Source organism: Dipodomys merriami, unplaced genomic scaffold (genome assembly GCF_024711535.1).
Source record: "Dipodomys merriami isolate MVZ:Mamm:240054 unplaced genomic scaffold, mDipMer1.0.p SCAF_29, whole genome shotgun sequence".
Taxonomy (NCBI): Eukaryota; Metazoa; Chordata; class Mammalia; order Rodentia; family Heteromyidae; genus Dipodomys; species Dipodomys merriami.
Window position 1 is genome coordinate 12,975,203 of NW_027204381.1, and position 144,179 is coordinate 13,119,381.

Below are 144,179 nucleotides of genomic sequence, written 5' to 3' on the forward strand. Positions count from 1 at the left end.
GTATCTCTCTCTTTGCTGAATTTCCATTCCAAATTGTTGGCTATCTTATCCAGATCTTGAATTGTCTTGATTTCATCTACTTGCACCCTCTTTTAGGTCATTAATTATTTTTAATACTGGACTTTTGAATTATTTGACGCACATTACACTATCTTTGGATTTCGTTGTTGAAAGGTTATGAGTTTTGGGAGGAATCATGTTGCCCTCTTTTCCCATGTTTCTTGTGTTTCTAAGTGTACATGCATACCAGTTCCAGGGTTTGAACTCAAAGGCCTCATGTTCTCACTCAGCTTTCTTGCACACAGTTGGTGCTCTATCAACTCTAGTTATACCTCCAATCCCACATTTTGCTAGTTAATGGGAAATAGTCTTCCAAGACTTCTCTGTCTGGGATGGCCTCAAGCCATGATCCTCAGACCTCAGCTTCCTCAGTAGCTAGATACAGGCATGACCTACCAGTACCTGGCTAAAACATGTGTGCATGCATGCATGTGTGTGTGCATACACGCATGTGTGCCACTACTGGGGCTTGAACTCAGGAACACACATTCTGACTTGGCTTTTTGCTCAAGGCTAGTATCACACCAGATTCCTATGCTTGATTTAAGGCTTGTGGGAACTGTAGGCTTATTCTTCAGCTGAGACTGCTAGTACATTGTCATCAGAGCTGCCTGGACCAGCACTACTTCCAGGAGTCCAGGTTGCAGCTATGGGCCAGTTGCTATTTTTCTCAGTGTCATCTGCTTTTTCGCAGTGTCTCTGTGCATTTCAGTTGTCCTAGTGATTCATTTGTGATTTCAGGTACTTTTCCTCTTCAAAATATAGTCTCTCCTTTGTTAGTCTTCTCATTCATAGGGTCACATGGAGGAAGCTTCTTATCTTCCATCTTACCCAGAAGCCTAAAACTGCAATTTCTAAGTACCAAATGCTCAGTAACCTCATGGTAACTCTGCCTTTTCCCTGCACATTGCCTGCTTTGGCAAGTTGCTCTCTGCTTGCAGCCCTTCCCCAGGTCATGACAACCACTTTGCCTCCTGCTAGTGAGATCCAAGTTCAGCTAGAACTTCACATCTGAAACTTTCTCCAGGCATAATCAATTGCTTCTTCCTGAAGCTGCTCAACACCTTATAGTATAATGTATTTTAGTTTCCACTGCTACACATAGGGTCTTCAACATGTAGCAAGACAGGATGAGAGATGACAGACTATGAAGCTAAGTATCAAAACATCATTAAGCCCTTACCCAGGCTTTCTGCATTGAGTTTCTTCACTTACAATTAAGAAACAAAAGAAGCCAGATGTTGGTGGCTCATGCCTATAATTCTAGCTACTCAAGAGGCTGAGAACTGAGGATTGTGTTTCAAAGCCAGCCCAGACAGGTTAATCATCTTTGATTAACCACCTGAAAAACAGAGGTGGAACTGTGGACAAAGTGGTAGAGCACTTGCTTTGAGTAAGAGAGCACAGGGACGGCACCTGGACCTTGAGCTCAAGCCCCACGACTGACAGAGGAGGAGGAGAAAGAGGAGGAGGAGGAGGAAGAGGAGGAGGAGGAGGAGGAGGAGGAGGAGGTGGAGGAGGAGGAGGAGGAGGAGGAGGAGGAGGAGGAGGAGGAGAAGCAGCTCAGAGACAACACTCAGGCCCTGAGTTCAAGCCCCAGGACCAGCACCCCCCCCCAAAAAAAAAAAAAAGAAAAAGAGCTTGTGATCCTGAGTTCAAGCCTCAGTACTGGTGCACATATGCATGTAGACTCTCTCTCTCTCTCTCTCTCTCTCTCTCTCTCTCTCTCTCTCTCTCTCTCTCTCTCTCTCTCTCTCTCATATCCTAGTTTTATGAGGATTAAAGCAAATGGGTTTAACATAATACCATGTAATTATGCTTCTTTCTCTGTCATGCATGGAACATATTCAATATGCTGACATAACATAGTAATCCTAAAGAAAGGTGTTGGCAGGCCCCTCCTTTCCACCTGGATTTTCAGTAAATGCATTACATGTGCATTGCTTTCAAATGATCACGTAAGTGCCTTCCACAGACAAGACTCTTATTCTATAAGATAAACAATAAAGCTCTGGGATAAAATGTGAATTATGCCTTTTACAGCAACAATGCAGGTTTGAGAGCTACAAGTTTCTTTGGGTCTGGCCATCTTAGTCACTAGCTTCATCATTAATTCTGTCAATCAATTCTAAAAGGATTCATTGGCTTCTTTCTTCAATTATACCACCCAAGCACAAACAACAAATGTACAAAGAAATCATTGTTCGTCTGTCAGTTCTAAGGGTCAGAGCCATTGGTTCAGTTGGTAGAGTAGTACCTAATGAACAAAAGTGTCAGGTACCAAGTTTGAATTCTGCTCTTGGACCAAAAATAAAAAAAATCTATCAATTTTGCTTCCAAAATACATTTGAAAACTGTTTATTCTCTCCCTTCTTCCATCCCCCTGCTCCAAGCCACCACTATCTATCTCTTCTCTGAACTACGCAGATCCTGTAAGCTCTTCTTCATCCCCTTTGCTCCATTTCAGTTCATTTGATTTTGGTTTGTCTTTTGTATTGGGGATCAAACTCAGAGCTTCTTGAATGACAGACAAATGCTTACCCCTGAGCTACATACATTTCCAGTCCAATCCTAACCCATTGAGATTTCAATGATAAGCCAAATGCATTTTGTCTCTCCCCTTTCAAAATAGTAACTTCTCCAAGCCAAGGATCAGTAACTGTGAGTGGCTCCAGCAAACCTTCAATGACTTTTGTTCAATTATCATAAGACTAAACAGCACCTATAATTATAGCTGCTCGGGAGGAGATAGGAAGATCAGAAGTTTGAAGCTCCCGTCATGATGAGCACTGTACACAAGGAACATGGAAACCTCTGAAACCATAAACCACCATAAAAGCTTCTCTTTTTTATTTTGGCAGTCATGGGGCTTGAACTCCGGGCTCAGGTGCTGTCCCTGAGTTCTTTTTGCTAAAAGCTAGCACTCTACCACTTTGAGCCACAGCTCCACTTCCAGTTTTCTGGTGGTTAACTGGAGATAAAGTGTCTCATCAACTTTCCTGCCCAGGCTGGCTTTGAACTGAGATCCTCAGATCTGAGACTTCAGAGAAGCTAGGATTACAGGCGTGAGCAACCCGCTCCCAAGCTCTCTCTTCCTTTTGATTTGTTCATCTTAGATATTTGTCACATCAAGAGAAAGCTGACCAACACCACTGAAATATTAGTCTGAGAGTATGTTGTCAGAGCCTTTCTTCAAATGCATTTTACCCCATTACTTATTCGATGATGTCATTGTCTGATGTCCCTGCCCTGTCCATATCACCAGCAAATCCAAGCTTATCTCTCCTGCCTTCTAATGTACATAACAAAGTATGGTCTAGCCTACTCTGTACACCAGGGAACCACAAAGGATTTTATTAAAATCAGAGTCAACTGGCTCATTTGCTCACATGCTGATCTCAGTGCTCATCTGATAAAAATTTGGTGAAAATAGACTGGGTATCCGTGGCTTATGCCTGTAATCCTAGCTACTTAGATGGCTGAGATCTGAGGATCATGGTTCAAAGCCAGCCAAGGGCAGGAAAGTCAATGAGACTCTTATCTCCAATTAGCCACCAGAAAACTCAAAGTAAAGCTATGGCTCAAAGTGGTAGAGTGCTAGCCTTGAGCACAGAGAGGCTTCAGAGACAGCACCCAGGCCTTAAGTTCAAGCCCCAGGACCAGCAAAAAAGAAAAGTTGGCAAAAATAAAGTTGATCAAAACCATGCTTTTTTTTTTTATATATACAATAGTTCCCCATTATCCAATTTCATTTTCTTTTTTTTCTTTTTTTTTGGGGGGGGGGTCCGGTCGTGGGGCCTGAACTCTGGGCCTGGGCACTGTCCCTCAGCTCTTCAGCTCAAGGCTAGCGCTCTACCACTTGAGCCACAGCGCCACTTCCGGCTTTTTTCTTTTTGCTTATGTGGTGCTGAGGAATCGAACCCAGGGCCTCAGCCATGCAAGGCAAGCGCTCTACCACTGAGCCACCTTCCCAGCCCCTCCAATTTCATTTTCTAACATTTCAGTGGCTCTTGGTCAAGCAATCTGAAGATACTAAATGGAAAATAATCCATGTCTTACACTTAAAGCCATTCTGAGGTGCATGATGAAATTCTAAGCCATTCTGTTCCATCCCACACAGGACATCAGTCATCCCATCATCCTTTTGTTCCTAGAAGCCACGCTGTATATGCTGCCTGTCCAGTACTTCACAGCTGTCTCAGTCATCAGAGTAACTGTCACAATGTCCAAGTAACTATGCCATCCATTCACTTCCCTTCACCTGGAAGGGAAGGGTGAGCTCTGAACAATAAGATTTTGAGAGACTACCTTTGTATATGACTTTTGTTGCTGTTGGCCATGGGCATGAATTCAAGGCCTGTATGCTTCCCTGAGCTCTTCCACTCAAGGCTAGTGCTCTATCACTTGTGTCACAGTGCCACTCCCAGTCTTCTGATGGTTGATTAGAGATGAGTCTTACGGACTGTCCTGCCAAACTGGCTTCAAACCATGATCCTCAGATCTCAGCCTCCTGAGTAGCTGGGATTACAGACATAAGCCACCAGCTCCCAGCTATATAACTTTCATTACAGTAAATTATTGTAGTCATTCTATTATATCACTTGATAATCTTACTGTACATGGTTTATAAATTAAATTGTGTGTGTGTGTGTGTCCTAGAGCTTGAACTTGCGGACTTGGTACAGTTCCTGAGCTTTTGTGCTCAAGGCTAGGGCTCTAGTACTTGAACTATGGCTCCAATTCTGGCTTTTTGGTGGCTAATTGAAGATAAGAGTCTCATGGACTTTTCTTCACAGTCTGGCTTTGAACCTCGTATCTTAGCCTCCTGAGGATCTAAGATTGCAGGCATGAGTCACCAATGCCCAGCCTACAAATTAAACTTTATCATGGATGTATTACTCAGCTGTGCAGCATTACAATACCGGAGAGGATAAGCATATAAAGAGAAAAGGCTTAATCTAAAGGAAGAGCTGGAGGCCCCTTGTTCAAGCCCCAGCACAGGTACATACACACAAAAGAGAGAGACAGAGAGAGAGTTCACAGTTCTGTGAGTTCCAGTTCATAATGTATTGGCTCTGATGCTTTTGGGGGCTAGGAGTGCATGGCAGAGCAGACTTCTCACCTAATGGCCAGTCAAGGAATGAGAAAGGCAAAGCTAAGAGGAAGAGCCAGGATCCCAAGATCCCCTTAGGGACACCCCAAGACCTAACTTCCTCCCACTAGGCTCTACCTCTGAAAGGTTCGATCATCCCCCAACATTGCTGGAGACTAAACTTCAACACAAGGCTCTTTGGGGAACATGAAAATACAAATGATGGCAATAGGTATATATGTATGGAACAAAATAGTAATATAGGGCTCATTACTACAGTGTGTCCCTGCAGATAAAAGCATACTACTGTTCTGTTGATGATGTACCTCACTCTTGTTAGCTCTTGTTGCCTTAACTTATATTAAGAGGCCAATGTGATTAACAACACTTAAAAATTAAACATCCATCTGGGTGTGGTGCATACCGTAATCTAGCTACTCAGGGGGCTGAGATCTGAGAATAATGATTCAAAGCTAGCCTGGACAAGAAAGTCCGTGAGACTCATCTCTTATTAACTACCAGAAAACTAGAAGTGGAGCTGTGGCTCAAAATGGTACAGCACCAGCCTTCAGCACCAAAAAAGCTCAAGGACAGTGCCAGGGCCCTGAGTTCAAGTCCCATGACTGACAAAAGAAAAATTAAACATCTAGTACATGAAGATCATTCCTTTCTTTTCAGTGTTTATGGCAATGCAATGTTCAATTTAGTAATTCACAAATTTTCTTTAGGAAGAAGAAATATAAAGTTGGAGATTGATGAAAAGACAAACAGTGGTAGAACCATGTTTTCTTGTTTTTTTTTTTGGGGGGGGGGTCCGGTCGTGGGGCCTGAACTCTGGGCCTGGGCGCTGTCCCTAAGCTCTTCAGCTCAAGGCTAGCGCTCTACCACTTGAGCCACAGTGCCACTTCCGGCTTTTTTCTTTTTGCTTATGTGGTGCTGAGGAATCAAACCCAGGGCCTCAGGGATGCAAGGCAAGCGCTCTACCACTGAGCCAATTTCCCAGCCCCTAGAACCATGTTTTCTTTCTACAGTAAAAAACAATTGAAATAATATTCTGAGAACAATATGGCAGCACCGTAATACATCCTCCTTCCAGCTGACATTGTTGGAAGATGTGCAGATTTGAAGACGGGGTGGGGAATAGGAAGAATACAGAATTAGGACAGGGCTTGGTGGCTCCAACCGGTAAACTCCAGCTAATCAGAAAGTGGAGATTGGGAAGTTCGAGGTCTAAAGCCAGACAAAAAGTTAGCAAGACTTCACCTCAACCAGTAAGTTGAGAGTGTGGTATACAGCCAGCATCAACCCTGTGTGGGAGGTATATACAGGACGATTATGGTCTGAGGCCAGTTGTGGGCAAAAAAGCAAGACTCTATGTAAGAAAATGATTTATCAAGCAGCACACAGCTGAAGTCCCGTGGCTCTGTGTCTTGCTTCAACAATATTGAGATGGAACGGACCCAGGCACTGCTCTTTTAGTCATCAACTGTGTTTGATTCTCCTCACGGCTCACCACCTGTGATCCTAACTCCTCACCCATCCCCTGCTTCCAGCACCAGCCAAGGCCATTTTTGTGTGGCTAGCTTCTGTATCAAAGACTAGCCATGATCTCCCAGATTCATCAGAATTATTCTTCCGAGGTGGAGACTGCGGTAAGCTGCCTGGCCATTTGCACCTGCGCAGCTGGCCATTTGCACCTGCGGCCTCCTACGCCTCCCTCCCTCTGGTGATTTCCATCGCGACGCTGTGGCTTTGGATGGCATGCAAGCTGGAGGATGAGATGCCGACGGCGCCCACCATCTCCTGAAGATGCAGTGAAGATGCAGAACCTGCCTGGCAGCTGTGTGCAGTGCCAAGATGTACAGCAGCCTCTCAAGGCAAGTGGGGTAAAGCCGCCATGGCCCTGGAGAAGAACCTGAACTCAACTGTGTTGGATCTTCATGCCTTGCGTCTTGCTTGCACAAACTGCCATCTCTGTGACATCCTGGATGAAGAGCTGAAGCTTCTCAAGCAAATGGGCAGCTACCAGGCCAACCTCTGCAGCTGGGCAGGCCCTCAGGTAGGGCTGATTTCTTCAAATGTCTCACCCTTAAGCCTAGCCTCAGAGCCTAGCTACCTTTGAGGAGCATCATGCACCCCCTGCCTTTGGGGCTTCTGCCTGAGCCTCCCCCTCCAGTCACAGGTGGTTTCCTAGCCAACCACCCAGCAACCCTCCTGGAGGTTTGGACCAAATGAAAATAAAGTTTTTTTTTTTTCTTTTTGCAGCAAATAGCAATACTGATGCTGCTGTTGCTGAAAAATCAGCAAAAAAGGGCTAGAGGTATAGTTTCAGTACTTGCCTAGAAAGTGCAAGGCTCATAGCCAGGTACTCAACCTAGGTACTCAGGAGGCTGAGATCTGAGGATCATGGTTCAAAGCCAGCCCAGGCAGGAAAGTCTATGAGATTTTTATCTCCAATTAACCACCAGAAACTGGAAATGTCACTGGGGTTCAAAGTTGTAGAGCACTAGCCTTAAGCAAAAGAGCTCAGGAACAGGGCCCAGGCCATGAGTTCAAACCCTAGTACCATGAAGAAGGAAGGAAGGAAGGAAGGAGTGTATATACAGGTTTAGCTAGACATGATGTATGTCTCTAATCTCAGCACTTGGGCAAATATAGATAAAAAGCACAGATATTTTCATCATAGCTCAAGATAGTTGCTGCTGGCAACTGTTGGCTCACGCCTATAATCCTGGCCACTCAGGATTCTGACCACAATATTCTTATCTCCAATTAACCAGCAAACAGCCAAAAGTGGAGACATGGCTGAACTGGTAAAACAAAAAAGCTGACGTCTTAAATTCAAGCCCTAATACCAGTACAAAAAAAAAGAGAGAAATATTTACTAATTTTGGGGCTGGGAAGATGGCTCAGTGGTAGAACACTTGCCTTGCATGCTCGAGGCCCTGCGTTCGATTCCTTGGCACCACATAAGCAAAAAGAAAAAATCCGGAAGTGGCGCTGTGGCTCAAGTGGTAGAGCGCTAGCCTTGAGCTGAAGAGCTGAGGGACAGCGCCCAGGCCCAGAGTTCAGGCCCCACGACCGGACCCAAAAAAAAAAAAAAAAAAGATTTACTAATTTTATGTTCTTTAAATACATAAACATTATTTTTTTTTCTGGCCAACCTGGGGCTTGAACTCACAAACTGGTCACTGTCCCTGAGCTTTTGTGCTCAAGGCTAGTGCTCTACCTGAGAGTCTCAGGGCCTTTCCTGGCCAGACTGTCTTCAAATTGCAGTTCTTAGACCTCAGCCTCCTAAGTAGTTGGGATTACTGGTGTGAGCCATTTGTGCCTGGCTTACATTACTTAAAAAAGATGGACATCTATTTATTGGAGAAGATATGTTCTCAATCATTAAAAATAATACCCACCCTAGTGCAGTGGTGCACATCTGCAGTTCCAGCTACTCCGAGGCAGGTGAATAGCATGAGCCCATGAGTCCAAGCAACATAGTGAAACTTTGTCTTAAATAATAATAAAAATACCCCAAAATTCACTGAACATGTACTTTGCTAGGTTTAGGAGTTTTACTTGTGGTAATTCACTCCTTACCTAATAAGGTAAGTACTGTCATTACCCCACTTCTCAGATGGTAAAACTAAGGCTCAGAGCAGTAGATAACTTGTCAGGGGCCACAGGGAAAACAACATGTAGTTTGGCCTTTCAATTCCAGCCCTTAGTATCATCACTTGTCTCTCAAAATTTTATTTGTACTTCATGGAAAATAAATCTTTTGGGGGGGGGGGTTGGTTGTGGGACCTGAGTGCTGTCTCTGAGCTCTTTTTGCGCAAGACTATCACTCTACCACTTTAGTCCACAGTGCTACATCTGGTTTTCTGTTGGTTAATTGGAGATGAGTCCCACAGACTTTCCTGCTGGGACTGGCTTTGAACTGCAATCCTTAGATCTCAGCCTCCTGAGTAGCTAGGATTACAGGCATTTCAGATGAGGTCCCAGCACTTGTCCACAAGTGGACATAAGTGAAATTGTAAGTGCACCATGAATATGAAATGTATCTAATAGTGTGTAGCCATTTTCTTTTTTTTTTTGGGTCCGGTTGTGGGGCCTGAACTCTGGGCCTGGGCGCTGTCCCTCAGCTCTTCAGCTCAAGGCTAGCACTCTACCACTTGAGCCACAATGCCACTTCCGGCTTTTTGCTTATGTGGTGCTGAGGAATCGAACCCAGGGCCTCATGCATGCCAGGCAAGCACTCTACCACTGGGCCACCTTCCCAGCCAGTGTGTAGCCATTTTCATAAAAACCCAGCACTGTAAAATATGGTAGGGTCTTTGTAACATCATAATCACTATTTTATTTATTTATTTATTTATTTATTTTATTTTGCCAGTCATGGGGCCTGAACTCTGGGACTAGGCACTGTCCTTCAGCTCTTCAGCTCAAGGCTAGCATTCTACCACTTGAGCCACAGCACCACTTGCGGCTTTTTCTGTTTATGTGGTGCTGAGGAATCGAACCCAGGGCCTCATGCATGCAAGGCCAGCACTCTACCACTACACCACCTTCCCAGCCCTATTATCACTATTTTTGACATTGCTATGTTGCCTAGGATAGCCTCCAACTCCTAGCCTCAGGTAATCCTCCAGCTCTGGCCACCTGGGACTATAGGTGTGTACTACGTGCACTGTTTTACCGTATGTATATATGCTTTTATTTTTATTTTGGCGGTTGTGGGGCTTGAATTCAGGGCCTGGGTGCTGCCCCTGAGCTCTTTTGCTCAAGGCTAGCACTATCACTTTGAGCCATAGCTCCACTTCTGGTTTTCTGGTGGTTAATTGGAGGTAAGTGTCTCATGAACTTCACTGCCTGGGATGGTTGTGAACAGTGATCCACAGAGTAGCTAGGATTACATGTATGAGCCACCAGTGCCCAGCTTTTACTATAGTTGTAAATAATTAGTTCTACTGTATTTTTCCATAGATTGAAAGAGACCAAGAAATTTTTTTTTTTTGGGGGGGGGTCTGGTCATGGGGCCTGAACTCTGGGCCTGGGCGCTGTCTCTCAGCTCTTCAGCTCAAGGCTAGCGCTCTACCACTTGAGCCACAGCACCACTTCCGGCTTTTTTTTTTCTTTTTGCTTATGTGGTGCTGAGGAATCGAACCCAGGGCCTCGGGCATGCAAGGCAAGCGCTCTACCACTGAGCCACCTTCCCAGCCCCCCAAGAAAATATTTCTATTATATAGATTCATTTTGTAACAAAGTACTTAAGAGTTGTTGAACTTGAAAAGTACATGTTTTTGTTTCGTGTGTTTTGTTTTTGTTGGTCATGGGGCTTTAACTCTGGGCCTGGGCACTGTCCCTCAGCTCTACAGCTTAAGGCTAGTGCTCTACCACTTGAACTACAGCACCACTTCCGGTTTTCTGGTGATTTATTAGAGATAAGAGTCTCATAGACTTTCCTGCCTGGGCTAGTTTTGAACTGTGATCCTCAGATCTGCCTCCTGAGTAGCTAGGATTACAGGTGTGAGCCACCAGTGCCTGGCTTGTTTTGATACTACTCTTAGGGCTTTATCTCAGGAGTTGGTCTTCTTTTGCTCAAGGCTAGTGTCCTACCACTTGAACTACAGCTCTACTCCTGGCTTTCTGGTGGTTAACTGGAGATACAAGTTGCATGGACTTTCTGACCTGGGCTGGCTTGGAACCATGATCCTTAGAATCTCAGCCAGGATCCTGAATAAGAAGGATTACAGGTGTGAGCCACTGGTACCCAGTTGTTGTTTTTGTTGTTGGTTTTTAAATGGAAAGATGTTGTTCCAATTTACTTTTTCTAAAGAAATCCATGCTAGCCAGGCTAGCATGACTGAAAAAGAAGAGGGAGAGGAAGAGGAGGAGGAGGAGGAGGAGGAGGAAGGAGAGGGAGAGGGAGGAGGAGAAGTGGTTGTTCATGTAATGAAGGAATTTAAAGATAGATGTCTGGAAAGTTCTATAATCTTGGTGGAAGTGGCGCTATGGCTCAAGTGGTAGAATGATTTCTTTGAGCTGAAGAGCTGAGGGACAGCTCCCAGGCCCAGAGTTCGAGCCCAATGACCGACAAAAAAAAAAAGAAGAAGTGTTAAAAAGACCTATCCAATCGAAATAGAATTGGTAGATAGGACTACTAAAAATTTACTATGATGAGGTAGTAAGCACAGCCAATGTCATCTTCTGATCTATTTTTGTGAAATGTCTCTTTTACTAAAAGAAACAAACAACAACAACAAAAAAACAGCTTTGCTAGGTGTTGGTGGCTCATGCCTGTAATCCTAGCTATTCAGGAGGCTTGAGATCTGAGGATCTTGGTTCAAAGCCAGTCTGGGTGGAGACTCTTAGCTACAATTAATCACCAAAAAAATCTAGGGGTAGAGAGCCATGTGGCTCAAGTGATAGAGCACTAGTCCTGAGGAGGAAAAAAAAAAAGTACAGAGGAAGTACCCAGGCTATTCAAGTTTAAGCCCATTACTGGCACCAAAAACTAAACAACAAAAATAGTTTATTATGGTATAATTTATATGCAATATATCTAATAACATGTCTAAATGTTAATGTACACCTATACCTGTGGAACCATCGCCACAATCTGGAATTCTCTATCAGCATTGATAATCATTAAGTACATTACAACAATCTGACCTTAGAACCAGACTTTGTAATTGCTTTACTTCAAGGTGTCCAAACACAATTTTTTAAAAAAGGTAAGTCTATGTGTTAGTCAGTGTCTCATCATTGTTACACAATAACTGAGATGAACAACTTGAAAGGAAGGTTTCTTTCTGCTCAGTTTCAGTCCATGTAACTTGGTCCTGCAGGAGATAGGACCTCAATGATGGTGGAAAGTGTGTGTGGGGAGATTGGTTTATCTCATGACAGACAGGAAGAAAGGGAGGAAGAGAGGAAGGAAGAGGAGGAAGAGGTGGAGGAGTTGCCCATGTTCCCTCCAGGAGACCTAATCTCATTAAAAGTTCCATAACCTCCCAACAATGGAGGCCAAGCAGGCTACATGTGGGCCTCTGCAGGATGCTCAAGACCCAAACTGAACCAGGGAGAGCTTAACCTGTAGGGTGGACCTAGTGAAGTCCAAAGACGAAGACCCAGAGAAAGAATGAGATTCAAGTAGATAAATCAGACACCACCATGCCAGCCAGGTGAGCAAGGTCAACATGAACAGTGAGAGGTAGTGTTGGGGGTCTATCATCTAGGCAGTACTGGAATGTGAACTCAGAGCTTGGCTTGGCACTTGCTAGGCAGACACTCTACCACTTAGGCCCTGCCCCCAGTTTTTTTTGTAGGTTGCCGGGCTTGAACTCAGGACTTGGGTGCTATACCTGAGCTTTTTTGCTCAAGGCACTCTACCACTTTGAGCCACAGTGCCACTACAGGTCTTCTGGTGGTTAATCGGAGAGAAGAGTGTCATGGACTTTCCTGCTGGGGCTGGCTTTAAACTGCAATTCTCAGTAGCTAGGATTACAGGTGTCAGCCCCAAGCCCCCAGCCCCCAGGTTATTTTCTATATTTTTTTTCTTGTGCTAGTACCAGGGCTTAACTCAGGGCTTTGTGTTTTCATCTGGCTTATTCATTCATACCTAGTACTCTACCACTTGAGCACATCTCCAGGCTGGATTTTTGCTGGTTAATTGAAGTAGTCGCGAGAATTTGTTTTTGCCCTGGCTGGCTTCAAACTGTGAAGGATTATAGATGTAAGCCACTGATGCCTAGATGCTTTCATTATTTTGGAGGTAGGATATCAAATTTTTGCTAAGACAGCTGACTTTGAACCAAAATCCTTCTACTTAGAGCCTCCCACCAAGCTGGGACCCACAGACATGTACTACCCATACCCAGCATACTAATTGAGATGGGGGGGAAAGGGGGGAAGAGATCTTGTTATTTAGGCTAGCCTTGAACCATGATTTTTCCCACTCTCCTCCTGAGCCACTGTGCATGACCAAATGGTATGTCACTTTCAAGAAATGTTGAGAGTGCTTTGTATTTAGTCTCCCTATAAAACAATTCTGTAAGGCTTAGGATATTGCCCAGTAGTACAGTATCTGCATAACATGCATGGCTCAATCACCAGCAATGCAAACCAAAAATAATAAAATACAATCCTAGGGCCCTAAAAGAAAAATATTAGAAACATTAATATAGTGGGACATCCTATAGAATGCCTGGCCAGTGCTTCTCAAACCTGTCAAGCCCATCAAACCAAGGGAAGTCTGAGAAATGAGCAGTCATGAGTAACTTGGACATGCAACTAAACAGAATGTGAAGCTAATGCCTGTAATCCTACTCAGGAGGCTGAGATTAGAGGATCACAGTTCAAAGCCATTCTGAGCAGATAAATCTGAGACATTCTAATTAGCCAGTAAAATGCAGCAGGTAGAAGTGGTAGCTCAAGTGGTAGAGTGCCAGCCTTGAGCAAAAGAGCTAATGGACAACACCTTGGCTCTGAGTTCAAGCCCCAGTGCCCACACACAAAAAAACATTAATATAGGGGCTAGGAAGGTAGCTCAGTGGTAGAGTGCTTACCTTGCATGCACAAGGCCCTGGGCTTGATTCCTCAGCACCACATAAGCAGAAAAAGCCAGAAGTGGTGCTATGAATCAAGTGATGAATGTTAGCCTTGAGCTGGAGAGCTGAGGGACAGTGCCCAGGCCCAGAGTTCAGGCCCCACGACCAACCAAATAAACAGAACAAAACAAATATATAAAAACAGACGTGACACATCTTGATAATATTTCTTTGATGGAGGTCTCTGTTCTCATCAGTTTAACTTCAACCCAATTTGAAGTTCCACAGCATTCCACAAGATTCCTGAAGGCCTACCTCACCTACTTCAGGGATTCAAGGAGAAAAAAAGTTACTTAGATCCATTCGTTGGGTATCTGGGCTACTCCCATAGGATTGTGCTACTAAAGTCTGTGATTAAGGCCTGCTAAAACTAGGAACCATTACTGGGGTTTAAACCCATGGCCTTGTGCCTGCTGGGCTTTTTGGTTCATGGCTGGCAATCTACCATTGAGCCATATGCCTTCAGTTCCAGTGTTTTACTGATTAATTGAAGAATAAAGTCTAGCAGATCTGTATTGTATGAAAGGGAAGGCTGGCTTCAAACCTCAGTCCTCTGATCTCAGTTTCCTAAGCACCTAGGATTATAGGCATTAACCACTGGCGCCTGGTTATAATTTCCTATATTATAAGTAACAAGATTGGTCTCCTTGTTTTATAAGGACCACTTACTTTCCCCCCTCTTTGTCACAGAAAACAAAACAACAAAAAAAGAGCCCATTGCTTAAAACAGACTTTGGCCCTGTCCCTAAGCAGGTGACTAAAGCGAGGAGGAGGCCAGGTGGTCCCATCTACCTTCCTCCTATCCATTCTGTCCAGGTGCATAACATCCAGTGAGAAATGCTGACACTACACTCCTGTAAGAGTAGCTCTCTGGGCCTCCCCAAATCCTATGGACTCCTTACAGCAGAAAATGAGAACCAGTTGTCACAGCAACTGGAAGCAGAGCAGATCATCTTGGCTGGCTCAGAACTCAGTTGCAGGCTCAGAATTGAAACCAAGAGCAGACAGACAGGTAGAAAGTCCTTCTCAATAGGCAGGTAGCTAAGGCTCCCAGCAAGGTGGGTAGGGTCACATTCCCCAGACAGTAAGCTTAGTCACTCAAGGCAGAAACCAGGAGATGAGTAAGTTTCTCTCAGTACCTACGAGAGGGCTGTGCTGCCCAGAAGCAAAGTGGAGCCAGCCTAGGGTGAGGCCAACAGGCAGTGGCTGAGTTTTATTTCCGTGGGTGTTTCCTTACAAAATTAAATCACTATATGGCGCTCTCTCTCTCTCTCTCTCTCTCTCTCTCTCTCTCTCTCTCTCTTCCCTCCAATGAACCACCAAAAGCTAATGAAAGTGGAGCTGGGAATGTGGCTTTGTGGAAGAGTGCTTGCCTTGCACGCATGAAGCCCTGGGTTCAATTCCTCAGTACCACATAAACAGAAAAAGTTGGAAGTAGTGCTGTGGCTCAAATGGTAGAGTATTAGCCTTGAGCAAAAGCAGCTCAGGGACAGGGCCCAATCTTTGAGTTCAAGCCCCAGGCCTGGCAAAAAGAAAAAAGAAAAAGCTAAGGGGTAATGTGCCTAGGCTGAGTTCAAGCCCTGGTATAGAAGCATGTGTGCGTGTGCATGTGCACACACATATACACACACACTCAAAAGTGCTCTGGTCCAACCAAAGTGTTTTCTGGCTACAGTTCCTAAATGCCCACTTCCTTTAAGTGTTCACTTACACAGGAAGATGCAAATGACCTTGAAAATGACTTTAAATATTTAAATTGCATTACAGTACATTACAGTACAGTACATTGTATTACAGTAATAGCTGATGAGTAAAAAATTGGGGGAGGCAGGGTTTGGGCTGGGTGAAAGGGGAGACATGGAATAAGATGCATTGTACTTATAAATAAACTGATTTGTTGAATTACACCTTTGTACAACTAAAGATAATAAAAATATAATTAAAATAGGTCTGAGTAGGGACTGTGAATGTGGCTTAGCTCGAGTGCTTGCCTAGCATCCAAGAAGCCCTGGGTTTGATTCCTCATTGTCATACAAACAAAAAAGCCAGAAGTGGTGCTGTGGCTCAAGTGGGAGAGTGCTAGCTTTGAGCAAAAGAAGCTCAGGGACAGTGCCCAGCCTGAGTTCAAGCCTCAGGACTGGCCCCCAAAAAAGGTCTGAGTAAAAACTTCATCCTAGCACGGAGTTGAGAACACTAAAACCTCTTTAAATGAGAAGACAGCGCCTCCTTGTGGCAGGTTATTTTAAACTCAGAAATGAATGCTGAACATTTCTTACTCAATTTCTAGTATCATTATTAAGAAGTCTCATATTTGTTAATAAATACTAGTAGCCTAACTTAGATTTGCTGCCAGATTAACATCCTAGGCAGATTTCCTTTTTCAAAAAAAATTTTTTTAATGTAGCTTAGGTTGGCTTGAAACTTGAGATCCTTCTCCCTCAACCTCCTAAGCGCTAGGCATATAAGCATGAACCACATTGCAGAGCTTCCTTTTGTTGATCATGGGGCTTGAACTCTGGGCCTGAGCACTGTTCCTCAGCTCTTCAGCTCAAGGCTAGTGCTCTACCATTTGGGCCACAGTTCCATTTCCGGTTTTCTGGTGGTTAATTGGAGATAAGAGTTTTACAGTCTTTCCTGCCCTGGCTGGCTTTGAACCACGATCCTCTCAGATCTCAGCCTCCTGAGTACCAAGGATTATAAGTGTGAGCCACTAGCGCCTGGCTCCTTTAAAAAAAAAAAAAAAAAAAAAAAAAGGAAAAAGGGAATTTAGCTGAGCACCAGTGACTCCATCTGTAATCCTAGCTACTCAGGAGGCTGAAACCTCAAGAATTATGGTTTGAAGCCAGCCTGGCCAGAAAAGTTGGAGAGACTACCTCCCATTAACTAGCAACATGGCAGGACTGGAGCACCAGCCAGAACAAAAATGCTGAGTAGGACTGTGAAGGCCCCATCAAGCCCTGGCACTGGCACTAGGGGAAAAAGAAAAAAGAAAACCCAGGAATTTGAGCCCTAGTGTTGCAGGAATCCCTCACAGAAAGGAGATAGTCCAGAACCCAAGGCACAGAAGTAAAAACCAACCTTACTAAGCAATGGCAGTCAATAAAACAAGGCAATGCTTTTGGTGGAAGTTAAAGTATTTATTGATGTGTTTAAACTCTGTACATTCTCCACAGATCATATTAAGGAGTCTGTAAGTGAAGTTTTATGTGTGCATAGTGTGAAAGACATAGAGCCAAAGGAGAGGAAGAAGAGAAAAGAAAACTAAACAGTTACAGGGAAAAAAAGGAAATACATCACAGGTTACCGGAACCTCCAGATTAAAGGAAAAGAAATAAGAAAGCTGTGAGCATCAACATCAACTATACAAGCATTACAAAGACGCAGGTGAAGGAAGTCTTCAAAGCTTTCCACAAGGTCTAAGATCCAGTTTCACGTGCAACCCAGAACATTTGCCTTTCACATGAACAGGCTCTCTCTGCTCTCCCCTGAGCTCTCAGCTACTTCCTGTGGTCTGAGTGAACAAGAGGCCAGGAAAGGAGAGTGGACCCAAGTAAAGGTAAGGAGTGCAGGAGACATCCAGAGGAAGAGGCTGCGCATGTGGACATACTTCAGAAAGGAACATGGAGAAGAAAAGGCTACAGTAAATAACCACAAAAATGGCTGAAAAACATCATATACAAACTACAGGCTAGTTGCTATGGAAGAACTGGATTTAGAAGGAACACAGCAGCAAACACGCTCACCTGTATGCATATCTCTGGAAGTAGTGAGAAGGAAAAGGTGTTAGCCCCTTTGGTGACAGGGCTGGTACAGAGACACCAAGGTACCCAGCACTGGAAACCCCAGACTTCCAAGAAGCTGGTCCTCTAAAATCATTTAACAAGTGTAGCATGGTGTGCTACGGCAGAAATGACAGTTCCCTGTCCACTAAAGTTTTTCAGCAACTTTCTACAAGTTAAAAGGAAATACTGCCTTCTTTTTTTTACTTTTTTTTTTTTTAATAAAAATTGGAACAGTGAATGAGCTTAAAGAGTTGACTTATACAATATAACTGGAACAAACAGCCTGCATATACAATCTATCATTGAAAATCAACATTTTCCATTTATATAGAGCATGTATGTGTGAGACAATACAATAGAAGTGGGGTTTCTGATTAATTTAAAAAAGAAAACTACATCCGTCAGATATCTGCAATAGATCTTTTTTTTTCATTTCACTTAAGGTTTATATATCATATATTGTTATATTAATTTTTTAACCCATTTAAAAGAATGGAAATTCCAACCCTACAGTAGTACTTTATAGTCTTAATCCAGAAGGTCAGGATGTAAGATGAGACCTACTGGCAGCAGCTAGTGGTCAGCAGTTGATCCAAAATGCTGGACCTCCTCTGGCCCACCTACAGCACTCTGCAGCCAGGTGTCACACACTTCCACGACTTAAATCTGCATCTGCTCCAGGTACTTGTAGGTTGGGTTTTCATAACCATGGTTCTGCATCTTGTTCAGGTGACGCTCTTCTGGGGTTAGCATGGGGTCAACCTGGAGAAACAAAGATCGCAGGTCACAGTGGTGTATGCGAAGACCAAGCCATGTGCCACACAATGCCCTGGGGACCCAATGCAGCCCACCATCCTCATTTCCCTGGGAAATCAATAGCTGTGGTATCGAGGACATTCCAGGAGAGAGAGAGAAGATGGGGTCAAGGAGCAATGCTGCTTTCTGAAACACGAGTTTTGAAAGCTTGTCAAGGGGGAAAACAGCGTATTGGATTTTCCTAATGCCTCAGCAACAAGAAAATCGCAGTTCTGGTGTGTAGTTTTGGGGATGGCAGCAGTGAGTCATGTTGGAGCCATGTCGTGCTATCATTTCTGGTCTTTTCCAGCTCTGAGACTCTACAGGGAAGCCAGGTTTCAGCAGGAGAGAAAACCAAACCAGTAAGGAATTGTATTCATATTCTAGAATCAAGAGACTGGACATTTCTCACTACCCTCTAAAAATGAGTGGGGCAAAATATCCCAATCACAAATCAGCAAAAGATCAGAAATTCCCTGCTTTGACTCTAAATTTCTGGTTGCTTTTTACCCCCACCAAAGAGGGGAGCCGCTGGGATAGTTCAGTGGTAGAGCACAATACCAGCACACACAGACACAGACACACAGACACACGGAGGAGTGGCAGTCCTTCATTATTAAATATCTAACTAAAAAATGGAGGATATACTACAGAGCTGCTCTGAGAAAACTGCTTTACTTTCTGAAGCATGTTATTATAACTTTCTGATATTTATAAGTCAAAACACAAATAAATACAGAAAGTTGGCAACAGCCCCTTGCTTGACACATATTCAGTATATTTAGTTTTTGGTGACTATCAAAAATGTGATCTGATAATACAGTAAGTCATATAATGATGGCCACATGTCCAGTATTAGAGAAATTAAGATCTTTGGATTCTATTATCATTCCCCACTACCCCAGGGGCTGACAGTGCAGAGAAAACCCTCAGCCTTCACTAGTGTGGGCCAAGGCAGAATAAAGTCCCTCCTCACCTCCACAATCCCGTGACTGATGGTGCCATACTGCCTCTTCCTCAGCATCACCAGGCTGATGACAATGACCGTGGCAATGGCCACTGCAATAACCAGCAGGCCAATAAGGGCACTGCTGCTCAGACTGAAGTCCTCCCGCAGAGGTCCTACGGATTCCTAAAATCACAAAGCAGACAGGGAACAAAGTTTCAGTGACCACCTTGCAACTGTGAGACAGGCGACCAAGGGTCTCTACAATCCAAGGTAGCACTCTACCTTGCTTTGCAGATAACTATCTATATAAGGAAGAAGTCACTTTTTCTGGTCTCCATGGAGATTTTCATTTCAGCTTTCTCACCCAGCAGTATGGGAAAGTAGAAATGAGGGAGCCTTTGTTAATAGAGAACAGCAGATACCTCTCACTTTCTACTTGAAGGTTAGAAACAGTGAAACTGACATGAAAACAGGCATTAGGTTCTGGAACTAAACACCTACCGGCTCTTCCTCAAGGCTTCCAACTCTTTCAGCATTGAAAATCATTTCCTTAACATCGAGAGTCTCATCAATGACCTGAAACAGTCACAAAAATGTCGGCAACTGTGTGGGAGGGGAAATTCAGTATAAATACCATCATTTCTTCTCTACTACACTGGTGGTTGGGAACTGATACCTGATGGACACCCACTAACCAGTCAGTTTTATCACATGCATCCAAATACACCAAACCTCTGAATGGAAAGAAAGGCAAATGCCAAGTGAAGAAAACAAAAAACAAAGCCCAAAGAACTGCAGGTGGTCTAAGCTGCGTTTCCACCTGCATTCTCCTTTAGGTAACTTGTGGAGATGTGGCTCAACAGAATAGCAAGAGGCCACAAATGTAAGTGATAGAAAACCAAGTTTATATTTCAAGAGGATTTGAGGAAAAAACAAAACAAAACTGAACATTGATTCTGTTTTGTTTCACCTGAAAATGGCTTTATGTGATTCATTTCATTTCCAAATGTATTTTCCTACTGTATGGCTGGAGATCAATAATTCTATAGAAAAAGACTTCATTTGTCCCTGTCATCTGCAGATGCTAAGCCATACAGCCAGTGTGTGGGAACAAGGGGAGTTCTGTCTCTACCATACAGGAAATGGGCACACAAGACATGCACCCAGAATAGGAAACGGGCATGCAGATGTGCCCCCAGAAGCACCAGGCATTCAGTCTGGTGAGTCTCAAAACAAACTGTACTGTGAAGAAAGAATGGGCTCACCATATTTTCGTCCACTTTATTCTTACTGTTAATCACTTTCTCCTCCGCACCAATCAGTCCCCCGTCTTGTTCACCCACTCCAGACCCTGTATGGATAGAGATCACAGCTAGGTTTCCTCACAGCCCACCTTAGGCCAAGTTCACAGAAACAGTAAACTCCTGCTTGAAGAGGGGCTAGAAAGCCCCTCACTGAATCCCTCCCCACAACTCACTATTGCCATTGTGTTCCCATGTTAGCAGATGTACTTATGTGCTGCTCTACAAGATCAATGACATTGTCAAGGGCTGATGAGTATCATGGAGGAGAGACTGCTGACTTGTCACCCTCTAGGAAAAAATGCAAGGAAGGCCTTGGGGAGAACTGTTTATTGTAAGATATACAGAAGCTGAGTCTTTGGACGCTATGGTATGAAAACCACAAAGCACCCATAGATAGATGTATGTATGTATGTATGTATGTATGTATGTTTAAAAGTCCTACTGAGCACTTGCTATTCCACAGCCCAATTCTTCAGTACCCAGGTCCTCCCACATAGATGTACATCTCAGCAATGCCGTAGATGTGAATATTATATTTTATATATTATAGTTTACCATAGGCAATTCTTTCTGGCTCAAATATCTCCCCCAACCTTAAGTCCTCCTTTAAGAGATAAATTATCTCTTAAACCTGGGCTCCTCTCAGACACTCCCAGGATGTAGCACTTAGTCAGTTTGTAATAGTCTTTCTCTTGTCTCCCATTGGTCCATACCCCTCTTAGAACTCAGATCCCTGATACTCACATCCTAAGAGACTAGGCTAGAATGCGCAGCAGGAAACTAGTTCATCAACAGGAGAATTCTAATACCAGGGTGGAGGGTTCTTTTCCCTACATGGAGCAAGAATAGCACTTCTCCTTTTCTTCTTTTTTTGTCAGTACTGGGGCTAGGACTCCGGGCTTGAGCACTGTCCCTGAGCTTTTCTGATCAAGGCTAGTACTCTACCACTTTGAGCCACAGCTCCACTTCTGGTTTTCTGGTGATTAACTGGAGGTAAGAGTCTCACTGACTTGGCTGCCCAGGATGGCTTTGAACCTTTATCTTCAGATCTCAGCCTCTTGAGTAGCATGAGCCACCAAGGCCTGGCCAACTTCTCCTTTTTCTAAAGTCAGATACGGACTAAGTCAGCATCACTAGTGTGTGACACTTGGAATGATAAGTGTCCAATTATGCACTGTGAATGGACCCAGCAAAGAGAAAGGAGGGGCAAGCCTCTTTATTTTTAGTTTCAAAGCATGTGATATTTGTTAGGTCTACCTGGGAGAACAACCCCCTGCCTCCAAAGACAGCATGTAGCCTTAACAGAAATCACCTTCCCAAAACCAGTAATCACCTGAGTCAGCAAAAGGAACCTAGGATCTGAAGTCACTTCTGTATCCATTGACGCCATATCTCCTCCTCGCTTTTCCCTACATAATCTCTCTCTGCCACCTGTCAGGCTGCTACATGCTACACACTACACATGACATGCTACACACTGCTTGCTGCACACCTACATCTGGTGCAGGCCAGTAGTTTGGTTCTCCCAATAAACTCTCTTCTGCTTGAACTTCATGGTTTTCTCCTTACATCTATCTTGCTATCCTAAGTTCCTTATTAATAATAAAACACAGTTCCCCACTCATCTACGACTTGACTTTTTAATAAATAAAATAGCTCAATTTGATAAGCTACTCTACATCCTAAGCCTTAGAATCTCATGTAAGTTAACCTGCAAGGGAGATCCCAAAGCACTACTGTTCCTGGATTGTCGTGGAAGGTACTGACACTAGACTCCACCACAGAAAAAGCTTTCCAGCTCATAACTATGCTCATTCTCAACAAAGAGCAACAAAGCAATTAATAACAGCTTCACAGTTGCTGAGCTTGCAGGCCAACCATTTCATTAATTCATGACACTGCAGCCAAAAATGATGCAATTTTCTCAAACGCTTTCACTTTAAAAAGAATTACAGGTGGATCCATTGCAACAATGAGATGTACAAGATGCTATGTCGAAAAACAAACTTTACAACTTTGGCGGGGAGGCAGGGGGAGTGTAGTTGTGGAGATGGGAGGGCAGGGATGGTAGGGGAAAAACAAAGGAGGAGGCAACAATGCTGGATAAGAAATGTACTCATTACCTTGCTCGTGTAATTGTAACCCCTCTGTATGGTATTTTCACAATTAAAAACTTATTAAAAATAAAAAAGAACTGCATGGTTTGATTCTGGTTAGGTGAGGGCAGGCTTTTGCAGTCTTACCATTCCAATGAAACAGCAATCGAATACTATTTGAGAAAGAAGAATCTGGAAGGGCATTACCTCTACAAGGATGCTTATGACCAAGACCAAGAAGTTCCAGTCCTGAGCTACTTCTACCTTTCTCCCTTCATCATCATTACCCACGCTATTCTAATACATTTTTGGTTGTATAACCTACATGTGTCAAAAACAGTGATCAAATCCACTTTAGTGCTTTAAGCACATAAAAAGATGACTGACAGACTAAAAATTCATAACTACTAAATTGTCCTGATACATAACAACTAACTATGAAAGCAAAAGTCAGTTAAACTTGTAGAAACTTTTTTGGTGGTGGTGGTGAGGTATGCACGTGTGAGGCAAATGTTCTACCACTGAGCTATAACCTGAGCTAGAAATTTCAGCATTAAGTGTAAATCTAAGATGTGCTGGGAGAGAGGAAAGTGAGCACAGTGATCTACAAGCAGAGGCACACCCAAGGAGAACAAAACAAAGCAATTACAAGGAAGTAAGGTTTAAATCACTTTTGTATTTTGAGAAGGAACTGTGGCATAAACCAATTTCTGAGCCAGGGAACACAACTTGATCGATCCATATTCAATGTGTCAAAACCAAAAGGGTGGGTCCTAAAGTACACTGACAATATGTGCTAAGCCAGGTGCCAGTGGCTCATACCTGTAATCCTTGCTACTCAGGATGCTGAGACCTGAGGATCAAAGTTTGAAGCCAGCCAAGGTAGCAAAGTTCATGAGACTCTTTCTTCAATTAACCACCAAAAAGCCAGAAGTGGAATCAATATTGTGGCTTAAGTGGTAGAGTGCTAGCCTTGAGCAAAAAAAGCTCAGAGACAGTATCCAGGTCCTGAGTTTAAGTCCCAAGAACAGCATGTGTGTACACACCAAAAAAGAGAGAGAAAAATGACCCAAGAGAAGGGACTGCCTATCTACTTAGGGCATTCCATGGGATAAAATCACATAGATCCTTAGGCAGAAACCTGAATTCAGATCCCTGGTACTACACTTCTTAAACTCACAAACTTGAAAGAAGTCATATAATTTGAGGATTTTCAACTCCCTAATCTATGAAATAGTGTAAAAGCCCTGCCTTACAGGATGTTCAATGGGCTACCCAGAATTGCACAGAACATACTCAGCGCACAGAACTTTTGCTAGCACACAGGCACTGTCTATGAAAACTGGAGACTACTACACCAAGAGTTCACCCATAATCCATCCATCAGCCTCATGTATTTCAAGAATGCTACAACTCAGGGGTCTTGAGACCAAAGGCACAGAGGGCAAGGACAGCTAAAGGGAAAAGAGGTAAGTGGGAACAGCAGAGAAAAATGAATAGGAAAAGACTTACCACGTGGCTATAAATTAGGCACGTTCTTTTTACCAACTAGCAATTCTACAATCAATCAGTTAAATGGAATATATATTGTATGTATTTTACAAAGGTTTAAGAACTCAATCTGTTTAGATTTGGACATTCCAAGAGGATACTTAGGATGGCCACACAGTAACCAATACTACTGAGGGTGGAGCAGCCAGGTGAGCTCATTAGCAACACAGAGGCAGTACTACTCTGACTACTCGAAGCCATGGCTGAAGACATGAAGTGGAAAGGTCAGATGATGGTATGAAACAGAAAATGGAAACTTCTAACGCACTGGGGAAGTGAAAAGGAATGGAGGAGGACTTAAAGGGAACATCTTTGACAAACCAACCTTTTTTCATTGGGTGGTACAATTCCGGCTGGGTGTCTAAGCAGAAAGGAAAACAATTAAAAAAAAAACAAAACAGCACAAAAGTAGATAAGAAAGAAGATAGCTTCTTTGAAAATTCTTGACTTAGAATTCATCTACAGTGTGAATGTGGCATTTCCCCCCCCTTAAAAACCATGCCTGAACTGTCCCATAAACAAACTAGCATAAGAGGCAGAGCATATTATAGAAAGTATCCTTGGTGGAGAAAAGTAGATCTCATTTGGGCCTTTGAAGAGAAATTATTCAGCTTAGCTCACAAAATTATTTTTCTTAGAAAATAGTACAAAAGGAAGTTAGTATTGATTGTGGTTTGCTAATAGACCAACAAGGACCTAGTTGAGCTATGCTTGAAATGGTCTGATCCAAACAAGCATAGAGTTGTTTATGCATGGCCACCTTCCAGCCCCCCAGAGGCTGAGATTTATAAGATCAGGATTAGGAATGGGGTGACAGCTCTTTACCTACTGCTCTCTCCGTTCCTGTTTATTACTGCAAGGTCACTCACTGCACTGAGTCTTGTGCCAGTTTGGAAAACATTTTTTTTTTCTTTTCTTGCCAGTCCTCGGGCTCCTTTCTGCTCAAGAGTAGCGCTCTACCACTTGAGCAACAGTGCCACTTCTGGTTTTTTGCTGTGATTAATTGGAGGTAAGGGTCTCAAAGACTTTCCTGCCTGGGCTAGCTTCTAATCTCAAATCTCAGATCTCAGCCTCCTGAGTAGCTAGGGTAACAGGCATGAGCTACCAGTGCCCAGCTATAAGACATTTCTATAAGGTCTGAAGCTAATGCACACGGCCCTAGGCTATCTCTGGTCACAGGTGTGAGAGAGCATCCCAAAGACTACAGGACACTGTCGGCTTGAGTTCAAATACTGGCTCTCCACCTACAAACTAAGCTATATATGCCCTATGCAAGTAGGTAACCGGTTTAGATTCAAGACTCACTAGGTATCTACCTGAGAGTTATTCTAAAGACTAACTGAATGCTTCACGAAAGCTGGCACATAGTCAGGGCTTCCTCCATAGCTGTGGGCCTTTGTTTCTTTTTTTGGTCAGTTCTGGGGCTTGAACTCAGGGCCCTGTCCCTGGGCCCCTCTGCTCAAGTCTAGCACTATTCCACTTGAGCTATAGCACCACTTCCAGTTTTTGAGTGCTTAATTGGATATAAAAGTCTCACAGGGACTTTTCTGACCAAGATGGCTTTGAACCATGATCCTCAGATCTCAGCCTCCTGAGTAGGTAGGATTACAGGTGTGAGCTGCCAGCGCCTGACATGTGGGCCATTTTTATCATCACCAGCAATAGCAACAGCAGCAGTAAATAGAATCTGATTACACATACTGTTTTCAGGGAACCAGCTTGTTTATTTCTAGTGTGATCTCATGGTTTTTAGAGATACTTTTAGACACTGAACCAGCAAGAGAACAGAGGAAAGCATGCCTGAAAGGACACAGTGCCTCACTACATCAGAGATGTGAGCCTGAGCCAGACCAGGCACCTCTTCAGTCCCTTCATTATCTATCTGCCTCCTAAGACTATTATTTAAAGATAAAAGCATAGCACAACACAAAGGTCCTATTTAACCTGCAATGTGACTCCCATGTGTAAGGGCCATCACACAAGCAGGAAGAGCAATGGCCTTGACACAATCCATTTAAAAAAATGGGAGGAACTTCCCGTGATAGTGAAGTCACCTACCGGCTAAAACTCAGGGTAGAGCAGACGCTTAAGAAAATGTAGTCTCCCCTGCCTCTCGCAGGAACCCAACCTCCCCGACTCAACCTGACTTATTCCATTCTACCTTACCCCACTGCCAAGAAGTTCTACTAAAGACCATACACACCTTCGTTCTCAGGTAAGGGCAGGAAGGGATGGAAGGGGTGGAACGGCGGGATCTCGTCACTCTCCTCAGAGCTCACCCGAACATCCACAGGGCTCTCTGAGATGGAGGCAGTGAACTGGTCCATGTCTGCTCGCTGTTCCTGAAGGAGTTCGTCTGACAAAAGACAGGGCAAGGGACAGAAAATAGGTTTCAGGAGGATGTGGTATCTCTGCACAAGAGTAGCAGCCTGTCATTCCAGAGATCTGCTGAGTGTCCATTAGACCATTCTTAACTCCATTTGTTTTCTGGTGCTAGTCCTGGGGCTTGAACTCAGGGCTTGGGTGCTGTTCCTGAGCCTTAGCTCCATTCCCAGCTTTTTGGTGGTTAATTGAAGGTAACAGTCTCATGGACTTCCCCATGATCCTCAGATCTCAGCCTTCTGAGTAGCTTCAATGATAAGCATAAGCTACCAGCACCTGGCTGAAAGACCATTCTTTTTATGCTGTTTTGATTTGCATTATAAAATGACTAAAGGTGCCCAACACCTTTCAAAATCATTTCTTTTTATTCATGTGAATACTTAAAATCTACATTCCCCAGCATATTTTAGCTTACAATATTAACTGTAGCCTAACTATGGTTAATACGGTACTTGTTCGATTCCTCACCATCACATAAAGCAAAAAGAAAAAGCCGGAAGTGGTGCTGTGGCTCAAGTGGTAGAGAGCTAGCCTTGAGCTGAAAAGCTGAGGGACAGCACCCAGGCCCAGAGTTCAGGCCCCACAACCGGACACCACCACCCCCCCCACCGCCAAAAAAAAAAAAAAAAATACCCGTTTACCATGACTCTCAAATAGGTATCCTATGGCAAACTATCCAAACATTGCTTCATCTGACAGCCTTCCTTAGATCTCTTGCTTGATGTTCAGCAGAACTTCCTACTTTAGTAAACACTGTGGCAAAGCCATCCATGTTATTCCTTGGTGTTTTTCCTTCAGTCACCCATTCCCTTGCCCTAGTCCTCTTGACCACATCCCAAAGACATCTCTGATCTCTTCTTTTATAGTCATAGCATTCAACATCTACCTTTCTCCTGGATGTTATAATCACTCCCAAGCTAGTTTATAACTTTAATCAGCTCTCCATGTAGCAGAACTTCTTTCAAGTTCTGTTTGTTTTTAAAGTAAAATCCCAAGCTTAAAGCCTTCTACCAATTTCCCATTATCTGAGAATTATGCCATTATTCCCCATTATCTGAGAATTCCGTTATCTGACTCCTTGATTTTACTTAACCAAGTACCATTTTCTTGATTTGGACTCTACCTTTCTCCTATGATCTCCTTTCTCCTTGCTGTGTTCTAGCTATACTGAGACACTCAGAAACACTGCTTGACTTTAACTCCCCAGCATCGTACCCTGACTGTAGAGCTCCAAGCACTTATAACCATCTGCTTTCCTATCTGGCTCTCTTCTGTGGGAACTCTAGCACATACTGCCCATTCTGTTGCATTTTACTCTGGGACACCTAGTGATAGACATAATAAATCTTGCTGAATAAACTAAGAAGAAAGAGTGGGAGAGGGAGATGAGGTGGGAATTTGTAGAATACCAGCAATTACAGGGTGGAATGCTAACAGTAAACTTTCCAGGCTCCTACAATTTCATACCCTAGATTCTTCTGTTAACAAGAGTGAAGGTCAATAAACCAACGGTTTCTGTGGTTTCTGGCCAATACATTTGTCCTTAGTGACTCTGTAACCCTGTCATTCGTGTAAGCTCCAGTAGACTGTAGATCTCAGAAACCACGGCATGCCCCACACCTCATTGGCCTGGTTGGCTCCTATTTCTCTCATCTTGCCCCAGCCATCACACCTGAGCTTCAGCAAGGAGTCCTACCAGGCCTTGATATAGTTAGTACCCACCAATTTCCTCCTGAATTTCTTGGGCTACAAAGGGAACTTTATAGAGCAGAGAGAGGCTTTGATTCCTTCTTTCTTCAATCACATGGAGATGTGTCATCACCTGAAAGCACAATATGGTGGAAAGCCATGTCACTGGGACAACCAAGCTAGACAGAAACAACCAAGCTAGACAGAAATGTGAGGGACAGCCTCACATTTCCACAAAGACTACATCAGGGTTGTACACTTTACAGAGACAAGCAGAGTTCCTAGAAATATATCCATAATGCTAAATGTATTGACCACTGAACTTTAAGAATATGGTCATGCAGCATATACTGCCCCTAAGTAAAACACTCATTTTATCACTTATGAAACAGTAATCCCTCTGTACATCACCCTAATAACAATATCTGAAAAATATCAACTGAGGAAAAAAAAGAAAAAATATTTCCTCGCCAGCTATTGGCTTTTCACACAAAGCACTTGCCACCAATTAATACACTAAACTGAAAGCCCTCATTTGTACAATGCAGCACATTCTATAAGGTTCTGCTGACTGAAAATGTCAGTTTTTGCCACCTATTAGATTATATGGGGTTAAAAACAGACCCAAATCACTAGCTGAAAATTATGTGGGAAGACAAAACCATTTATGCATTTTGCTTAGTGAAGCAACTGCTTAAAATGATGACAGTGAGAGCAGAACTCGTTTATTTCTTTTTAGCCAAATTACTACTCACAAAAAAAAAAAAAAAATACTTCATGCTGAGGTATCAATCTGATATGTTTCTCTTGGTGGTATTTGGTTTTTAACTCAAGAGACCTGAGCTTCCTAGGGAGGTGCTCTACCAATAAGCCATGTTTTCAGTCTTTTTTTTGCACTGTTTATTTTTGAAGTTGATAGAGTAGGGCCTGGCTTTCTTGCCTGGGCATGGTTCCTGGACCATGATCCACCTAAAATAGGTGCATTCTATCATAGCTGGGATGATTCATCACCACTGTGTTCAGCTTCTGTTGAGATAAAGTTTCAAGGATTTCTTTTTCTTTCTTTTTTTTGCCTAGGCTACCCTAGAATCATAATCTTCCCAATCTCAATCTCCTATACAGCCAGAATTGCAAGCATATGTTACCATGCCCAGCATTTGGTTGAGATCCCCCCCCACTCTCCCACCCCAGGACAAAAATTTGTACCAGGGTTGGCCTTGTACTGTGTGTGATCCTCACAGTCTTTGCCATCCAAGTAGCAGGATTGTATGAGTAAGCCAACAAGAAACTGATGTTAAGGGAATGTTAAAAGAATTATCTACTAGAGACCACTTTGTCTTTTCTGAAAGAAAAAGGTCCAGACTATTCTTCCCACAAGATCAGTTAGGGTGGAACTGAAACTGACTTGCCCCAAGGACACAGCAAGGCATGTTGTAGTCCACACAAGCTAAAGCTCTTCAGTTCACTCTAAGTTCTCTGCCTGGTGACTTGCAATTACTGAGCCTCTCCTAAAGAGGGTGCTTAAAGCCAATGGACTAATTGTATGGGCTGAAAGCCATTACAGTGAAGGGTCAAAATGAAAGAAAAAAAAAAGCTGAATGTAAAGAGGCTTTTACTGTAGATTGATATGCCTCTGACCTTTAAAAGCAAGGATGAAAGCAATTTAATTTTATATTTGCCATTCTGTCAATCAAGTAAATTGATGGAAAAGCACAAGAGTGAATGCCTTAGGGGAAAGAAAAATGCAAATGGAACTACCCACAGTCTCAGTATGTGTTATACTTCCTCAGATGAATTAAAAAGCTTGAGAGCAGGTGCTTCATACACCCACTGAGGAAAGGTGGAATATTGGAAAATGCTGCCTTTACAGTAACTACAGAGCATGACGAATAAAAGCAATGTTTCACTCATATTCAGCCAAGCAAATATGGCCAAAGGTATACAGGCTGATAACCTATAATCCAAAATCAGAAATGTCCCCAAATCTGTAACATTCATTCAGTCCTGGACATGATGCAGTGAAAAATTACACACATCTGATTACTTGTGAAGGTCAGAGTCAAAGTACAAGCACACCAAAAATGCTGCAAAAAATTACTTTTAGGCTATGTGTATAACATAAAATGACGTCTAGACTTGGGTCTGACCTCAGGATATCTTGCTATGTATATAGTATATTGAAAGAAGATCCTAATTCAGATACTTACAAGACTACAGTCTCAAACATTTTGGATAAGGGATATTCAAGTTATAATAGAGCATCTTAGTTCTTCCTAGTGTTCAAGTCACAGAACAGGAAATAGCCAAAAAATAAAAAAAAAAAAAAAAAATTCAGTGGCCCTGCTCTGCTAGAATTAGAGGTTGACAGCAGATAGCTCACAGGAGAGTTAGGTCTCTCCTGAGATTTCTACAGTGGTAGACCTTTTGACTCCCACTTCACTTGGTATGGTAGTTTGATCTCAGATATTCCCTAATCATTTGTTTAATATATTGATCAGGGCCAGGGATGTAGAGGAAAGTTCAATTACAGAGCACTTCCTTAGCCTGAATGAAATCTTGGGTTTGATCCCCAATACAACAAACCCACAAACAAGCAAAAAATCAACACACACACACTGGTCTCCCTAGTCTATTCTCATTGGCTATGTTTCCTTAAATATAATACAACAGTCTAATTTGCTAACAAAAAGATAAGAAAATGTGATTTTTTTTTTTTTGGTTTACTTTTTCTTTATTTTTGCCAGTCCTGGGTTTGAGCTCAGAGACTAGGCTCTGTCCCTAAGCCTCTGTGCTCAAAGCTAGCACTTCACCAGTTGAGCTACAACACTACTTTCAGGTTTTTTTTAGTAGTTTATTGGAGCTAAGAGTCTCACAGATTTTCCTGCCCAGCTGGGTTCGAACCATTATCCTCAAATCTCAGCCTCCTGAGTAGCTAGGATTATAGGCATGAGCCAACGGTGTTTTTTTTTAATTGTTATTATTAAGGGGATATACAAGTTTTGTTTAGTCATTTTTAATCAAGAAGACCTGAAAAGCCTAACTAGTTCCTGACAAGACCCATTTTTCTAGCTGTCTTCCTAAAGATACTTCAGGACTCTTCCTTTTCAATATAATCATAATTCTCAATTTTTCAGCACCTGTTTAAATACCAACTACTTAATGTAAAGTACAATAAATTTAAAAAACTTTTTTAATTCAAAAATCATGTACCAAATATCTTTGGAAACCAAAAAACATGTTCAGGGATAATAACAAACACAAGTAACAGTGCTCCTGCATCATGAGCACAGGCACATGTCCCCTGTGGAAATACTCTGGAGGTGGCAAGTTCTGTGTCCAGCATACCTGGGATTTCATCTGTGCTGCCTTTTCTGGGTCAACAGCCAACACGTGCTGATAATGACGAATGGTATGCAAGCGATCTTTGTTCTCAGCACGGACATAACGCCGCAAGGCTTGGAGAATGCGATGAGGCTGCAAGAGAGAACAACAGTTGTTTGACACCCAGAAAATTCCAATAGGTAAGGAAAACAAAAGCTAAACAGTTCATTCAAGAGAGGGAAACCAGGGCAAAGCAAAGGAAGGGGTGAAGAAAAAGAAATGTACTCTTTACTTTACTTATGTAACTGTAACCCCTTTGTATATCACCATAATACTAACAATAAAAATATTTTTTAAGTTGTTCAGAAAAAAATGTATTCATTACCTGATAATCCTCATTACCTCATAACCCTGCTGTAATAACACCTTAATAACAATAAAATCATTTAAAAAAAAAAAAAAAGAATGTAAAGCTTAGCCAGGCACTAGTGAGTCATGCCTATAATACTAGTTACGCAGGAGGCTGAGACCTGAGGATCATGGTTCAAAGCCAGCCAGGGCAGAAAGCCTTGGATACTCTTATCTCCAATTAATTACCAAACAAGCCAGAAGTAGAGCTATGGCTCAAGTGGTGGAGTACCAGCCTTGAGCAAACAAGCTCAGGGAAAGTATCCAAGGCCTTTGGACCAAGCACCTAGGACCAGCACCAAAATTGAAGAAAAAGCAAAGTTTAACTATGAAAACTGTATCCCTGAAAGCTTTTTTAGGCTACCAAGTAACAAGAAACTATCTTTCTCAATAAAATATCATTACCTTCAATCTTTGTCAAAACTTGTCATAAAAATAAAGTTTTTAAGGGGCTGGGAATGTGGCTTAGTGGTAGAGTGCTTGCCTAGCATGCATGAAGCACTGGGTTCAATTCTTTTTTTGGGGGGTGGGTCCAGTTGTGGGGCCTGAACTCTGGGCCTGGGCGCTGTCCCTCAGCTCTTCAGCTCAAGGCTAGCTCTCTACCACTTGAGCCACAGCGCCACTTCCGGCTTTTTTCTTTTTGCTTATGTGGTGCTGAGGAATCAAACCCAGGGCCTCAGGCATGCAAGGCAAGCGCTCTACCACTGAGCCAACTTCCCAGCCCCGTGGGTTCAATTCTTCTGTACTACATAAACAGAAAAAGCCAGAAGTGGCACTGTGGCTCAAGTGGTAAAGTGCTAGCCTTGAACAAAAGAAGCAGCTCAAGGACAGTGCCCAGGCCCTGAGTTCAAGCCCCAGGACTGGCAAAAAAAAAAAAAAAAAAAAGTTTTTACCAACCTGTGTGTGCCATTCATTGAAATTCCATTAAGTATGCTACCTTAGGGGAGGCAACACTGAAGAAGACTAAGGTACAGCTCAGATTGCAACTCACCCGAGGTGGGTCAGACTGCAGGGCAGCCAGGTAATTCTCCAGAGCCATCCGTCGGCGGTCATTCAGCATGGCTTCCACTCGAGCCAGATGGGTTTCCACCAGCTGTTGCTTCTCACTGGCAGCCTCCTTCTCTAAAGCTTTAACCATAGCTTGGAAATGCTGTATCCAGAAAGGAAGAACAATGCTAATTTGTAGTAGCTGGAGGGGGTAATCTAAGTAAGCACCCTTCTTTGTCCAGTGCCTATCCAAGGCAGGAACAAGGTCAGAGAATCCAACAGGGTAGGATGAAGGTAAGGTGTACTTTACATAATTTCTACCAGCATCAGTACTTCCTTACATTAGAAAAACCAGTCACATTTCAGTGTGAAAAGAACTGTTTAGCATTTCCCCAACTGAAAATTACTATTGTGTCAAGCTCAATTGCCTGGGTTTTCAATGTACACTATAGCACTATAGTAAAAGAAATACTGTCCTTTCTATGTTATAACAAGGTGCCAGCCCTGAAATAAGTGGTTAATAGATGAGGTATATTGAAACACAATCAGGTCAAATGTGGTAGGTTACACTGAATCATGTTAAAAGTTGTGACGGTCTAGATAAAGATGGCAAAGAAAAACATGAGGAAGTTTTCATTAGCTCTGGCTATAAAGGAAATGCAAATAAAAACAACCCTGAGATACCTTACCTGTTAGAATGGCCTACAACCTAAATTCAGACGACAAATGTTGGCGGAGATGCAGAGAAAGAGGAATCCTACTGCACTGCTGGTGGGAATATAAACTAATTCAACCACTTTGGAAAGCAGGCTGGAGGTTCCTCAGAAAACTAAAGATAGACCTTCCCTACAATCCAGCCATACTACTCCTAGGCATCTACCCTGAACAACAGGAACCAGGATACAAGGAGACATGCACAGCACCAAAAATGGAAACAACCCAGATGCCTCACTATACATGTATGGTAAAACTGAGGTACCTATATACAACAGAATATTACACAGCCATTAAAAAGGACAAAATAATGGCATTTGCAGGGAAATGGATGGAACTATTAGAAATCATGTTGAGTGAAATAAGCCAAGATCAGAGAAACAAATGGTATATGGTCTCCCTGATATGCGGATGTTAAATTCAAAAGGCAACAAGATATGACAAAGTAAACAGAACTTCTTAACTTGTCGCATCATTTTTAGATGACTCTATATTCTTGACCCCACATATGGTATATATATTTGTACATAAGAGGGAAGCTAGGAGGACACAGAATCAGAAGAAAATAGGGTGGGGGGAAGCAAGCTAGTGCCAGTTACTAAAGAAGCAGAGGTAGTTACATGGAAGTCTATGGCAAGCCTAGGGCAAAATTGAGAGACATTATCTGAAAAACAGACTAAAAGCAAAGGATTAGAGTTGTTGGTTCAAGTCACAGAGCAGTTCAATGTCTAGTATCACCAAAGAAAAAAGAATTTTCCAGTAACTCCATGTCAATCACATCAGCCAATTGCACTGTTCAAGAAAAATATTTTCTGTTGTGTATATAAAAGTAATTTTCAGCAGAGCACTGGTGGCTCACACCTGTAATCCTAGCTACTCAGGAGGCTGAGATCAAAGGATCACTGTTCAAAGCCAGCCGGGGCAGGAAAGTCTGTGAGACTCTTATCTCTAATAAACCACTCAGAAAAAAAAGAAGTGGCGCTGTGGCTCAAGTGGTAGAGCACTAGCCTTGAGTTAAAGAGCTGAGGAACATCACCTAGGCCCAGAGTTCAAGCCCCATGACAGACAAAAAAGTAATTTTCACAAATGACTCAGTAGCCAAATTCAGTATTATTTCTTTAAGGGATAAATTCATAATGTTAACTATCTTATCTTACTCATGACATTAATTGTAAACTCCATTGCAAATATAGTTTGTAAAAAACATTAATAAATAAAATAAAAATAAAAAGTTCGGAGCGGGGGGGGGGGGGGGGGGGAGGCTGGGAAGGTGGCTCAGTGGTAAAGCACTTGCCTTGGATGCCTGAGGCCATGGGTTCGATTGCTCAGCACCACATAAGAAAAAAGCCGGGAGGCTGGGAAGTTGGCTCAGTGGTAGAGCGCTTGCCTTGCATGCCTGAGGCCCTGGGTTCGATTCCTCGGCACCACATAAGCAAAAAGAAAAAAGCCGAAAGTGGCGCTGTGGTTTAAGTGGTAGGGCACTAGCCCTGAGCTGAAGAGCTGAGGGACAGTGCTCAGGCCCAGAGTTCAGGTCCCATAACCGGACCAAAAAAAAAAAAAAAAAAGAAAAGAAAAGAAAAAGAAAAAGAAAAAGAAAAAAGCCGGGAGTGGCGCTGTGGCTCAAGTGGTAGAGCACTAGCCTTGAGCTGAAGTGCTGAGGGACAGCGCCCAGGCCCAGGATTCAGGCCCCACAACTGGACCCTTCCCCCCCCCCCAAAAAAACAAAGTTCGGAGGGGGAAAAAAAAAAGTTCTGACAGTATGAGTTACTGAGGAGGCACAGACAGGATTGTGGTTTGAGACCAGTCAAAGCTAAGGTTATTGAAATCCTATCTCAAAAAAGGTCTATGGTCCCAGCTATTCAAAGCTGGAGGTAGAAAAATCCAGTTTGATACAACCCCAGAGTTAATGAAAGACCCTGACAAATTAAAAAGCCACAGGACAGGGCATAGTACAAAATGGTAAAAGTGCTGGTGCTGACCAAGTAAACTCGGGCCCTGAGTTCAATTTCTAGTACTAAAAAATTAAAACATAACAATATAATGTTAGTGGTAAAGGGCAAGTAATTTGTGAGGTAGAGCTTAAGGACTAGTGATAGTGAAGTAAATTTCCTTGGGCTGGGAAGGTGGCTCAGTGGTAGAGCACTTGCCTTGCATGCATGAGGCCCTGGGTTCGATTCCTCAGCACCACATAAGCAAAAAGAAAAAAAAAGCCGGAAGTGGTGCTGTGGCTCAAGTGGTAGAGCGCTAGCCTTGAGCTGAAGAGCTGAGGGACATCGCCCAGGCCCAGAGTTCATGCCCCACGCCCGGACCCAAAACAAAACAAAACAACAACAACAAAAAAAAAGAAGTAAATTTCCTTGCACAAGGTCCATTGGCTTGTTGTGCATAAATTAAAATTCAGATTTTTTTAGGAGACCAATAAAAAAAAGGTCTTCTCCAGAATTAGTATTCTTGCTTTTTTTCTTTTGTCAGTCTTAGGGCTTGAACTCAGGGCTTTGAGTGTTGTCCCTAAGCTCTTTTCATCAAAGCTTAGTGCTCTACCACTTTGAGCCACAGCTCTACTTCCAGTCTTTGAGTGGTTAATTGGACATAACAGTCTCACAGGGACTTTTCTGCTTTGAACTGTCATCCTCAGATCTCAGCCTCCTAAGTAGTTAAGATTACAGGCATGAGGCAACCAGCACCGGCAAGAAATGGTATTTCCATGAAAAACTAAGTGCAATAATTCTGGGAAGGAGGGACGGAGGGACAGTTAACCATTTTCCAAAATCAATCATATGATTTGCTATCCATGTATCTAGCAATCTCTCCTACAGAAGAGAAACATACTCTGTTACTATGATTTTAACGTTGTATTCTTATGAAGTCATAGATGAACTGGAATTAGAAATGCTTTTTGTACTTTTGATTTAGTCTGGGGGGGAAAAAAAAAACCAGTACTGATGAAAAACAAGTCACAGCCCAAGAACAAAGATGACAGAGAACTTTTGCCAGGACCAGAATTAACAAACGGCAGCTGAGCTAAGGTTACTTCCTGGCATGAATTGGGTGTGCTCTGGGAGAGGATTTGGTTTCCTTCTGCCATAGGTGAGCAATACTAGAGGTGAAAAAGAAAAAATAGGTCAGCTACAACTTCCTTGTAACTTAAGCTCTTGACTCAAAGGAGGTGTCAAATTCAAATTTGCTGGGAGTTTGACTCTAACCATAATTTCAACTGGCCAGACTGGATGCTTTGTCTCTTGTCCCTGGAGAACACATCTTACCTGAATAAGGGTCTGTCTCTCTGCTTTGGGGAGATTCTTGGCTTGAAGCTCTGCCTCTTCCCATTCCTTCTTTACCTACAAAGGTCAAAAACACCCACCACAGAATGATTCTCTGAAACAACTTCCTCATTTTCTAAAAATACAGCCAGGCGCTGAATCCAATGTCGGCGGAAACTGTGCAAATGGAAACCGATCATATGATCCCTTGTGAGGCTCAGAGCTGTTAACCCAGAGGATTCTAGACCTTGGCTATCCCTAGATGAAAGCCTCAATTCTCTGACCTCCTTGTTACATAACCTTGGGCAAGTTATTTAAAAGTCTCTGTGCCTTTGTCCTCTTATCAAATAAATAAAATAAAAATGATGGTCATGCCTAGTTCTCAGAACTGATATGGGTAAGTCCAGCGCACGTTGTCTGGTGGAGCTCAGACCTAGGGAAGGATGCCTTTGTCAACTTCCTTTCAATCCAGAGTGAGTCCAGAGGGAAGCTGCACTCTGGATAGCCACTGCTCCAACACTTAAGACTATTCTTCCGCCAGGTGCTGGTGGCTCTCAGGAGGCTGAGATCTGAGGATCCCGGTTCAAAGCCAGCCCGGGCAGGAAAGTCCGTGAGACCTTTATCTCCAATAAACCACCAGAAAAACAGAAGTGGCGCTCGCTGTAGCTCAAGTGGTAGAGCGCTCGTCTTGAGCTGAAGAGCTGAGGGACAGTGCTCAGGCCCAGAGTTCAAGCCCCAGGATCAACCAAAAAAAAAAAAAAAAAAAGACTGTTCGTCTCAAGTCATAGAATCGCCTTCTACTCCCAATGGTATATAGTAGAATGTTTTAATATGTTAGCTTCATCTAACATTTTTGGTGGGGATTTTTGGCCAGTCCTGAGACTTGAACTCAGGGCCCGGCACTGTCCCTGAGCTTCTTTTGTTCAAGGCTGTACCACTTCAGCACAGCACCACTTCCGGCTTTCTGTTTATATGGTACCAAGGAATGAAACCCAGAGCCTCATGCATGCTAGGCAAGCATTCTACCACTAAGCCACACATTACCAGCCCCATCTAAGATGTTTTCACGGTTACCTTTTCTCATGGCTAATAATTTTCATCTATTTGTAAATAACAGTGATGTAAAGGCCCAGGGTTGGATCTCTACCACCATACATTAAAAACTACCAGACTACTAGATGCTGAACACCACGAAGATAGGAAGTAGGCAAGTTTACCCTGTCCATTCGGTTGCGGTGCCGAATTTCCAATTGTTCCTTAGCCTTCTGGAAGCGAGCATGCTCATTATCATCTGCTGACGTCTCAAAATACACATCAACATCATTGGTTGGCAGAGGTGTTGGGGGAACTGAAACAAAATTACAGAGAATTAATTTGTCTTTTTGGTTCAGGCATAATATTAAAAGTGTTCTAGGAAGAAAACTCAGCTCAGGACCTGCAGGATGGACTCAATTTGTCTTGTAGCTTGCTAAAAGGGCAGGGTGTTGCTGTCTGCCAAGACTTCACTCTGTTGGATTACAGTGGGCAATCTTCTTTACATAATATTCATCAACCATGTCAGTCCATGCTAATACAGCAATTTATTGGTAGCTCAACCTCCAGTATCTTCAACACCCAAGAGGTATCTCCACTTAACCAGAAAAAAGAAATACCTGCTTCTATACCTTCCTTCCCTTCAGTGCTTAAAAATCTAAAAGCCTAAATATAACTACTCTACTGTTCTGTCACTAATAGCATCTAAACGAGGCTGAATTTAGACCCTGAGAAGGCACTTCCACAAAGTGTCCACTTTATAAGCAACTTGACACTTGGATCCCTTTCTTCTTCTACAATCTTTAAGTCTTAAATTTACTCTGGAAAACTAGTTCATTAAATATTCTTTGCATGTGGGCCAGATAGAAACAAAATTCACTCTATAATTTTGAGTCCTCAACATCATTCAAAGATTCACATACTCCCCCATGCAATAACAGAGCTAATGAAGGTAAAATTGAGTTTTTATCTTTCCACTTATGTAAAGACACCTTGGGCTTAGTTGATTTGTGACACTGTTGGAAGGGCCTCTCCAGATATTATTCTCCATAGAGAATAGTCCATTAGAACAGACAGCCCTCACCTCATTGCTGATCAGGTATAGCTCTTATTGGCCCCTGGCAATTAAGTATCAACACATTGGAATCTACCTCCAAAAGGAAAGGACAAAGACAGAGCAAGTTAACTCAGTCATTTCTCAAGAAATACCCACAGAGATGCTTATCAGTAATTTGAGTCACTGGAGATTTCCCAAACAGGGGAGGAATGATGTGAAACTTAGTGTATAGAGACAATTTTGGAGCTAAGCAGAAAGCAAACACCAAGATTTAACTATATTTAAACTCAGAAACAAATTCATCTAATTTCCAGAACGGTACATTTTTAATTCATTTAATAATTATATAACTGATAAATATAGGTAGAAATTAACCAGCCACTCCAGTTTCTCTATCAGAAGACTTTTGCTTTGTTCCCTTTCATTTGATTGACTTAAAGGCTACAACTAAAATCTTATTAAGAGTGTTTGAGTCCTATGTTAGTTTATAAGGATCTTGATATCCAACTTTCTTTCAGCTTAATTGAATTAGATGGTATCATTTAGCAAAATCACATTCTCTAAGAAACTCAAAGTTCAGTAAGGGAAAATTTCAACTTCATCAGCGCCAATATGCACAGGATCAACAATACGTGTCTGCAATATAAAAACTTAGGTGCCATGAAAGGTACCTATCCATGGGCCAAACAGATTATGCAAAACATGCCTCCACATGGGGACAAAAGAGGAAAAAAATAGCATGTCTAAAGCTGTGATGAGCTCAGAGCAGAATCCATGACAGGCTCATGAAGTTGCCTCTCTCCCTTTTGAGGAGGGACACAAGCGTGCGTGACCATTGGAAATGTCACTTCCAGAATTTGAAGGCCCTTCAAGTATTGAACTACTTGTTTCTCTTCAGCCAATCTCCTCAAAGCTATAGGCAACAATCCTGTAATTCTAGCTGTACATCATGTCTCAGAGCACTATGTATCTGAGATTTTCGGTAGAGACTGCCACCTGTTTTCAGTGAGACCTTTAAAGGACCATAATTTCTCCAGCTTTAATCCAAAACAGTTTTTACTGATCCTTTGTTTGACAAAGTAATAAGTATCACAATAACTGTTATCTCTAAATCTTTCCTGAATAAACAAAAGTTTATACACCAAAGATCCCTAGGGATTATTGTGTCTTACACCTTACCAAGTCTGTCAAAAACAGCTTTTCCTGCTAGGTGCCAGTGGTTCATAACTATAATGCTAGAGGAAATCTGAGGATCACGGTTCAAAGCCAGTCTGGGAAGGTAAGAATATGAGACTTATATCTCCAAGTAACCACCAAAAAGCAAGAAACACAGCTGTGGCTCAAGTGGCAAAACACCAGCCTTGAGAGAAAACGTTAAGGGACAGGACCCAGGCCCTGAGTTTAAGTCCAGTACCAGCACAAAAACAAAACAAAACAACAACCCCTCCCACCCCCACTCACATAGCCTGTCCCTAGAGCAGCAGCTGGGGAAGAAGCATTGATAGTGTGCTGCATTAGATTAAGATTTTAAGCCTCTTTGGGAAGAGGAAGAAGAGGGATTTTCAAAGTATTTCATTCAGTGAAAAAACCATCAGAAGCAATAGCCCAATACCAATACAGCAATTACAAAGAGGCAATAATGCTCATTACTCTGATGAATTCCAGAACCAGGAGCAAGGAAATATGCCGAGCCTGAGGATTTTCTAAACACAGTTCACCAAGAATAGACAGGGTCATAAAAAAGGAATGGAGAAAACTTTTTCCTACCTATGTTAACATAAAACCAACTCAAATGGAAGTGGCGCTGTAGCTCAAGTGGTAGAGCGCTCGCCTTGAGCTGAAGAGCTAAGGGACAACGCCCAGGCCCAGAGTTCAAGCCCCACGACTGACAAAAAAAAAAAAAAAAAAAACCAACTCAAATAAGGCACTGTACCTTGTCTGATACCAAAACAATACACAGACTGAATTCTCATTAGTCCTTGGAGCTTTGCCCAAACACCAGAGAACAGCCATGACCTCTTAGAATTGCAGAGCTCTCTCCTTGGAGTATATAATGCAAGTTATTCCAATATTCTGGAATCTCACAAGTATTTCTATTGTCAGTCCTTTCAAGAGCAAGCATCCCAAAAGGTGGCATACAGCACAGTAGTGAGTAACAGGGTTAAGTGGAAAGAAGAGCAGGATAAGCTAGGCACAGGTGGCTCATGCCTGTAATCACAGCTACTCAGGAGGCTGAGATCTGAGGATTATGGTTCAAAACCAGCCTGGGCAGGAAAGTCCGTGATACTCTTCTCTCTAATCAACCACCAGAAAACCGGAAGTGGCACTGTGGCTCAAAGTGGTAGAGCACTAGCCTTACAAAAAAGGATTCAGGGACAGAGCCCAGGCCAAAAGTTCAAGCTCCATGATTGACACCCTCCCTACCCCTCCCATCCAAAAAAGGGTCAGAAGCGAAGCCTAAGGTACAAGCATGTATAGAACACAGGGCTATCCAGTTACCTACTGGTGCTTTCCAACTAGATAGCCAAGGGTTCACATCCCTTCCCAACCAACACTGATTGCAGCATCCTGGAAAGCCGAAGGACCTGAAGGCCAATGAGAAAGAAGAAGCCCTTGGGTGTGCCACCCACTGCAAACAGGGAAGATACATACCACTACCAACAATCAACCAGCAGACACATGGGAAGCAGGGGACACGGAAAACTGAACTCAGACTGCCAGAAGGAAAGCAAAGCCTCACTCTAGAAAGCACAAAGATGAGGGGAAAACGACTGACAGCAAACACCTGAGCCAGCGGAAACATGACACAGATGCGGTCACAAGGACAGCTGGGAGAGACAGAACGCTGGACAGGACAGCGCTGCTTCGAGGGGCCAGCACAAGGCGGGACTTACTCATCGCTTTACACACAGCCATACAATAATCCTCAGACTCAAAATTGTTCCTGTTGCCGCCGCAGCCGCCATATATAAAGCGCACGCACTTTCCCTTGGAGAAGTCGAAGTACCAACGAGGCATCACAGCCCGGCAGGGCCCCGTCATCGCCTCCTGGGAGCAGACAGCTGTGTGAAAATGGTCAGAGTGTCAGCAGGGCAGAGGCAGAGCTTCAAATGCTTCTTCACAGTGCTACAACAGGCCAGCTGGGGTGGGGCAGGGACCATGACTGGACCCAAAGTCTTCACTAATCTAACTCACTAACACAGGTCAGGTGTGTGGTACGAACATCACATTCTACATGATGAAGGTATTTAGGGAATTGTTTCTTTTTTCTTTTTTTGTGCCAGTCCTGGAGCTTGAACCAAGGGTCTGGGTACTATCCCTAACCTTTTATACTCAATGTTAGTGTTCTACCACTTGACCCACATCTCTGTTTCTAGCTTTTTGGTACTTAACTGGAGATAAGAGTGTCATGGACTTTCCTGGCTTTGAACTGTGACCCTCAAATCTCAGACTCCCAAGTAGCTAGGATTACAGGCAGTGAGCTACCAACACACAGCAAATGGAATTCTTAATTTTTTTTTTCAAGTCTAAATTGATTGTAGGGTGACAGAGGGATTTCTTGTGTTATAGCTCCCCACATTTCTGATCTGTATAGTGAAGATAGTGGCCTCATTTGCCTATTTTCATGGTTTCAAGGACCAAAGGCATCAATGTTGGTAGGAAGGACATTTAAAATGGTGATAACTGTAGCAAAGACTTTGTACCTGGAAAGGAGAAGTGTTCTTATTTTCATGTTCCCCACAGCAAATAATTTCACCCTAGTTGGGTGCTAAGTAATTCTTCAGATTTTTTGTTTTTTGTTTTTTGGGTCTGGTCGTGGGGCCTGAACTCTGGGCCTGGGCACTGTCCCTCAGCTCTTCAGCTCAAGTCTAGTGCTCTACCACTTGAGCCACAGTGCCACTTCTGGCTTTTTTCTTTTTGCTTATGTGGAACTGAGGAATCAAACCCAGAGCCTCATGCATGCAAGGCAAGCGCTCTACCACTGAGCTACCTTCCCAGCCCCAATTCTTCAGATTTTTTAATCTTAGTTGGTTTCAGCAGATGCTATGTGTAATGGCTATGCAACCATCACAATTTAATGATCTTAAACGGGCAAGATCATCCAACTTCACCTTGCCAGCTACAAACACCAGGAAAGATAAGATAGCCTATAGACTGGAACATACTCAGGGAAAGAAAAACTTACTCCATTCTAAAAAAAAACACCAGCACCTGAAGGTATGGAAGAATCCTGTTTTAAGAGCAGACCATTTATTTGGCTTTTATTCTCTAATGCAAATTATTTCTCTGGCTTAGCTATGCATGTCTCCTGGTGCCTGCCTGCTCACTGCTAATATGGCTCCACCACCACCCAGGAGAGTTGGATTCTCTCTTTCAGCGCAGACACCACCTTTCCTTCTAACACTTACCTGTGATGAATGATGAAAGCAGTACAAATTCTAAGTAAATAATTAACATGTGGACTTTTAAAGCCATGTTTTATCACTGGTTACCTTTAACATCGTGAACAATTTCCTTGTCTGAAATAGAGCCCTCGCTGCTAGGTTCAGTTGGGTTCTCCTCATCATAGTCATCTCCTTTAAAGGTGTCATAGTAGTAATCTCGGTCTTCTACCACTTCCTCTCCTTCCTCCTCCTCATCGTCGTCGTCGTCATCGTCGTCATCATCATCATCATCATCATCATCATCATCTTCATCCACAGCTGCTTCTGTGAAGTCTTCCAAATCTGTTTCAGTAGGAAATTCACTAAAGATCATACAAAAAAAAAATAAGAAAGGTTAATACTAATTTCTTTGCACAAAGCCCAATAATTGCTCCCTTCACTACTTTGAAACACAAAGACAGGAAATAGTTACACTAAATAGTACCACTAAAGCCCTTAGTCCAGCTGTATCAGCAAAAGGGAAGTTATTGAGCATAGACTGTGTTAACCTACAGAAAACAATGTAGCTGGGACTGGGAATGTGGCTTAGCGGTAGTGCTTGCCTAGCATGCACAAAGCCCTGGGTTTGATTCCTCTGCACCACACAAACAGAAAAGACTGGAAGTAGTGCTGTGGCTCAAGTGGTAAGAGTGCTAGCCTTTAGCAAAAGGAAGCTCAGGGACATTGTTCAGGCCCTGAGTTCAGTCCCTAGGACTGGCAAAAACAAACAAACAAAAACAATGTAGCCAAGAACAATGGAAAGCCCAAAGTCCCACATTCTCATATGATCAGGTATGGTCAGAATGAAATGAAGGCTACAGAGCAGCATAATCAGGGGAAGCCTATCTTACCCAGCAGTGAGGGGCCAATTACCAACAGCCACTTTACAGAAGGGCTAAGAAAACAGGTTCAGTGGGTTCAGAGTTCTGGGAAGAGTTTACCTTTTATAAACATCATAGTCTTCCTCCTCATCTTCCTCCTCATCCTCCTCTGCCTCTTCTTCCTCTTCTTTGGACACAGTAGAATCAACAGAGTCACTAATCTTTGTCTGAGGGCAGCATACATATTCTGTGCCATGAAACTGGTCTACACCACAGGGCAGCAGCATGCCGTAGCTATATAAGGTCATCCCCTGAGTTAGACATGCCTATAAGAGATCCACAGCTCACATCACAACACAATCCATTAACACCCTCCGAGTCTTGGCTTTATTTTAAAAAACAAAGAAAAAACAATAAAAAAACCAAACTATGAAATTACTACATAATGCCTTTTTCTTACAGACATAACCATTTTTCTGTTAAAAAAAAAGTTAGGATACTATTAAGATTTGTACATTTTATTTAACTTACAACACTGTATGAGGTCAAAAACATTACAAGCCCAACGTGGAAAAAAAGACAAGAGGGAGTTTCTTCCAAGAAGTATCAATATCAGTTAAAGATGGTTAATGCTAATTTCTGTTATCACGCAGTCGTTACTTCAAAATTTGGACAAGAAAAATACTGACCAGAAAACCAATCTAATCATGGACAACAAGTGTAAGAAAAGGTGTTCTTCTCCACCCAGCCTGTCTGTGCACAAGTCCAAGCCCAAGTTTTCTCAAGTTGGCTATTCCCACTTGAGTTTGTTCTAGAGAGTCTAGAGAGTCCTATTGACAGTATACAGATGTTTTACTTTCCTTTGTTTTAGTTCCTCCTTTATTTGGGGTACAGGGGGCTGCAGTATTGGTACAATATCTTTTTTTTTTTTTAATTCTGATCAAACTCTCATACACTAGGCAAACAATCTATTACTTAAGCCACAACCCAACTCAAATAAGAAAGAAATGCCACTGAAATTTTCTTTCTTCTTGGTGGGGAGAATGTTTTTGAGTGAGAGTCAGAGATGAGGATGTTACTCAAGACCTCTTCCACTGAGCAAGATCCCTGGCTACCTAACAGCTTTAACTCGAGGGGGCGGGTTGCCTATGCTGTACTTTCCCTACAAAAACATCTATTCCAGGGCTGGGAAGGTGGCTCAGTGGTAGAGTGCTTGGCCTTGCATGCCTGAGGCCCTGGGTTCGATTCCTCAGCACCACATAAGCAAAAAGAAAAAAGCCGGAAGTGGCGCTGTGGCTCAAGTGGTAGAGCACTAGCCTTGAGCTTAAGAGCTGAGGGATAGTGCCAAGGCAGAGTTCAGGCCCCACGACCAGACCCAAAAAAAAAAAAAAAAAATCTATTCCAAAGATATAAGTAATTACGTGAAGCTAATGGAAAGTGTGGTAAGACTGGAGACCAGTGCTATTTTCTCTTCTAAAAGATGCAACATTGTTCAGCTTTTCCTGGTCCATACTCTTACCTCTTTGACTACAGTATGCCAGTGCTGGTGATTCTCACACACATCCATCCGTTCTTTGTGGAAAAACTGGCATTTTTCTGGAACTAGCAGAACATCACTTACAAATTCACCCACTGGGGGAAAATAAAAAGAATCTTTGTCAAAAGCAAATCTGATTAGGATTCAAGGTGAAAACAACTTTTTAAACTGCAGAATAGGGCTGGGAAGGTGGTTCAGCGGTAGAGTGCTTGCCTCAGATGCATGAGGCCCTGTGTTTGATTCCTCAGCACCACATAAACAGAAAAGGCCAGAAGTAGAGCTGTGGCTCAAGTGGTAGAGTACTAGCCTTGAGCTGAAGAGCTCAGGGACAGCGCCCAGGCCCAGAGTTCAAGCCCCACGACCCAACAATAACAAAAACTTGCAGAATAATGGCAGTTATATATCCAAGTGTATAGAACAATCTCTAATGCCAATAGGTAAAATAATTGTCACATAAACTTATTCTGTCAAGGACATAAGTCAGAAACTAACTTTCTTACTTTCTTGGGTATCATGAATAGGATACCACTCTTCATGACTACCTCAAATAAACAGTCACTGAACTCACATGAGTAAGAGTCCTAGTCTTTTCCCTATTTTGGCCCACACATGTTCCAATAACAAAATGCCCAAGAAACTAGTATTATTGCAATGGATTCCAGTAAGAATCATCAATAAGTGATTAATTGCAAAGGGGGCAAAGGTGTGTTTTCAATGGGAAACTGGAAAAACTATCCTATTAGGTAACCAAATTAATATCATGATAATGGAGAAGCTGACACATGCAATGTACTAAGAAGCGCATGTCAATATCATTTTACAGTGTTTGCCAAATGAATCATTTGAGTCTAATCGTGATTAAGTAGTAAGAAAAATCCTAAGTAAGGAATAATCTGTTAAACAAATGGCCTGAACCCTTAAAACCCATCATTAAAAAACTTGGGAACAGTTTAACAAAATGAATACCAGGACGCTGAAGCATGTTTTTGGAGAGGGATTAAGGAGAAAGGACAGGCAAATGGAGAGAGGAAGGGTGGGTAAACAGTCATTATATTCAATGTACACATGTGAAATTGGAACCCCTAAACTTGAGGGTATAGGTGGGGTTGGGAAAGATAGGGGTGAACAATGGAAAGGTTAACAGGGATCGAGAAGCATTGTACTTATAACCTGATTTGTTGAACTGAAACCTCTTCATACAACTACTTAGGGATAAAAAAAAAAATTGGGAGCTATTCTAAACCAAATAATATATAATCCATTTTAGAACATCATTTGAACATTTAGGGATACACATACACACACACATATACATATTGGTTGTGGGGCTTGAACTCTGGGTGTGGGCACTGTCCTTCAACTCTTCAGCTCAAAGCTGGCGCTCTACTACTTAAGCCACATCGCCATTTCCAGTTTTCTGATTGGTTAATTGGAGATAAAGAGTCTCACAGAGGAGCTGGGAAGGTGGCTCAGTGGTAGAGCACTTGCCTTGCATGCCTGAGGCCCTGGGTTCGATTCCTCAGCACCACATAAGCAAAAAGAAAAAAGCCAGAAGTGGCACTGTGGCTCAAGTGGTAGAGCGCTAGCCTTGAGCTGAAGAGCTGAGGGACAGCGCCCAGGCCCAGAGTTCAGGCCCCATGACCGCCCCCCCCCCAAAAAAAAAGTCTCATGGACTTTCCTGACCAGGCTGGCTTTAAACCGTGATCCTCAGATCTCAGCTGCCTGAGTAGCTAGGATTACAGGGATAAGCCACCAGCGTCTGGCTCTAGGGATATTTAAGTGTCATAATTATTACACAGGAGATTGTTACTACTCCTAGATGGATGGTTTAACAAGTTCCTCCTTGCCCCCATATAAGGGGTGAGGTTAAGGGGCAGGGAGAGAGAAGGAAAGAATATAGATGTACTACTTTTTTTCTTTTCTTTCAATTTTTTTTTTTTTTTTGGAGGGGGGTCAGTTGTGATGCTTGAACTCAGGGCCTAGATACTGTCCTTGAGATTTTGTGCTCAAAGCTAGTACTTTACCACTTTGAGCCACTTGTGCTTTTCTGGTGGTTAACTGAAGATACTAGTTTCATGGATTTTCCTACCTAGCCTGGCTTTGAACTGTAGTCCTCAGATCTCAAGTCTCCTAAGAAGCTAGGATTACAGGTGTGAGCCACCAGCATCCAGTTCTCTCTCTCTCTCTATGTCTCTATGTCTTTTTTCTTTTCTTTTCTTTTCTTTGCCAGTCCTGGGACTTGAACTCTGGACCTGGGTGTTGCTCCTGAGACTCTGTTCAAGGCCAGTGCTCTACCACTTGAGCCACAGCATCACTTGCAGCTTTTTCTTTGTAGTTTTTTAGGATTAGCAGTCTCCATTAGAAATCTAGACACCACTCACTGTAGCTTCTTACACTTGGAAAAAGTTGAAGCATGTTTCAGTGTGGGCATTCTGAGTATCTCCTACCTATAAAAAAAAACAACACAACTTCATAGCCATCTTACAGTTATTTCAGTCATCCTTGCTATCTCTGGCACTTGTTTTTTAATGACTATTTGTGACCCATAAGTATCTTGGACTGGTTTTAAACAGAGCTTTGTACCAGATTTGCTGGAGCATCTGTCCTCTTGGTATCCTGTAGAAGTTTATTTTCTGGGTAGACATTCTTATATTGTCTTTAAAATCAGATCATCTCTTCTATATTGAAAGCATTTTTTTTGGAGGGGAGAGGGGTCAGCTATACGGCTTGAACTCTGGGCCTGGGCACTGTCTCTCAGATCTTCAGCTCAAGGTGAGTGCTCTACCACTTAAGCAACAGTACCACTTGCAGTTTTATCATGGTTAACTGGAGATAGGAGTCTCACGGACTTTTCTGTCTGGGCTGGCTTTGAACTGTGATCCTCAGATCTCAGCCTCCTGAGTAGCAAGAATTACAGGCATGAGCAACTTGTACCTGGCATCATTGAAATCATTTTTATGTTTTCTAATTTAAAATTTAATATTTTTATAGATATTGTGCAATAAAGCTGAAGTAGAATATGTTGTTGTGCAAATGCTTTTAACAGCTTATAAAATTTTACATTTGTAAAATTAATATATTATACTGGTACACAATAGTTTTAAATTATATTTTGAGAAACTCTTCCCCCACCCACTAAAAAAAGTTTCAAGGACCTTTCTGCCCAGGCTTACTTCAAACCACAGTCCTTACATTTCAGCCTCCTGAGCAGTTAGAATTACAGGTGTGAACTATCAGCGCCTGGCAATATAGTTTTTCTTTTTTTTTTTTTTGTCAGTCGTGGGCCTGAACTCTGGGCCTGGGCGCTGTCCCTCAGCTCTTCAGCTCAAGGCTAGTGCTCTACCACTTGAGCCACAGCACCACTCCCGGCTTTTTCTGCTTATGTGGTGCTGAGGAATTGAACCCAGGGCCTCATGCATGCAAGGCAAACACTCTACCACTGAGCCACCTTCCCAGCCCAATATAGTTTTTCTTTAAGCCTAAAATTTTCCAAGAAAGAAGAGGTATCCGGGCCATCATGGATGCATGAGGATGGGAATGGGGTGCAGGTGCCGTGGTAAAGTGATTCCTGAATTGATGAGTGTTAAACAGTTGGGCAACAAGGACATCGGGTTTAATTGTTAAATTATCTATCACGTTTAATTTTCTACAACATGAATTTTCAATGATAGTTTGATAATTTTAAAAAATCATTAAACAAAAGTAATAGACATACTCTTTATATTCCCAAGTCCTTCTCTTTTGGGCTGTTTCTTGTTGTGTTGTCTTTTGTACCTGTACTGGGCTTGACCTCAGGGCCTAGGCACTGCTCTTCACCTTTTTCACTCAAGACTGGTGCTCTACCACTTAGTCACACCTCTACTTCCTTTTGGTGGCTAAATGGATCAGAGTCTAATGGACTTTCCTGCCCAGGGTAGCTCCAAAGATACTCAAATCTCAGAATCCTGAGTAGCTAGAACTACTACACTAGCCCTCAGTTCGGCTAAAAAGTTCAGTTTGTCTCTCAGGCCTGGACTGTCTGAGCACTGTCCCTAAGGTATCCCCCCACCCCCCGCCCCAAGGCTAGCACTTTACCACTTGAGTCACAGCTCCACTTCCAGGTGTTTTTGGTGGTCAACTCAGTTTTTTCCTGCTTGGGCTAACTTCTAACACAACCCTCAGTTTCTTTAGTAGCTAGGATTGGATTATAGGTATGAGCCAATGACACTTAGCTCAACCTTTTATCTTGTTTTTAATAAAAGACTTTCAGCCGGGAGCTGGTGGCTTATGCCTGTAATCATAGCTACTCAGGAGGTTGAGATCTGAGGATCACGGTTTAAAGCCAGCCTGGGCAGGAAAGCCCGTGAGACTCATCTCCAATTAATCACCCAGAAAACTGGAAGTGGCGCTGTGGCTCAAGTGGTAGAGCACCAGCCTTGTGCTGAAGAGTTGAGGGACAGTGCCCAGGCCTGTATTTCAAGCCCCATGACAGACAGACAGACTGGCACACACATGTGCACACACACACGCGCGCGCACGTGCACACACACACACACACACAATCAGAATGATCCCATTTAGAAAAGAAAAAAAGTATACACATTTCCACATGTTATCAAAGAAAAATATTCTCATATATACAAAATGTTACCTAACCAGAGTTAACTAAATGTAGAAATTAGAAATGGACTCATTTTACTCCCTGGCTCCACTGCAAAGTTCTTTCACAGAAAAATAAACCTTTTCCCAAAAAGTAAACTGAAGAGGAAGCACATTGGAATCAGCATCTGCTGGGTCGGTCATCTAATTGCTCTTTTGGTCATTCCATTGCTCTGTTTTGCCTTTATTTATCAGAGAGTTTATAGAAAACACGTATAAATGGGCAGATCCATATTTTTCAGCTTTACAGAACACTGAAAATGGTTTGATCTCCCTTTTAAGGTTTATATCCAAGTTTGTAATGACAATCCTCAATTTTTAACCAAACTACAGTATAACTGCCATAATTTCCTACATTATTGAACAAACATAAAGCTGCATTGTTTTGCTACGGAACACGGCAATACAGCAAACCTAACCTACATGATTCCAGATCAGCTTCAGTTTATTGCCCACCTGTATAAATTCCCTGAGATTCCATACCTTTCATATCGCCAGCCTTCTAGGTTTTAAAGTCTTTTTAGAGTTGTTTAAATTCCTTTCAGAGTAACAAAAGCCATTTATCAATTTGGGAAGACTCCAATGTAATATACCCATACATATAAATAAAACTACTGCCAAAAGTGCTGCCACAGCTGCAAACAAGAACACCAAATCATTTATGGGGCTTTTGAGGGTATAAAACAGCCTAAACCAGTGCAATCTAGTAGCCATCCCTAACTGAGGTAAACAAGGTCCTGAGAAGTTAACGATTTAGCAAAACTAGTGAGCAGAACATTCACGCTGAATGAGTCTATACTGTCAGAAGGGTGACTATGAATTCTGAGGCTAGAATGCCTGTAATGTAAGCAAGCTGTTCCAATAATATACCAATCCACAACTGCTGATGACTGTATCTTAAAGCCTGAGACTAGATGTGATTTAGATTTTTTTTTTTGGTCCGGTCGTGGGGCCTGAACTCTGGGCCTGGGCGCTGTCCCTCAGCTCTTCAGCTCAAGACTAGCACTCTACCACTTGAGCCACAGCGCCACTTCCAGCTTTTTTCTTTTTGCTTATGTGGTGCTGAGGAATCGAACCCAGGGCCTCAGGCATGCAAGGCAAGCACTCTACCACTGAGCCACCTTTTGGTAGTTTTCTCATTACAATAATACTTCCTGTCCAAAACAGAATCTCCAACTCAAGATGACTAAAAACAAAAATCAGTCAAAGACCCATAATGCTTTCTTCTTTAGTATGGAAAGAAGGCAGTCTACATTATAAATGTCAGAGATTACTAAATGCTTGTCCTTAAATACCTGTTTTGTGTTGTCTTCACATTATCACCATTTCTGCCCTACTTGGTCACCATTTACTATGTGTGTATACACACACACACACACACACACATACACACATTTTACAGGAAGCAGTGGTAATCTAAGATACAAGGGTTCATTTAGAAGAAGGAGTAGACTGGACTATATCTTTTCAACAAATATACAAATGCCATTTAAAAGAGACACATAGATGGGCAGGATGAACACAGACATCTATGAACGGTGCAATACTAGACTTGATGAACTACCACTAACAACTAACACTCGATATATGATCAAGATATTACCCTTGTCCTCAACCTAGCAGCACCAGTAACAAAAAACATAGTTATACCAGGAGCATGCAGCCAGTGACACCTCCTTATTCAGCTGGATGATGACCCAGGAGCCCATGTGTCCCACCTCTGGCCTCTTGAATGATGTGAATTCCAAGGCACATTAAACTCTTACCCTCCCCCCCACACACAGTCCCCTGGGGAAAAAAAAAAAAAAAAAAGAACAACAATAATGCCCAAGGACAAAGGTAAAAACTCTGGGACATCCAAACCAAATTATAAGGCACCTATCAACATATACATAACCTATTTTTCTCATCTCTTTTCCCTTCCTCTGGCTGGCCTATAATTTGGGTTCAGTATGCAGTACTCTTTTTTTTTTTGGGGGGGGGGGATGGTAGTGTGGCTTGAACTCTGGGCCTGGGCACTGTCCCTTAGCTCTTCAGCTCAAGGTGAGCGCTCTACTAGCACTTGAGCCACAAAGCCATTTCCCTTTTTTTTTTGCTAGTCCTGGGGCTTGAACTCAGTGGTGGGAACTGTCCCTGAGCTTCATTTGCTCAAGGCTAACACTCTACCACTTGAGCCACAGTGCTGCTTCTAGTTTTTTATGTTTATGTGGTACTGAGGAATTGAAGCTAGGGCTTCATGCATTCTAGGCAAGCACTCTATCACTAGGCCACATTCCCAGCCCCTGCAGTAATATCTTGAAGGAGGTTTCAGAGCTACAGACACACTACTACTATCTCTTTACCCTAATAATGTAATTATTTATCTTAATATAGATAAAAGGTTTCTGTGGTTACTTTTTAGTGCAGTATATATGTTAAAAAGAATTACCTATGGGTCCATTAACAAAGTGAATTATTATAAATTTTTAATTACACATTTTAAAATGGGCAAATTGGAGCTGGGAAGGTGGCTCAGTGGTAGAGTGCTTGCCTTGCATGCATGAGGCCCTGGGTTCAATTCCTCAGCACCACATAAGCAAAATAAGCTGGAGGTGGTGCTGTGGCTCAAATGGTAGAGTGAGTGCTAGCCTTGAGCTGAAGAGCTGAGGGACAGCGCCCAGGCCCAGAGCTCAGGCCCCACGACCAACAGTCTTGTTATTGATTTTACCTAGGTATGGAAAAGTGAATGATTAACAGTAAAGCAAATTAGCTTTATTTTTCTTTCTGAATCAGGCAGGTTTTTGAAGAGCCTGGGTTTTTTCATAGTATCTAGAGTATGTATCTGTCTATTCTAGTGCTTTGTCTCCACGGAGATTAGTGCAGTGGGGTTATGGTTTTAGGAGTCACAACGACATTGCAAGTATTCTGAAAGAAAACAAAATGTTTCATGGCTTTTTCAAATCATGTAATAACTTTGCTACAACTCTAGATTTTTAGCATTTGTTTGCTAACGTTTGTCAAATGTTACATAAAGAAGACTCAGGGGGCAAAAAAAAAAAAGTGGGGGGGCAAATTATATAGTAAGCCAATTATATCTCTTCACATTTTTTATGCAGAGACTGATTATTTATAATCAGTATCAAGTAAATAAATATATTGGAAATACTAGAACTGGAGATAGCACTTCTTAATTTACACACAGATAAATAATGAAATGCAGATTTATGTATACCTATAATACAGATTTCTTAGCTCTGATTACTGAGTGCATCTACAAGCAATAATGCCCTCATTAGGAATAAGCACATATAACATCCAGATCTTGGTTTCTAAAAGAAAATAAAGCCTCTTGGAGAAATGACTGATTTCAGGGCTGGTATAGGAAAAAATATAGGGTGGATCTGGAGTACCTATTCTTCTAAAAAGCAAATCCTTAGAAGAATGAAAGGGACATGTTGAAAGGACATCAGAATCAACACTAAAAAGTTCCCAATGGTGAACTCTAGACAATAAATACATAATGAAATGAATGTAGATAACATCTTAGCCAGTTGGTGAAGTTAACAGAAGCTCACTTGATACAACTCCTAATGCAATGTAAATTTCTGAGGTAACACTCCCAAAATTGCATGAACAAAAAAAGAAGAAACAAATTCAAGGTGTTTAACACTGGTAAGTCTGAAGCATGGAGCCAAGGATGATAGCAGGTTACAGGGCAGGGTGAACTAAGGGTTTGATTATAGAATTTTTAAGCCAGGCTAAGGATTTTACTTTATATGCCAGACACAGTGGCTCATACCTGTAATCAGTAGGCTGAGATCTGAGGATCACAGTTTAAAGCCAGACTGGGGAGGAAAATCTATGAGACTCTTTATCTCCAATTATTCAGCAGAACACTGGAAAGTAGAACTATGGCTCAAGTGGTAAAGTGCTAGCCTTGAGCAAAAAAAGCTAAGGGAATGCACCATGCCCTAACTTAAAGCCCCAGTTCTGACACATATTCAACATGCACTAAATACATACAATATATTCCTTTTTTTTAGGTGAATTAAGAGATACTAAAGAATTTTATGCATAAGATATATAATTTTATTTTTACTTTAGATTGCCAAAGGGCTACAGATTAGACAATAGACTTGAGAAATATGCATGGATACTACTTTACAGTCGAGATAATAAGGGGCTGACTGATAGTGGTGGGAATCTAATAGAGAAGGATATACGCAATTTTTCTTAACCCACAACACTTGGAGTGACTCAATTTTTTTAGCACCCTCTAGGGGGTGAACATAACCTAAGAAGCTGAGTGCAACAACTTGATATATGTGCCCTATCACCTTTGTGCACACACAAGTATCTCCACACCACAATCAGACTGAACATGACCTTATTTCTTCTACAGGACTTTCATGGGGTATTTGCTTTTAATCATAGAATCACTGAAAAGAGCTTCACAGGAGGACACTGAAAGGTACAGAATGCTAACACTACAAACCACCACCAGATACAAGTTAGTAGAACATTTGACAGATTGTTACTATGTTCCTTTTGCAAATAATATATATCCCATGATGCCTGTCAAGTTTGCAACACCCTGGGTTGCTTAAGTGCGCAATGTGTGAATCATAGATACAAACCTTGTCTAAAAAGTAAAAATTAGGCTGACATGAAACTAAATGTGGAGAGATACAAAATAATAGAAGAACCACAGGGACTTCCCACATACCACTGAAATGTGTATATGCATAGATGAGCTTGAAAGTGATCAGAATAAACAGGAGGAGAAAGATCAGACTGTGAAGCATTTAGGTGGATGGATGAAAAGGGAACAACTTTAAGTACTTCTGATTTATTGTCAAAAAAAAGTTCAAAAACAATCTTTTGGGCTGAGAATGTAGCTCAGTGATAAAGAGCATGCCCAGTAGGCAGGTGGGAGGTCCTGGACTCAATACTTAGTAATGTCAAGGGGACAGATCCCATTTCACTTACAGTTTAAGAATTTTATAGTGAATGTCACAGACAGAACTTTTAAAAGTGAACAGTGTTGAGTACATACAATGTCCCCCTTTTCCCCAAAGAAGTTCCCATTCAACAAAACAGTATATGAATACAAGGTGTCTGATAACATTGTTACCCATCGCTCCTAACCCATCCCTTCTCACTTTTTTTTTCTAAATTGAGATTAGGTGATTACATAAATTTCACCTATTTCACAGTATTGTGGAATACTGATACTTAAAGTCATTAACACATTTTAACCTTCACAACTGCCAAATGTTTTTAAGGCAAAGTTAATTGCTGCATGTTTTCCGTATTGTTCTTTAGCCATCTTTCCCTGCTCCAAGTAAGATTAAGAAAAGGTTTTAGTGAAGAGAGGGAGGGGAGTAAGTTTAGATGACAACAAATATCACACAGAGCTACAGAACTACTCAGGATGTTTATGTTAATGGCGCTTTAGGTTATCTAAAATTGGTTGTTTTGTCCCTTTAAGCATCTGTGACCAAATCTGTTCCTGAATCACCCAGACTCCAGACATGTATTATTAAAATGCGTCAGCTAAAGAATAGTTGGGATGATTTTATTCACTAAGCAACAGGCCTATTTCTGAGTAATACATTGTCAGTTTTCTTCAAGTTGGCCTCTAAATGTTAACACCAACAATAGAGTCCTAACACCTGGGTAAGCTCCAAGACACTCATAATGGCAGGTCCCACAGCATCTGGTCCTGGCACCTGTCCACACACTTCTGTGAGTCACTTCTGAACACTTCGAGCAGCTTGACTAACAATGCAAACGTGTGTGGAATGAACGACAGGAACAGAAAACCCTTTCCTTTAGGCTGCTTTCTTTAGTGTTTCTTCTCTACAATTCCGGTCAACATTAACTTCAAACTGCTCATGTGAGGACAAAACTAGATGGCTCTGTGGGCAGAAAAAAACTTGTCCTCAGGACATTCATCCTACAGGACATTCGTAACAGAATTAGTAATACTAAGTAAGTATTTACCATTGACGCAAGAAAGCATTAAATAGTCACAGAAGATATTCCCTCAATTAATGCAGCTTAACACATGTACTTTAACAGGGAGGGGGAGAAGCACTTCCAGAAAAGCAACCCAGTCCACTCACCTAGACACTTGAAAGGTATAACGAAGTGACTCTTGCATTGTTTTTTATCCCTGCGACACCAACTGTCAATATTGACTCGCTGGTTTGCTTCCATCACATTTGTGATCTGTAGGTCTGGATACATCTGTGAGAGAAAACAGCCATACACACTAAATCAACCCATGGACATGAACTTTCACGAAAGAATAATTATCTACATTTACTCAACCTCCCTTCTTATCCCATATAAATCTTAACTCCTACTCTGCTACCCCTGGTTCCAACTGTATTCATCAAGTAAGAAAGACATTAAACTATGGGTTTTCTTTTGACAGATTAGACTTCTGACTGCTTCTGTGCATTCTTTTTTTAGGTGGGGGGGAGGGGTCAGTTGTGGGGCTTGAACGCTGGGCTTAGGCGCTGTCCCTGGGCTCTTTACCGCTTGAGCCACAGCGCCACTTCCACTTCCGGTTTTCTAGAGGTTTACTGGAGATAAGAGTTTCAGGGACTTTCTTCTCCAGGCTGGCTGTGAACTATGATCCTCAGATCTCAGCCTTCTGAGTAGCTAGGATTACAGGCGTGAGCCACCGACACCCAGCTTGCTTCTGTGCATTCTATTTTAAAAAGAAATCTGTACCTAACAGCAAACTAAAGTAGCAGGCTTTCAAACCCAAGCAAATCTGATTGGGTATCCAGTTTGCTTAAGGTTTTGTGTAAACTGCTAAATTCATAAAGTGAAATATCTAGGAGAAAAGCCTATGAGAGTTTCAGTTAGTGAAATAACAGAATAAAATACTTCAATGTTCGCTATTGGCCCTATATGTTAATCCTGGTAAGAAGTTAAAACATCATCTATTCTTTTGTTTTGAACTAGATACGTTGAATCAGATAGGAGGTGATCACTTAAAATCCTTTGGCTCACATCTGTAATACTGATTACTCAGGAGGCTGAGATCTGAGGATGGCAGTTGCAGGCCAGGCAGCAAATCTGTGAGACTCTTTATCTCCAATAAACTATTTTTTTAAAAAGTTGGAAGTAGAGCTGTGACTCAAGTTGTATGTAGAGTGCCCGCCTTGAGCAAAAGCAGCTCAAGGACATCACGCAGGCCCTGAACTCAAGGCCCAGGACTAGCAAAAAAAAAAAAAAAAAGAATAAATATACAGGACAGATTTTGCTTTTCTCTTTTTCAAGTCAAGTGAGAAAACGAAAGAATCAGACTTGGAATCTATAGCCACTTTTTCCAAATTGCTGGAGTATTCCTTCTGGAACTGAATGAGGGATCTTAATCATCTGATATACTGAGAAACAAAAGGCCCAGGCACCATTATTAGCACCCTGGTCTTAGGGTCAAGGGAACAGAATGATAGAATATCTATTTCCAAAGTATGCAGATGCAACTCTGGTCCAGAAAAAAAAAAAAAAGGTTTTAGTTTCCTGGCAACAATCTTACCTCCTGACAGTACTGAAGAACTTCTTCTTTTGTTCCAAAGCAGCTCTTGGTGCCTGTTGGGTCTGGTTCCCATTTCCCAGTCTGAATGTTCACATGCATATTTAACTTCCCACAAAACATTGCAATCTGAGGCTCAGCAACAGCAAATCCTGTTCCAGCATTGGCTGCAAGAGCCTACCAAAGGAAAAACATTCTAGGTTTATTCCAACAAAGCTGGCAGGGTAATAGTCATTCAATAGTTTGTGACAGAACTTTTAACTTGACAATCTTCATTCTACTCTTTCTTTCACATACCTATACTCATTCTTAATTCACTCACACACCACCACCAACAAAATTTTATCAAGTAGCTGTTTTGCCAAGCAATGAGCTAAATGCCTAAGACACAAGGAAAATACCATGGCCCTATAATCCCAGGATTCCAGTCCAATGCCAAATCAAAATCCAAGTATCTGATCACATTCACAGTTCTAAGGATAAAAAGAATACAGTACTGAGAAAATACATAAAAAGGAATCTAACAGAGCTTATGTAGAAAGATAAGAAGTTTCTTGAAGAGAATGATCCTTGAGTTGAGCCTTGGGCTTACTGTGGATACAGAATGTAGAAAATGAGATAGAGAAAAGATGGAGAGACACCCAGATTGTAGACCAAAAGAAAGAATTTTAGTTTACCACTGGATGTTTTCAGAGATTTATGCACAATACCTTTTTGTTTTTGTTTTTCGGATCAGTCGTGGGGCTTGAAGTCTGGGCCTGGGCTCTATCCCTGAGCTCTTCAGCTCAAGGTAAGTGCTCTACCACTTGAGCCATAGTACCACTTCCTGTTTTCTGGTGGTTACTTTGGAGATATGAGTCTCATGGACTTTCCTGCCCGGGCTGGCTTTGGACCATGATCCTCTGATCTCAGCCTCTTCTAAGTAGCTAGGATTACAGGCATGAGCCACCAGCAGCCGGCCACAATACCATTTTCAAGATGCAATTCTAATATTTTTTCTGGTCTCTAAGAATGTACCAAAAGGACACAAGGGTGTGCCCAGGAAAATAAAATAGCTCAGAAAGATGGAACCCCTAACGCTGGAACAGAGAGGAAGGAAGGATGGTGAGGACACAATGTTTTAGCTTGTGCTGGATAAAAATAATCAACTATAGCCAGGCGCCAGTGGCTCACACTTGTAATCCTAGCTACTCAGGAGGCTGAGATCTGAGGATTGTGGTTTAAAGCCAACCCTGGCAGGAAAGCCTGTGCGACTCTTATCTCCAATTAACCACCAGATAACCAGAAGTGGTGCTGTGGCTCAAATGGTAAGAGTGTTGGCCTTGAGCTGAAGAGCTGAGGTGTAGCACCCAGGCCCAGAGTTCAAGCCCAAGACCAACCAAAAAACAAAATAAAACAAAAATATTAACTATTCTGTGAAGTCATTGTTTGGTCAGTATCCTACTTTTTTGAGAATTTTAGGTGAGAGCTAGGGAAGGAGTGACATCCAAAAAGAAATGTACTCATTATCTGACTCGAAACATCACCTTTTTTTTTTTTTTTTTTTTTGTCGGTCGTGGGGCTTGAACTCTGGGCCTGGGCACTGTCCCTCAGCTCTTCAGCTCAAGGCGAGCACTCTACTACCACTTGAACTACAGTGCCACTTTCGGTTTTCTGGTGGTTTATTGGAGATAGGAGTCTCACGGTCTCTCCTGCCCAGGCTGGCTTTGAACTGCGATCCTCAGATCTCAGCCTCCTGAGTAGCTAGGATTACAGGCGTGAACCACCAGTGCCCGGCTTCTAGACATCACCTTTTTATTAAGAATTTTTAAAAAAAGAAATTCAGGTGGTGATATAAAGCAGGCAAGAATTACAGTAGTAAGCTGGGCACTGGTGGCTCACGCCTGTAATCCTAGCTACTCAGGAGGCTGAGATCTGAGGATCGCAGTTCAAAGCCAGCCCGGGCAGGAAAGACTGTGAGACTCCTATCTCCAATAAACCACTTGAAAACTGGAAGTGGCGCTGTGGCTCAAGTGGTAGAGCGCTCGCCTTGAGCTGAAGAGCTGAGGGACAGTGCCCAAGCCCAGAGTTCAAGCCCCATAACCAACAACAACAAAAAAGTAATTACAGTAGTAAGACTTCTATGAAGCACTGTTTTGGAAGCACACAGGTATGTGTGAATCTAATTGTCCATCTGTGAGGCCACAGATATATGTGAACCCAATACATATTTTTCCTACACATTCATAAGACGAGATATATTTTTATCTTTTTTTTATTTTTTGCCAGTGCTGGGGCTTGAACTCAGGGCCTGGGCACTGTCCTTGAGCTTCTTTTGCTCAAGGCCAGCACTCTACCACTTGAACCACAGCGCCACTTCTGGATTTTTCAATGTATGTGGTACTAAGGAATTGAACCCAGGGCTTCAAGCATGTGAGGCAAACTCTACCACTAAGCCACATTCCCAGGCATATGATAAAATTTAATTTATACATTAGACAAAATAAGAAATAAATACCAATAACTTAATAATTAGGATCGTGCTTAGTGAAATAATTTTCTACTAGTACAAGAGACACATAAACATTTGTTATATGGCTGGAAGTTAATTTGAAATTAAAATGTTGTCAATACCTATCACTGCTGGAAAACACCTCAATTAGATCCAACAAACAATCAGCACTTTTATCAACTAAGACTGAATGTAGTCCTGCTGTGAGAAATAATCATTTTAAAAGAGAAAGGTCATGCCTTCAGGTAAACAGACTATGAAGCCACAGACCGATGTAAATTCCCAACTCCTCCAAGATATTTGGTGAAAGGATCACATACTTATTTATAAGTAATAATCTAATGATAACTAATTCAAACAAATTGTATGCACAAGACAAATGTGCTTAATTTCATACTAAAGCTCAAAATGCATACCAAAAAAACTCTTTTGTGACTGGTATCTAAGGACTATGGTTAGAAATTTGGATTATAATACAGAGGAAAACAAATTATACTTTATTATTTTTTAATTTTTTCTTTTTTTTTTTTTTTTTGCCAGTCCTGGGGCTTGAACTCAGGGCCTGGTCATTGTCCCTGAGCTTCTTCTGCTCAAGGCTAGCACTCTACCACTGGAGCCAGGGCACCACTTCCGGCCTTTTATGTTTATGTGGTACTGAGGAATCAAACCTTGGCCTTTATACATGCTAGGCAAACACCCTACTACTAAGTCACATTCCCAGCCTAAGTTATACTTTCTTTTTTTTTTAACAAATAAAAAATCTGAATTTTACAAGTAAGAATCACAAAAATACAGAATTATGTCCATAATTTCTGTGTACAATTAATTGGGTTTTTTGTTTTTTTATAGTTATTTTTTAAATTGTGATTAAGTGATTACATAAATATCACAGTATTGTGAGATAATGATACTTAAAAGTCACAAACATTCTTAACCTTCATGGAGCAAACAGTCTTTATCATGGTCTATAAAGTTTGAGTTCTATGAGAATTGACAATACAGTTATTTCTTCCACATCGGGTGATATGTACATTTCTTTCCTTTTGCTTAGTGTCAGCTGCTACACTTTCAAGTTATACTTCCATAGGTAGAGAAAACCCAGAGGCAGTGGTGTGTGTACGTGTATGTACAGAAATTAGCATTCTTCCCAAATCTTTGCTTCTTATCTCAAAAGCCTACATAGAAATAAACAAAGAAAAGCCAGTAATCCAGGACAGCTCCAACATTGGAGTGGCCAATTCTAGGGCAATTCTAGGGCAAGCAGCCATTCATCAGCACCAATGTTTCATGTGTTACTCATTATCACTACTGTTGGCTAAAAGACCACAAGAGTTCCAACTGTATAAACGCTCAGTTTATGAGTCAACCACAGAGGTCACCACATCAGTGTAAGTGCATTTGATTTCTGTGCTGAGATGGTCAACCTTACCTTCCCTAAAGAGAATCTAAAACACCAGAGGTTAAAGCAACAGGAAGAGGAGTGAAGCAGCAACAGATCCTCATAGCAGTTACCACCAAGAAAAAGGAGAGTAACTGGAATCAATCCAGACAGCTAATAGGCTATAGTGATTCACTTCTGAGTTCAGAAAGATTAATCCTTGTGGTCATGAGAGACTCTCAAGAAGGTATCATCTGAAATATAAAAAGCCTCTGTGGACCATGTCTTGGAATCAACTAATCAAACATAGCCCCAAAGCTCACCTAGTGCATGATAGGGTCACGTCTTCTAAAATGTTCTTACTTCTTCACTTTGAAAATGTTCTTATTCAACGTGCTCTCCATTTTCTTATACATAGACCGTGCCTGGATCCATTACATCAACATATAAATCAATCCTGTTTCCTAATCTAACTTGTTACAAATGGGATTTCACTGCCAAGTCAGCACTTCCGATATCCTGTGAACCTGGAATCCTCTACGAAAGAAAATTAATGCCCCATGTTCTGGCACTTAAGCCAGGCCTTGTGATCTATGCACATTGCAGCACTCTTAAGGTTTTAAAAACAAACTGCATCAATTGCTTTTCTAGCTTCCACTTCACTTAATAATTCATCCTTAATAAGAAATTCCATTTTATTAATTTGGCTCAAGGAAGAGTTTAGCTATCCAAGGAAAGAAATTCAACTTGGTTAAAAAAAAAGTGTTTCTAATAATGGTTCAAACTCTGAAATAGCATAAAGCAATAAATTCATAAATATAATAAACCTGAACATACGTTAAATCAAGTCCTTTAATCACTAAGTTCAAGATTCACAGCTCCTGGACAACCAGTACCCTATATACCTTCACAAAGCTGCTCAGGACCAACCCAACCCTCCTACCCCAAAGCTAGTACATAAGTTCAGTTAGTTCTTTCCTTGCTAAAGCACAATCAAGCCTGGCTCCTAGAGTTGTATCAGTGCCTGCTAGAAGTAGCATTTTCCCCAAGGCCGGGATTTGTCCTACTTCTGGAAATCACATTTCCTCATACTGAAAGGTCCTATGTTGTAACCATATCCCAGAGTGGGAAGGCAAAGTCAACACAGTTCTACTTTTAACAGACACAGAATGTAGTTGCATTGAATTTGTATCAAGCATCTGCAGCATCTAGTTACCACCTGTGGCAATTATAGCAAAAGACATGATTTACTTCAACATCTCCCCCCCCCAAGGATAAAGCCAGTAAAATGACAATTAAAGTTTTTGAATTAAAATTTTTGTCATTTTCTTGTTTGTTCAAATGCTGAATGATACTTCATGATTTTTAACTTATAAAATGGCTTACATCAGTGCTCACAAACCTTCACGAAAGATTTACTTAACTGAATAAATCTTGTTCTTAGGCTACTCAAGGTATTTATTATCTAACAAAAAAGAGAGAGGATTACTTTAAGAGTCAAGACATCTAAGACACCAGCCAAATAAGACTTAATACTGATCAGGAAAAAGAGAGATGGTTACTGATTGGAAATGGTTAAATAGGAATGACAAGTAAACAAAGTAGTACGGGAGGCTAGACCAAATCCTGGAGCAAGGAAGCAAAAACTGAAGCAATTATTTGTATAAACAGTGCCAATGTGAATCTTCAGGTTTTGATGACTGCTTTTAAGGATTAACAGTTCTGGAAGGTATAGTGGATCTCAATATTTTTGCAACTTTATTAAAAGCCTAAAATTCATTCAAAATAAACTTGGTTTTGGTGGCTGACGTAGCTCAGTGGTATACAGCTTGCCTGGTGTGAAGGAAACCCTGGGTTCAAGCTCCAGCACCATAAAAAAGGAAGTGTTTTTCAGGGCCATGTTCACACCTATAAAAGCCTAGCTACTCAAGCAGCTGAGATCTGAGCTTCATGGCTCAAAGCCAGCCCAAAGCTGTGAGACTCATTTGTCTCCAATTAAGCACCCCAAAACCTCTAAAACACAACAACAAAACAAAACAAAACAAAAAAAACAACCACCAGGAAGTGGACAAAGCAGGGGTGGGGGGGGGGGAGATGAAATGTCTTTGTTTTCAATTGTGTTCATTACTAGCCTGGATTTCATTCTGGAGGCCATGTTCCAATCTCAAGAGACTCAAAAAAAGGATGACAAGCTGGGCCTGGTGGCACACACTTGTAAGCCCAGCAGCTACTGAGGATGAAGCAAGAAGATTTACTTGAACCCAAGAGTTTAAGGCCACAGGTAGAGGGGGAGGGGGAGCGAGAGAGGGAGGGGAGAGAGGAAGGAAGAGGGAGGGAGGGAGAGGGAAGGAGGGAAAGAGACAGAGACAGAGAAAGAGAAAGAGAAAGAAAGAAGGAGGGAGGGAGGGAATGGGAGAGAATGTGAGAGGAAAAGGAGTTCATTTTTATGTTGCAATTTGTTAAGAATAATCAGAGGAGCAGAGTACCGGTGGCTCACTGTAATCCTAGCTACTCGGAGGCTGAGATCTGAGAATCGCAGTTCAAAGCCAGCCCAGCAGGAAAGTCGTGAGACTCTTATCTCCAATAAACCACTAGAAAACCGGAAGTGGAGCTGTGGCGCAAGCGGTAGAGTGCTTGCCTTGAGCTGAAGAGCTCAGGGACAGCGCCCAGGCCCAGAGTTCAAGCCCCATGAACCGACAACAACAAAAAAAAGAATAATCACAAGGCTGGGAATGTGGCTTAGTGATAAAGGGTTCCATTCCCCAGCACCACATAAATAGAAAATGCCAGAAATGGCACTGTGGCTCAAATGATAGAGTGCTACCCTTGAGCAAAAGCAGCTCAGGGACAGTGCCCAGGCCCTGAGTTCAAGCCCCAAGACTGGCAAAAAAAAACAAAAAACAAAAAACTGGGCACCGTGGCTCACACTAGTAATTCTAGCTACTAAGGAGATTTGAGGATCACGGTTCAAAGCCAGCCCAGACAGTAAAGTCTGTGAGACTCTTATCTCCAATCATCCACCAGAGAACCGGAAGTGATGCTGTGGCTCAAGTGGTAGAGCACTTGCCTTGAGCTGAAGAGCTCATGGACAGCACCCAGGCTCAGAGTTCAAGCCCCACAACCAACAAAACAAACAAACTTGCGGGGACTGGAGGGAAATAACAGAGCAAGGGAAGGGATGACATTGTTCAAAATGAAATGTACTCTTGCTGGGCACTGAAGGTTGGTTTGTGCTTGAAATCCTAGCTACTCAGGAGGCTGGGATCCAAGGATCCAAAGATTCTTATTTCTGGTGGCTAAACCACCAGAAAACCTGAGGTGAATCAGTGGCTCAAAGAAAACTGCAAGTGAAGCTGTGGCTCCAAGTGGTACAGCGCTAACCTTGAACAAAAAAACTCAAGGACAGAGTCCAAGCAACCGAGCTCAAGCCCCCACAACCAACCAACAAAAAAAAAAAGTACTCTTTATCTGACTTATACAATTGTAACCTCTCTGTATATCACCCTTACAATAACAATTTTAAAAAAAAAGAATAATCAGAAAAGGCTCAATATTTGAAAAAGCATATAATTTATTCTGAATACACAGGCATAAATTAGGATATAGTAAGATACTAGGTGCACACATATTAAATTTTATCTTCCTGCAATGAGAGGGCCATTACAGTTCTGACCCAGAGCTAACACACTGAAATTCCACTTTGCTTGCTGTCAAAGGCTACAGTTTGGAACCTTGTTCAGCATCAGTGAAGCAAAGCTTTGAACACTTTAAAAAACACCATGCTTCAAATGATTCAACCTACTACTTGAAAACATAGCAGGATTCTTGTTAAAGGTGTTCTAGTTTGAGTGACAATATGAAGAATATTTGCTCTTTAAAAATGAGTTTTTATTATACCAAACAAAAATTCTTGTCCTTTAGATTTGAACTTAACTCTAATTAGAAACTTGTAAATTAGTTGTAGGGAATAACTCCCAAGTGTTAAAGGCCATTATTCTTACACTGATGTACACCAGCTGTTAGGCATTATTTTCAGAGGCCATAATGTATACAAACAACTGCTTTCATTAGAGCATTAAATATTAAAGTATAAATGAGATATCATTTCACAAATTGAAAATGGTTTAGCTTGTCTGAGACTTTTATAGGAACATGATAACTTATCCATCTGGATGGCACAGGTGATAATCCAAGCACTATGATTTTAATAGAGATCTATCATTCACTATGTGTGAGATGAGAACTGAGTCTTTTATAAAGGAAGTGCTTACTAAAATTCTCACAAATAGTTCTTTCCTGGTTCCTAGGTTTCTTCCTAAATGCCATTATAAAATAGGGAGTCTAAGAAACTGATTTCCAGGGGTAAGGGAGCTCTAGGGATTTGTGTTGACCACCCTTCAGTCTTCTCATTGCATTCTGTTCCAGATGAATGTCAAGAGATGGTGGTGGCTAAGGACATGCCTTTAAAGCATGACTTCATTCCTCTATTAAAATGACAGAGTTTCAGACACTGCTTGTCACATAGAAGGAGCTCCTACCTCAATGCTGGTGTTTTAAATTTACATCCATGTGAAAAGAGCTACTAATATACCTCCTCCTCTCGGGCCTGTTGTGGGGATTAAATTAAAATAACGCACAGAAGCACTAAGTGCAATGCCTTGCTCCTAAAGATTTAATTCTCTCTGACTGCAATTACACAGAACTGTGCTTAAATTAGGAGCACTCAGGGAAGATCGGCCATCTTTCCAAATGCAGTATAGCATGAAAAGACTTTAAAAGACTGCATTCCTTCTTTATCTATTAAATCCGGACAAAGATAAAGCAGGTGGCATTAATGTTCCATATTTCTTTTTTTTTAGTTTTTTAATGGGTCGTGGGGCCTGAACTCTGGGCCTGGCCACTGTCCCTCAGCTCTTCAATGCTCCATATTTCATTTGGTGGGAATTCAGTTATCACATGTTTACATTAACAAGAAATGTAGTACTACCATTTAAAAGAAAATCGCCAGTTTGCAGACGTACTGGCTCTCTGGTCCACCTTCCAGCTGGCCCAGAAGTGAGGTCAAGATGAATTTGCAGTTGGTAACTGAGACACTTCTGTGATCAAAAAGCACTGTACACATTATTGCTCTAAATGGACATCCCATCTACTCACTAGTTATAGAACAACCTGTGGGAGTTATTTCAGTGCCCTACCATAGTTTTTACTTTTGTGCGACATTAAATACCTAATTTAGCTTATTACAAGGAAGGGAGCTTTCTCACTAAGTTATATTTCACTATGATTCCATAGCAAAGTAGTCTTTTATCGTACGTTAGTATATAAAACAATCTCAATGGTGTTAATTTGTGCCTAACCTTTGAACTCATTGCCCAATATTACTTAGGTGGTTATTTAAGTTTGCTATTTTAATAACACAGAGTATCAAAAAGGCACAAGACTACATTTGCCTAAACCTTAAAAGAGTGAAAGGACTTCCAAGTAACACCTAGAAAGTTCTTATTAAAAATTCATAATGAGGTTTATCTCATCTTTTTTTTTTTTTTTTTTTTGTCATTCATGGGGCTTGAACTCTGGGCCTGCACACTGTCCCTGTGAAGTAAGGAGGCCAGATCTTGCCGGCGCCATATTGGCCACATGGTGGATGGTAGGGTCTGGCATCTTGTTTTCAAGCTTGGGGGGGGGGGGGAGGAAACCCACCCCCCACCCCATCACCTGCCTCCCAGGTAATGGGCCTACTTGGATCCCTGGAGGCAGGAGCAGGCACTTGGCTGATAGGTTACTAAATCTCTGTCGGTCTAGTGCCTGGGACTGGGAATTTCCTGAGGATCTGCCCGCTGTGCAGACCTATTTAGGCCCAGACCAGCCTAGCGGCTGTGATTGATTGTATCCTGTGTCCTGTGTCTTGACTCGTCTCCAGTCCTCATGGAGTCCCAATTCAGCTCTCCACTGGAGCTGAATTGGCTTGTTGGTATTGTTTTTGTTATTTCTTTCCTCTTTAGCATGTTTCCTAGCTGTGATGTATGTATTTGCATGCTGCAGGCCTTTGTAACAACTGGCAGCTGGCAGCCTGTTAACTGTATTAAAGACTACAATATTCTCTGTTTTAAAATGTGGCTTCTGAGATGATTTACCTTACAACACCTGAACTCTTGAGCTCAGGGCAAGTTCTACCACTTGGGCCACAGCACCAATTGCAGTTTTCTGATGGTTAATTGGAGATAAGAGGCTCACAGACTTTCCTGCCCAGGCTGGCTTTGAAAAGTGATCTTCAGAGCTCAGCCTCCTGAGTAGCTATGATTACCGGTGTGAGCCACCAGCACCCGACTCAAATCATTCTTATTGATTCACAGATGACAGAAATATAATGAATGATGGAAAGTGTCTACAACATATCCATGCACCCTTCTGGGCAATATGATACTCTATGATCATTTGTTTATATACTACATTAGGAAAAAGTCAATTTAAGTCATTTTAAGCATATTTTGAGTATTTCATGTACTTTTCTCAAATATTTTTTCTATTTATTGGTACCAGTTTTGAGGCTTAATTTTTTTTGCTCAACGCTAGTGCTCTACCAGTTGAGCCACAGCTCTAATTGCGCTTTTTTAATTGGAAATAAGAGTTTCTCGCAAACTTTCCTGGCTGGGCTGACTTTGAACCACAATCCTCATCTCAGCATCCTGAGGAGTTTTGTTTTTTTTTTCCTGAGGAGTTTTTTTACAGTTGTGAGCCACTGATACCTAGAAAAATATTCTATTCTTTAGGCAGACTATTTTTACTAAAAGTAAAAAATACTTAATTTAAGAATTTTACTAATATGTTAGGCTTGGCTGAAATACTGTATAACTGACTTCAAGAGATTAAAAACCATGAGCATCTGAGATTTGAAACTTATTCCACTGCATCTCTTTTCCTTTAATATAGCTCAGAGAAGTTAGAAAACGAATCCATGAAACACAATTTCACATTTTAAATGATTTTTTTTCTTTTTGTTTTTATTTCTTCGTGGCCTCAAACTCAGCACCTGGGCTCTGTCCTTTAACTTCACTCAAGGCTGGTGCTCTATCCACTTGATACATATCTCCACTTCTGGCTTTTGCTGGTTAATTGGAGATTAAGAATTGAAGAGACGCCTGGGAAGGTGGCTCAGTGGTAGAGTGCTTGCCTTGCATGCATGAGGCCCTGGGTTCGATTCCTCAGCACCACATAAGCAAAAAGAAAAAAGCCAGAAGTGGTGCTGTGGCTCAGGTGATAGAGCACTAGCCTTGAGCTGAGGAGCTGAGGGACGGCGCCCAAGCCCAGAGTTCAGGCCCCACGACAAGAACCCCCCTCCCCCCCCCAAAAAAAAAAGAATTGAAGAGACTTTTCAGCCCAGGCTGGCTTCAAACCTCAACCCTCAGATCTCAGCCTCCTGAAGAGCTAGGATTAAACATGTGAGCCATTGGTTCCCAGCTCTAGGATGATTTTTACTAATGTTTCCTGCTAATAAGATGACTAATATAGTCTACAAGTTTTGGGTGGCAACCTGAAAAACAAAAATATTAAGAAAGCTGGGGGGCTAGGAATGTGGCTCAGTGATGGAGTGCTTGCCTAGCATGCATGAAGCCCTGGGTTCGATTCCCCAGTACCACATAAATAGAAAAGACCAGAGTGGCCCTGTGGCTCAAGTGGTAGTGTGTTAGCCTTGAGCAAAAGAAGCTCAGGACAGCAGCCAGTCCCTGAGTTTAAGACCCAGGATTAGCCAAAAAAAAAAAAAAAAAAAAAGGCTGGGACTGGTGGTATAACTCAACAGTAGAGAGCTGGCCTTGCACATGAGACCCTGGGTTTGATCTCCTGGGTGGTAAAAACAAATGATGATAAAGAAGGGTATAGATCCATTATCTTTCTGGAAAATGACTATCCTGACTTCTAAGACTGTTTTCCTTCTATCTCCTTATAGTTCTACTGTTCATGAAAATCAAACTTTGGAAGCCACAGATGAGCTCTTTATAAGCTTTTGTGATGCAGAAAAGCAAGAAGTTCTTAGATGAATAATCTATAGCTGTGTCTGTAAATAGAAAAGTCAGCAATTTGCCAATATAAGTTTTACAGGGAAGAGAAAGAGAAGTTCACATAAATGACAGTTTATAAAGTTATTCTGTTAACAATATTGTTATAAATATGCTCTCCAAGAACCATTAGAATCACAACAATATAGACACAAAAAATAAAGAACTGTTTCAGCAAGGCAAAATTTACTTCTGCAGAAAGGTGCCACAGCATCAGCCAAAAATCTAACACATGGGCTGGGATGTAGCTCAGTGGCAAAGCGCTTGCCTAGCAAGTGCAACATCCTGGGTTCGATCCCCAGTACCAAAAAAAGAAAAGCCAAAAAAGAAGTACGGTTTAAAAAAAAATCTGAAACACAAGCACACACAGAGCAAGCAGGCAGGCTGCCCCTCCATTCATACCGAAGGCCACAGGCCTTGCCCCCAGGCTCAGATTGGTAGTGCTCAAATTCATAATCAGCTGGAAATTGGCTAGTTTGTCAGGTAAATGGATTTACATAAGGTGACTTTGAGAGAAGACCCACAGTACCGGAATAATTTCTAGGTAGTTCTAGAACAATCTGAGGTGTGTCTTAATTCCATCTTGAAAAAAAAAAACCAGTTTAAAACCAGTTTAAGATGAAACCTTACTCCCAAAGCAGTTCCTCTTTTACTTAGTAAGAGCCAAGCCACCAAGCCAAAGCAGAACTTATAAGCACATGCTGACAGAAAAGACAGTTTTTCTCACAATATTCAGATGCCAAACTTAATGTAGCAAATCATTTTAACTTCTAATGCCCATTAAAATAATAAAAATATGGAAACAATGACAGTACTCCACCTTTTTTAGGTTCAAAGCAACTCAAAAGACATCTTTCCTATGATTTATGTCATTTTAAATTTTAAAGTAAATATACTGCATTATCAGCCTGCACCAGATTTGCTTTCAGACAATAATAATTCTTCCTGTCTTGGACTCATGCCCATGTGCATTATTGTAATTATCAGCAGTTTTTTTTAAGTAATAAAGCTAGTAGTGTACTCCACAAGTCAGAATGTTTACTGCTTGCTGAACTGGCCATTAATTAGCTTTCCTGGGTTTAAGCCACCTACTAAGTAAGTGCATAAAGGACAGCAGGAGAAGCTACTCTCAAGTTAAAAAAAAAAAAAAAGATGTAAACATGTGTGAACACTTCCACACCATGGAAAGCATAACAGCATTTGGATTCATCAGGTGCCCCTCATAAACAAACCAAAAAACTCCCACCGGATGCACACCATCCGCTCTTGACCTCCAGAATCCAGACTCCACCCAGCATGATGAGTCAACTCTGTCAGATACATTAGGCTTCCTTTCCCCAGGATTCAAAGTGATTACATGGCCTAGGCCTAAGGCCCATCGTGGGGGTAGTTCCTGCCTGACTCCAACATCCCAAATCAAGTCACCCATCCTCCAGGCTCTCCATCCACAGTTCCCACAGCTCCTATGCAGGTGTATTCTCTCCCTTCAGGGCTTATACTCTAGTGGGCAGAACCTAAACACCCTATCCTTCAGGGCCCCTAGACACATTCCAGCAATCTGAAACTAACTTGCTCATTTCTCTGCAGTGTCTGACTCACCATTAGAATGTTAAGCTCACAACTTTCTAACCTCCACACTTAGCAATAGCACCCAGGATACAGTTAATAAAGTCAGAGCTCTTAGTTGGTTTTGTTTAAGACATTACTAAAATCAACAGTGATTTCTAAATCAACATTGTATGGGCACCTACCACATATAAACAGATCTACAAAAAATGGTAAATAAGGCCAGGCACTAGTGGCTCAGACCTATATATAATCTTATCTTCTCAGGAGGCTGAGATCTGAGGATTGTGGCTCAAAGCCAGTACAGGTAGGAAAGCCCAGGAGATTCACTAAACTACCAAAAAGCTGGAAGTAGAGCTGTGGCTCATGTAAAATGTTAGCTTTGTGCAAAAAAAGCACAGAGACAGCTCCCAGGCCCTGAGGACCTGGCACCAAAAAACAAAAACAAGAAAAAGACATTCAGCAGAATCGAATGTCTCAATTTTTCAAATCTCCATCTTTGCCAAAGGACTCTAGATGCACACAGTATGAAAAGCCACCCAATGCAAGGCAGGAACTGTGTGCCAACACAGCCCCAAAACAAGAGTCGGGTCCTCCGATACAGCAGTTTTCCTCAGGGGCAGCATCTCCATGCCAATAGGCCTTCCAGCTGCTGTTTACCTCGACATTTTTGAACATTGGTTATTTCTCTATTTTTTAGTCCAGACATTATCAACCAACTTTCTGTGTAAAAATGGTTTTTTGTTGTTTTTTTTTTAAATTAAAAAAGGCTTCAACTCTTAGGGACACCTACAGCCATTACCTGTCCTGCTGGCCAAATCAATACTCCTTATTTCTTATTACACATACAAGTGCACAGTACTTACAATTCCTTCCTTAAGCAGGTAATTCCCTCTAAGAATAAGTAATTGTATCTTTTCTCTCCTTGCTAGGTATCACATGTTCATGGAGTTAACAAACTCCATGAAATTGTCAAAACACCCACAGTACAGATACAGTAAGGATTTTATTTCCTTCTTTCCTGAAAACAACCTGTTCTAGCCTTCTACCTCTAGCTTCATCTGAACTGATAATTCTCTGTGCTTGAAGTCATCTGTCCTGAAAATCCCAATCCTCTTTCTTTGGAGTCCTCTGGTTTCCTCTTTTTTTTTTTTTTTTTTTTTTTAAACTTCCTTCCTTCTGGATTCAGTGGTTCCTAGCTTCCTCAGGAAGGGTGTTATGAGTGATAATTTCAACCATGACAGATCTCAAAAGGATTTCACTTGGGGCACACACTTTTATTGGTAATTTTGCACACTCACTCAATTCTAGCTTCTAGTTCAGTTGTTAATAAATCTACAGCCAATCTGATTCCTAAAATTTTGTTCAGAGCTATATCTGACCTTTCTTCCTTGGTATTTTAAAATTTCAACCAGGGTGCACTTTGACCCTCACACCACAAAAAAAGGAAACTAAAAACTGTGTGTCACAATGGAATTCTATGCTTCCATCAGAAAGAATGACAACGCTCCATTCATAAGGAAAGACTTGGAAAAAAATCATATTAAATGAAGTAAGCCAGACCCAAAGAAACATAGGCTCCAAGGTTTCCTAATTATTACAAAAATAATTAGTATATATCTAGGATAATCCTAGAAGAGGATCTCAATAGCTCAATACCTATGTACATATGACCATATGAAATGATGCTAATCAAAATGAACTCCAAAACAAGAGCTTTTTTTTCGTTGTTGTTCTTAATGTACTGTGCAAAGTAATTTCTTTTTTCCCTTTTTTTTTTCCTTTTCCTTTGGTTTATCCCCTGATGTCACTTATTTTTACTTTGGTACCCTGTGTCTTGTATATATGTTTATCTTTTTGGGAGAAGGGAAGGAAAATAACAAAATGGTAAAACAAAGGACAAAGGGTGAACCAATACAACAGTGATACTCACAAGACACCATGTTGGAAATAAACTTTACAACTTGGGGAGACGGGGAGGAGGGATAGTGGGAGAAAAACAAGAGGGGGTAACAATATTCGACAAGAAATGTACTATTGCCTTATTGATGTAACTGTAACCCCTCTGTATCACACCTTTAAAATAATTTTTTTTTTTTTTTGTCGGTCGTGGGGCTTGAACTCTGGGCCTGGGCGCTGTCCCTCAGCTCTTCAGCTCAAGGCGAGCGCTCTACCACTTGAGCTACAGCGCCACTTCCGGTTTTCTGGTGGTTTATTGGAGATAGGAGTCTCACGGCCTTTCCTGCCCGGGCTGGCTTTGAACCGCGATCCTCAGATCTCAGCCTCCTGAGTAGCTAGGATTACAGGCGTGAGCCACCAGTGCCCGGCTTAAAATAAAATTTTAAAAGGATGGGCGCTAGACAATTTACAACATGCTTCATTCATCCATTCCTGAGGGCTAGGTTCTTCACCCTTTACACACGAGATACAAACATGTACTAGACATAAGATTACACCTAATGACTGTTTGGCTAAGAGTTTATTAGATTTGGGTCTGTGCTTTGTATTTAATCTTTTAAAAGCAATACTTAAAATAATTTAATCTGATTTTAATCTGTCCTGAATATTATTCCTATTGTTTTAAAACACTAACTGCATTCAGTTTCTAAGACTTCTATCAGTTCACAAAATTAATCTTTCAAAACAATAACCCAGAAGGATATTTATTAATATAGATCCTGAGTCTCCTAAGCCTCAAATAATTTTTTAAAGCTCCAATACAAGAGGAGGGAAAAAGGCTAACTATAAGGAAAATGCTACCACAGTAGCAATCCATAGTCAGCCTCCTGCAGGTATTTTATCAACTAAAAGGAGCCCCCAGGGACTGGGATGGTGGCTCAGTGGTAGAGTGCTTGGTTTGCATGCAAGAGGCCCTGGGTTTGATTCCTCAGCACCACATAAGGAGAAAAAGCCATAAGTGGCACTGTGGCTCACGTAGGCTCCCAGGTCCAGAATTCAGGCCCCACGACTGACAAAAAATAAATAAATAAAATAAAATAAAAGGAGCGCCTGCTGTCACGGCTTCCCATCTCTTCAAAGCCTGAAGAGCAATTTTTCTATTAAAACTTGCGGTAAATACCACAAAACTATGTACTTTGAATTTAAAACACAATGAAGTGACAACAAAATAAAAGGGACAAGTCACATTCAGTTTGAAAGCTGTAAATTTTCTCCCTCAACTTTACATTATGTACTATGTATCTCAGTGAAGAAGATTGTGTAATGATAGCAAGGTGCTTGGTAGCTCCATGCCTGTAATCCTAGCTACTCAAGAGCCTGAAATCTGGGGAACATAATTCAAAGCCAAGTGGGTCAGGAAAAGTATGTGAAACTCTTATCTCCAATTAACCACCAGAAAACCAGAAGTAGGCTATGGCTCAAAGTGGTAGAGTGCTAGCCTTGGGCAAAAGAGCTCAGAGACAGTGCCCAGGCCCTGGGTTCAAGCCCCAAGGCTGATTTAAAAAAAAAAAAAAATGTGTACTGGAAGAGGATGGGCAGTTAATCTAAAAGAAAAAAAAATTCAAACACACCTCAAAAGTGTAGAATTAAAAAAGACTATCCTATTAATGAATTTATTACAATAATTATACTTTAAAGATCTTGGCATCTACACTAGGGATGCAGTTCAAGAGTAGAATGTGTGTTTTGTATGTACAAGGCCCTATAGATCCTCAAAACCAAAAGAAAAAAGAAAAAAAAATCTTGGCATTTGAAGATTGGAAGATTTAGTATTGTTAAGATGGTAATACTACTCAATGAAACCTAAAGGTTCAATTAAATCCCCACCAGAATCCCAGTAAAGTTTTTTACAGAAACAGAAAAGGGTATCACATTTCATATGCATATATAGTATCTCACAATCCTGAGACACAGGAACAAAGACTCATACTTCTTCACTGCAGCAATCAAAACTGTGTACTGCCTGCCTATGATCCCACAACTCCAGAGATTTAGACAGGAGGACTGAGAGTTATAGGCCAGTCTGGGCTACGAAGTGTCTATCTCAAAAAGCCAAAAAAAAAAAAAAAAAAAAAAAGAAGAAGAAGACGACTGGGCTGGGAATGTGGGTTAGTGGTAGAGTGCTTCCCTAGCATGCATGAAGCCCTGGGTTCCATTCCTCAGTACCATATACACAAAAAAGGCCACAAATAGTGCTGTAGTAGAATGCTGCTAGTCTTGAGCAAAAGCAGCTCAGGGACAGTACCCAGGCTCTGAGTGCAAATCCAGGACTGGACCCCCCAAAAAAAATCCAGTAAAAATAAATAAATAAAGACATATACAGCAGATAGTCCAGAAATAAACCTTAATACATGGCCAGCTAGTTTTTGACACAGTTGTCAATATCTTACAATCAGAAAAAAGATGCTTCAATAAATGGTACTGGGAGGACAGAGAGGAGGTAGATAGATGAAATGGCATACTGTTCAATCTTTTTTTTTTTGGGGGGGGGGGAGTGGGGGGCGTTACTGGTCCTGGAGCTTGAACTCAGGGTCTGGGCACTGTCCCTGCCCTTTTTTGCTCAAGGCTAGAGCTCTACTTGTAGGTAACTGGAGATAAGAATCTTAAAAACTTTCCTCCTCCAGCTGGCTTCAAAACGTGATTGTCAGATTTCAGCCACCTGAGTAGCTAGGATAACAGGTGTGAGCCACTGGGGCACATACACTGCTCCATCTTTTAAGGAGTTGGCTATACAGTAAGACCCTTATACAGTAAGACCCTGTCTCAAAGAAAACAAACAAAAAAGGCACTAGCAACTTAAGTTTATAATCCTAGTTTAGCTACTCAGGAGGATATAGGTTTGAAGCCAGGCAAAGCAAAAGTCTGTGGGACTCGATCTCAAGTAGTTAATACAGCATCAGCCAGCAAGCTGAGTAAGCATGAGGCCAAGAGTTCAAATCCTGGTAGAAGAGAAGAGAGAAATAAAAAGCTAGAAATCTTACTATAGGTAAATGAACAACCCTGGAAGACATTATGCAAACAAGTCACATAGGTTAAACAAATACTGCAGGACCTCACTAAGAAGGGCTATCTAAAACACATCAAATTCATAGAAACAGTGTGGCTCCAGGGAGAGGGAGAAAAAGGAAACTAATATTCAACAGGTGAAAAGTTTTATCTACACAAGATAAAAAAAAAGTTCTTATAGTTAACAATAACCTATTATGCTATTGAAAAATTAAGAAATCTATTAGTCTTACCACAATAAAAAAAAAACTCTTCATAGAAAAAAAGTCTGTGGATTTAGAGAATTTTTATTTGTGGCTGACATAATTTAAGCTATCTGGACATAACTATATAAATCAGCATTATGTTAAAATAATGAGAAATACTATCACTTTGCCCACAACAAAAAAAGCTTCGTTAATTTCTATGTTTATGTTGGGAACTATATGCACATTCAGCACTGGTTTATCTGCTCTCTTACATGCCTTCCACGCAATTCTATGAATGTTTACCAGTAAGTATAACCATGAAGCACTTCAAAAGAATTTCAAAAGCATTATAAACACACTTTCTAAGAACCACCAGAGTCACAACAATAAACATGAAAACAAAGAATTGTCTCAGCAAGGCAAAATTTACTCCTACAGATGAGGGTGAAAACAACCAAAAGGGCTGGGAAGGTGGCTCAGTGGTAGAGTGCTTGCCTTGCATGCCTGAGGCCCTGGGTTCGACTCCTCAGCACCACATAAGCAAAAAGAAAAAGCTGGAAGTGGCGCTCTGACTTAAGTGGTAGAGTGCTAGCCTTGAGCTGAAGAGCTGAGGGACAGCGCCCAGGCCAAAAGAAAAGAAAACAACCAAAAATCTGGCAAGCAAGCACACAAAGCAGGCAGGCTGTTCCCTATTTATCTCTTAACACAGCAGGCCCTGCCCCTCAACGAGGATTGGTTGAGGTCAGGTTCTCAATGATTTGCTACTTTATTTTTTTTTTCTTTTTTTTTCTTTTTTTTTTTTTTTTCCCCCTACCATCCCCTCCCTCCCTCCCTTCCCCAAGGTTCTTTTTTTTTTTTTTTTTTTTTTTTGATCGTGATTAAGTGATTACTTAATTTCCGGAAATTCACAGTATTGTGGAATAATGATGCTCATTTAAAGTCACAAGTTCATTCTAACTTTCCTGGAGCAAATTGTCTATCACAGTCTGTAATATATAACGGTGCTCATATGTTATATACCATATATGTGATCAGCAGCATGGGGATATTTGCTACTTTAAAGAGGGTAAGATATATTTACATAAAGTAGCCATTAAAAGACTTTGAAATAAGATTAATAGCCCACAGCAATCTCAAAACAAACCACCCCCTTTGCTATTTCTTCAACAGTCTGAGATATGTCTTAATTCCATTTAGGAACAACCAAGTTAAGACAAAATCTCACTTTTCAAAAATCTTTCCTTAGCTGGGAGCTGGTGGCTCATGTCTGTAATTCTAGCAACTCAAGAGGCTGAGATCTGAAGATCCTGGATTAAAGCCAGCTGGGCATCAAAGTCAATGAGACTCTTATCTCTAATTAATCACCATAACTTGTAGTGGCACTCTTGATCCAAGTAGTAGAGGGCTAGCCTGGAGCAAAAGAGCTCAGGGACAGCGACTAGGCCCCAGCGTTCCAGCCACATGATAGGCAAAAAAAATAAAAATAAAAATAAAAATTCCTTCCTTATCCCAAAGTAGTTCCTCTTTTCCTTTTTTCACTTGCTGATATTGTCTTAGAATAATCAACAAGGGGGCTGGGAAGGTGGCTCAGTGGTAGAGCACTTGCCTTGCATGCTCAAGGCCCTGGGTTCGATTCCTCAGCACCACATAAGAAAAAAGCTGGAAGTGGTGCTGTGGCGCAAGTGGTAGAGTGCTAGCCTTGAGCTAAAGAGCTGAGGGACAGTGCCCAGGCCCAGAGTTCAAGCCCCACAACTGGACCCAAAAAAAAAAAAAAAAAGAATAATCAACAAGGGCCAATCCATCAGACCAAAGCAGGAACTTTTAAGCAGCTCACTTTGACAGCTTTTTTTTTTTTTTAATACATTTTCTCACAAAGGGTGCACCTTCAATTTCTGAACCCATTACTGCACAGACACTTTCAAATGTTAATCTGGAGTACAGTTGAAAAGGATTTTCCCGATGCCAGTAAACCAGCCGCTGCCATGGTGCAGGCCTGGTACATGGACGATTCCGCATGGCCAGCCCAGCTGCCTAGTGGGCCTGGAGCGACTGCACAGGCTGCTGACAAGCACGGGAACGAGATCGACAGAGCAAGGAAACTATTCCTAGATGGACATAATCACCATCTGCAAAGAGAAACTTCCCAACTATGAAGAGAAGCTGAAGATGTCTATGAGGACCACCTGCACCTGGACGAGGAGATCCGCTACATCCTGGAGGGCAGAGGGCACTTGGACATCAGGAACGAGGAGGACATGTGGATCCGGATTGCCAGGGAGAAGGGTGACCTAATCACGCTTCCTTCACGCTAGATGAGATGAACTACGTGAAGGCCATGTAGCTGTTCGTGGGAGGACCCCTGTGGACAGCAGTCGGCCAGCCAACCACTTTGACACCCGGGTGCAGTAGTACCTGAGGCTTTTGACAGAGATATATCATAAGTGGTGACCCAGCTGCGGAGGCCCCACCACGCCACAGAGAGGGCAGGCCAGCCTGCCAATTGGAAGTCACTCATTCCTCTGCTTTTATGTTTTAGTCTTAACGGGTAACTCTTTCCGATGTAAATATTCTGAGCAGAATATTTATAATTAACGGAGCTGTAAAACTGATTTTCCCAGATTAATTCTTCCCTAATCCAGCCAAGATTCGTGTTGAGGCCTTGTGTATCTGTAACAGGGTATGAGTCCTTAATGTCTGCAGGCTGTGCCCATGGCTGGCACGGGACAGATGGAAGACAAGTTCTCCCAGAGAGACCCAGGGTCCTTGTTTTAATAAAGCGATTCCATGCGCAAAAAAAAAAAAATCTACTGTGTATATTAGAGAAGTATTAGAAACACATGTACAATTAGAATTAAATACAATATGGGGACTAGAACCGGGTGCTGGTAATCCAAGCTACTCAGGAGGCTGAGATCTGAGGATCAAGGTTGAAAGCCAGCCCAGGCAGAAAAGTCCCCATGAGACTCTTATCTCCAATAAACCACCAGAAAAAGCCAGAAGTGGCACTGTGAGTCAAGTGGTAAGAGAGCTAGCTTTGAGCACAAAGGCTCAGGGACAGTGCCCAGGTCCTGAGTTCAAGCCCCACAACAAGCAAAAAAAAAAAAAAAGACTAGGCAGTCCTTTATATCTACATACAAGTATTTCCAAAGATGTACTTGGACTGAGAAAGGGAAATGGCCACACCTGTTAATCCCAGCAATAGAGAGTTGGAGGCTGGAGGACCAAGAGATCAAGGCTAGTCTAGGCTACTCAGACAGGGAGAAGAGGAAAGGGGAGGAGAAGGGAAAGGAGGAGGAAAAGGGGGATGGGAGGAGGAGTGGGAAGGGAGGAGGAAGGAAAGGGGAAGAGAAGGAGAAGGGAAGAGGAAAAGGAGAAGGGAAGAGGGAAGAGGGGAAAGAAAAGAAGGAAAAAAATAGAGGGAGGGCAGGAATGGGAGGGGAGCCCCAAGCAATTAAGTGATTTAAGAGTAATGTTAGTCAGGCTCATGCCTGTAATCCTAGCTACTCAAAAGGCTGAGGTCCGAGGACCACAGTTCAAGGCCAGATCAGGCAGAAAAGTCCATAAAACTCTTATCTCTAATAAACTACTCAGAAAAGGTCAGAAGTGGCACTGTGGCTGCTCAAAAGAAGCTCAGGGACAGTGCCCAGCTCCTGACTTGAAGCCCCAGGACTGACAAAAACAATAATAATAATAAACAATAATGAGTTTGGCCTGGAAAGTGATGCAATATACATAAAAGAAAATGGATTGTTTCTCTGAGAAATAATGATGTATAGAAAAGAAAACTGGTACAAGAAAATAGCACCACGCATGGTGCTTCTCGCCTGTAATCCCAGCATGAAGAGGGCTGAGGCAGGAGAATCATGTTTTAAGGCCAGCTTGGGTTATAAGGGAACCTGTCTTAAAGAGAGTGGGGAAAAAAGCAACAATTATTTACTTAGATGGTAAAATGCTTTCATGAAAGCAGTAGAAATGTAAAACAGGGTGAAGGGCTGCTATGCCATATTAGTACACAGGGAAAGGTAGAGGCCCAGAGAGACGAATGAAACTTTACTTCTCTGGGGAAGTTAGAAGCCTGGACTGGAAGAGGGCCAGGAAGGTGGCTCAGTGGTAGAGTGCTTGCCTTGCATGAGGCCCTGAGTTCGCTTCCTCCGTACCACATAAACAGAAAAGGCCAGATGTGAGCTGTGACTCAAGTAGTAGAGTGTTAGCCTTGAGCTGAAGAGCTGAGGGACAATGCCCAAGCCCAGAGTTCAAGCCTCAAGATCAACAAAAACAGGGCTGGGAAGGTGGCTCAGTGGTAGAGTGCTTGCCTTGCATGCCTGAGGCCCTGGGTTCGATTCCTCAGCACCACATAAGCAAAAAGAAAAAAGCTGGAAGTGGCGCTGTGGCTCAAGTGGTAGAGGGCTAGCCTTGAGCTGAAGAGCTGAGGGACAGCGCCCAGGCCCAGAGTTCAGGCCCCACGACCGGACCCAAAACACAACAACAACAACAAAAAAAGATCAACAAAAACAAAACAAAACAACAACAACAACAAAGAAGACTGGAAGAGCTCACTGGTGCATTTGGCAAAATAAAAGGACTAAAAGAGAAAGGGCATGAGGTAGAGGGCTAAATAGAAAGGGAGGTTGCTTAAAGGCACAAAGTTTAAAAGATTTGATATCAAATGCAGCTGAACCTGAAAATGTAAAGTAGAAAATGGCAGATCTTCACGGAGGTTGTAGCTCAGCTTCCAGTGATACTAATCCAACAAATTAGGATAAGATTCTTTATTACTAGTGTCCTGAAGTTCTAGAAACAAACAAACAAACAAAATTGGTCTCCAGAACATAAAATTAGCTTTAGGCCTTGAATTAATAATATATGAACATCCATACAAATAAAATGTCTGACATACAATTAAAAAAACACAAAACCTGGGCTGGGAAGGTGGCTCAGTGGTAGAGCGCTTGCCTTGCATGCTCAAGGCCCTGGGTTCGATTCCCCAGCACCACATAAGCAAAAAGAAAAAAGCTGGAAGTGGCGCTATGGCTCAAGTGGTAGAGTGCTAGCCTTGAGCTGAAGAGCTGAGGGACAGCGCCCAGGCCCAGAGTTCAGGCCCCACGGCCAGACCCAAAAAAAAAAACACACACACACACACAAAACCTGACCAAAAAAATGAAATGAATAAAAACCAGCAGAAATGACAATAGGGGGGCTGGGAAGGTGGCTCAGTGGTAGAGCGCTTGCCTTGCATGCCTGAGGCCCTGGGTTCGATTCCTCAGCACCACATAAGAAAAAAGCCGGAAGTGGAGCTGTGGCTCAAGTGGTAGAGTGCTAGCCTTGAGCTGAAGAACTGAGGGACAGCGCCCAGGCCCAGAGTTCAGGCCCCACGACCAGACCAAAAAAAAAAAAAAAAAAAAAACAGAAATGACAATAGGGGGGATACATAGACCCTAGGTGCCAGAACTTTAGACAAGACTTTTCAGCTATTCTTACCATGTTCTAAGACACCAAAAACAAGATTGAGAATTACAGCTAAGATCTAGAAAAAAATTAAAACCAATTTTAAATTATAAAACTCAAACCGTAGCAGCTGGGAAGGTGGCTCAGTGGTAGAGTGCTTGCCTCGTATGTATAAGGCCCTGGTTTGGATTCCTCAGCACCACAGAAACAGAAAAAGCCGGAAGTGGCACTGTGGCTCAAGTGGTAGAGCACTAGCATTGAGCTGAAGGGCTGAGGGACAGCTCCCAGGCTGGGAGTTCAAGCCCATGACCAGGAAAAAAAAAAAAACAAACACTCAAAACCACAATAACAGAAAACAACAAAGTCAACTGATGGACTGGTAGACTGACAGAGCTGAAGAAACTGTAAGAAAGATGAATCACAAGAAAATCATTAAATGAGGGAAGATTACAGAGGATACAGTGACAATGTGTTAAGACTTTTGGGGTACTACAGAAAAGAAAAATTGCGCAAAACCAACATTAATTATTTTAACATTTAAAGTCTGGGAACTTTCTAAAATTGATACAAGAAATTTAACTACAGATTCAACGAATTTCACCTGTAATATTAACTACTCATGAAAGTGAGATCTGAGGATCATAGTTTAAAATCTGTCAGCCTGGGCAAGAAGATCTGAGACTTTTACCTCCAATAAGCACCAAAAAGCCAAAAGTGGACCTGTGGCTAGCCTTCAGCAAAAGTAAAATTTTAAAAAGCTCAAGGATAATGCCCAGACCGGAAGTTAAAGCCTCAGGTCAGGCACACAGAGGAAAAATGAATTTACATAGAAATACATAATAATAAAATTTCTGAAAACCAGATTCAATAAAAAAGCTCAAAATTAATCAGAAAAAAGTAGACTTACTACATCTCCAATTGAGTAACAACTACAGTGACACTAACTCTAATGTTATAACATTCACTATCAGAAATAGGATATATAATTTCTAAAATTATGAAAGAAACTACTCTCAGTGGGCCTATTATATAAACATTCATTAAAAAAAAAGTTGGAGGAGGCTACAATGCTTGATAAGAAATGTACTCATTATCTTGCCCAGGTAATTGTAACCCCTCTGTACAGTATTTTCACAATAAAAAAAAAAAGTTGAGCTGGGCACGCCAGTGGCTCACACCTGTAATAGCTACTCAGGAGGCTGAGATTTGACAATCGTGGTTCAAAGCCAACCCAGACAGCAAAGTCCCTGTGAGACTCTATATCCAATTAACAACTCAAAAACTAGAAGTGGAGCTGTGGCTCAAGTGGTAAAGTGCTAGCCTTGAGCAAAAAAGCTCAGGGACAGCTCTCAGACCCTGAGTTCAAACCCATGACTGCCCCTCCCCCCCCCCAAAAAAAAAAAAGTTGACACTGAGGATGGCAGTGGTGCATGTCTGTATTCTTAGCATGGAAGCAGAGACAGGATGATTCCCATTTCAAAGCCTGTAAAAAAAAATTCATGAATAACTGGGTGCCAGTGGTTTACGTCTGTAATCCTAGCTGTTCAGGGCTGGGATCCAAAGATCACAGCTCAAAACCAGCTGGGGCAAGAATGTCCCTGAGACTCGAATTTCCAATTAACCACCCATCCCCACCCACCCCCCTCAAGCTCACAGGGCTCACTGGTAGAGTGCTTGCTTGCATGCATTAGGCCCTGGGTTTGTTCCTCAGCACCACATAAGCAGCCTTGAGCTGAAGGCAGATCACCAGCCTTGAGCTGAAGAGCTGAGGGACAGCACCCAGACCCAGAGTTCAGGGTCCATGACCAACCACACACACACACACACACACATACACACTCTCTCTCTCTCTCTCTCTCTCTCTCTCTCTCTCTCTCTCTCTCTCTCTCTCTCTCTCTCTCTCTCTCTCACTCTCTCTCTCCTATTTAGACCAGGAAAGTCAAATATATTAATTGCATTGAGTGTAAATGGATCAAATATTCCGATTAAAAGAAGATATTTTACTAAGTTAAAAAATACATCTAGTAAGCCGGGCGCTGGTGGCTCACGCCTGTAATCCTAGCTACTCAGGAGGCTGAGATCTGAGGATCGCGGTTCAAAGCCAGCCCGGGCAGGAGAGACCGTGAGACTCCTATCTCCAATAAAAACCACCAGAAAACCGGAAGTGGCGCTGTAGCTCAAGTGGTAGAGCGCTCGCCTTGAGCTGAAGAGCTGAGGGACAGCGCCCAGGCCCAGAGTTCAAGTCCCATGACCGACAAAAAAAAAAAAAAAAAAAAAAAAAATACATCTAGTATATGGGTAACAAACTAAGTAAAATATTGCTAGAAATAAAGAAGGAAAGTATTTTATTTCAGAAAAATACAGCAAGTTCGAAATTATTAATTACAAGGAGAAAAAAGTATCAGAAATTACAGCTGGGTGTGTGCGTGTGTGTGCCTGAGAGTGTGTGCCTGAGAGAGAGAGAGAGAGAGAGAGAGAGAGAGAGAGAGAGAGAGAGAGAGAGAGAGAGAGAGAGAGAGAGAGAGAGAGAGTGGGGGGGGATGTCAAGGGTTGGGATAGAAGGAAGGAGAGGGGAAGGGAAAACTAACTAAAATACTACTGGATGCAACCAATTTAAAAAGAATTAAATCTAGTAAATGTGAAATCTTACTACCTGACCCAAACATAAAGATCAATATAAGACAAAATATGTAAGAATGATAAGAGAGAAATCCACAGATTCATGCGTAGAAGTATTTGATTTATGAGAGTCAAGCAGAAGGGAAATGGACAATCTTGATAATGAAGGGTTTAGACTGGATATAGAACAAACAGCATTTTCAAAAGACATCAGTAAATAGAGTAAGAGGTTAGGAATGTGGTTCTAAGTAGTGCATGCATGTGTATAGCATGCTAGAGGCCCTGGGGTCAATCCTCAGTATCCAAGAAAACAAACAGCCAAAGCAGTGCAAAGACAACCCACAGAGAGAACATTATCTTAATAACCACAAACTGGAAAAAACTCAAATATCTATTGGCAGAACAGGTTGTAATTTATTCTCACAATACAACAATGGAAACAAATTGCATCTATATTGAACACAAACAACTCTCAAAAACATGTTCAGACTGGACACTGGTGGCTCACACCTGCAATCCTAGCTACTCAGGAGGTTGACATCTAAGGAGCAAAGTTTGGGGACTGGGAAGGTGGCTCAGTGGTAGAGTGCTTGCCTAAGGAGCAAAGTTTGAAGCCAGACCAGGAAGGTAAGTCTCTGAGACTTTTAACTCCACTTAACTACCAAAAAGCCAAAAGTAGAGCTGTGGCTCAACAACACTAGACGAGCAAAAAGTCCAAGGACAAGTCCAGGCACTGAGTTCAAGCCCTGGGACAGAGGACTTAGTTAAACAGATCAAATACTTAAGAATACATACTGAATGATCTCATTTGCAAGATTAAAAAAAAACAAAACAGGAAAGTGAGGAAACCTGGTTGGCAAAACTATAAAGGCAAGGAGTAATTCCTTTAAGTCAGGCCAATACTTACTTCTGGAGAAGAGAAAGAAGATACCGCCATGTTCTTTTTCTTGGTGATTGTACAAGTGTTTGGTTTATGAAAGTAGAGTACACTATTTTCTTTTGTTAATTTAAATTGTAAAAGGCTCACCAGACATTGGTGGCTCATGCCTGTAATCCTAGCTGAGATCTGAGGATCATGGTCTAAAGCTAGCGGAAAGGCTGTGAGACTTTTACCTCCAATTAATCACCAGAAAACCAGAAGTGGCGCTGTGGCTCAAGTGGTAGAGTGCTGGCCTTGAGCTGAAGAGCTGCTGGCTTTGAACCGAGATCCTCAGGTCTCAGCCTCCTGGATAGCTAGGATTACAGGTGTGAGCCATGGGCACCCAGTCTGACAGGTTTTTTAAAAACATGAATGGGTATGCTACACCTCCACCTCAAGTCAAGAGTTAAATTAACTTTTGGTGAATTCAATAGTCCCTGTTACTGGCACAAAAATGTAACAGTGAATTAGACACAAATATAAATCCACAAAGCAAGTCACCATTCTTCAACAATCTGAGAAAAGACTAAATGCCCAAGAAATAATGTGGACAACTGGTAATGGACAGGCTTTTCAAGCAGAACTCTGGTGGCTCACATCTGTAATCATAGCTACTCAAGAAGCTGAGATCCGAGGACCAAGGTTCAAGGTCAGACCAAGCATAAACAAAGTCCACTGTAATCTCCAATTAAGCAACAACAACAAAAAAAACAGAAGTAGAGGTGTGACTCCAGTCATACAAATCTGGTATTGAACAAAGCCAAGCAAGAGCAAGAGGCTGTTTGTGGAAGTTCTAGTCCTGGCCCAAACACAAAAAACCCACAACAAAAAAGAATGGACTCTAAGCACCAATGGATCAGCATGAGTTACATACATCTAACTGAATTAGAATTTTGTCATTTCAACTTAGCTTTTTGATTGAGAAGAGTCTGGCTTACATTTTACCCAGAGTTGGCCTTTGAACCTAGATCCTCCTTATCGATACCTCCTAAATTGGAATGTACAGGCGTGAGGCACTCTACCTGGCTCTCTTGAATTTTTTTAGGGAAGGAGGGGCTCCGAATACAAAGATGAAACAAGTTTACTATTGAGAATTTGCACATTATACAAAAAGGCACAAAAAGCTGTTTTGTCTTTTTAACCTTCACAATGATAATCATCATCTTAATCTACAAAGCTTTTGAACTCTACCAACTTTAATAATAAGACTATTTCTTCCAAATTGGGTGTATGTATTTTTCTTTCCTTTGGCTTAGGATCAGCTGTTTCCTCTTCTATCTCATTCCCTCCTTCCCAAGCACTCCCCTTGAGTTGCTTAGTTCATTTTCATCAGTGTCCAGTATAATTGTTGGGCCCCTCTGCTGTATTTTTTCACCCGCTTTCCACTGATTCTGTGCCCTCCTTCCAGCTCCCTCTCAGATGTGCACATGTACAAACCATATTAGGTAAAGGATATAGTCATCTAGGGCTGGGAAGGTGGCTCAGTGGTAGAGCACTTGCCTTGCATGCATGAGGCCCTGGGTTCGATTCCTCAGCACCACATAAGCAAAAAGAAAAAAAGCCAGAAGTGGCGCTGTGGCTCAAGGTAGAGCGCTAGCCTTGAGCTGAAGAGCTGAGGGGCAGCGCCCAAGCCCAGAGTTCAGGCCCCATGACTGGACCACCCCCCCCAAAAAAAAAGAAAAAAGGAAAAAAAAGAATATAGTCATCTAAAAAAACGATAAGATAAATTAAGAAGTCCTTAGTTTTCTTGTCTTAAGGGTACTTTTCAGTCTGTATATTATTTTATGCACATATGAAGAGGTGCTTGGGTATTACAACTTAGTGTTACTCTCCCAGGACTATCCTCTTTTGGTTTCACTGAGTATGGGTATCTTTAGTTCTGTATACTTTGTCCAATCTCATTGCATTTTGAATCTAACATCTGCATATCAGGGAGACCATGCGTTATTTCTCTCTCTGATCTTGGCTTATCTCACTCAACTGATTTCTTCTTCTAATTCCATCCATTTCCCTGCGAATGCCATTATTTTGTCCTTTCTAATGGCTGCGTAACATTCCATTGTATATAGGTACCACAATTTTTGGATCCATTCATCTGTAGTGGGGTATCTGGGTTGTTTTTATATCTTGGCTATTGTAAACAGAGCAGCAATGAACATGAAGTGCAGGTGTTGCCCTGGGTCCTGTTGCTCAGGGTAGATACCTAGGAGTGGTATGGCTGGGTTGTAGGTTATGTCTATGTTTAGGGAGGAGGGGCTCAGAATTCAAAGACAAAACAAGTTTACTATTTGGAATTTGCACACTAGACAAAAAGGCATAAAAAGCTGTTTTGTCTTTTTTAAAAAGTAGAAAATGTAAAATGGCAGTCTCTGCAGTTATACCCTATAGTCATTGTCACATTTGATACACATTGGTTCACCATATATTATTATCTGCACAAAACTACTTCCTTTTAAAGAAAATATTCATATTAGGTTGTGTGTGCTTATTTACTGTGCACCCTGGTACTGGAACTTTAACTCAATGCCTTCCAATCTCCCTTGGCATTTTCCACTCTATCACTTGAGCAACAACCACCACTTCCTAATGTCAAGCTTATTTTTAAGCAGGTCCTAGGGCTTTAACTGAGGGCCTGGGCTCTACCTCTTGAGCCTCAGCTTCACATCCAGTTTTGTTGAGTAGTTTACTGGAGAAAAGAGTCTCAAGGACTTTCCTGCCTGGGCTGGCTCCAAACCATTATCCTCAGATCTTAACCTCCTGAATAACTAGTATTACAGGCATGAGCCTCCAGTGCCTGGCTTATCAAGTTTTTAATAGTGAGAAAGATAATGTAAACAAGAGTGAGGAGAAATTTACAGGCAAACAGTAAATATTAGAAAATACCATGACAGAGGAAGGAAAAAGCAAAGAACTTAAAATAACCCTTGCCAATCCATGTGACCTTCAATCCTTGGCCTCTGCTGACTCCCTTTTCGGGTAAGGGTAAGAATGCCTACTTTACCAGACTGTTGCTACAGTTTTGTTTTGTTTTTCCTCTACTCGCCTATTAAGAGTCACTTGGGAGCCTCTGAAACTCAACATCACATGTGAGAACACTTTGTAGAGTACTACTATCCACATTATGTTTACTGCTACAATTTAATGTCTAGCACAGAACCACACAATAGGTTAATTCTAAAAATTTTAAAAAGTGAGTTTTCTAACCTTTTCATAAAAAAAATTAGTTATATCTAAATGACTTCATTTAAAAAAGAAATTAAGGGCTGGGAAGGTGGCTCAGTGGTAGAGCGCTTGCCTTGCATGCTTGAGGCCCTGGGTTCGATTCCTCAGCACCACATAAGCAAAAAGAAAAAAGCCAGAAGTGGCGCTGTGGCTCAAGTGGTAGAGCGCTAGCCTTGAGCTGAAGAGCTGAGGGACAGCGCCCAGGCCCAGAGTTCAGGCCCCACAACCGGACCCAAAAATAAAATAAAATAGAAATCAACTATAACTCATTGATAGAAGGCTTCTGTATCATTAATGTGCATGGCCCATGCAAAATAATTGAAATAAAATCCCATTGTAGAAACAATTATGACCTGTACTAGATACAAAGAACTGGAGCCTATTCCTATCTCAATGCAGCTACCCCATCTACTTTCCATCTTAAGCCATAAACCAAGGTACAGTATACCAACATAATTAAGTTTCACAGCAATTTAGTTTATCTCACTGAAGAACAGCTCACAAAAATTGAATTACTGGCAATTTACAATTCTCTCTTAATTGGCCCCTCCACAGCAACTACAATTACTGTACAAAGATTTACCTGTAACTTTTGTCACTTCAAGAGTACTTTTTTCCCTATAGCTCATTTGAAGACAATTCAAAATAGTAAGAGGAAACAGATGATACTAAGCAAAAGGAAAGAAATGTACATTTCACCCGATTTCTAAGAAACAGTTTTATTGTTAAAGTTCAGAGAGTTTATAAGCTTTGTAGATTAAGATGATAGTGATCATTATGAAGGATAAAATGTGCCTGTGACTTTAGCAAAGTATAGCTATGTCACAGTACTATGAAACTTATATAGTCACTTAACCTCAATAAAGAAATATTTGGAAGTGGGAGCCAGTGGCTCATGCCTGTAATCCTAGCTACTCAGGAGACTGAGATCTTAGAATCGTGGCCCAAAGCCAGCCTGGGCAGGAAAGCCTATGAGACTCTTAACTCCAATAAACCATTCAGAAAATTGGAAATGGTGCTGTGGCTCAAGTGGTAGAGCGCTAGCCTTAAGCTGAAGAGCTGAGGGACAGCGAGCAGGCCCAGGGTTCAAGCCCCACAACCAACCCCCCCCCCAAAAAAAAAATATATATATATACTATATTTGGAGAAAAAAAATAGTACCAACTTTGTGTGTGCTGGTCCTAGGGCTTGATCTCAGGGCCTGGGTGCTGCCCCTGAGCTCTTTTGCTCAAGACTAGTACTCTACCACTTGAGCCACAGCTTCACTTTTAGTGGTTAATTGGAGGTTAAGAGTCTCTAAGATCTGTCTGCCTGGGCTGGCTTTGAACTGTGATCCTCAGATCTGTCTCTTGGGCAGCTAGGGTTACAGGTGTGAGCCACAGGCACTAGGCAGTATGTGCTATTTTTTTTTTAATTTAGTATGTGCTATTTTTTAAAATTCTGTACCTATCTAGAAGGATGAACACCATGAAAATGTTTATAGTGATATTTCCCTAGATGATGGCTTAACTTTCACTTGTTTGTATTTTTTAAATTTCTTACCATGAGAATACATAGCCTACAGACTTTTTCTTCTGTTATTCTAAAATGAAAGGTGCAAGCCAGGTATGGGGACACACACTTGTAATCTCAGCACTCAGGAGACACAAGAAAATCACAAGTTCAGCCTGAGCTATACTGTGAGTATAGTTTGTTTGAGACAGAATCTCAGAAACAAAAATGAGAAAGCTTGGGAATTCAGAGAGTGAATAATACAAACTATCTTGAAAAATTATGTTTCCATTTTCTTCTCTTGCCAGTCTGGGGCTTGAACTCAGCACCTGGGCAGTGTCCTTGAGCCTCTTGATGCTCAAGGCTAGCACTGTACCACTTGAGCCACAGCATCACTTCCAGCCTTTTCTGTTTATGTGGTACTGAGGAATGGAATAGGACTTCGTGCATGCTAGGCAAGCACTCCACCACTAAGCCACATTCCCAGCCCTTGTTTTCTTTTCTATAAATAATATCAAACAAGTAAAAAAATGTGATTTTTGTATTTAGGAATAGATAGCCATGCTGGAGACACGCCTTGCATGTGTGAAGTCCCAACTTCAAATGAATTACCACAAAAATGCTAAAAATAAAGAAATAACCTTGTATATGTTATGCTAAGTATTCAATAGCTTAATAACTTTACCAATACCCACGCTAGCTGTGTGCCAATGGCTCACACCTAATAATCCTAGCCACTCAGAAGATCTGAGAATCCTAGTTCCAAGCCAGGCAGAGCAGGAAAAGCCCATTAGCAAAAAGCCAGAAGTGGAGGTATGGCTCAAGAGAAATAGTCCCCAGCCTTGAGTTAAAAAGCTAAAGGACGGCGCCTAGGTCCTACAAGCCCCAATACTGGCATTAAAAAAAAATTCAGGGAATGTGGCTTAGTAGTAGAGTGTTTGCCTAGCATGCACAAAGCCCTGGATTGGATTCCTCAGTACCACATAAACAGAAAAATCTGAAAGTGGCACTGTGGCTCAAGTGGTACAGTGCTAGCCTTAAGCAAAAAAAAAAAAAAAAAGCTCAAAGACAGTGTCTAAGACATGAGTCCAAGCCCCAGGACTGGCAAAAAAAAATGTTTATGTAAGACAGGACACTTGAGCTTCACTAAAGTATTTTACCAACATTTAACTTCCAGCTAAGATCTAAGGCTGAAGGTTCAAAGCCAGACCAGGCAAACAAACCCCAGAGAATCTTATCTCCAATTAGCTAGCAAAAAACTATTAAGTAGAGAAAGTGGTCAGCTGAAGTAATAGAATGTCAACTTTAAGGGGAAAAAAAAGCTAAAAAAGATTAAGCCCTGAATTCAAACAAAAACACACACACAGAGTACAAGACTGTGTGAAAAGTATCTTTTATTCTTTACTAAAGTTTTCAGGGTAAAGGGAATAATGTTCATAACCTACTTTTATATCCCTTAGCAAAAATACAATGATAAGAGACTGATACAGCAACTTATTTTTAGCATAGTAATGGGGACTGAACCCAGGGCTCTGTAACATTGATCAACATCTTCCAATCCATCTCCCCCAACCCTGCCATCCTGAACCTGTGAAAATAAATCATGAATGTGGGAAATGTTAATGGTGTGAGTAAATGCTATTAGAACTGTTTACACAAAGTTGGCATTATTTATAAGCTTTGTTATTTCTAAATATAAAGGAAAGCCGGGCGCTGGTGGCTCAGGCCTGTAATCCTAGCTACTCAGGAGGCTGAGATCTGAGGATTGTGGTTCAAAGCCAGCCAGGGCAGTTAAGTCCGTGAAACTCTTAACCACTATAAAACCGGAAGTGGTGCTGTAGCTCTAGTGGTAGAGCGCTCGCCTTGAGCTGAAGAGCTGAGGGACAGCGCTCAGCCCCAGAGTTCCAGAGTTTAAGCCCCACAACCAATAAATAAATAAATAAATAGAAATAAATAGAATTTAACTGTTAAGAGTAACAGGGAAAAATTAACATTTTTTCCTTAATTGAAAAAAAAAAAAAAAAAAAACACTGAATTGGGGCTGGGAATGTGGCCTAGTAGTAAAGTGCTTGCCTAGAATGCATGAAGCCCTGGGTTCTACTCCTCATTACCATATAAACAGAAAAAGCCAGAAGTGGTGCTGTGGCTTGAGTAAATGAAGTTCAGGGATAGGCCCTGAGTTCAAGCCGCAGGACTGGCAAAAACAAAAACAAAACAAAAACCACTGAAGATCATGCTGGACCAACTTTGAGATAGACTTTATTGGGAAACATATAGTTGTATATTTCTTTTTAACTGCATTGAAAACTTGAAAAACTTTAAATCAGTACTGTCTAGCAGAAATATAATGTCACCACATATGCACAGTTAAACTGTCTAATAGCTACATTAGCCTTACTCTTAAAAAAACTGGAGGATTTCACACATATTATTTAGTCAAATGTCTAAAATAATATCTTTTCACTGCAATCAATATAAAAATGGAGATTTCTAGGTTGGGAGTTTGGCTCAAGTGGTAGAGCACCCGCCTAACAAGCAGAAGGCTCTAAGTCCCACTAATACATATAGATAAGATATAAAAAAATAGATGTCAATTTTACATTTTAATCTGTCTTTAAAATCTAGAATGTATTTTTTATACTTTACAGTGCATCTCACCTCAGAAGCTAAATTTTCATACGAAGTTTAAAAAGTAGGTTCAAGGCTGGGCATTGAAGGGTCCTGACTGTAATTTTAGGTACTCAGGAGGCTGAGAACTGAAGAACTCAGTTCAAAGTCACCTCAGACACACAAGTCTGAGATTCTTATCTCCAATTTACCAACAAAAAGATACAAGTGGAGACGTGGCTCAAGTGATAGAGCACCAGCCTTCAACAAAAAAGCCCCAGGACTGGGGGGAGGGAGGGGGAAAGCACCTCAGTTAATCCTATTACAGACTTTTTTTTTGGTTTGATGTGGGGGCTTGAACTCTGCCTAGGCACTGTCCCAGAGCTTTCTCTGCTCAAGGCTAGCACTCTATCACTTTGAGCCACTGTGCCACTTCCTGTTTTTTGGTGATTAATTGGAGAGAAGGGTCTCAGCCAAGCCCAGACTTGCTTTGAGCTTCTATCTTCATATCTCAGCTTCCTGAGTAGCTAGGATTACAAGTGTGAGCCACTGGCACCAGGCCCCAACAGTTTTTAAACACAGGACAGAAGTACTGCCAAGGTATTTCTCCCAGGTACAATTAGACAGCTCCATATCATCTCTCAGAATACCAACACAAAGACTTCTCTCCCTTTGCCTCAGTTGCCATACTTAATTTGGGTTTCCTGAAAATTGGCAAACAAATGGCTCCTACTTTCAGATGTGGCAGAACAAATTCAAGTTCTGACTCAGAAGACTAATATCCACTATGGAGGGTGAAGGATTTCTGTGCACATGTTCTTGTGATTCCAAAATGGGAGCAAACACACAAGAGAACTTGCCTTGGATTGAAGAGAGGAAAGGAAGTGACCCTGAAAGGTGGGATTTTCTTTTTAAACAGGTGTAGGAGATTAATTTAGTCAACACCAAACAACACTAAAGATCCTCCAATCAATAATTCTGTGCCAAGCAGCTTGACAGGGATTTGGCTAGAATCCCCTTGGCTAATCTCAATAAGGGCCTTCCCAAAGACATCCTGATTTAGGCCATTCTCATCTAAATTAAGGCTTAAGCAATCCTTTGCCTGACAACAAATTAAATTATATACAGTGAATTCTGCCAGCTAAGAAAAAGAAAAGGCTCTTGAAAAATAACTTGCATGACAAAAACATACTTTCAAAGAACAGGCATTACTGACCATAAAATAGCATCTTAAAAGCAGTTTGCAGAAATGTTTACATCTTAAATTGTTCAGCAGACTTCAACAGAAGAGTGTGTGGCTATCAAATTTAATCCACAACAACTAACTGGTATTGTTTTCTGTAGGCATCTGTATTAACACATTCTTTAAAATAAGTCCTTTGTTAGGAATTAACTGTGCCTCACTGGAAAATGAAGTAAGGTCTGATCTATGAGATGAAGTTCTATCATACATATATAATCCTTTTCCAAAACCTTTCTCCCCCCCCCAACCCACCCCTCCCTTCCCATCCCACCGACTGAGCCATTTTCCTGCGACATCTTACCAGGGATCACAAACACAGCCCTACCCACTGTGTGGAACCTGAAATAATCTGTCTAAAAGCCCGCGTATATAAACATTAACTACTTCCACTGAAAATTTAACTCTTCCACCACCAGCACTCTCCAAGTCACACAGCTTTAAGCCGGATGATCATAAAGGTTTATGGAGTTTGATCTGAGAGTGGGTTTTCCCCCCCTTATTATATGTATTTTACCGGTGGAAATAGTTATCCATTTTGCATAAATGAACACATCCTAAACTGGGCTTTATTTTTTTTTTCATTGTAAAGTTGTCAGGCGATGGCGATTTAATCAAATCCAGATGCCTGTCTCCCTGAAACCTGGCTCCACACGCAGAAGAACCAACAGTGATGTTTAAAGAGAGCGAATCGCCGCAAGAAAGGAACTACACCAGAAACACACATTCCGGGCCAACAGTCCAAGCACGATTCCCAGAGTTTCCCCAGGTCTTCCCGGAGCCCCCCCGGGGGAGAGTGCGGTGCCGACCCCGGCAGGACCCGATCCGGCGCCCGACCCCCGCCACCCAAGCCTTCCCCAGCCGCCTGAACTCCCGCCAACCGCCCGGGCGCCGGGCCACCTCGCCACCCCGCGGCACAAAGATGTTTACCGGGGGGCGGGAGGGGGGGGGTCACCGCTGCAGAGATCCGGACGCCCAAGAAGTACGGCCGAGAAGGCAGTTTGCACGACGGATTCGGGGATACCTGTCCTCCCGGCTGAGCCCTCCCCCACCCAGCCCCCCCAAAAAAGGGCTAGCACCGGAGACGCCGCTCCCCATTTCACCCGACCCGGGCCGCGGCCCAGGCGGAGGCGGGGAGGCAGGCACCCCGCCGCGTCGGGCTCGCCGCGGGCCGGAGCCCCGGCTGCAACCCCTACGGCGCCTGCCCACCTGGCCCCCATCGCCGGCGGCAGGTGGAAGCCGGAAAGCAAGGCCCGGCCGCCGCGGGAGACAGCGACAGGGTCCCGGCGGGCCCCCCCCCCGACCCCCCAGGAGGGAAGGCAGCAACCCGAACGCCCGCGGGGCCGCGGGAGCACCGGGCAGCATCGTCCCCGGGGAAGATAGGGCGGGAGTCAGGGCGACTCGGGGGTCCCCGGAGGATGCGGCGGCGCCTGAGGGCGGGCTGGGGGCCGGGTCGGCCGAGGCTGCCCGCCGCCCCCCGCACCCCATCGCAGAGCCCGCAGCCCCCGACGCCTTTCATTTGGCCTCTGCGGCGACGGAGGCAGCCCGACCTCCAGCACTAAGCACTGCGCCAAGCAGGGGCGGGAGGGGGAGGGCGCGCTAGCCCAGCCGCAGCGCCGGACCCCGCTGCGCCGCGCCCCCAGCCCCGCCGGCCGCAGATCCCGCGGATCGCAGGCCGCGCTGCCCCAGCGGTCAGAGGAGACGGCGCTCCGGCGTCCGCCCGGTCCTCACCTCGATGTAGCCCGCCAGCGCCGCAGCAGGCGCCGTGAGTCCGAGAAGCAGCAGGATCAGGAGTTTGCCCGTGGCCGCAGCGGCCGCGGTCCCAGTGGCCCCCATCCCTAGCTGGGTCGCTCTAATGCCGGGATCCGAAGCTCACCCCACCACACACAGACACGAGAGCAGAGACTCGGCTCACACCGCGACCCAGAAGCATCTGAAGCCCGTTCACCGCCGCCCCGGGGGTTTTACACCAACCGGAACTGACTTCACAAAACCACGCCCTCTGTCTAAGACACCCAATGCCGGCCCGTAGAACTGTCCCAAGACACCGCCCATTGATCAGCCGAGGCCCAATCGGAACATGGAAGAGCTTTCTCCGCCCGCCGGCCTTGCCGCGCGCCCCCCTCCCGGCCCGCCCCCAGCCGTCGCCGACCCCGCCCCCGCCCTGGACCCTGCGGTCGCGAGGCGCGGGGTGCACGCGGGGTGGGCGGTGTGCCGCGGCACCGTGGGGGCGGACGCACACGCGCAGTTATCTGTCAGACTGGCGCGGGTACCACCCGCCTGCAGCCTTCAGATGCCGGCACACCCCGATCTCCCGCCCCTTCGGGGTATTTTTTCAGAATCCTTGGGTCCCGCCCTTTTGGAGAGGAGGAGAAAACGGGTCTTAATTGAAAACAAGATAAACGGTTAGGCGTCTGGAACCGATGACCGAGGAGGGGGATTAATCAGGCAGCCTTTCTGCTCCGGGGACCCCAGCACGGGGTGCTCCCCACCCCCAAACTGCTTCGCCCTTCCCCCGTCCCTGAACCTGCGCTCTTGACCACTGGTCCTTGGGCTTCATCCTTACTCGTTCTTGGCCGCAACCCAGGCCTGGAAATCGGGGGTGTGAGACCCAGAGCCGAAAGACCAGGCCCATTTCCTCCTGTGTTTTAGGAAACAAATCCCGATTTGATTTTCTTCCATTTAAGATAACTAGCAAAGAGACCTGCTTTTTCTCTTTTTTTTTCTGGCTACCCTGTATTTCCACTCATTGGGAAAGCTGTCTGCTGCCCGTGTGACAACTGGCACCCCGAGGATGGTGCCTGGCCATCAGAGGGCTTCCCTGGCTTTGTGTCCTTTCAGTAGCGTCTTGTTTATGTACACCTGCAGAGACCTGGACTAGTTTCTTTGGGTTCAACTAATAAGAGAATAGGGTCTTTATCCCCAGGAAACTTGACATGGACCACTCAGTGAACCAAGCGAGACATTAAGAGCCCCAGTATTTTTCTGTCATATTCTGCGCTTTGCTTCTATGTGAGCAGTTCCCTGTGGTTAAACTGGCTCTGCCTCATTCTCTCAGAGACTATGGGCACCTTTCCATCGCTCAGCCTTTCCTGATACTGTTCCATGCCTGAGAGCCAACCTTCAGTATCTACCTATGCAAACATTTTCACTGTTCTCTCCTCATGTAGATGTCCTCCCATCCACTTCAGAACACTCAGAGGGTTGTTTCCCTTGGTGACACTCCCTCCCTATTTATTATTACTTATTATACTACTGACCAGACTTGGGTGTGTCATTCTGCAGCACCTCTCACAGTGGAGGCCTCAGCAAATGTTTGTTCAGTGTCCTGGCTGTTAGTCCTAGTTCTGAAACTGGTTTGAGTTTAGCTCTGAATTTTGACACCTCTCACCCACAATTTTTTTTGTTTGTTTGTGAACAGATGTCATGAAGTAATTAGGTTTAGATGAGGTCACACTGGAGCTCATCATGAGATTAGTGCCTTTATAAGTAGAGACAAAGACAACACCAGAGAAGTATTCTTTGTCCCATCTCTCCCTTTCTTTCTTTCTCCCATTCTCCCTCCTCTGTCTCTCCATTCTCTCCCCCTTCTGTCTACAGGCTAGATAGTTTGCTATCACTGAGCAACCAAAGTATCACCTCGATCTTGAACTTCCCAACCTTCAGAACTGTGAGGAATGAATTCCTGTTGTTTAAACCACCTGATATATAGTATTTTGTTATAGCAAATGGAGCTAACACAGTAATAACAATAGCCGAATTTCTTCATTGCTTAGGACTTCCTTCGCTATTAAATGTGACTATAGAAGCATATTTCATTTCACCAAGTTAAATGAGGTAATGAAAAGTGAATTTGCAAAAGTGAAAAGCAGCCAGGTGCCAGTGGCTCATGCCTAGAATCCTAGGTACTCAATAGGCTGAGATATGAGGATCAAAGTTCCATGCCAGCCCAGGCAGGAAAGTCTGTGAGAACCTTATCTCCAACCACCAGACAACTGGAAATGGCACTGTGGCTCAAAGTGCTAGCCTTGAGCAAAAGAGCTCAGAGACAGTGCCCAGAGTGCCCAGACTCTGAGTTCAAGCCCCATGATCACCAACAACAAAAAGAATATTATTTTCTGCTGGACATGGGTAGCTCAAGCCTGTAATTCTAGTTACTCAGGCTGAGATCTGAGGATTGCCGTTTGAAGCCAGCCCAGACAGGAACTAAGTCTGTGAGACTTATCTCCAAAAAGCCACCAGAGAGAAAGAAAGGAAGGAAGGAAAGAAGGAAAGAAAGGAAGGAAGGAAGGAGAGAGAGAAGAAAGAAAGAAAAAAGAAAAACAAGCCAGGCGCTGGTGGCTCGCGCCTGTAATCCTAGCTACTCAGGAGGCTGACACCTGAGGATCACGGTTCAAAGCCAGCCCGGGCAGGAGAAACCGTGAGACTCCTATCTCCAATAAACCACCAGAAAACCAGAAGTGGCTCTGTAGCTCAAGTGGTAGAGCGCTCGCCTTGAGCTGAAGAGCTGAGGGACAGCACCCAGGCCCAGAGTTCAAGCCCCATGACCTACCAAAAAAAAAAAAAAAAGAAAAAGAAAAACAACCCTTAAGTGGAGCTGTGGGGCAAGTTGTTGCAAGCCAGCTAGTCTGATTGAAAAAGCTAAGGGCCAGAACCACATACACACACACAAACAAACAAGTATGGCATGTTCATTTTAGTAAATTTTCTGTGCTAAAATTAATAAAGCCCTAAAAATCTTCTTTCTGAACAACAGTCTTAAGAATCAAGTATAGGTGCTGGGAAGGTGGCTCAGTGGTAGAGTGCTTGCCTTGCATGCATGAGGCCCTCGGTTCGAAAGCCAGAAGTTAGGCTGAGGCTCAAGTGGTAGAGTGCTAGTCTACAACTGAAGAGCTGGGGGACAGAAGAGCTAGGCCCAGAGTTCAGGCCCCACAACCAACAACAACAACAAAAAAGAATCAACTATACTTCTAAAACATTACCTTCCATGTGTACTTAGCATATGTACATCTATTTTTTTTTTCCGGGGAAGCAAAATTCATGTTCCTCTCTATATATATACGAGCTGCATTCTCCATTTGTTTGCACAAATTTATGCAATGCTGTGCATAACATAGAGAGATAAACTGACTAGGACAGTTGCTCCAAAGTCAGGATGCTTTTCAGAATCAACTACAAAGTTGATTTTAAAAAGCACTAGGTTGGCCAGGCACCGGTGGCTCACACCTGTAATCCTAGCTACTTAGGAGGCTGAGATCTGAAGATCATGGTTTAAAGCCAGCCTGGGCAGAAAAGTTTGTAAGACTCTTATCTCCAATTAACCACTCAGAAAACCAGAAGTGGTGCTGTGTGGCTCAAGTGGTAGAGGGCTTGCCTTGAGCTGAAGTGCTCAGGGATAACAGCCCAGAGTTCAAGCCCCATGACCCGCCCCCCCCTACACACACACACACACACACACACACACACACACACACACACACACACACACACACACACACACACACACACACACACACACACACACACACACACACACACACACACACACGCTCTAGTTTGGCACTAATGCCTAGTTACTCAGGAGGCTGAGATCTAAGCATGCTAATTGAAAGCCAACCCAGGCAGAAAAGTCCACAAGAATCTTTTCTCCAATTAACCAACTAAAAGCCAGAAGTGAAGCTGTAGCTCAAATGATAGAGCACCAGCATTGAGTGAAAAAGCCAAGTGCGCACACACAGGCTGATTAGGAGGAGGTGGAAAAGGAGGAGGAGGAGGAGGAGGAGGAATTAAAAAGAACTCTAACCTCAGGAATTTTGAATCTCTAAGGCTGGGGTTATCTAAGGGAATCATTATAGTATATATTTAAAGGTCTTTAGAGAATCCTAATCCACTAACACTTTCACACACACATGTGTGAGAGTGTGTATGTGTGATTGGTCATTGAACCCAGGGCCTTGAGCATATTTACAAGGCAAATACTCTACTACTTGGCTCAAACCCCAGATAGCTAGAACTTTTGACAAACAAACACTGCTTTAACGTAGTGATTACTTAATTCTTGAATATCATGGACAGGAGAAACTTTTTTTTTTTGGTTGGCCGTGGGGCTTGAACTATGGGCCTAGGTGCTATCCTCGAGCTCTTTTTGCTCAAGGCCAGCACTCTACCACTTTGAGCTACAACTCCACTTCCATTTTTTTGGTGGTTATTTGGAGATAAGAATCTTACAGACTTTCCTGCCTGGGCTGGCTTTGAACTGCAGTTCTCAGTTCTCAGTCTCCTGAGTAGCTAAGATTACAGACTTGAGCCACCAGTGCCCAGCTACAAAAAACATTTTTAGTTAGAACAACTAACTTAAAATGATCAGGGTTGGGAATGAGATCAGAGAATGTGCTAGTCCAGAGAGACAAATCAGCAAGACTTTTATCTGCAATTAACTAGCAAAAAGCCAGAACTGGAAGAGTTCCAGCTGTGACCAAAACAAAAGCCAAGGGAAAGCTCAATGGCCTCAGTTCAATTCAAAATCCAATCCATATAGTAAAACCAAAAGGGTTAGGGGCCTAACTTAACTGATAGAGCACCTATGTAGCAAGCAGGAAGCCCCTGACTTCAAAAATCAGTACTGAAGCAGAAGAAGGAAAAAAAAGGATTTGTACCTTTTTATACTCTGTGCCAGTACTGGGGCTTACACTCAGAGCTTTTGGTTGGCTTTTTCCACTTAAGGCTTGTCCTCTTCCACTTGGGTCATACTTCTACTTCTGGCTTTTTGCAGGCTAGTTGGAGAGAAAGAATCTCTCAGATTTGTCTGCCCCATTGACTTCGAACCTGCAATCTTCATATCTCAGCCTTCTAAGTAGCTAGGATTACAGGTGAAGCTGACAGTGCCTGGCAATATAACTTTGTCAATAATTCCCTACATTGCCCATGTTCCTCTCAAATTAAAATGGTGAGTACTTTGTAATGAAAAAGTCTTGACTTAACACAGATATTAGAGCTACTAGAAAAGTTCTTGTTTAACACAGACGTTGGAACCATTGAAATAAGGGAAATAAATGTGAATCCATTATGTGCCTTGAAATATGTTTTCCTCAATCCAGACTGTCTTTTTTCTGCTCATCTTCAACAAACTCAGTATATAAAACTTTGTTCAGGTATCATGTGCTCATTGGAATTTTCTGTTCTTCTTTCTTCCAGGCTGAATTTGGAGCACCCTTTTTTCCTCCCATTTTGCACACACCTCAATCACACTATTTTTTGGGGGGGGTCCGGTCGTGGGGCCTGAACTCTGGGCCTGGGTGCTGTCCCTCAGCTCTTCAGCTCAGTGCTACTTCTGGCTTTTTTCTTTTTGCTTATGTGGTGCTGATGAATTGAACCCAGGGCCTCAGGCATGCAAGGCAAGTGCTCTACCACTGAGCCACCTTCCCAGCCGCAATCACACTGTTTGTATACTAAATATTAATCATATATTTGTATCATAAGTTCCTTGAAGGGAATCTACTTCCACAACAATACTTGTATTTAGTGGATAATCAAAAATATTTGCTGAGTTGGGAATATAACACCCTGGTGTCAGCATATGCTTAGCAAGTGTGAAGCCCTGGGCTCCAGCCCCAGCAACAACAACAGCAACAACAACAACAACAACAACAACATGTTGAATGAAGGCATCATAAATAAATAACCTGTACAATCTGGCAGAGAGGAAATCTTGTACATGCATACTAGAGCAGAGTCCTGATAGCTCATGATGTAAGCCTAGCTACTCCAGGGGCCCAGATCTGAAGTTGATGGTATGAAGCCAGCCTAGGCAGAAAAGTCTTTTCCAATTAACAATCAAAAGGCCTGAAGTAGAGGTGTGGCTCAATTGGTAGAGAGCTCCAATTTTGAGGGGGGGAGGGGGAGAGAGCCTAGCAAAAGCCTGAGACCTTGAGTTCTAGCCCCAGCACCTGTGTGCATGTATTCATGTGTGCGTGTGCCCTTGCGCACGTGCATGCACACACACATACGCCGAGAATAGTACTAGATGGAAAGTCATAAATGGCCCAAGAGGAGAACCAAAAATTTTCCAATGTGCACAAGAGGAGGAAGTAGATTTCTTCCTCCTGTGTTAAGGACCCAGGCAAAGATCATAAAAGAGATAAATTACAGGATGTGTATAAGCAGTTTCAGGAAAGAACAAGAGAAATATGGAGGGAAAAAAATACAGGTAAAGTACTGGGAAAATACAAAACTTGTGAAGGAATAAGTGAACATTTCACTTAATTGGGGTGCAGAGCCTGTAATACATAGTTAAGGTAGGATGGTTGGTGGGTTTATCTAAAGAAGCCATAGATAAGAACATAATTAGGGATATCTTGCTGACAAGAATGAATGTGACAACTATATGAGGAATGAACTGGAGCCTGGAGGCGAGGAGGCATCTTGGAGTCTGCTGTGATCATGGACAAAGAGTAAATGTGGGCAGATCTGAGAGTGCAGTGAGATTGAGAAGGAGACTGCAAAGGTAAAATCTATTATCATGGTCAGTCACTGGCCTGGAGAATCTTCAGACAGACAGAAGGAGGAATAAGAAGAACCTCGTGTCAAAACAAGTGCCTAAAAGAATGATGGCAATGATGCCATGAGCAGAAATAAGTAAGACAAGCACTATGGTGATGGGAAAAGTGAAGATGTGAAATCTCAGTGCTATGCATGAAATCCTTAGTAATTACTTAGAGGAGAAACTCAGAGAAACATTGAAATCAGAATTCAAGGTTGGGGAGTTAGCTGACACCTCACGGCCGTAATACTATCTACTCAGGAGTTTGAGATCTAAGGAGTGCAGTTTGGAGCCAGCCCCAGCAGACAAATTTGTGAGACTCTTATTCCCAATTAACTACCAAAAAGCCAGAAGTGGAGGCATAGTTCAAGTGTTAGAATGCCAGCCTTAAAAAAAAAAGGGGGGGCTGGGAAGGTGGCTCAGTGGTAGAGCGCTTGCCTTGCATGCCTGAGGCCCTGGGTTTCATTCCTCAGCACCACATAAGCAAAAAGAAAAAAGCCGGAATTGGCTGTGTGGCTCAAATGGTAGAGCACTAGCCTTGAGCTGAAGAGCTGAGGGACAGCACCCAGGCCCAGAGGTCAAGGCCCCCCCAAAAAAGCCAAGCATTGGAAAATTGAGGGGAGAGAGGCATTGGGAGAGCTGGAGGAGAATGATGAAAGAGATGATATTAACCAAAATGCATTGTACTCATAAACTGACATGTTGAATGGTAACCCTTCTGAACAACTACTTGAAGATAATAAAATGCATTTTTTGAAAAGAATAAAATTCAACTAAGAAAGAGTGCAAGGCTCTGAGTTCAAACTTCAGTACTGGCACAAGAAAAAGGAGGAAAGGGATTGAGAAGTTACCTACCCTATGGTTACTAGTTAAATATGTACAATAACTAGTGGGCCCTGCCCCAGAAAGGCAGAAAGAAACAGAAAGATTATATTCTTTTTCTATCAAATCAATATTTATCACTATACCATAGAGTGGACAAACTAGAAAAGGTCAAGTTGTATGAGAACAGAGAAAGGATTGCTAAACTTGGAGACCACTGGGGCTAGGAATGTGGCTTAGTGGCAGAGTGCTTGCCTTGCATGCATGAAGCCCTGAGTTTGATTCCTCAGTACCACATAAACAAAAAAAGCTGGAAGTTGTACTGTGGCTCACATGGTAGAGTGCTAGCCTTAAGCAAAAGAAGCTTGGGAACAGTGCTCAGGCTCTGAGTTCAAAACAAAACAAAAAACAAACTTGGAGAACCATTGAACTTGGTCATCAGTCATTTCTTTGTAAGGATAAAAACTACTTGAGGGCTGGGAAGGTAGCTCAATGGTAGAGTGATTGCCTTGCATGCATGAGGCCCTGGGTTCGATTCCTCAGCACCACATAAGCAAAGAGAAAAAAGCCGGAAGTGGCGCTGTGGCTCAAGTGGTAGAGCGCTAGCCTTGAGCTGAAGAGCTGAGTGCCCCCCCCCCCCCGCAAAAAAAACCTACTTGAATGAAATGGACGTTCAAGTAGCTCTTCAGCTAACAAAAGTAACCATTTCTTCCAATATGTTCCCTGTTTTCTTTTTCTTTTTTTTTTGGTGGGGGGGGTCGGGTCATGGGTCCTCAACTCTGGGCCTGGGCGCTGTCCCTCAGCTCTTCAGCTCAAGGCTAGCATTCTACCACTTGAGCCACAGCGCCACTTCCGGCTTTTTTTTTTCCTGCTTAAGTGGTGCTGAGGAATCGAACCCAGGACCTCGGGCATGCAAGGCAAGCACTCTACCACTGAGCCACCTTCCCATCCTATCCCTGTTTTCTTTTTGATTTATCAGAAAATAGTCTTGCCAGCACAGCAGCTCATTCCTTAATCCTAGCCACTCAGAAGGCTGAGATATGACGATTGCAGTTCAAAACCAGCCTCCGGTAGAAAAGTCCAAGAGTCTTATCTCCAATTAACCATCAAAATTTCAGAAGTGGAAATGTGGCTCAAGTGATAGAGTTCTATCTTGAGCAGGAAAGCCAGGTGAGAGCGAGAGGCCCTGAATTCAAACCCCATGTACTGGGACACGTGGCCCCCCCACAAATAGTCTACTAAGTCACACAACTGACCCATGAAAATATACCAGTGGCCCTCCATTCCTTTTGCTTGTGTTACAATATGACTTTGTGATATTCTATAACAATTACACTTCTAATAATAAACAGAGAAGCCATTTAAAAAAATGTGACTCATAGCTTTACAGTGGCAGTGTCATAAGCAGTGAGGTTTCCCCAAGGTGTGACTATTGCTAATTAATAAGATGACTCAAGGAGAGTCAGAAAGCTATTCAGCTTTCCCATCTTTCTCTCCTGCTTAAAAGGCTCTTGCATACTGTCCACCATTGAGGCAGAGCAGGTAGCCTTACTTCTCAGGGAAATAATACAGTTGTTTGAAGCTGAACAGGTTTTTCCATCTGTGACTCACACCTTTCCCACATGAATAGATAATTAAGATTTAAAGATTGCAATTTACAAAGCCTTTCTTCTAATTCCAGCTGGTCTAAACTAAAACAAAGACTTATTAAACAAGTCAAGTAGACTAAAGAATCAATGGATAGCCCCCAAATCTGATGCTTTAGTGTATTGTTTTCAAAGATAATACTTCTAATCTAGGTACATCCTATGTCTGAAATCAAATGCTGGTCTGTGTGTGTGGAGGGGGGGGTGTATTTTTATCCATACTGTATATGAATATGCTTTTTGTTTTCCTGATAAACTGGTCTACAGGCTTGAAACAGGTTTAGTCAGGACAATCTTGGGTGAGATTGCTAGGTCTGAATGAAGCTTAATGCTCATTAATATTGTAGAAAACTGCCTGTGGCTGCAAATAGTTTTGTGAAGGAGTTGCCTTTGTATTTGGAGCCTGCCTAGTTAGCTTCCTTCCGCCACTGTTCCCAAGTCTTACTTGAAAGAAGCTGTCCCATTCTTTGTACTTGCTTTGTCTCTGCCACTTCACTGAGCTTATTTTCTCAGCTGCCTGTAGTAATGCCTCTTTTTTCCCCCACAGTGTTCCTTTGGTCCTTCTTGGGATGAGTTCTTTTACCTTTGGTGCTGGAAACAAAATAATCATTTAAAACCTTGGTGTCAGGAACTGCCTACATTCTAAGCTCTTATTCTTGGTGAATAATAATGGTACTTGGTATTATGACAGAGTACACTGATATGAAATTACTGCATTTGAGATGTCCTTAATAAAAAAATTGAGTGTATTCAGATCATCTTTCTAACCTGTGCAGAAGGCTGTTTCTGTAGTATCCATAATGGATCTAGACTTGGTGATACGTACCTCTAGTCTCAGCCACTCAGCAGGCTAAGATGGTAAAAGCACTAAAGTCCAGAAACTTGAGACTAGATGAGTGGGAAAAAAAGACAAAAATGAAGTTATATCGTTTGCAATAAAAAAATAGAGAAACTCAGAGCTCCCTTAGCTAGATATTTTGTCTTTCTATAGAAAAAAATCTCTGTGACATACATCAAGTTGGACATTATTTTCTTTCTTTCTTTCTTTTTTTGCCATTATTTTCGATTCCACCTCTACACTCTCAAAATCTTTTATTTATTTTTTCCTGTCAGTCATGGCTTGAACTCTGGGCCTGGGTGGTGTCCTTGAACTCTTCAGCTTAAGGCTAGCGCTCTACCACTTGAGCCACAATGCCACTTCTGGTTTTCTTGTGGTTTACTGGAGATAAGTTTCACGGACTTTCCTGTGTGGGCTGGGTTTGAACTGTGATCCTCATATCTCAGCCTCCTAAGTAGCTAGGATCACAGGTGTGAGCCACCGGCGCCTGGCAACACTCAAAATTTTTAGAGTAAATAGGCTCACTTAAGTAATCATTTTGCTTATAACATTTCCTGGGATTCTGGTCATCCTTATAATCCCTGTATGGTTTCCAATTTACCCATGAGCCTCTAAAAACATGGAATCCAAAACAGCACAAAGGCAGCTGTGTGGCTCTTGACATAGAGCATGAAACAGCATGATGTTGATGGGAATGAGGAGAGAAAAGAGGAGACCTGAGGGACTTTGTCATTTATTTTGACAGCTATGGGAAGCTACTAAATGACAATCAGATGTGCATTTTTAGAAGAAAAAAAAAATCCCTCTGTTGGCTAGAGGCCCAAATAACATGGGCCAGACAAGGAACAATTGCATCAATCCAGGGAAACCCAGTAACAGCCTGAATTAGGGCAGAAGTCATGTGAAGCAGCATAGAGGTTACAAACTGCTCCACACCCTCATTCGAGGGATGCAGAAAAAAGGCAAGGGTTCAGGGTAAAGCTTATGGCTAGAGCCCATACAGAAGGCAGAGTAGAGCTGCAAACAATTGTGTGAGCTTCAGATCTAGGCCAAGGGTTTGGTCCTTGTTCTACCATTTCTGGCTGTTTGCTCTTCAGTAGTCTTATCTTCACTGACGGTCAGTATTCTATTTGTAAAATTTTTCCTTCAGTCATGGTGCTTGAACTCAGGACCACCTTGGCACTGTCCCTGAGCTCTTTCACTCAAGGCTAGTGCTCTACCACTTTGAGCCACAGCACCACTTCTGGTTTCCTAGTGGTTAGAGAGAAGAGTCTCACAGACTTTCCTGCCTGCTCTGTCTTTGAACAGTTAACCTTAGATCTCAGCCTCCTGAGTAGTGAGGATTACAGACGTGAGCCACTAGCACCCAGCTATCATATCACCTTTTAAAGCAGGGATCTTATAAAGGCTAAATACAATGAGGGATAAAGTATTTAGTTCAGCACAGAGTATTGTGTAGTAAGTACTTAGTATAGGACTAAGCACATGGTTGATTAGTTGGCTGATTGGTTGGTTGGCTGGCTAGCTAGCTGATTGATTTGTTGGGGTAGTGGAGTAAGTTTGGAGGGAAAGAGACGACAACACCATAGTAATAGTTTGTATTTGGATAGTGGTTTCAATTGTTTTTATGTCTATTATCTCATTTCATATGTGTTAGCCCAATAAGTTCCCTTCTCATAACCTAGTATGCTCCTTCCCCTGTCCATAGCATGCTCCCTTCCTAGGCATCACTAGGCCCATTTAGTAAAGGCAGTAAATAATCAGCCTCCAAACCCCTTTACCTTGGGCACTCCTCTGGGGCAGCTACCACCATATAAGGCAACAAGAGCCCCTTAGAGTGACCTTCAGGTCTGGGCAGCTGCAAGACCCCTTATCTACTTTTTGGGCAGCAGCCATAAATCCTAGTCTGCCATGATGAAGCACCTGGCTCTCACATCCACACCAGGGTCTCCACCTCCTAGCCCCATCTAGCCCCTCCTAAAACTCCTAGGTTATATAGGTCACCTCAGACAATGGTCAGTGCTTCTTCTCACTTCTCCCTTGTGAGAAGGGGTCTTGCTGGCCCCTTTCCCAGTGATAAACTTTTCTTTGTTCTCTGTACCTGGATGCCTACATAGTTTTCTGGCAAAGTCCAAGTAATCTAACAATATTCAAAAGAACCCTAAAAGTCTCATTTTATTAATTTGTAGGACCACATCCTAGGAAAGTAATCCAAAATGAGAACAAATGATGAAAAATGCATCTGAGATATGGCAAATTTAAAAAAAATAATGCAATTTGCCTATATAGAATAATTTCAATTATGAATTTAAAGTAGACTAAGGGAAAATATAATATTTTTTCTGGATAATGAGGATATTTTAAATAATTGTTCTTAATATGGTTCTGTGTTTTTCAATTTTTCTATCATGGATATATGTTATTTTTATAATGTAAGGAATCATAGTTCACTTCTACTGTTTTCCTTTATTTTATTAACCACACCTGTTTAGGTACAGTCTTCATTTTTAAAACACTAACACTTTTGATGGAAGTGTTAATAATAAACTATAACTCCTTTTTTTGTATTTGTGCTGGTAATGGAGCTTGAACTCAGGGCCTCTTACTCTTTCTTCACTTTTTTACTCAAGGCTAGTGTTCTACCAGTTGAGACATACCTCCACTTTTTGTTGGCTGATTGAAGATGAAAGTCTTACATACTTTTCAGCCAGGGCCAGCTTTGAACCACCATCCTCAGATGTTAGTCCCTTGAGTAGGTAGAACTACAATCAAAACCCACAAGCACTTGGCTACTATAACTAACTCTTGTTAAAACATCTTACTAGCCAAACATTTTCCTAACTCATTTAGAGTGAATTTATTCAAATTATAAACAGCCTTTGTCTCATTAGATTTTTTCTTTTGGCTATAAATAATCAAAAGGTTTACTTGAACTGATTAAATAACAATAATCCTTCCAATCAGAACCTCAGTTCATGTATTCTTGACTTTCTTGGTCCTCCTGATGTAGCAGTACCTCCACCCACAGTCTAACAGTGAGTCCTTTGATATAGTTTGAAGTCCTAATCTATTCTGTTCAGGAAATGTTCAGGAGAAAAGATAGCTTTGGTGTAACCTTCCAAATAAGACTCCTCAGATTCTGTGGCCTGACCACTTAAATCATATCCCCAACTCTTGAATCAATAACCAAGGCCTAAGGGTAGAAAGAGAGGGTGAAAGTGCTGAATATCTTAAGCCATACAGGACCTTTCGGGAGCTGGAGGAGGGACAGTGTGGGGGTAGGGTGGAAATCCAAATGCAAATCAGATAGGAATTACGGGAAAGATGCCAAGTAGGTATCATGCCCATAATTCCAATTCTTTTTTTTTTTTTCCATAATTCCAATTCTTGAAGGCTGCCCTGGGCAACATAGTAAGACTCTAGCACAAAACAAAGACAATGCCTGACAAGACATGTACTCATTACCTTACTGATGTAGCTATAACCTCTCTGTACAGCATTTTTACAAGAAAATAAAATTTAAAAAAACAAACAAATAAATAAATAAGGTGCTAGCCAGACACTGGTGGCTTATGTCTATAATTCTAGCTACTCAGGAGGCTGATATCTGAGGTTCAATATTCAAAGCCAACCTAGGCAGAAAATTTCATGAAACTCTTGTTTCCAATTCAACAGTGAAAAGCCAGAAGTGAAGTTATGTCCCAAGTGGTAGAGCACCAGCCTTGAGCAAAATAGCCACGGAAGAGCTTGAGGCCCTGAGTTTGTGCCCCTGTACTGACACAAAAAAATAATAGTTAAAAATAATAATAAAATATAATCTCAGGGTAGCCAAACACAAAAGAAATTGCTGTATAGAGTACATCAACTAACAATGGAATTAAAGATTTGAGGAGACCAGAATAGTCATTGTAGCTACTTGAAGGATTTCTTCCCAATAGTAAGGTATTTAAGAAACTGTATATTTAACTTTTAATTTCATATTCAGAACAACTCTCTGAGGCTTAAAGAGAATAAATAATTTTTACCTCTTTTTAACACAGTCTCTCTTAAGCATTAGTCTAGACACATACTGCTTCAACATAACCAGATATTTTATTGTTGGAAATGAATGCTTTCTGCTTTTCCATGCAAAACACTTCTATAGATGACTAAACCTCAGGTCTTCAAACTCTGGAGAGCTCTTCATGTGGCTGTGTCTCCTGATTTCTTAGGAGAACTCTTTCCGGATCACATTTTCTGGCTGGCCTCCTTAAAAGCACAGTCAGCAGCATTCAAAACAGCCCTGGATGCCTGCCCTGCAGGGACTTTTGATGATGCCTGTACTATTTTGAGATAAAAAGAGTTCTGCATCCAGCAGGCCAGAAACATATTTGAACATCAGCTTTTAAAAATCCCTTGTTCCATTTTACATGATGAAGGCTGCAGAAGACTTGAGCTCTTTCCAGCCCTACTACAGGCAGCTGGCTTTTGCTGTGTTCGCAGTGAGTTGCAGATTAGACGAGGCACTCATCACCATGCAGTGACTAACAGCACTGTCCCGACTTCAGATATTACTAATCTCTGAATGTCTAGATTTGCTCCAGATCTTTTTAGAAAAGCAGAGTTGATATCATCTGTGCTGTGCTGATATTCGTACACTTACTTATTTGAGCATGGTAAAATATTGAGTTAAAACTTGTCTTAAGAAGTTTTTGTGGCCGGGCACTGGTGGCTCACGCCTGTAATCCTAGCTACTCAGGAGGCTGAGATCTGAGGATTGCGGTTCAAAGCCAGCCCGGGCAGGAGAGACCATGAGACTCCTATCTCCAATAAACTACCAGAAAACCAGAAGTGGCGCTGTAGCTTAAGTGGTAGAGCGCTCGCCTTGAGCTGAAGAGCTGAGGGACAGCGCCCAGGCCCAGAGTTCAAGCCCCACGACCGACCAAAAAAGAAAAAAAAAAAAGAAGTTTTTGTGGGCTGGGAATGTGGCTCAGTGGTAGAGCGCTTGCCTTGCATGCCTGAGGCCCTGGGTTCGATTCCTCAGCACCACATAAGCAAAAAGAAGAAAAGCTGGAAGTAGCGCTGTGGCTCAAGTGGTAGAGCGCTAGCCTTGAGCTGAAGAGCTGAGGGACAGCGCCCAGGGCCAGAGTTCAGGCTCTACGACCGGACTCCCGCCCCCCCCCCCCCCCAAAAAAGAAGTTTTTGTGTGTGTACCAGTACTGAGACTTGAACTCAAGGTCTGGGCATTGTTTCTTAGCTTTTCTGATCAAACTGGCACTCAACCATATGAGTCACAGATGTACTTCCAGCTCTGTGATGGCTAATTGGAGACTCAGATCTCAGCCTTTCCTGCTCAGGTTGGCTTTCAATCACAATCCTCAGGTCTAAGCCTCCTGTGTAGCTAGGGTTACAGGTATGAGTTACCAGCACCTGATGTCAACTTAAGAACTTTTGTTTTAAAAAAACCAAAAACATAAAAACCTCAGGGCCCATGTTTTCTATTATATGTGGATGATAGATCTAAATTATAAACACACATAATTATAAGTACAGAGTCATATGCATATAAATATTGTCTAACGTATGTGATTCTCAGGAAAGATTTGAAATGGTCTAACTCCTTTAAACAACTAACTTATGCGTAAGTTAAAAACATGAATATCAGGAAGTGAAACATGTTGTCTGAAGGGGAATGAAAATGGGGAGGGAGATAGATGGATGGAGAGAGGAAGCGTAGGTGAAAACAGTCATAATATTCAATGTATATGTGTGAAGATGGAACCAGGTAATTTGAGGGGAGGGGTGGGGCTGGGAGAGATGGGGGAGAATGATGAAAGGGGTGTCATTGAGCAAGATGAATTGTACTTATAAATTAGTATGTCGAACTGAAACCCATTTGTACAGCTACTTAAAGATAATAAAAATTAAAATAAATGTGGGTGGGAACAGGAAGGAAAAACTGGGAGAGATCAAGAAAAGAGGTGACATTGTCCAAAAAGAAATTTACTCATTACTAGACTTAAATAACTCTAACTCCTCTGTACATCATCTTTATCATAACAATTTAAAAGAGAAAAAGAACCAGGCACTGGTAATTCACACCTGTAATCCTAGCTACTCAGGAGTCTGAGATCCGAAGATCATGGTTTGAAGTCAGCCCAAGCCGGAAAGTCTGTGAGATTCTTATTTTCAATTAATCACCAGAAAACTAGAAATGGGAGGCTGAGAAGGTGGCTCAGTGGTAAAGTGCTTGCATTGCATGCATGAAGCCCTGGGTTCAATTCCTCAGCACCACATAAGTAGAAAAAGCTGGAAGTGGTGCTGTAGCTCAAGTGGTCAAGCGCTAGTCTTGAGCTGAAGAGCTGAGGGATAGCTCCCAGGCCCAGAGTTCAGGCCCATGACTGACAAAAAAAAAAAAAAAAAGAAAACTAGAAGTGGTACTGTGGCACTGAGTTCAAGCCCAGTGAAAAAACAGAGAGAGAGAGGACAGAGAGACAGAGAGGGAAAGAGAGAATATTAAAATAAAAAGAATTTTTGTTAATGCGACAATATGTTATAGTTGAAGTGATAAAATTTCATTTTCCCCTTTAAAATGCATACTGAAAAATACAGGTGAAACTAAAAAAGAAAATATCAGGTTGCTTTAAAGAAGGGATTTTAAGAGGGAGACCAAAGTGAAGGTTCAATATAATAATTTAAAATTGCATACCAATTTTTACAATTACTCTTTGATGATATGTGTACCTTTCAAATCTGATAGGAATATTTACATAGAAGTGCAGAGGAAAACTATAAAGCACATTCATGGAGAACTGATATGTGTGAGAGAATGTTACTTGACTGTCACAAGATCAAGTTCATATCACCAGATAAAAAGACTGTAACACTTTCATGTGATAAAGATTGATGTATGGCATAATAACCAATCCTTTCAAGGCAAAGCTATTCTTCTGGTGGTTCTTTTTCATCTTTTGCTCTTGGCTGCTGCCCTAGATAGATTAAGGTTGAAGCTTTCAGGATGTAAGAGGTCAGATTTATGATGACAAAGAGTTCTGGGTTAGGAGGTCTAAGGATTTCTGCCTTCAAGACTAAGGAAAGAAGTTGGACTCCCATGGCTCACACCTGTAATCCTAACTACGCAAGAGGCTGAGATCTGAGGATTGTGATTTAAAGCCAGATGGGACAAGAAAGTCTGAGACTCATTTCTAATTAACCACAAGAAAGCTGAAAACAGAACTTTGGCTCAAGTGGTAGGGCACTAGGTTGAAGATACAAAGCTAAGGGGCAGTGTCAGGCCCTGAGTTCAAGCCCCAGTAGTACATACCCCCCCACCCCCCCGGCTTGTATAAAAATAAAAATAAAAATAAAGAATAGGGAAAGAATGGCTTTCTACTTCTTTATCTATTTGACAATTTGCTTAGATATGTTTTTTTAAAAACTGCTTTCTTGATTTTATTTCAAAAGTACACATGGTTACAAAACTAAGCAAGTTTTCATTTTGACAAAATTGGTTCTTACAATCTTTAAAATCTGCACCATTGGATATCTAAGCCAGATATTTTAGATATAAAATCTGACACTATCAATACCCATTGTGCAAATGTAAAGTGTCAAAGTACATTTTTCAATAGTACATGTGTATTTATCGCTAAAATTCATAGGGACAATTAGTGAATCATTAAATTGTGATTCTCTAACTTTTGTCAAGTTAGAAGACACAAAGACCCTTCTTGGATGAAATATTTCATGTTCATATCCAAAACCAACAACTGGTATCACTATATTCTTTTATATTTGGGGGGGGACGGGCAGAGGTCATGGGGTTTGAACTCAGGACCTGGGCACTGTCCCTAAGCTCTTTCACCCAAAGTTGGTATTCTACCACTTTGAGCCACAGTGTCCTTCCAGTTTTGTGGTGGTTGATTAGAGATAAGAATCTCGGGGCTGGGAAGGTGGCTCAGTGGTAGAGTGTTTGCCTTGCATGCATGAGGCCCTGGGTTCAATTCCTCAATACCACATATGCAGAAAAAGTCATAAATGGCATTGCGGCTCAAGTGGTAGAGCACTAGCCCCACAACTGCCAAAAAAGAAAGAAAGAAAGACAGTCAGACAGAAAGAAAGAAAAGAAAGAGAAAGAAAAAAGGAAGAGCAGTCTCAGAGATTTTCCTGCCTGGACTGGCTCTGAACCACGATCCTCAGGTCTCAAGCCATCTGACTAGCTAGGATTACAGGCATGAGCCACCAGCACCTGGCCACTATATTCTTAAAGTACAAAAGAAAATAAACATTTTTTTGTAAAACTTGATTTTAATTGAGGCTAGTGTTACCATCCACAAGATAAATTGTCAGCCTTCTGTAGAAAAAGATAAGTACCAATTTACTTAGATCTTTACAAAACTGTCTTAGGTATTCAACCCTGAGATCTGTTGTTTCCTAGCCTCACTTACATTATGTGTCATCCCCAATTTAAGTGCAGAACTATCTGATAAAAACCAAAGTCAGCTCTCAGCCATCCATCTATTTCACATATTGTCCAAGACCTATGTCTTAGTTTCTCAACCTGCTAACCCTCTATTCCCTTGAGGAAGTGAAAGTGCAGCCTTTTTTCAAGTTTAGCCCAGTTTGAGCAATCCTGGTGAAAGGGCATTTGAGAGTGAAAAGAAGAAGAAAGACACATAGAAAATCATAGTGAGACAACTAAGGCAAATTATTTAGGTTGGTTATATAAGGTATGTGTCTGTGTGTGCATATGCACATGCGTGCGCACGTGCATACCAGCCTAGTGCTTGAACATAGGGCCTGGGCACTGTCCCTAAACTTAATTTTGTCAGGCTAGTACTCTGCCACTTGAGCCACAGCTCCACTTCAAGTTTTTTGGTAGGTAATTGGAGATAAAGAGTCTCACTGAAGCCGGTCACTAGTGACTCACAACTGTAATCCTAGCTACTCATAAGATCTGAAGACAGCGGTTTGAAGCCAGTCTGGGCAGGAGAGTGCATGAGACTCTTAATTCCAATAAACTAAAAAGTGGCTGTTACCCAAATGGTAGAGTACTAGCCTTGAGCAAAAGAAGTTCAAGGACAGCGCCCAAGCCCTGAGTTCAAGCCTCAGGACTGGCAAAATAGATAGATAGATAGATAGATAGATAGATAGATAGATAGATAGATAGATAGATAGATAGATAGATAGATAGATAGATAGATAGATAGATAGATAGATAGATAGATAGATAGATAAAGTCTCACAGACTTTCTTGCCCATGCTGGCTTTGAACCATGATCCTCAGATCTCAGCCTTCTAAGTAGCTGGTTTATAAGCATGAGCCACTGGCACCCAGCTAAGTTCTACTTCTTACCCCCAAAAAAATACCATATGTTTTGTGTATGTTTAATAAATACTTCAGATTGCTTAGAATTAGCAGTTATTTCTGCCTGCTACCAAGTCATAGGAATAATTAAATATTAATTAGCATTAAGGAAAATTGGAAGTTCATAAGCAGTTACTGATGCCTTAAGTGTTGACATGTGACTACCAAATTTGGGGCCACAAATATTCTGTATTTGTGTAGTGATGACTATAATTTCTAAAACTAAAATCGAGATACATGATCTGATAGTAAGAGGATTCTTTTTGTGCATGTGTGTGCACCTGGGCTTGAACTTGGGCTGTTTTTTTTTCACTTAAAGCTGTTGCTCTACTGCTTGAGTCCACTTCTGGCTTTTTGCTGGTTTCTTAGAGATAAGATTCTCAATTTTCCTTCCTAGACTGGCTTTGAACCACATCCTCTGATCTCAGCCTCCTGAGTAGCTAAGATTGCAAGTATGAGCCACCAGTGTCCAGCCACCATGCACTCTTGACAATTAAAATAGTGTTTTCCCATTCTACTTCCTATTTATAGTTGCAGTCATTATTGTATATTAGGTGGCTTTGGCCTTACTCAAACACTTCTATTAAGATAAAAGCCCAGAGAAACAACATGTGTTCAAAACAAAGAGAAATCTAAAATGCAGTAGCAGCAAAGTAATGAGCAGTCATGATGCTTAGAGATTTAATATTCTTCGGCAATGTTAAGTCATTATTTTTTAATAAACTTTATTTTCTGGAATAGCTGTTAGGCTGTGTTTTAAATGTTTACAATTCTCACATATCTGATTTGCAATATCAAAAAGACAAAAGCACAATCCTGCTATATTCAGCCCTGTGAAGATTATCCACGTAGTACTGAACACAATTTTCATTTTCCTAATACAAGAAAGATGTATGGGAGGATGGGGGAGGAATGTAAGTGATGGTAGGGGAAAACAAAGGAGGAGGCAACAATGCTTGATAAGAAATGTACTTATTACCTTGCTCATGTGATTGTAACCCCTCTGTGCATATTTTCACAATAAAAAACTTATTTTAAAAAAAGAAAGATGTAAATAATGGGAATTGTCCAAAAGACTCATGCAAAACGTTTTTTGGGAGGTTGGTCCTGGGGCCTGAACTCTGGGCATAGGCACTGTCCCTCAGCTCTTTAGCTCAAGGCTAGCGCTCTACCACTTGAGCCCAAAGCACCACTTCAGGCTTTTTCTGAGGAGTCAAACCCAGGGCTTCACGCATGCAAGGCAAACACTCTACCACTGAGCCACCTTCCCAGCCCTCATGCAAAACATTTGAAGGCTTGAAAACAAGCCACATGTAACTTACCATACAAGTGTACTAGCACATATGGGAGTATAATGAAGGCTCAAGTTTATTATACGCCATTTATAATAGCAAAAGATTGGAATTCAGATCCATTTAAGATTCACAAATATGATAATGCGTATATTTCTTATCAAGCATATCCTGCCCATGTAATTGTAACCCCTCTGTACAGTATGTTCACAAAATAAAAAAAAGATTCACAAATATGAATGATGACATATCAATCTATATGGTGTATTCACTGCAGGTATAAAAATATTCAGGAGCCTTACTAAGTGGTGCACACCTCTCATCCCAGTACTTTGGAGACTGAAGAAGTCTAGGCTCCATAACTAGTTCCAGGTCATCTTGAGCTACACAATGAAACCTTGTTTTACAAAAGCAAGAGAGAAGAAACAAAAAGAAAAGATCAAGGAAATGTTACATTCTATTAAGAAGATGTCTCCAAGATTCATTGTTAAACGAAGCAAGCAAGACTTGTATGCAGGGGCTGGGAAGGTGGCTCAGTGGTAGAGCGCTTGCCTTGCATGCCAGAGGCCCTGGGTTTGATTCCTCAGCACCACATAAGCAAAAAGAAAAAAAATCCGGAAGTGGCGCTGTGGCTCAAGTAGTAGAGCGTTGGCCTTGAGCTGAAGAACTGAGGGACAGCGCCCAGGCCCAGAGTTCAGGCCCCATGACCGGACCCCCCCCCAAAAAAAACAAAAAAAAAAAAGACTTGTATGCAATATGCTACCTCCATATTAAAAGGTAAAGAAAGAGCTAGGTGTGGTGGTACATGTCTATGATCCCAGCACTGAAGAGGCTGATGCAGGAGAATCACAGTGAGTTTGAGGCAAGCTTCAACTACGTAGTGAGACTGTCAAAAAAAAAAAAAAAAAGAACTCAGGTGGCTCACACCTGTACTCTTAGCAACTCAGGAGGCTGAGATCTGGGGGATTATGGTTCAAAGCCATCCCTGGCAGGAAAGTTAGAGACTCTTATCTTTAATTAATCACTGTACTGGTACTGTGGCTCAAAGTGGTAGGGCACTAGTATTCAGCAAAATTGCTCAGGGCCAGTGTCCAGCCCTGGAGTTCAAACCCCATGACCACCACCACCACCAACAACAATAACAACAAAAAGGAGTGTAGCTCACTAGTAGAGTACTTGCCTAACATACATGAGACCCTGATTCATTTCCTAGCTGATATACTGATATACATGGATACCTTTGGTATTTAAATGAAATTAAGTCTGAAACTATGGACATGAAACCAATCACAGTGATGGGCTTTAAAAGGAAAATGAGAACTACCTGGATGGGTAAAACAGGGAGGAAACAATGTTTTCTTTGATAGCTTTGTATACATTTGTGTGTGTGTGTCTGTGTGTGTGTGTGTCTGTGTGTGTATATGTGTCTGTATGTCTGTGTGTCTGTGGCTTTCCTAGCTTATTTGCTCAAAGCTGATGCTCTACCACTTAAGCCACATCTCCATCTCTACATTTTTTACTGGGAAAAATAGAGTCTATTGGGCTGGTTTCAAGCTTCAGTTCTTAGATCTCAGTCTTTTGAGTAGATAGGACCACAGGCATGAGCTACCAGTACCCAGCTCCTTTGTATACATTTGTATTACTTATTTTAAAAAAATAGAAAATTGGGCTAGGAAGGTGGCTCAGCAGTAGAGCGCTTGCCTTGCATGCCTGAGGCCCTGGCTTCAATTCCTCAGCACCACATAAGCAAAAAATAGAAAAACCAGAAGTGGCGCTGTGACTCAAGTAGCAGAGTGCTAGCCTTGAGCTGAAGAGCTGAGGGACAGCGCCCAGGCCCAGAGTTCAGGCCCCACGACTGGACCACCCCCCCAAAAAAAAGAAAATTTTACATGAAGGACAAGTAAGGAAAGAAGGATGGGAGGGATGAGGATTTAGACTGTGTCTACTATATAGTTATGGATGGCCCCAGTAACTCTTATCTGAATGTCTCCTCAATCAGTGTGAATTACCACATAGTAATTCAATTGAACAATGAATGGATGGTGCCACCAGGTAGTTCACTCATAGCTCAAAAACATGGCCCTAATTCACAAAGGAAAATATTGAATTAGTAGCTGATTAAAAAACAACAGAAAAAGAACAAGTCAATGAAAGAAGAATGCACTTATCATTTGTAAACTGATTTCCCATATGGTATCTTATTTGATTCATCATTACAAAAATCATTATGAAGTACACATTACAGAAATTTCTATTTTCATATTACAGATAAGGAATGGGGGACTAGGAAGGTGGCTCAGTGGTAAAGTGCTTGCCTTGCATGCATGAGGCCCTAGGTTCCATTTCTCAGTACCACATAAGCAGAAAAAGCCTGAAATGGCGCTGTAGCTCATGTGGTAGAGTGCTAGCCTTGAGCTGAAGAGCTGAGGGACAGCGCCCAGGCCTAGAGTTCAGGCTCCATGACCAACAAAAAAAGAAAAGAAAAGAAAAGAAAGAGGAAAAAAAAAAAGGAATGGAAACAAGGACATGAATACTTGCTGATGGATGATCTTAGCTACGAGCACACAATTCTTTTTGTGTATGGGATGCAGGGAACCAAACCTATTCCCTTGCACATGCTAGACAAGCACTCTACCAGTGAGCCAACTCACAGCCTATAGGATATGGCCTCTGAAATTGGAACTAGCTTGAAAACTATGAGGTGTCATCACCAAAGGCTAAGTCACTGGACTCCTTAGAATTACTTAAGCCACATTAAAATAATTCCTGTTTGTTGTTTTCTCTTTCTCTTCTCCCTGTTACTAATTTTTCTATATTTTGGTCCAGGGATTTTGCTGACTTTCTGACTTGATTTGACTTTCTGACTTGATTTATTTTTGTGTGTGCCAGTACTGTGGCTTGAACTCAAGATTTTTTACTTACTTGGCTTTTTTACTCAAAGTTGGTGCTCTACCACTTGAGCCACACCTCCATTTCTGTTATTTATTTATTTGTTTGTTCATTTATTTATTTATGCTGGTTAATAAGAGTATCATAGACTTTTCTGCCTGGGCTAGCTTGAACAGTAATACTCAGATGTCAGCCTCCTCGGTAGCTAGGATTGCAAGTATAAGCCACAATGCAGGACTCTGACTTGATTATTTCATAATAAAAAGCAAAGAAAACTTTCTAAAAATCTCGAATCCATTTGATGTTAAATTTATGTGACTAGGAATCAGGAAGAGGCTGGGCACCAGTGGCTCATTTCTATAATCCTAGCTACTCAGTAGGTTGACATCTAAGAATCTGTTCAAAGCCAACCCCAGGCAAAAAAGTCTCTCTGAGACTCTTATCTCCAATTAACCACTCAAAAACCGGAGGTGGAGTTGTGACTCAAACTAGTAGAGTGCTAGCCTTGAGCAAAAGAACTCAAGGACAGCATTCAGGCTGAGTTCAAGCCCACAGACAAAAAAAAAAAAAAAAGAATTATGAAGAAAGATGATTAAATTACAGGCCCCTAGCATCTCTGTAAAGATACTGATTCATAGAGGTGCCTCAAGTGGTATTGAATACCAGCCTTGAGCTGGTGTTCAACAAACTAAAAGAAGTAAAGTACAAGGGGCTGGAAATGTGGCTTAGTGGTAGAGTGCTTGCCTAGCATGCATGAAGCCCTGGGTTCAATTCCTCAGTACCACATAAACAGAAAAGACCAAAAAAGAAATAAAGTACTAGGCCCTGATTCAAGCCCAGGTATACACACACACACACACACACACACACACACACACACACACACACACACACAGATGCTGATTCACTGGGTCATAGATACCCAGGAATATATATACTACATATATATTTATATGTGTATATATAGTTATATATGTAATATTATAATACTATATAGTTATAGATTATGTATACATAATATATTATATAATATGTACACAATTATTCTTATTCAGACAATCTGAGCATTGACCTACCTAACACAATCAACAATAAGCAAGATTATTTGTGAGTAGTATTGCTGTGGCTGATTAAAATCAGTCTTCTCAGATGCTCTCTGCAAGCTCATTACCGCTAATACAAAGAGGCAAAGATGAGCTCTGAGTGATGATTAATCCCTAGGGAGTTGACAAAAGGCGCCAAGGGTGACAGCATACCAGGCTAAAATTTGCTTGTTTTTCAGGGAAAGATGCAAGATTAAATAAAAATTCATCAAATTTCTTTCCTTTACCTCTGAAACTCAAAAGTATGAGAGTAAAAAACTTTTGGAGAGCCTGGAAAAGCTGCCTTTTGGCTTCTAAGAAGAATGGTTACATGTAGGCTGGGTCTGTTAAAGACTTTGGTGGTTTGGGATTTGGTTACTCAGTGACTGCTTTCTCCCTTGGCAGCAAAGTAGCCAACTGAGATCTAGCAGGGTACTTGTTACAGACCCCAAGTTTAATCTTTAGCAGGGGAAGGAAAACTGCCCAGGTCTCATCCCAATAACCTTGTTTACATAATTGCTTCCCCTCTCCCATCCTGATGACACCTCAGCTTAGCTTTTTCAGAGTTTGAGCCAACATTTCTCTTTCTTCAGCTCACCTCTCCATATAAGTGTATTTTGTGAAAGCAGCTTTAAAATTATTTGAAATGGCTTAATGCCTAACGGACACATTTGTCATCTGCTTGAAGGCTTTTATGGTTTTACATAACTTACTGAGTGTTTTTAACTTTGTGCTTATGGCTCAAGGCAATTATTGCAAAAGACATACTTTTATTAATTGAAATAATAAATGCTTTATAGATGTTGTAATAAAATGTGGTGATTTAAGGTTTAAATGGTATATTGAATCATTGAAGAATAGAACAGAGCCCACCTCTGGGAGAGCCAAATGGAAAAATCCAGAGGGAAAATGAAACCAATGAAAAGTTAAATATAGTACCCTAGGTGACATCATAGAAACACTGGGGAGAATTGTAGCAGAAATCTCATGAGTTTTGTATGCTCTGTTTTGGTACGTGCTGGGGGTCTCACAGATACTAAACAAGACCTCTAGCATGCAGTTCCACCTTTTGCCCCTTCTGGAAAGATGTTTCCATCATAAATTTCATTTGCTAGTTGTTTTTGCTTGATGCAAAGATTAGTCATTAATTTATCTAATTGCCTGGTCTTTTAGTTGAGCATATTCTTGGCATGTCATATGGAGATGTGACCACTTATACTGGTCCTATACAGTCATTACCCTATTGACCAATTTCCTGCTTTATGTACTTTGCATTTGCTAATTACCATTCGTTTACGTTCCAAAAAGGAAATATAGATACCAGATACTATTTGAGTTTCACCGGGAATATGTCTTCCCATAGGCCTATTATGAGTTGAAAGGATCAAAAATCAGGTTTGGGGGGGTATAACCCACAGTGGTAATATGCTTGTTTAGCATGTGTGACACCTTGGGTTTGATTTCCAGCATTGCAGAAAAAGAAAACAATAAGTTTTTTTTTTTTTTGCATTTAAGCCTGGTGCTGTTGGCTCAGTTCTATAATCATAGCTATCTAGGTGGTTCAGATCTGAGGCCTGAGATTCCAAGCAAGCTGGAGCAGGCAGCTTATATATAATATATAATATATATTACATTTCCAGTTAACCAGAAAACAAACCAGAGGTGGAAGTGTGGCTCAAGTAGTAGAGCACCAGCCTTAAACAGAAAAAAAAGCTAAGCAAGAGGGTAAAGCCCTGAGTTCAAGCCCCGTAACAACTCATACAAAAAAAAATATGCATTTGAAGATAGGTATGTTGGCACATACTTGTAATCCCAGCACTCCAGAAGATGAAGCAGGAGGATCTTAAATTCAAGACCAGCCTGGAGTACATAGTGTCTCAAAAAGAAAAAAGGCCTTTTAGCACCTCTAATTTATAGAATATCCTAGCTTATCAATAAGGTGAACATAAAGATTGGTTCCTGGTCCTTGGGCCAGCTGATAATTGCTGCCAGAGTCACAGAAGAGGATCATATCTTATGGAGCTGGCCTGAAAAGATCAAAACTCAAAATTCAATAGTGAGTTGGGAGTGTAGCTCAGTAGTAGAGTGATTGCCTACTCTGCTCCAGGGCCTAAGCCCTCAGTTCCTTAGCAGTCTCTAGAGAGAAGCAGAGGCCTCCAATGAACTCTGCTTTCACCACTCCTGTGTTACCTGCAGTTTCTTCATTCCCAGCTGTACCTGCAGAGGTTTTTCAAAGCCAGGGAGGTGACATTGGAACATTCAGAAGGGACAAGAAATGATGATAGCTGCTAATTCCAGATCATCATTATCTAATAGAAATGAAGGTTTGTTGTAACCACAAAGCACCTTCTAAGCACCTGAAGTGTCCTTTTGTGCTCTGATCACATAAAATAACATTTATCAAAATGAACAACAGGAAATGGAAACAAGGTTTTTGTTTTTTTCTCTTCTTCTTCTTCTTCTTCTTCTTCTTCTTCTTCTTCTTCTTCTTCTTCTTCTTCTTCTTCTTCTTCTTCTTCTTCTTCTTCTTCTTCCCTCCTCCTCCTCCTCCTCCTCCTCCTCCTCCTCTTCCTCCTCCTCCTCCTCCTCCTCCTCTTCCTCCTTCTTCTTTTTTGTCAGTGGTGAGGCTTGAACTTAGGGTCTGGGTGCTGTCCCTGAGCTCTTTTGCTCAAGGCTAGTGCTCTACCACTTTGAGCCCTTCAAGTTTTCTGGTGGTTAATTGGAGATAAGAGTATCACAGACTTTCCTGCCTGGGCTGGCTTTGAACCATGATCCTCAAATCTCAGCCTCCTTAGTGGCTAGGATTATAGGCATGGGCCAACAGCACTGGACAAGAGGGTTTTTCTTTGTTGTTGTTTTTTGTTTTCTTTTTGTCTTGATTGCTCATTTATTTGTCTTTGGGAGGGTAAGGAGGAGCACAGAAATGGAGAGACAAAGGGTGAACAAATGCAGCAGTAGTTTTCACTAGACACTATGTTGAAAATGAACCATACAATTTGTGAGTGGGGATGGAAGGGAAAAACTTGGAGAGAGTGACTTATGTAACTATAACCCCTCTGTACATCATCTTCATAACACCAAAAAAAGAAGGAAAATGAAATAAACAAGGAAAAGAAATACGTTTAGTGTGACTGAGGAAGTGATTTTTAATTTTTTTTTTTTTGTTTTATTTGCCAGTCCTAGGGCTTGAACTCTGGGCCTGGGCAGTGCTCTACCACTTGAGCCCTAGCACCTTCTGGCTTTTTAAGAGTAGTTTGTTGGAGATAAAGAGTCTCACAGACTTTCCTTCCCAGGCCAGCTTCCAACTGCGATTCTCAGATCTCAGCCTCCTGAGTAGCTAGGATTACAAGCATGAGCCACTGGAGCCTGGCTTGATTTTTTATTTTATTTAGTTTCAATGAATTTATGTATTTGTTAACTTTTGGGTAGTGATGGTTAACTCAAGGCCTTGGGCAGGACATGCATGTACTTCTACCACCAAGTCACATTCCCACTCCAGGTTTAATGAACTTAAACTCAGTCACTTGCAACTAGTAGGTACCATGTTGGACAGAGTAATTCTATACTTTGAGGTGGTGTTTCCAGGTATTAGACATGGTATGAACATTGTGTGTGTGTGTGTGTGTGTGTGTGTGTGTGTGTGTGTGTGTGTGTGTGTGTGTGCTGGTACTGGATCTTTAACTCAGAGCTTTGAGGTCTTGCTTAGTTTCTTTGCTTAAGACTAGTATTGAACCATTTGAGCCACAGCTCTATTTCCAGCTTTTTGCTAGTTAATTGAAGATAAAGAGTTCCACAGATTTTATCTGTTCAGGATGGCTTTGGACCTCAAACTTCAGATCTCAGTTTCCTGAGTAGCTAGGATTACAGATAGGTGTGAGCTGCCAACACCTAGCTCCACATGCAGATTTGTTTTTGTTGTTGTTGTTCTGGTTTTAGGGCTTGAACTCAGGGCCTGAGCACTGCCCCTAAGATTTTCTCAAGGCTAATGATTTACCACATGAGTGACAGCTCCACTTCCAGCTTTTTCATGTTTCAGTAGAGATAAGAGTAGCTAGGATTACATTCATGAGCTCTCATGCGCTCTGTCTCTGTCCCTCTTTTTAATTTAATCTAATTTAATTTTTGCCAGTCCTGGGGCTTGAACTCAGGGCCTGGGCACTATCCTTAAGCTTCTTTTGCTCAAGGCTAACACTCACCACTTGAGCCATAGTGCCACTTCTGGCTTTTTCTCTTTTTGTGGTACTGAGGAATCCAACCCGCAGCTTCATGCATGCTAGGCAAACACTCTACCATTGAGCCACATTCCCAGCTCCACCTGGCTATCTTTCAGGCACAAAGAGGAACATATATAGAATTGTAACCAAGTAATAGGAAAAAAGTAATTGATCATGGAACATTTGGTATCTATACAAACTATGTGGCTTTTTTTTTTTTCAAACTGCGTGGAATGAGCTGGCAGATGAATGTGGCCTATACAACATATTAAAATATAAATGAAAAACAAACACCAGGGCAGGTCTAAGTGTATGCAGATTAAATAAAATATTTACACCCTACACAGCAGATCTTTTGTAAAGGGCAAGTTTATAAACTAGAAGCTTCAGTAATAAAAGGGGATGGGAAAGGTGTTTGCATGGGACTTGCTGTTTGACACCTAGGCCAACTGGAATCCAGCCCCACTGCCAGCAGGAAACCTAAGAAACCTAAAACAATTACACCATTGGGTGTAAGCTGAATTTTTTTTTTTATTGTGAAAAAACTGTACAGAGGGGTTACAATTACATGGGCAAGATAATGAGTACATTTCTTACCAAGCATTGTAGACTCCTCCTTTGTTTCCTCTTCCCATCCCTTCCAAGCATCCCCCCCAATCCTCCCCCCACCCCCCATGAATTTGTATGTGCAAATGAACTAAAAAGATGAGACAAATACCAAAAAAAATTAGTAATGATTATTTTCATTAGGTTATTATAGTTATTAATATCTTCAATGTCTTGTTTTTTAGTGTGTGGGTTTTTTATTATTTATTTTAAATTTTTAAATTTTTTATTTTTTTGTTGGTTGTGGAGCTCGAACTCTGGGTCTAGGCACTGTCCCTCAGCTCTTCAACTCAAGGCTAGTGCTCTAGCATTTGAGCCACAGTGCCACTTCTGGCCTTTTCGGCTAATATGGTGCTGAGGAATCGAACCCAGGATCTCATGCATGGAAGGCAAGCACTGTACCACTGAGCCACCTTCCCAGTCCTTATTTTTTGTCAGTTGTGGGTCCTGAGCTCTGGGCCTGGGTGCTGTCCCTCAGTTCTTCAGCTCAAGGCAAGCTCTCTACCACTTGAGCCACAGAGCCACTTCCAGTTTTCATGGAGATAAGAGTCTTATGGACTTTCCTGCCCAGGCGGGCTTTGAACTGCAATCCTCAGATATCAGCCTCCTGGGTAGCTAGGATTATAAGTGTGAGTCATTGGCACCAGATATTTTAATTTTTTTTAATGCTAGTACTGGAGCTTAAATTTAAACCAAGGCCTTGCACTATTACTTGGCCTTTTCAATCAAGGCTGGCACTCTGTCAATTGAGCCACAGCTCTACTTACAGCTTTTTGCTGGTTAATTGGAGATGAGAGTTTCATAGAATTGGGTACTTTTGGCTCATGCCTGTAAACTCAGGAGGCTGCGATCTGAAGATTAAGGTTCAAAGCCAACCAGAACAGTAAACTCTGTGAGATTCTTTTTTTTTTTTTTTTTTTTTTTTTGGTTGTGGGGCTTGAACTCAGGGCCTGGGCACTACCCCTGAATATCTGAACATTTTGTTCAAGGCTAGCCTCTACTACTTTGAGCCATAGCACCACTTCCAGTTTTCTGGTGGTTAATTGGAGATAAGAGTCTCACAGACTTTCCTGCCCAGGCTGGCTTTGAACCTCAGTCCTCAGCTTCTTGTGTATCTAGCCACCAGCACCTGGCTCTGTGAGATTCTTATCTCAGCTAAACTACCAAGAAGCCAGAAATGGAGCTATGGCTCAGCCACTATACCAAGACCTGAGTTCAAGCCCTACAACACACACATACACAAAGAATTGTATAGACTTTTTTTGCCTAGGCTGACTTCAAATATAAAACTAAGGATTACTGACATCGGACACTGGTGCCTGGCTGTTATATTTTTTCTTTTTGATTTTTGTTTTTCAGGATAGGGTCCAGCTATGTATTCCAGACTAGCTTTGAACTCATTCCTGCCTCTACCTCTGGAGGGCTGAGAATACTAGCATGCACACCACACCCAGATTTAGAAGATTAAGAACAGTTTTTGTTCAATAGAGAAAAATACAGAGAATAATACGGTAAACATTCATACACTCAGATTGGATAATAGCTTATTATTTGTTATGTTTGCTTTGAATATTTCTTCCTTTCTTTGTTTTGGAGAAATAAAACATTGTAGCTACAATTAATAGAACAAATTTAGTGTTCACCTACCATTTTAAGTACTTCTACATATGCATATATGCATGAACAATATGTGCAAAACATGTTTTATGTGTCTTAAAATTCACAATGAATTATATAACATGTAGCCCAGTCTGGCCTTGAACTTGCTTTCTCACCCTCCTAAAAGCTGGGATTACAGATATAGTTAGCTTATATCAAGTGTTTCTGCAAATTCTTCTTCTTTTTTTTTTTCTGTCGTTTGTGGACTTGAACTCTGGGTCTGGGTGCTGTCCCTCAGCTCTTCAGCTCAAGGCAAGCGCTCTACCACTTGGGCCACAGCACCACTTCCGGTTTTCTGGTGGTTTATTGGAGATAAGAGTCTCATGGATATTTCCTGCCCAAGCAGGCTTTGAACCGTGATCCTCAGATCTCAGCCTCCTGAGTAGCTAGGATTACAGGTGTGAGCCACCCGTGCCTGGCTATTCTTTTTTTTTTTTTGGGGTCTGGTTGTGGGCCCTGAACTCTGGGCCTGGTGCTGTCCCTCAGCTCTTCAGGTCAAGGCTAGCACTCTACCACTTGAGCCACAGCGCCACTTCCAGCTTTTTTCTTTTTGCTTATGTGGTGCTGAGAAATCGAACCCAGGGCCTCATGCATGCAAGGCAAGCACTCTACCACTGAGCCACCTTCCTAGCCTCCCGACTATTCTTTTTATTTATAGTTATGATTGTGGTTTAAAAAAACCCACACATATATTACTCTGAGCATTAGTTTTTAAAAGATGCTCCTTCGTGGGGCTGGGAAGGTGGCTCAGTGGTAGAGCGCTTGCCTTGCATGCTCGAGGCCCTGGGTTCGATTCCTCAGCACCACATAAGCAAAAAGAAAAAAGCCGGAAGTGGCGCTGTGGCTCAAGTGGTAGAGTGCTAGCCTTGAGCTGAAGAGCTGAGGGACAGCGCCCAGGCCCAGAGTTCAGGCCCCATGACCGGACCCCCCCCTCCCCCCCCCAAGAAGATGCTTCTTCAAACACCACAATAACAAAAAGAAATGTTTTTATAGAATTCTGTTGGAGTGGGCCAGGTCTAGCTCAGAGTTAGAATACTTGCTGGTTTGTGCAAAGTTGGATCCCTAGTGCCAGGAAGGGAAAAACACCTTCTATGGTATGTATTTTCACATTACATCATTTGATCTTCACAACAGCTTTGGAAAGCAGGTGTTATTATTGTTGTTGCTGTTGCTATTATAGTTTAGAGGTTTGAACCCAGGGTTAGTGCTCAATTGGCTCATTTGGTTATCTGGTGCTCTACCAATCTACCTCTAACACAACTTTTGTTGTTTTCTTTTGTGCCAGTCTTGGAGCTTGAACTCTGGACCTGGGCGATGTCCAGGAGCTTTTGTGTTCAAGGCCAGTGCTCTACCACTTGAACTACAGCTCTACTTCCAGCTTTTTGGTGGTTAATTGGAGATGAGTTTCATGGACTTTCCTGCCTGGGCTAGCTTTGAACTAAGATCTTCAGAACTCAGCCTCCTGAGTAGCTAGGAATACAGGGATGAGCCACTACCATCCAGCTAGCTCAGCTTTTAAAAACTGATTTTTGCAAAGTCTGGAGTTGGAATTTCATCTACTTTTCTTCTCTGGCTGGCTTTGAAACTTGATCCTCCAGATCTCAGCCTCCAAGTAGCTAGGATTACAGGTATAAACAAACCATTGACAGTTATTAATCCCACATAGATAAGATAATGTATTTAAGAAGTTCAGGACTAGCCGGGCTGGTGGCTCACGCCTGTAATCCTAGCTACTCAGGAGGCTGAGATCTGAGGATCGCGGTTCAAAGCCAGCCCGGGCAGGAGACCGTGAGACTCCTATCTCCAATAAACCACCAGAAAACCGGAAGTGGCGCTGTAGCTCAAGTGGTAGAGCACTCGCCTTGAGCTGAAGAGCTGAGGGACAGTGCCCAGGCCCAGAGTTCAAGCCCCACGACCGACAAAAAAAAAAAAAAAGAAGTTCAGGACTTAATTGAATGTGAAGTAAGGCCAGTTTAGGCAATGTGGTAAGACCAACAGGCAGACCCTGAAACCAAATCAGTATTGCAGTATTTGTACCCAACCACCCTGCCTCCCACAGGACCTTGGGTAACTCAAGTGACTCAGACTTTTCCTAAGAACTTCTAATAGAGAATAAAAATGTGGGCAGAATTATTTACCATAGCTAAGATATGGAACCAATCCAGATGCCCCTTAATAGATGAATAGATCAAGAAAATGTGGTATATATACACAATGGAATTCTATGCCTCCATCAGAAAGAATGACATTGCCCCATTTGTTAGGAAATGGAAAGACTTGGAAAAAATAATGTTAAGTGAAGTAAGCCAGGCCCAAAGAAACACAGGTCCCATGGTTTCCCTTATTTGCAATACCTAGTATATGTCTGAGACAAGCAGAAACAGTCAGATAAGTTGATGTTAGGTGAAATGAACCCCAAGATAAGGATTCAAATATTTTTTCTTTCTTGCTATTGTTTTTTAAACATATTTATAAGATATTTCTTCGTTGCTTTGTATGTTCCTACCCCATGGTATAACCCTTTCACTGTATTTGATGTTGGTATAATTTGTGGAGGGGAAGTGAAAAACCAGTTGTCTAAATAGGGATACAGGTGGACCCATTGCCACAATAGGGCCAGGTGGGGAGGGAAGTGGAAGGGTTGGGGGGCGGGGGAGATGGGAAAGAATGGGAAGGGGAAAAAAAGGAGGCAACAATGATTGGTAAGAAATGTACTCATTACCTTGCTCATGTAATTGTAACCCCTCTGTACGGTATTTTCACAATTAAAAAAAATATGGGCAGAATTATTTCATAAAGATCAAAAAAGGCCAAGGTCACAAAATGACTAAAAGATCCAGCATGGTGGCACATCTGTAGTCCTAGCTACTCGAGAGGCTGAAATAGAACATAGACTTGAATCTTAGAGATTAAGGCCAGCAAGACCTGTCTCAAAAAAGACATGAATATGGGCTGGGAAGGTGGCTCAGTGATACAGTGCTTACCTTGCATGCATGAGGCTCTGGGTTTGATTCCTCAGCACCACATAAGCAAAAAGAAAAAAGCCGGAAGTGGCGCTGTGGCTCAAGTGGAAGAGCGCTAGCCTTGAGCTGAAGAGCTGAGGGACAGCTCCCAGGCCCAGAGTTCAGGCCCCACGACTGGATCCCCCCCCCCCCCAAAAAAAAGACATGAGTAAAGTTAGGTGCAGTGGATTACTCCTGTTATCACAGCTATAGGGGAACCATAAATGTGAGGATCATTGCTAGGTTAGACTCACACAATTGTGAGACCCTATTTAAATACTACCTAAAGCAAAAAAAATGCTGGAGGTGTAGCTCAAGTTATAGAGCACCTGGTACTACAAATGAAGAAACAAGCAGAAAAAGGAGTGGAAGGCTGGGAAGGTGGGCTCAGTGGTAGAATCCTTGCCTAGCATGCATGAAGCCCTGGATTGGATTCCTCAGTACCGAATACACAGAAAAAGCCGAAAGTGGTGCTGTGGCTCAAGTGGTAGAGTGCTAGCCTTGAGCAAAAAGAGGCTCAGGGACAGTGCCCAGGCACTGAGTTCAAGCCCCAGAACTGACAAAAAAAAAAAAAGGAGTGGAAAGGGGGTAAGAAAAATAGACTAAATGAAACAAATAGAAAAAGGAAAAACTGTTGGGTGTTGATGGCTCACAGCTGTAATCCTAATTACTCAGGAGGGTAAGATCTGAGGATAATGATTCAAAGCCAGCCCAGGCTGGAAAGTCCATGAAGCTCTTCTCTTCAATTGACGACCAAAAAGCCAGAACTAGAGATATTAAGGGAAGAAATGATATTGTCTAAAAAGAAATGCACTCTTTACCTGATTTATGTAACTGTAAACCCTTTGTACATCATCTTTATAATAACAATTTAATTTAATATATAAACAATTATATATAAACAATTTAATTGTTTATAGGAAAACAAATTAAAGACGGCTGGTAGCTCACACCTATAATCCTAGCTACTCAGGTGGCTGAGATCTGAGGATTGCAGTTCAAAGCCAGCCTGCTCAGGAAAGTCTGTGAGACTCTTATCTCCAATAAACCACTCAGAAAACTAGAAGTGGCGCTGTGGCTCAAGTGATAGAACACTTGTCTTGAGCTGAAGAGCTGAGAGACAGCATCCAGGCCCAGAGTTCAAGTCCCATGACTGACAAGTAAATAAATAAAAGTCAGAAGTGGAGCTATGACTCAAGCCTTGAGTAAAAAACTTAAGAGCTGGGAAGGTGGCTTAGTGGTAGAGTGCTGGCCTTGCATGCATGAGGCCCTGGGTTTGGTTCGATATCTCAGCATCACATAAGCAGAAAAAGCCAGAAGTGGCACTCTGGGTCAAGTGGTAGAGCGCTACCCTTGAGCTGAAGAGCTGAGGGACAGTGCCCAGGCCCAGAGTTCAGGTCTCATGACTGCAAAAACAAAAACAATAACAAAAAACAAGACAAAACAAAAACTTAAGGGGCAAGTCTTAAGTTCAAACCCCAATGCTGACACATACCCCCACACACAAATTGCTACCTTTTGCCCTTATGTTGAATAGAAAAGATTATTTTCTCTTTCCCACTATTTACCATTTCTTAGAAAAATCAACTTGAGAAAGACTAACTTCTTAAAAAAAAATTTACCCCTTTTGCAGAGTCCATAAGTGTCAGATCATTTTTAGTTAGAAGAAAAAAAAGCCAGTCTAATTTTTTGTGTGTGTGTCAGACATGGAGCTTGAACTCTGGGCCTGGGCAATGTCCCTTAACTCTTCAGCTCAAGGCAGCTATCTACCACTTGAGCCACCACACCACTTCCAGTTTTTCTGGTAGTTTATTGAAGATAAGAGTCTCATTGACTTTTCCTTCCCAGACTGGCTTTGAACAGAGATATTCAAATCTCAGCCTCCTGAATAGCTAGGATTACAGGTGTGAGCCACTGGTGCCTGGCTTCTTGTTTTTGTATTTATTTATTTATTTATTCATTCATTCATTCCAGTCCTTGGGCTTGAGCTCGGGGCCTGGACACTGTCCCAGAGCTGTTGTGCTCAAGGATAGTGCTCTATCACTTGAGCCATAGCTCCACTTTCAGCTTTTTTTTGTGGAGATGAGTTTCTTGTGCTTTCCTGGATGGACTGGCTTGGAATTCCAATCCTCAGATCTCAGCTTCCTAAATAGCTAGGATTACAGACATGAGCCACTGGCACCCAGCTAGCCTAGTTTATTATTATATCACCATCATTGTAGTCATCATCATTATTATTAATAGGAGCAGTATTGGACATGCTAGAACTTGAATTCAAGACTTCGCCCAAGCTGGGAAAACACTCTATCAAGTTATCTAACCAACCCTTAACTTAATATTGCAATCATATCTAAATTAATATTTGCCTCATACCGTTCGCTATGTTTTTGGGTCCCTTTCTCCTCAGGGAAAAAGGACAAATGTGTCCTCCCAAAATACCTCCTCTTTTTTGTCTTTTCTTTTTTGGTACTGGGACCAAACCGAGGATGTTGCACTTGCTAAGCACTGAGCTACATCCCAGCCCAGTATCTCCTCTTTTTGTTTTCCTGTTGGTTGTGGGGCTTGAACTCTGGGTTTGGGCTCTGTCCCTGTGTTCTTCAGCTCAAGGCTAGCCCTCTACCACTTGGGCCACAACACCACTTTGGTTTTCTGGTGGTTAATTGGAGATAAGAGTCTCATGGACTTTCCTTCCTGGGCTGGCTTTGAACCTCGATCCTCAGATCTCAGCCTCCTGAGTAGCTAGGATTATAGGTGTGAGCCAATGATGCCTGGCTATCTCTTCTTTTAAGAGAGATGCCCTATAGCTTCTCCTGGCTGCATGGCCTCTCATTGGCTATTGATGGCTCCTACTTCTGGACATCCAAATATCAATTCTCTTATGAGTCCTAGAGCTAGTTTTTCAGTGGGAGTTGGGTAGTACCTTGAGATGAGGTGATCAGCCCGGCTTGACCACATCAACGGTCCCTCAGCTCCTATTCCCAGAGTCCACAAGTAGAATCATACACGTAGCCAGTCAGGACCAAGTGGCTCATGCCTATAATCCTAGCTACTCAGTAGGCTAAGATCTGAGAATTGCAATTTGAAGCCAGTTCAGGCAGAAAAGTCCATGAGACTCTTTATCTTCAATAAACTACTCAGAAAAAGCCAGAAGTGGCACTATGGCTCAAGTAGCAGAACACTAACTAGCCTTGAGCAAAAGTATTTCAGAGACAGTGCCCAGGCCCTGAGTTCAAGCCCCAGGACTGGTACACATGCACGCGCGCGCACACACACACACACACACACACACACACACACACACACACACACACACACAATCTCTTTAGAATTATACAAACATCCAAACTCCAGGGAGCAAATATATGGTTCCACAACGACACTCTGACTCCCCAGTCCAGGGAGCAGTGTCTGCTACTGTTGCCTGTCTCAGAGATGATTTGTCATGTCATGCCCCACCTAATCCTGTCTAAGCCTGATGAGCAAGGACCACAAGCCCTGTCCCCAACCCATCTCCAGGCATGTGCTATATAGACTTTCTGGTGGACGATGATAAAGTAGCAGAAGCAGGCTTGGCTGTTTAGAAATAAGCCCTGAGGAGGTATTCGTCCTCAATCACTTTCAGCTCTGTACAGGAGGTGAAAGTACAGTACAGAAACCTTCTTTGTTCTCAGTCGAGGATCCTTGTCCCCAGTCATGATGACATTAAAGAAAAATTTTCGCTTGGTACTAGTTGAAGTCACCTCCCAACACTTTTGTCTCCATTTAAAGAGAGCAAACTAACCTAAGACAACAACATTTATCCACACACTAGACAATTTAGTGTTGTCTGTGCTTATTTTCACAGCATATTCCACTTATGACAAATGATACTGGTTGTCCATTTACCATGGTGACATATTACTATATATTTTCTTGAATTTTCAGTGTTAGGGACTAATGTATTCTACCACTAAATACTCCCCCAACAAGGCACTAGTGCCTTGGCCAATGCCTTGATCTTAGAGTAACCAGCCTTCAGAACTGAGAAACAAAATTATCTTCTTGGAAATGGGGATATGACTCAAGTGACAGAGTTTCAGCCTTGAGCAAAAAAAGCCAAGCAAGAGGACAAGAACCTGAGTTCAAGCCCCAGAACCATCACACACACACACACACACACACACACACACACACACACACACACACACACACACACACACACACACACAGAGGTAAAAAACAACATCCGGGCGCTGGTGGTTCACACCTGTAATCCTAGCTACTCAGGAGGCTGAGATCTATGGATCATGGTTCAAAGCCAGCTCAGGCAGGAAAGTCTGTGAGACTCTTATCTCCAATAAACCACCAGAAAAATTTGAAGTGGTGCTGTGGCTCAAGTAGTAGAGGGCTAGCCTTGAGCTGAAGAGCTCAGAGACAGCACCCAAGGCCCAGAGTTTAAGCCCCATGACTGACCAAAAAAAAAAAAAAAAAAAAAAGAAAAAGACAAAAAGAAAGAAAGAAAGAAAGAAAGAAGGAAGGAAGGAAGGAAGGAAGGAAGGAAGGAAGAAAGAAAGAAAGAAAGAAAAAAAGAAAGAAAGAAAGAGAAAGAAAGAGGGGCTGGAAAGGTGGCTCAGTGGTAGAGCACTTACCTTGTATGCATGAGGCCCTGGGTTCGATTCCTCAGCACCACATAAGCAAAAAGAAAAAAGCTGGAAGTGGTGCTGTTGCTCAAGTGGTAGAGCGCTAGCCTTGAGCTGAAGAGCTGAGGGACAGTGCCCAGGCCCACAGTTTAAGCCCCATGACTGACCAAAAAAAAAAGAAAAAGACAAAAAGAAAGAAAGAGAGAGAGAAAGAAAGAAAAAGAAAGAGAGAGAGAGAGAGAAAGAAAGAAAGAAAGAAAAGAAAGAAAGAAAGAAAGAAAGAAAGAAAGAAAGAAAGAAAGAAAGAAAGAAAGAAAGAAAGAGAAAGAAAGAAAGAGGGGCTGGGAAGGTGGCTCAGTGGTAGAGCGCTTACCTTGCATACATGAGGCCCTGGGTTCGATTCCTCAGCATCACATAAGCAAAAAGAAAAAAGCTGTAATAGTGAAAATGATATTTAGAAGCCAACTTTCTAAAAGCCTACTTTAGAAATAAGAATGAGGAGCTACGCTGTAGCTCAGTTGTAAAGCATATGCTTAGCCTGCTTGAGGCCTTCTGTTCAATCCCCAGCGCCAAAGGAAACTAATGAAGGATAAAAAAGAAAGAAAATAAGAAGAGTGAAATTGAGCTAAGATATGTTACATGCTTAAAATAGTGATTGTTGAGTGTACTGGGACCTGTCTATAATCCCCTACCCTCCAGAGGCACTCAGGGAGAATTGGGCTACATAATTGATTTAAGACTAGCCTAGCTACTTAGTAAGAACTTGTCTCAAAACAAAGCCCCCCAAAATAAAACAAAAACAAAAAAAAGCATTCATTACTTACCAAGGAATAGTTATGGGGTTATTAGCTACCCACCCTAGTATTAAGTGAACTTTGTGTGTGTGTGTGTGCGTGCGCTCGCACGTGAGCACGCATGTGCGCGCACACATGCGCGTGCGCGCGCACACACACAAGCACATGCCAGTACTGGGGCTTGCATGCAGATTCTGGGTGCTGGCTTTTTCTTCCAAGGCTGGTCCTTTACCACTTGAGCCACAGCTCTACTTCCAGCTTTTTGCTGGAAAGTCTGCAAGACTTTCCTGCCTTGGGCTGGCTTCAAACTGTGATTCTCAGATATTAGCCTCCTGAGTAACTACAATTACAAATATGAGCCACAGACACCTGGCTATCACTACAATTTTAGAGCATCTCCACCATACAAAAAATTTAGCATGCCCTTTTTCTGTCACTCTCCATCTTCTATCCCCCAACTCTATAGCCCAACCTACTTTAAGTCTCTTTTTTAGTGTAAAAGGACTCATATAATATGTGATCTTTTTTTTTTTTTTTTGGTCTGGCTTCTTAGCCTACTGTTTTTGTAGTTCAGACATGAATAATGCTATGAACATCTACAGGTGAGTCTTCGTGTGCACATATATTTTCATTCCTCTTGGGTAGCTGCGTGGAGTAGAATTGCTGGGTTGTAAGTATGGTAAATTTGTGCTTAACTTTTTAAGAAACTGCCGAACTATTTTCCTTATGCCTGTACCTGGAAATTTACTGAACCAGGCTGATAGGAAAGTATGAGGATGCCAGGTGTTAAACATTTGTTATTTAGAATACTTAGATGTAGCCCGTGAGACCACATTGTTGTTTTATTATTTCATATTATTTATTTATTTTTTATTTTTTATTTTTTTGCCGGTCGTGGGGCCTGAACTCTGGGCCTGGGCGCTGTCCCTCAGCTCTTCAGCTCACTTGAGCCACAGTTTCACTTCCGGTTTTTTTTCTGCGTATGTGGTGCTGAGGAATCGAACCCAGGGCCTAATGAATGCAAGACAAGCACTCTACCACTGAGCCACCTTCCCAGCCCCATATTATTTATTTTTGTGCCAGTTTTGGGGCTTGAACTCAGGACCTGAGCCATATCTTCTAGCTTGTTCTCAAGGTTAGCACTCTACCATTTAAGTCATACCTCTATTTTAGGCTTTTTGCTGGTTAACTGGAAATAAGAGTGTCAGGCTTTTCAGCCCAGGCTGGCTTCAAACCTTGATCCTCAGATCTCAGCCTCATGAGTAGCTAGGGGTCCAGACGTGAGCCACCAGTGCTTGACTTTTTGTCACCCTATTTTAGAGATAAGAAACTATGACTTTAAGAGGTTAACTGACTTTCAGATCAATCTGCCTTGACCCAGCCAGGATTCAACTCTGATTCCATACGCCATCCTTTTCTGCACTGTGAGGGAATCGCTTGCTTGTTATTTGTTTCTTTAACAGGCATGGGAGAGGATGTTGTCATAGATCAGACAGTGGGTCCCCACAAGAGATCAGGTGAATAATGGGACTGTCTAGCTAGGAAAGGAAGTCTTTTTTTCAGGATAACAACTATCAGAACTGATAGATTAATGTCATAATATTTTCTTGAAGTTTAAAATGAAAATCCAGTTCAGGCTCATCAGTGACACAGCAAATAAGCAAGTTGGCACTCGAAGGATGTTTCTGTCTCTCTGGACTTTGACAGTCTTGTAATCACTTGGCTGGCCACAGACCGGAGGAGATTTTTGCCATCCTCTCGTCTGTGAGTCAGCAAGTAGTTACTGAAATCACACCTGCTAACAAGTCTAGGCAACCGCAGACAGCATCATTCCTGGGGCCTTGTCTTGTATGCTTGGTCAAAACACAAACAGCAGGGTATATAAATTGATTAGATAGAGACATAGGAAATAACATAGTCCAGTTGAAAATATCACACAAAACATGATAGCATTCTAAAATTTTTATCTTTGCTAAGATTTTCCTAAAAGCCCCATCTTTACATATCCCAGTGTCTAGGAGTGTTGTGTTAAAGAAGCACAAGGTTTGGCATTTTTGTTCATTCATCCTTGAAGGCAGGGGTCATGTCTTGTTTGGCTTTATCTTTCCTGCAGTGCATGGCACGATGTCTTGTAACAACAGACCTTTTTCACATCCCGCCTAGACGAAGGCAATCAATCAGTCTCCCAGTGACCATTCTCCCTCCTCCGCTCCTCCATCCAGGCCATTTCCTCCACTGCTTCCTGAATTATCTTTCTAATGCACATTTTTTTTGAAACTCCAGGAGAAATGACATTTTATTATTTAAGTAGATTTATGGTATTACAAAGAGAATAAAGGTAGGACCAAATATGGCAGCTCTGGCATCAAACTCAAGAGGTGGAGGCTCACGTATACCAGGCAAGCACTCTTCTACTGAACACATTGCCAGCCTTGCTTGTGTATAAAGATGCCTACAGACTCATGGGATGATGAACAAAAATAGTTTAAAGCTGTTAATTACTGCTAACAAAATCCATATTCTGGGCTGGGAAACTGGCTCTGTGGTAGAGCGGTTGCCTTGCATGCATGAGGCCCTGGGTTCGATTCCTCAGCACCACATAAGCAGGAAAAAAAAAAGCCGGAAGTGGCGCTGTGGCTCAAGTGGGAGAGGGCTAGCCTTGAGCTGAAGAGCTGAGGGACAGTGCCCAGGCCCAGAGTTCAGGCCCACGACCGGACCCCCCCACCGCCCCCCCCCCAAAAAAAACAAATCCATATTCTTTCAGAAGATTTTTTTTTTAATCAGTCATGGAGCTTGAACTCTGGACTGGGCACTGTCCCTTAGCTCTTCAGCTCAAGACAAGCACTCTACCACTTGATCCACAGGGCTACTTCCTAGAAGATCTTTAAAACAAAACAAAAAACCTACCTTAAGCCAGGTGCTGGAGGACTCATGCCTATAATCCTAGCTACTCAGGAGGCTGAGGTCTGAGGATTGTGGTTCCAAGCCAGCCCAGGTTGAAAAGTCTGTGAGACTGTTACCTCCAATTAACCACAAAAAGCTGGAAGTGGAGCTGTGGCTCAGTTGGTAAACTGCCAGCCTGGAACAGAAAATGCTAGGCAAGAGAATGAAGCCCTGAGTTCAAGTCCCATTACTTGCACCCACACAAAAAATTCTGCCTAACCCAGGCACTTGTAGCTTACTCCTGTACTCAGGTGGATGATATCTGAGGATTGTGGTTTGGAGCCAGCCCAGTCAGGAAAGTCTGTGAGAATCTTTTCTCCAATTAACCACCAAAAAGCCAGAAGTAGAGCTATGGTAAAGTGCTAGCCTTGAGTAAAAAAAGCTCAAAGACAGGGCCCAGGCCATGACAAGCCCCAATACTGCCACAAATAAAAAAGAGTAATATTAATTCTGTAAGGCTTCAAAGAACAATCTTCAGAAAAGTGAAGGCATAAGAATGAGAAATAAATTACTATCTATTTTTATTCATCTCTTCAGAGTAGAATCACTGATTCATTTAACCTACAACTTTAAGATTTTTTTAAAGGTCAAATCTTTATTTTAAGATTATGAAAATGTTCATACTTCAAAGTAGAAGAAATTTATTAAGAAAAAGGAATTGAGTGCCAATTTTCCTAACATGAAGCAATTTAGTGAAATATAATTTGAGAGGCTTTAATGGTCATTTAAACTTACATTGCTGGTTATTTCCTTAACAAAAGCTAAAAGTAGGAACCGAGAGTATAATTTCAATGGTAGAATACTTGCCTAGCATACAGGAAGGTTCTATTTCCAGCACTTAAAATAAGCAAATAAATAAAAGTATATAAATTATCTGGGTATTTGTGGCTCACATTTGTAATCCTAGCTACTCAGGAGGCTGAAATCTGAGGAGACCAGTTAAAAGCCAGCCTAGGTAGAAAAGACTATAGACTCTTACCTTCAATTAACTACAAAAAAGCCAGAAATGGAAGTATGGCTCAAGTGGTAGACCACCAGCCTTGAACAAAAAAGCTAAGCAAGAGCACTAGGCTCTGACATAAAGGAAGGGCTGGGAGTACAGCTCAGTGGTAGAGTAGTTTCTTTTTTTGTTTTGTCGGTTGTTGGGCTTGAATTCAGGGCCTTGGCTCTATCCCTAAGCTCTTTGTGCTCAAGGCTAGAGCTTTACTACGGAATCACAGCTCTGCTCTGCTTCCAGTTTGCTGGTGGTTAACTGGAGATAAGAGACTCAAGGACTTTTCCTTTCCAGGCTGGCTTTGAACAGTGATCCTCAGATCTCAGCCTCCTGAGTAGCTAGGATTACAGGTGTGAGTCATCAGTGCCCAGTTGAGTAGTTTCTTAACATACACAAGGTCCTAGGTTCAATTCTCAGTATTGCAGAGGACTAAGTAAATAAGTCCTTGAGGGAGGAAAGGGTTAGTGGGAGAACAACAAAGGAGGGGGGTAACAATGCTCCATAAGAAATGTATTCATTACCTTACTCATGTAACTGTAACCCCTCTAGAGGTACAGCATCTTCACAATAAATTGAAATAAAATAAAATAAAGTCCTATGGTTTTTATATATGATTTGTCTCTCTAAGGTCCACGTACTAGGAGCTGAGTGTCCAGGGCAACTGTACAAGGAGGTGGTGGCACCTTTAAAAGGTGGGGCTTGGTAGGAGGTAGTTTGGTCATTGGGGGCTTGCCCTCAAGAGTGATCCATGCCTAACTATGGCAAGTAGGTTAGATCTGAGGACATGGGTTACTATGAAGTGAGACTACCCTACTACTTTGACTCCCTTCACATGAGCTGCTCACAGCTGTCCCATATACCTTGATCATGTAATATCATTTATCTTGTTTTAAAACATAGTGAGGGGCTGGGAAGGTGGCTCAGTGGTAGAGCGCTTGTCTTGCATGCATGAGGCCCTGGGCCCGATTCCTCAGCATCATATAAGCAGAAAATAAAAAATAAAAAAAGCTGGAAGTAGTGATATGGCTCAAGTGGTAAAGTGCTAGCCTTGAGCTGAAGAGCTGAGAGACAGCACCCAGGCCCAGAGTTCAGGCCCCATGATTGACAAAAAAAAAAAAAAAAAGGAAAATTTTAGCCAGGTGCCTGTGGCTCATGCCTGTAATCCTAGCTACTCAGGAGGCTGAGATCTGAGGGTTGCGGTTCAAAGCAAGCCAGGGCAGGAAGGTCCGTGAGACTCTTATCTCCAATAAACCACTAGAAAAACCGGAAGTGGTGCTGTAGCTCAAGTGGTAGAGTGCTCGCCTTGAGCTGAAGAGCTGAGGGACAGCGCCCAGGCCCAGAGTTCAAGCCCCACGACCGACAAAAAAAAAAAAAAAAAAGTTTTAGTCGGGTATTTTAGCAATACAACATATACAAAGACAGGAAACATAATGGTCTTCATAAGGCATTACAGGTTATCTATAATTTTTTAAATATTTTTTATTGTAAAGATACTGTACAGAGGTGTTACAGTTACACGAGCAAGGTAATGAGTCCATTTCCTATCGAGCATTGTTACCCCCTCCTTTGTTTTTCCCCTACCATCCCTTTTCTTCCCAGTCCCTCCCAGCACTCCCCCCAAAGTTGTAAAGTTCATTTTCAACATAGTGTCTTGTACATCTCATTGTTACAATGGGTCAACCTGTATCCTTATTTCAACATTTTGTTATTTTCTTTCCCCTCCTCAAATTAGAAAAATGTATATACAAGATACAGGACACTGGAATCAAATACAATGACAACAGGGGTTGTACCATGGGGGAAGAACATACAAAGAAACAAAAAGAATCATATAGTACATTATAAGTACATTAAAAAGAACAACACGAAAGACAAAATCTCTTGTGTCCCTATTTTGAGGTTCGTTTCGTTTAGCATCAGGTTATATGGTGATATGTACATAGCTTTTGACCTCTTCTGCTTGTCCTAGACATATACTATTTATTGCAGATAAGGGAAAGCACAGGACCTATGTTTCTTTGGGTATCTATAATTTATAAATTACAGAGAGGTAAACATTCACCAGCTCCATCAGTAAGTGCTCTTCTTGGAGATACGTGTGACCTACTAAGCAAGTTATAAAATTTATCCAATTTCAGCTTAGCATACATGTGTAAATTTAATGGTATATTAATGACTTTACAGTTAGTTATCTTGTACTAGTCTGCGTATGACCAGTCATATACACAGAATTAAAGGATCCTTTAATTATATGTATGCAAACATTTTTTTAAACTCTATCTTGTTGGAAAAAATAACTAAGCCAAAACATTGTAGCAAATCTGACAGTTACTATAGTGTTATACAGGAACTATTAAGATGAGATAAAACATTGTGACCAATAGTGTTGAGAAACAAAAAGGCATGAAAGGAATATAACAATAGACTAATAGATAACTTGAAAGAGCTGTTTAATTCTAACTTCACCAGAAACCACATCAATTTTTTTTTTAGTCGTGGGGCCTGAACTCTGGGCCTGGGCACTGTCCCTCAGCTCTTCAGCTCAAGACCAGTGTTCTACCACTTGAGCCACAGCGCCACTTTCAGCTTTTTCTGCTTATGTGGTGTTGAGGAATTGAACCCAGGACCTCATGCATGCAAGGTAAGCACTCTACCACTGAGCCACTTCACAGCCCCCACCACATCAATTTTTGCTGAGTAAATCAGCCAAAGTTAAAGAAAAAAAAACATGAGTGATATCATCTCATAGTGGGAGGAAAGTGATAAAATGAGGGTCTAATACATATCTTGTGGCAATATAAAAGCTGTTTTTTTTAAAAACTGTACAATTTTTTTGGAATGCAATGCTACAGAATTTGTAAGGATCTTAAAAATATTTGCACTCTGGGAATTTCACACCTGGGATCTGTACATAGGGAATCATACAGAATGAGGAAAAAAACACAGCATGCAAAAAGGTATTTGTCAGAACTTTATGGTTGCAAAGCATCTATGTATTGAAAAGAGGAGAACACAAAGTAACTTATTATACATTTGCTTGATAAAATTTGAAATAGCAAGTATGATTCAACATAAGCAAGTCTCTTGAGCATAATATTGAGAAGGAAATAAAAAACAACTGTAAAATATATATTGTAGGATACTGATTATATAAAGTTCAAAATAGACAAATAATATTACATATTACTAGGGATACAGACATATAACTAAACTTTGTTTTTGGTCGGTCGTGGGGCTTCAACTCTGGGCCTGGGCACTGTCCCTCAGCTCTTCAGCTCAAGGCTAGTACTCTATCACTAGAGCCTCTTCCAGTTTTCTGAGTGGTTTATTGGAGATAAGAGTCTCATGGACTTTCCTCCCCAGGCTGGCTTTAAACCGAGATCCTTAGATCTCAGCCTCTTGAGTAGCTAGGATTACAGGCGTGAGCCACTGGCACCTGGTTTATATGCATCAATTTATTGGACACTGGTGATTCATGCCTATAATCCTAACTACTCAAGAGGCTGAGAGTTGAGGTTTTGAGATCATGATTTAAAGCCTTCCCAGAACAGATAAATCTGAGAGACGCTTACCTAATTAATCAGCAAAAAAGCTAGAAGTGGAGGTATGGCTCAAGTGGTAGAACACCAATCTTGAGGGAAAAATCTAAGTAAGGTCCTGAGTTTAAGCCCCAGAACTAGTAACAAATGAAAAAAATCAGGGGCTGGGAAGATGGCTCAGTGGTAGAGCGCTTGCCTTGCATGCCTGAGGCCCTGGGTTCGACTCCTCAGCACCACATAAGCAAAATGAAAAAAGCTGGAAGTGTTGCTGTGGCTCAAGTGGTAGAGCACTAGCCTTGAGCTGAAGAGCTGAGGGACAGTGCCCAGGCCCAGAGTTCAGGCCCCACAACCGGACCCCCCCCAAAAAAAAACAAAAAAAATCATAAACTGAAAAACCATCAACTTTCAGAAAATGGCAGCCCCCCAAAATGAGCACAATTACACAGAGGGAAAGAATTGCATTAGTGATGTTTTCTTCCTTCGTTTCCCCTCCTTTCCTCTTCCACTCCCCTGAGTTTCTCTCTCTCTCTCTCTCTCTCTCTCTCTCTCTCTCTCTTTCATCTCCTAGGTTATTTTGGGGGGAGGGGAGGTTGCTGGGGATTGGATTCCAAGACCTTCTACTTGCTAAGCATACACTCTATTACTGAACTACATCCATTAAAATATTAGCATATTACTGCATTGAACCCTATTTCAACCAATAAGCAGGGTGCTGATGGTTCACACCTGTAAGCCTAGCTACTCAGGAGGTAGAGATCTGAGGATCATGGTTCAAAGCTAGCATGGGCAGGAAAGTTCATGAGACTCTTATCTCCAGTGAGCCACCAGAAAACCAGAAGTGGCTCTATGACTCAAGTGGTAGAGTGCTAGCCTTGAGCTGAAGAGCTGAAGGACAGTGGGCAGGCCCAGAGTCCAAGCCTGATAACAAACAAGTTAATAAATAAATAAATAAACAAATGAAGTCTCATGGACTTTTCTGCTTGGGCTGGCTTCGAACCTTGATTCTCAGGTTTCAGCCTCCTGAGTAGCTAGGATTTCAGCCATGAGTCACTGGCACCTGGCTTTTGATTTATTTTCCTTCCTTCCTTCCTTCCTTCCTTCCTCCCTCCCTCTCTCCCTCCCTCCCTCCCTCCC

At 42.0% G+C, this 144,179-nt stretch overlaps 1 protein-coding gene across 4 annotated transcripts; it reads right to left on the reverse strand.

Annotated features, from left to right (window-relative positions):
• Positions 1–16,871: 16,871 nt before the first annotated feature.
• Positions 16,872–96,165, reverse strand: Aplp2 (amyloid beta precursor like protein 2). Of its 4 annotated transcripts, XM_070038365.1 has the most exons (18): positions 95,953–96,165; positions 58,040–58,213; positions 56,610–56,733; positions 45,847–45,959; positions 44,448–44,653; positions 43,576–43,829; positions 41,977–42,144; positions 38,211–38,341; positions 36,997–37,071; positions 33,024–33,182; positions 31,649–31,777; positions 28,337–28,436; positions 26,436–26,588; positions 24,558–24,593; positions 20,547–20,632; positions 19,783–19,857; positions 19,309–19,464; positions 16,872–18,299 (listed from the first exon to the last, which is right to left on the reverse strand). In XM_070038365.1, exons 1-18 carry the CDS (start codon positions 96,055–96,057, stop codon positions 18,198–18,200), a joined length of 2,346 nt encoding a protein of 781 aa, XP_069894466.1. In that variant the 5' UTR covers positions 96,058–96,165; the 3' UTR covers positions 16,872–18,197. The 4 variants fall into 4 exon arrangements, with proteins under 4 accessions (XP_069894466.1, XP_069894468.1, XP_069894467.1 ...); XM_070038367.1 differs by lacking the exon at positions 41,977–42,144; XM_070038366.1 differs by lacking the exon at positions 24,558–24,593.
• Positions 96,166–144,179: the final 48,014 nt, after the last annotated feature.

Excerpts from the sequence above, each read along its gene's own strand:
- Aplp2 (XM_070038365.1), bottom strand. The coding sequence starts at position 96,057 with ATGGGGGCCACTGGGACCGCGGCCGCTGCGGCCACGGGCAAACTCCTG. Across the intron at positions 24,594-26,435 it reads GCCCTTACCTGAGAACGAAG|ACACCCAGCCGGAATTGTAC; the intron begins GTGTGTATGGTC and ends CTTTCTGCTTAG. Across the intron at positions 19,465-19,782 it reads GAAGCCTTGAGGAAGAGCCG|GAATCCGTAGGACCTCTGCG; the intron begins GTAGGTGTTTAG and ends TTGTGATTTTAG.